This window comes from Meriones unguiculatus, chromosome 11, assembly GCF_030254825.1.
Source record: "Meriones unguiculatus strain TT.TT164.6M chromosome 11, Bangor_MerUng_6.1, whole genome shotgun sequence".
NCBI classification, from domain to species: domain Eukaryota; kingdom Metazoa; phylum Chordata; class Mammalia; order Rodentia; family Muridae; genus Meriones; species Meriones unguiculatus.
Window position 1 is genome coordinate 57,920,136 of NC_083359.1, and position 144,179 is coordinate 58,064,314.

The following is a 144,179-nucleotide window of genomic DNA, read 5'->3' on the forward strand; positions in this document are numbered from 1 at the left end:
AGAACACTGGCTGTTCTTCCAAAGGTCCTGAGTTCAATTCCCAGCAAGTGGCACACATCTGCAATCCTAGGATTCCTACAGCGGGATGGGACACAAACACATCTGTCTAGAAGCTCACTGGCCAGAGACATGGAATGAGAATGAGCAATGTGGCAGAAACAAGAGAGACTTGCTTCACCGAGGTGTAGAAAACTGGCTTCCTAAAGCTGTGCTCTGACCTTCATCTACAAGTAACAAAATACAACTTTAAAAATTAAAAAGAAAAATATAAAGCTGAACACCTCTAAGTCCTCTGGCCTTCCAGTGCACCTCCGTGGGACTAAGGGGATTCTCTATTGGAGGTAAATGACAGTGTTCCTGGGAGCCTTGTTTATAATTACCAGGGGCCACAGCCTGGCTTTGTAGGGCACAAGTTTGTATGTTTGGAGAAGGAGGGAGTTTTTAAGGAAAAGATAAAAGCTGGCCACACTGGCACACACGAGTTACCCCCACACTTGGAGGGTGGCGGCAGGAAGATCAGGAGTTCAGGCCATACTCTGAGAGTCTAATGTTACCCAGTCTAACGTCAGACATGAGACCCTGTTTTAAAAGACCAAAGTAAGAAAAATGATAAATTATGAATAAACATTAAGTTCATAAGTGAGTATTGACTTATGTTGGGGAAAGGCAAATTACAAGTCACCAAACTCAGGTAAGAGTTGCTGCAAGTCTGCAACCTTCAAGCTCAGCAAAGCGCACACATGTAGTGCACTTCCTATGGACAAAGGACATACATTGGTCCAATAGTCATTTGTGCTATGGAACTGAATACATTCCTGACAGGAACAGTATCTCATTTGTCTGATCGGTAAAGCAAATTTCTCTAGTACATTTAGCAACCTTAGCGAACCATAGAGAAATGTTAAAAGCAAATACTGGAAGGCTACACACACATATATAAATATATGGTATATATTATTTTTAGAAAGCTCAAAAGGGAAACGAAACATTGCCAGCCAAAATGTATCTACCTATCTACCGAAAATGGCAAGCTGAACACTCACACACACACACACACACACACAAATCAGAATGAAGCAAGTAGAATCCCAGAAATACAGAAATAATGCTTTATTTATTAAAGCATTTATTTATTTATTTATTATTAAATAATTATTTATTTAATAATAACAACATGGAGTCGGACTTTTGTCTTATTAGTATGTTCACACTTAACATAGCTGGTAAATTTAACTTTCATATGCATCAAATATTAGGTCCAAACTTAAAAGGAAGAACTGACACCCAAAATATTACCTCAATTTTCCCAGTTCCCCTCTCCTACTTCCTCCCCACCCCAACAGAAGTGCAAGCGCCCTGCTACTTGTCAGGCTATTCCAGGAGTTGGCAGAGCAAAGGCTCCCAGTTAAAACTAGGCACAGGCTTTGACGGTTTTCTCCCCCTTCCTGGTTGTTTTGTACAGGGTTGGGCGGAGTGCGGTGGCAATGAATATTTAGCATATCAACTATGCCATATCAGGTAGCTCAGCCTCTGGAGTCATCTCAGCAGCCGAAGAGAGAAGAGGGTTTTCTAGCCCACTCAAACCTCCACTTTCTAAGCGTGGCGGACCCCGCCCTTCCTGGCAATTCTACTTTCTCACCAGCCTAATCCCGGCTTTACACTCCTCCAAGAGGATTCCCACTCCCGCCCTCCAGCCTGCCTGCAGCGCGTCACCGCGAGGGCGTGGCCACCCGAAGCTCCGCCTCCCGTCGCGCGCAGGCGCGGGGGGCCTCAAACCTGGCCAGGTTCGCGGAGCTGCCCGGGCTAGTCCGCCGGAAGCTCGGCCCAGCGCCTGGAAGGGAGCGGCCCGAGCGGGAACGGACGCGGCCCGGTCCGCGCGGGTGAGCGTGCGCCGCCCTGGCAGCTCGGGCCTCCGGCTCCCGCCCCTGTGCTCCGTAACCTGGGCGCGAGGCGGCGGCTGCCGGCTGGATCGTGACGTCCTCGTGACGTGCGCGCGCCTGGAGCGCGGGCCCGCGGGCGGATGGGGAGGGCGGGGATGCGCGGGAGCGGGCGTTGCCCAGAGCAGGGGGAGTGGGTTGCGGGCTCTCTGCAGCCCAGAGCGGCCCCACCCCTTCCCGCTTTCCCAGATGGTCCTGCCCTGCCGGAGCCTCAGAGCCTCTCGTCTAGGCGGCCTGGGTGCCATTTTTTTTTAAATTTTATTTTTTAATAGAAATGGTATCTAACGATTTCGTAAGGTTTTTGTTTTGTTTTTGAGAAAATTATATTTCATAGTCCCAAAATAAGGTTAAACATTCTTTCCCCAATCACTAATTTGTGAAAACGTTTTAAATATTCTCTAGAGCAAGAATACTTGGTTCTTAACACTTAGAAATCATTTTTTAATAAATAAGCATAATTCCTAGGTGACTGGATTCTTCATCTGTGTGTGTGTGTGTGTGTGTGTGTGTGAGAGAGAGAGAGAGAGAGAGAGAGAGAGAGAGAATATCCGTGTTTTCCTTTGGAATGTGGAACTCAGGCCCTGACGTGCTAGCATAACACTTCAGTGCATTCCCAACAATACACACATGTAGATACACATGTATTTATTATGCTATCTGATACATATATAGTGTAAAAATAATACGTGTATGTGTGTGTGTGTGTGTGTGTGTGTGTGAATTTAAGGTTTCAGTGCCTACAGTGACCTACTTTCCCTGGTTGTGAAGGTTAGAAAAAAAAAAACAGTAACACACAGAATGAGCACTCTGCTACTTATATAAATATAATAGCATTTTTCCCTGTTTTGTCTGTAGTTTTGATTTTTAAGATTCTAATTATGAAGTATCTTCTTTTGTGAAAATGCAATTGAGGGATTTGCTGTAGAATTTCTATAGTATCTGCTCCTTGTAAGTACAAATGATTAGTAAACAGATATAGGTGGTGTGCACAACAGGGTTGTGGGGTCCCTGCAGGCCATGTTTCCTCCACTTGTGTGAGAGGAAGAGGACTGTATCCCCTCCCCCAGAAACTGACAAGTAGAAGAAAAGTTTGGCTTAAGTAGGGACATGATGTCTTCACTGTTGCTTTGGGTGAAATTCTCTGATACAATATCATATGGCACTAATATATGAGCTTAATTGAGGGTAAATATGTATCTCATGGTGCAATTTCCTCAACAGAATATTGAAGAATGTTTGTTCCCAGATCTTTAAAAATCAAGAGGAGTTCTAGTGATGACCTCAAAAGCTGCATAGCTAAGAAAAGTAAGCCAGAAGCAGAAGGCCTTCAGCTGGAAGAAGACAGAGATATTCAGGTTCATGCTTTAGCTACTAAAGAAACTGTCACAGTAGACAGGTCCAGCAGTGCATCAAACTCCTTACCCAGCCCTTCTCCACAGTTGGCCGAGGGTGTGAAGGACAGCCACCCTTCAGAAGAGCCCATAAAGTCGTTTTCCAAAACCCAGCGGTGGGCAGAGCCTGGGGAGCCCGTCTGTGTTGTCTGTGGTCGCTACGGAGAGTATATCTGTGATGAGACTGATGAAGATGTGTGTAGCTTGGAGTGCAAAGCAAAACATCTGCTGCAAGTTAAGGAAGGGGAAGAATCGTTAAAACCCAGCAGCCCGCAGAGAACTGCTTCCGAGCCAGAGTCCTCGCTGGAGGCCTTTTATGTCTACAAAGAACACCCCTTTATTGTGACCCTAAGGGAGGACCAGATTGAAACCCTTAAACAGCAGCTAGGAATCTCAGTTCAAGGACAAGAAGTTGCCAGACCCATTATTGACTTTGAGCACTGTGGTTTCCCTGAGACCTTAAATCAGAACTTGAAGAAATCAGGCTATGAAGTGCCAACTCCCATCCAGATGCAGATGATTCCTGTAGGGCTTCTGGGAAGAGATATTCTGGCCAGTGCAGACACTGGCTCAGGAAAAACAGCTGCTTTTCTCCTGCCTGTTATCATCCGAGCTCTATTTGAGGTAATTTACTGATCTGACATATATTTGTCTCAGAAACAGATGCCGTATTTACCCAGTTTCATTGTAACTAATAAATTTACAAACTGCAGCTCAGCAGTTGTAAATCAAGTAATTGATGCGCCTGGTGATTTTTGTGTCTGTTTTGTATGTGAGATGTAATATCAAAGAATATTCTTTTTATTGTGTTGAGCCAAAGATCTCTTCCTGGAAGGCATAAAAATTAATTTCCTTACAAAACATTTTATTTTTAGCAGGTTTTCTATAAAAGAGCATAAAGTTTTGATCTGCAGGAAAAAATCCTGTTTACCAGATGCGTGAGCTGCAGTTTATATCAGCTAAGCCTCTTGGGTTTTGGAGAAACTGATAGTGTATATTAAAGTTATAATGCTTCTTATACTGTATCAAAGTATATTCTTTTTTTTTAAATTTTTTTATTTTTTTATCAGTTACATTTTATTAACTCTGTATCCCAGCCGTGTCCCGATCCCTCATTCCTCCCAGTCCCTCCCTCCAAAGTATATTCTTAAGTGTGACCTGTGGTTCATCTTTAAATAGTACTGCTGGGCCGGGTGGTACAGGCCTGTGATCCCAGCACTCCACAAGATGAGACAGGAGCACTGGGGTCTAGACAGCCTAGGCAACATAGTAAGAGCCTGTCTCGAGCAAAATGAAACGAGAAATACTAACTTCTTTGTTAGTTTGTGGTGTATAAAGCATATTCACACAGTTTCATGGACACTGCATATTTGTTTTCCTAGTATACACCGAGTATCATCATCTGAGATGCTTTAGGACTTTTTCCAATTTTAGAATATTTGCATAGACTACTAGTTGAGCATCTCTAATTCAGAAATCCAAAATACATAGTGCTCCAGAATCTGAAACATAATTATTGGTTTTTAGAGACAGGGTTTTTCAGCGTAGCCTTGGCTGTCCTGGACTTGCTCTGTAGACCAGGCTGGCCTTGAGCTCATGGAGATCCACCTGCCTTTGCCTTCTAGTGCTAGGATTGCAGGTATGCTCCACCACTGCCCAGCCAGAATCTGAGACATTTTAAAAGAATTATAATTTTATTGAAGTGTATGGGTGTTTTCCTGCATATATGTCAGTGTACCACATGTGTGCCTTGTGCCTATGGAGGCCAGACAGGAATTGGATCTCCCATAACTGTAGCTGCGGGAGGTTGTGAGCTGCCATGGGAGTGCTGGGCATCACACCTGGGTCCTCCGAAAGAGAAGGCAGTGCTCTTAACCACTGAGCCCCAGGATCTGAAACTTTTCAACACTGTGTTGGTGCTCAAAAGCCTTGCTATTTAAAGGGCAGTTTGTTTTCAGACTTGTAGACTGAGGCTGCTCAGCCTGTCCTAGTAAGCTTGTGGGCTGTGCATGTGACACGAAGTGTAGGCAGAGAGGAAATAGGAGAAAGCATTAGAGGCTAGTGTGAGGGGAAAGTACCAGATGTCTAAAGCACAGCTCAAACACAGGGTGATTAAATAGAGCTCAGGGAGAAGCTAGGCTGTGGGTGCCTCTCAAAAAGCCCTTCTTAAGTTCTTTGGCCAAAGAAAGATATCAGTGTGTGAGAGTGGAGAGGGAAGAATCCAGGAAGCAAAGTGCCGAGATTCCGGGGGGTCTTCATGGTGACCAGGGGAATCCTCCTTGCAAGAGGAGTGCTAGAGATTTTAGTACTCTTTCTTGTTTTGCTTACTGTGTATGCCTTCCCCACTTTTGATCTTTAGTTGTATAAGTTGTATAAGAAATGGGCTCAAGTTCTGATAATTTTTGGAGGAAAACTCTGCCTGGGGCAAGCAAAAGGCTCATATCTGGGGCTGATGGTGTCACTGTGATGGTATCATAGTTCATATAAGCAGGAATTCATTATTGGGGTTTGTAAGTTGTTTTTTCTCCTCTTGGCAGGATAAAACGCCATCTGCACTCATTCTCACACCAACAAGAGAATTAGCCATTCAGATAGAGAGGCAAGCCAAAGAACTGATGAGTGGTCTGCCACGCATGAAGACAGTGCTTCTTGTGGGGGGCTTACCTTTACCCCCACAGCTGTATCGCTTACGACAGCATGTGAAGGTAAGCACCTAGTTGGGAGAAGGTCTTTGAAGGTTAAAGCAACAGAGGAACGTGTGTGTGTGTGTGTGTGTGTGTGTGCATGCATGCATTCTTTAAGCTTTTTAGTTTTTTGCCTACTAATTATTTTTTTCCAAAGTTAATGTTATAACCAGGTATAGTGATACACATCTGTAATCCCAGCACTCGAGGTTGAAGCAGGAGTATTGCTGAGAGTTTGTAGCCAGCCTGAGCTACATAGTGAGTTCTAGGCCAGTATGTGCTATAGAATGAGGCTTTGTCTTAAAAAAAAAACAAAAAACTAAAACTAAAGTTTCATTGTATTCAGGAAAAGAATGGAATACAACTGCTGAGTGTCTGTTGTACATTACACTCTGTTGGGTATTCTCATATACCTGTCTCGTGTAACCATATTTGCTCTGAAGGTAGGTTTGTATATTCCATTTTCATGTTTGAGAAGGTAGATCTCAGAAACTGGGATTTTACAAAATAAATAAAAATTGCCAAAATTAGAATTACAATTTATCTGACTCTATTATCCCTTTACTGGGCCATGGTGTGTAGTCTGTGCTTTCTTATATGTGAAAGTAATGTGATCTAATTGTAGCTTTGGTACTTGCTAACAGTGTCATCGATAACTGACTTTGCTTTGGTGAACTCCAGTTTTCTTGAGTTAGAATGGTTGTGCATACTTGTCGATTGAGCTTAAGAGAAGGCTGGCACAGAGCCTGAGCAGTAAAGGTGGACTGTAGCCTAGGGTTAGCAGTTGGCCCTGAGATTCTGGATATTACCTTTCTAGCTTCTGGGATGGCAGGGAGGTTCTGAAGTTCCAAGGGAGGAGCTGAACTGCCAAAGAGCCTTGTGTGGAGAAGGGACAACAGGTTTGAAAACACTGTAATATTCAAAACAAAAAACTATCCTGCTCATAGGACATCATATCATATGATGTCATCATGTGTGTTTGACAGATTTAAAACATGTAAAATACACTTGTAAGATGTTGCCAATTGGTAATTAGTGGGGAAATAAATCACTGGTTTTCACTGTAGATGTCTACTATATAAAACAGAGAAAGGTAATATTTTCCTAGTGAAAGATTCTAAGTTCAGCAGTATATATTTATAAGGTAAACCATGAAAACAATTTGTGAACACTGAATTGGGTTAGTAGAGCTTGCTAGAGTCTCCTACAAGCATCTGACCTATTTTTCTTGCCCAGCACTGAAACATCATAGTGCATGGAGACATGTAAGCGCAGCCCTGGCCACCTTTAAATAGCTCACCTTTTATTCTTCTTTCAGTTTTTTTCAAGACAAGCTCTTGTATGATTGCTGGCCTCCAGTTTAAGAGCATCTGCCTCAGCCTTCTGAGTGCTGAGCTTGGTCCATCTTGCTGGCTGCATTTTCATTCTTAGGGGAAGAAAGTTAATACATTGTTGCTAGTCTCCAGTTTTCAACATTTATTCATTTATAAATCTGGATACAGTTTTTTCATATTAAAAAAAATCTTCAACTTGAATGAAATAAACCAGTGCAGTGTAAGAAACTTTTTTCTCCCAGGCTTCTTGGAAGTTTCTGACTTGATGCCCCATCACTCCCATATACTTCAGAATGTGATTCCTATAACCCAGGGCATTATTCTGCATGTCCATAATGCAATTACAGATTCAGGAAGTTAACACTGACACATTAATATAGATCAGAAACTAACGTGTCACCTGCTCTTTGGAAGCCACTCACGTTTTAATAATTCCACCTCCTCACACACACATCCCATCCTATGCCTGATCCCCTACGCAAGAAGCTGCATGTAGTGGCTGCACCTCTAATTCTAGTACAACGGCTTTTGAGAAGCCATTAAAAAGGAGAGGAAGATTACAGTTAAGGCCATCCTGGGCTACAGCATAAAAGCCTATCTCAAAAAATAAGCATTAAAAACGTAGGTACATCCGGATCATGTACTGTATTTGGATGGTGTGTGGGATGGTTAGTGCTGCAAACTTGACAGGGTCTTGGGTCACCTGAGAGATGGGCCTTCAGGCATGCCCCGGGTGGATTATCCTGACTGTATTTGTTAATGTGGGAAGATCCATCTTAAGTGTAGTTCAACCATGACCTGGGCAGTGATCCTGAGCTGTATAAAATTGAAAAAGGCAAGCTGATCATGTGGTTACCTCTCTCTGCTTTCTGATTGTGATGTGCTTGTGAGCAGCTGCTCCAAGTTTTTTACTTCCCCGCCACAATTGGACTATACCTTGAATTGTGACCCAGAACAAACCTTTTATCCCTTTAGCTGTTCTGTTGAGCTATTTCATTACAGCAAAAGGAAAAGAAACTAAGTACGTCTCTATCATCTTCAGTTTGTGGTGGTTCTTTAGACTTTATGGTTTTTCTATGATTTTAGCACTACTAAGATTTACAAGTCACTTCTTTTTATTGTTGCTGAGATTTCTCTTATTGTTCTTTTACATTTTTAAAAATGTGTATGAGTGTTTTGCCTGCATGTATGTATATATACCATGTGCATGCCTGGTGCATGCCTGGAGTTACGGATGGTTGTGAGCCAGCATGTGGGTGCTGGGAACAGCAAGTGCGTCTAGCCACCAAGCCATCCTTTCATTCTGTTCTTTTTAAAAATTTTGTACGTGTATAGTACATGTGTGATGTATGTGCACATGTGTGTTCAGGTGTGTGCTCCTGTGTACTTATAGCAGTCAGGGGAGAACACTGGGTATCCCGCTCTGTCATGAGACAGGTTCTCTTACTGAGGCGGGAGTTCTGCAGTGCTGGGCTGTCACGCACACATGCAGTCATAGCCAGCTTCTGTGGGTGCTGAGGCCTGGAGCTCAGGTCCTTGTGTGTGTACAGCTGAGCCAGCTTCCCAGCCCCTACCCCATTCCCCTTCCACCCCCACCTTTCTCTCCCTCTTAGTCTCAGACTTATGGCAGTCCTGCATCAGCCTCTGTAGGACTATAGTAACAGATTGTGCTCTACCATGCCCAGATTTCAAACCACTTTAAAGAGAAATATGACTGCGTTCTTTTCACTGCATCCCTTTTGGTGGCTAACTTTTACTCTCTTCTTCCTTGAGACGCTAGGGTGGAATTCCAAGTCTCATGAATGCTAGGGCAGTACCCCACCACTCAGCGGCACCACTACCTTGCTGGCTGTTCACTTGTCTTTCAACTGTTCAAATTTATTTTTTTCTTTTGTATTTAGTAAATATTTTGGTAGAAGCACTTTGGGATACACAAATGTCTTGTGCTCATCAGTATGGAATCGGGTTTCTTGTTTTATTTAAAGTCTGTGACTTGGTTTGGTCCTGATTTGACCAGGAGAACCTTGAGCTTGTGTCTGTGGCTTTAGATCATATCTCTGAGTTCTTACTATCTGCTATCTACTCTCTACTTAGGGAGGTCCATGTTTGCCTTACTTTTTCCCTGGCTGGAAGCATGCCTTTCTCAGGGACCCCGTAGAGACCCACCTCAGAGGCTACAGAGGTGTACTTTTTGTTGTTGTATTTGAGCCACTCACCTTCCCCCGTTGGACCTTTAGGCTCATCTTTATGTTTTCTGTACTGGACAGACTTCTCCATTTATTGTGTATCATATGTATCACAATAGCATTTATTTTATTCATTTCTTCCTATAGACTACAGATTATTTGAGAGCAGAAACTGTATATGACTTATTCATTGTGGTACTTTACCCAGTATCTAGCATATATTAGCTACTCAGTAAAAATAGAAAGGCCAGGTGTGATAGTGCACACCTGCAATCCCAGCATTCAGGAGGCAGGAGGATTGCAAGTTCAAGGCAGGCCTGGGATACATAGTAAAACCCTATTTCAAAAGAAAAAAAAAAAGAGTGAATAAGTGAATAAATGTTATCTAACCTTAAATTTGCCTTTGTTCTTTTTATTCAGGTTATCATAGCAACCCCTGGGCGACTTCTGGATATAATAAAACAGAGCTCTGTATCACTTGGTGCCATAAAAATTGTGGTCGTAGATGAAGTAAGTAGTCATGTTAAAGACTATTAGTCAGGCAGTTGGGGCGATGGCTCAGTGCAAAAAGTGTCTGCTTCACAAGCATGCAGACCTGAGCTCAGGTCAGGTCTGGGCATGGAGGCACATGTCTGGAACCACAGTGCTAGGCAGAGGATGACGGGGTTTGGAGCTCACTGCCAGCCTATGTAGCCAATCAGCGAGCTCTGGGCTCAGTTTGTCTCAAACAATAAGGCAGGTGTCTGGGAAGATGGCCCAGGGGCTAAGAGCATTTGGCGTTCAAGTCTGATGATCTGAGTTCAGATCTCTGGAAACCAGATGCACTAACAGCAATGAACAGTAATAGAGTCCCTTCCGCAGACAAGGGAAGGTGGAAGGTGAGGATCTGGTACCACGGTTGTCCTCTGACCTCCACACATACACACCCTTACACACAGTCATGCACAGACGCATCCATAGAGAAATGAATGTGCATGTGTGTGTGTGTATAACATGAAGTGGAAAGTGACTAAGAAAGATGATCTCTATTGCCCTCCAGCCTTCACATGCGTATGGACACATTTGTGTGCACACTTGTGAGCACACATACACTACACATACACTATACATACACATTAAAGCAGTCACTTGATTTTGGATAGTTTATTTAAAAGTATATTGTAGCTATGTAATGTCATTGTTTATTCAGAATATTTTCTGTGAATGGAAAAAAAAATCCAGGGACTTGTAAAATTTACTGTACTGGGTCTTAAGCTGACTCCTCTGTACACTGCAGCTAAGCCAAGGCACGATTCCCTCTGTTAAACCAAAGCTATCTTTCCTAGTGAAGAACACTCAAATTCAGTGGTCACTGTAAGCTCCATGATAAGGCTGTGGGCTTTTGCTGTATTTTGTTTTGTTTTGCAGTTCTGGGAATTGGCCCTGGGACCTTCTGCATGATACACAAGCATTCAGCCACTGAGCTACCTCTCCACTCTCACAGAGATTGGTTTTTAAAATATTTTATGCTTCCTGATGCTTAAAATAATCAGTGACAATAGTTATTATTATTTACAGGAGCTATATTAATAGTGGTTATTTAAATGGTATTTGAATAGTAGTTCTTTTTATTTCTGGGCATTGGTGTAGTGGTTGTGAAATTTTTGTTGTTAATATATCTGAAAAGCATTTTATAGCTCTGAAGTATACAATGAAGTAAGTGCATTATTTTATTATATGTGCATATATGTGTGTGTGTGTATATAGATATAGAACTTTCATTTATTTGCTTATTGTGTAAATGTATTCATGCAGTTACCATGTGTAAGTGTGAAGGTTAGAGGACAGCTTGTGGAAATTGGTTCTCTCCTGCACATGTGGTTCCAGGATTAAACTCAGGTTTTCAGGGTCAACAGCAAGCACCTTTACCGCTGAGCCATCTTGTCAGCCCTATGTTTTTATTTAATTTTTGATTATTGTTGTCGTTGTGTGTGCACATGTGCATGGATAGGGACACAGGAACATGCGTCCATGACACCTGTGTGGAAGTCAGAGACAACGTTTAGAAGTTGGGTCCTTCCTTCCATTATCATGGTTCCAGGGATTGAACTCAGCTCATCAGGCTTTGCTGCAAGTGCCTTTATGCTGAGCCATCCTGCCAGACCTATAACATCATACAGACAAACATGAGAACTGAGCTTTTGCCACCCCTGCATCCAGGACACATTTTACTTCGTGTTCCTCACCAGCAGTGACAGCAGAGGTTTGGTTATTTTGTAGCAGTGGTTAAAGTGCCATGCCAGGCTCTGACCAGTGATCACATCCTGTGTGCCCTTGTCCCAGTAAACAACAGGAGATACTCTCAGAAATGTGAAGATGATATAGGCAAGGCCCTCAAGACTAGAGTTTGACCTTTTTTTTAACCACTTCCTGCTGTGGCTCTGTGATTAAGAGGACCTGCTGCACTTGCAGAGGACCCAGATTTGATTCCCAGTACCCACACAGTAGCTCTCAGCTGTCTATAACTCTTTCCCAGGAGAGCTGACAGGCACCAGGCACAAGTAGGTACACGTTCACACATGCAGACAAACACAATACACATAAACTAAAAACAAATCTTTAAAAAAAGAGTAATTGGATTGTAAAATATTTGCCTGACATTTGCAAAGTGTTGTGTTCTGTCTGTTGCACCATTAAAAATACGTTAGAAGAGAAGAGAAGAGTGACTGGATGTGGCTGGTTTCCACAAAACAGGTACAGGCTGGAATTTGTCTTTTGAGCAATAGTTGGTCACTTATAGGGGAAACTGCTATACAATAAGATATTGTATTATGTATACTGTACGCTAATCGTCCAGGACAATTAAAGTCAGGAGTAGAATTTAGAGAGTAAGTGCTTTGACTATTAAAAATAGTAATGGAATTTGAACTGCTCCTAAGAAGATGGGGGACAAATTTAAAACCCAGAGGACAGGTCAGATATTCCAATGAAGAGATAAGCAGAGTCAGAAAGAGCCCAAGTCTCTGTGGAGGGGAGGGAAGGAGACCAACGAGTTTGAAAGAATTCTTCCTGAGAAATAGTAGAAAGTAGAGTTGGGTAGCTAGGGTGGAGTCAAATTATAGATTGCCCGGAGAGGGAGGCAGAAGCTTCTGGATTTGATGTGGGAGACAATGAGGCTTTCTAAATTACGAGCTGGGCGTAGCAGGGTAAAAGTAGTGGTTTAGGGAGGGTAGTCCCTTGCCCAGTACAAGAGAAATTAAAGAAGAAGGACTCAGAGACCAAGCAGCCAGCAAACCAGCCAAGGCGTGAAGGGGTCAATGGCAGGGTGGAGACGTTGGGACTGAAGGGTTCAATCTGAGAGTTGCTGTAAAGTCATCATTTATGAGCCTTCGGATGACTGCATAGGTGGAAGAAGACGGCAGCTGGAGCGCTGACTCTATCAATTATAGCTGTACCTTTAATGTTAGAAAAGGGTGAGAAGTAAATGCTGGGACCCACAATCCTCTCTGAGTTTCGCCTTCCTGTGAACAATAGACAAAGGGGAACCATTTTCTCCTTACAGGAAGAGTGCTTTGGAGTTTATGTGTTGTCTGTTCTCCAGGAGAAGGGTGGAGGGAAGTGAGCAGAGAGACCTGAGGCTGAGGGCCGGACACATGGAGTTGGCACTGAGTCAGCACAATGGTCTGATACAGGAACTGAGAGTGGAAGATGTCTTCAAAGGTGGATGGATGCCAGTGTTGAAGGAGGAGGCCAGGACTCACATCATTTCTTGCTGTTCCTCTGCTCCGCGTCGTTATCTGGGTCACTTGTCAGGCCTTCCCTTTGGCCTAGAATTCTCCCCTCTCCCATCCCGTTCCTTCCTCACTGTTTCAGAATAAGAGACTCAGAAGCTGACCCCTGTCCCTCAGGGTTGGGGCTGAGGTCTCCTTTCTTCTGCTCTATTGGACTATGCACAGAGTGTACTGTCTCTCTGTATTGTGTCGCTGGCTGCCTCACAGCCATCAAGTGCAGGTCTGCCTGGCCTGGCCTAGTGATAAAAACAGTCTGAGGAACAGATAGCACTTATTAGGCTGGTGCTGGATGTGGGTGTGGGGCTCAGAGCCAGCTTGAGGGCACTAGAGAGATGGCTCAATAGTTAAGAGCACTTGCTACTCTTACCGAGGACCTGGGTTTGGTTTCCAGCACCCAAAACCATTCCCAACTCCAGTTTTAGGGGATTCAACACTTTTTCTTAGCTCCACAGGTACCAGGCATGCACACGGAGCACAGACATGCATGCAGGCAAACTACTCACACACCTATAATACATGAATTCAAAGCCGGCCTGGGCTACCTGGAAACCATATTTCCAAATAAAAGGAAACAACAGCAAACAAACAAAAACATGGAACCACCTTGTGTGCCCAGTGAATGTTATCTAGACTGGCCTTCTCCCTTGGGTAGTCTGATTCAGCAGCTCAGAGATCTTGAAAAACTCCTTGATTTTGAGAGGCTTGGGACACTGAGATGTTGCTGTACAACATTAGGTCTTATTCGGTGCTTAGAGTTAAGGCTGTCCATTGTTTATTTTGACATGCCAGTTGTTGTTTGTTTAGTGGCTGTAGTGGAAAGGAATGCTTATGAGCTCTGCCCCATGGAGCTGTGGCAAGTGTGTATCTATCCATGGCAATACGGCAGGGAAAAACCTAAAGGTTTACTTAGGTTGGTAAACAGAGTTTCTCTGGGGTGATGATGCTTATGCTGAGATTTCAATGAAGATACTTCTGGAGGGAAGATTGTGACAGAGAACACACAGTGAATGTTAGTGGTAAAGTTTTAGTAAATTTTGGAGAAATGACAATATTTGGACCATAGCCCAATGTTAATCTTTAAATATAAAATACTTTTATTATATAAGACATATCCATGAATAGAAGGAAATAAAACTTTGGAAAACAAAAATTGAGCCCTAATGGCCATAGTGGCACATGCCTTTAAACCCAGTACTTGGAAAGCTAAGGCAGGAAGATCATGAGTTCAAGCCTGCATATCAAGATTCTGTCTCTAAAATTCAAAGTCAACAGATGTGATTCAATAGTGGAACACTAGCATGTGCAAAGACATGGGTTAAATTCTCAGCATTGATAAAGAAAAGTGTAGTGAGCACCCCAGCCCTGTACACACAACAGCTCTCTAGGCCTCTCTGTGGTAGCCTTTCAGTTTTCCAGGTTTTTTTCACTCTGTAGTTCAGTCTGGCCTTGAACTCAATCCTCCTGCCTTAGTGTCCCAAGTCCTGGAATTACCGTATAAATTATTCCTTCAATTAATTAATTTCTTGTGTGTGTGTGTATATATATATATATATATATATATATGTATATGTATATACTTAAATTGTCTTATAATTAGTATTGTGTTACACAGTGTTCATTTCTTTTCTCTGAGCAATCATTTATTACCCAGTAAAGAACTTTCTGGTCATTTTTCATAATGGCACAGTGTTATGTTGCCATAATTTAAAAGTACCCTATGATAAGTATGTAGGATGTCTATTTTATAAATATTAATAATAATAATCCATATCATTAAGTTATATGGTTTATAATATTACATAAACATTCCTTATTGATCTTTTGATAGCATGATGTATTTTTCTGTGGTTTTTTTTTTTTTTTTCTGTTCTTAATTATGCAGTCTTATCCTGGGTGGTGCTGGCTTTCAGTGCTGAGTAAGCCTGACTTTAGAATGCCTTCGTTTTAGGCTGACACCATGTTGAAGATGGGCTTTCAACAGCAAGTGCTTGATGTGTTAGAAAACACTCCAAGTGATTGTCAGACCATCTTGGTTTCTGCCACGGTTCCAAGCAGCATAGAGCAACTGGCAGAGCAGCTTCTACATAACCCCGTGAGGATTATCACCGGGGACAAGAACCTGCCCTGCTCCAGTGTGCGGCAGATCATCCTGTGGGTAGAAGACCCAGCCAAAAAGAAGAAGTTATTTGAAATCCTAAATGTGAGTATTCAGGCAGTTAGCCATAATTTGTCACTTGTGCTTGCATTTCCGGAGCTCCAGAGAGAGTGACACTTAAGGGGAGCTTTGGGGGAATTCTGGTGCAGATATTTAGCAGTAAATTCCTTTACCCACATCAGAATTCTTTCAGGATCAAGTTAAATTTTGTTTCTGATGTTTGTTTGAAACAGGCTTTTGCTGTGTATGGCTGGCTTGACTGATACCATGTAGCCCAGACTCCTCTGGCCTCAGTCTCCTCAATATTAGCATTAAAGGCATTTGCTACCATGCCCAACTCAAAGTTTTATTTCTGAAAATATGCAGTATAGATGTCTAGTAGGGGTTTTGGGGAGACACATCTCTGTTTTTTGATTTTACCCAGCTCTGGAGCCAGATGCTGGGTAAAAGCCTACTAGTTCAGAGAGGCAGAGAAAGCACCCAGCTGACCTTCCTCAATGTTCCTTCTTCCATGCAGGCTCAAAAACCCTCATGCTGAATATCTCTCCCTTCTACTTTCATCTATGTCCTTCCTCCTGACTTCCTCTTACTCTCTATGATTTTTTTCTTAATAATCCTGTTAACTTCCTTTCAGCTGGTTGCTTGCTTTGCCTCTTGACCTATAGTTGACTTTATTTAATCCTGTTTACAATATTCAAGCAGAAAGCTCTTGCCTTATAGGTGTGTGCTAGGGCTGAGCCATACCACAACTAAAAGCAGGTTTTTTTCCAGTAAATAACACAATCTCAGGGTTTACAGTGTAGTCAAATATCTTGCAACATTTCCCCTTTTTTTGTTTAAACAAAAAGGAAAGGTTTTAACTCTAACACGGTAAAACTATTGAAAACAATAAAGCTTTTTCTGACAGGCTTTCCACAGTGTCAGCATGGTTATATCTGGCAGTCTGGGGATTATTTTTGAGTTCAAAGTTCTGTAAAATGTTCTTGTCAGTCTCCTATGAACTTTGCAATTTGAATGTCCTGAGCAGTTTATAGTCCTAAACTGATCCCTTGGTGGTGTTTGTCAGCTTGGTGGCAATTTTGGCAAGGTAGAACACAGCAGTCAATCCAAAGGTGTCCACTGTTTGCATAGAACCTGGTAGCAGAAGAGGCGTGGGACAGTTTTTCCCAGTGGTTGGTGTTAACACAGTCAGATGGATTCATCGGTGCAGGGTCCCATCATCTTCTTGGAGACTTCAGGGTTATTGTTAGGAATGTCACTGTTTACTGTAGAAGACTTAAACATTTTAAGTGCCATATTCAGAAGATTGCTAAAAGGTTTGAGAACACAAGCCTACAAACTTTGTTTCTAGTTACCTGCTTCAGATTTAAACCTGAAAACACGTACAGGAAGCTAGAAGAAGCTTAGTTTTAGAATTAGTGCTCTGTATGGCTACTAGTATTATGACAGAAGCCTTATATATACATAATAATCTTAACAGATTTTGAGATAATATTTATACCTTCAGAAAAGTTTTACAGAGTCAAATGAAAACCAAAAGATTATGAGATTAGTGTAAATAGATTAGTCCCTAATTGGGGCTGGAGAGATGGCACAGAAGTTAAGAGCACTGCTGTTCCAGCAACCATATGGTGGCTCATAGCCATCTACAATAAGATCTGGTGCCCCTTTTTGCCTGCAGGCAAAAATGGAGGCAGAATACCGTATAAATAATAAACACGTCTTTAAAAAAGAAAATAAAAGAAATAATTTTTTTTAAAGTTCCTAATTTTTTGTTTTCCTCTGTCCCATACCAGGTAGCTCTTCTGATGTGAGACAGAGAATTTGGATTTTCCTTTAACAAAGCATACCTGGGTTTAGAGAAGGAGAGAGCCATGCTCTAACCCCAAAGCACTTATTTTTTAACTGAATTGGGACCACATAAAGAGCATTTGTCACTTATGTCTATTGAGGGCAGCAGAGACAAGCATTTGGGAATCTGCCATGTGCCAGCTACATCATAGGAAGAAAGAGGGGAGCCCCACCCAAGTGTTCTGTCCCCAACCAGTATCAGCCAGGTGGTTGTCCCACAGGAAGGGGCAGTCACCTGGGCAAGATGGTAGCATGGATGCCAGTGCTAGTCTGAGGCTCCAAGCTGAGATTTCAGATTGGTCAGCTGGAGGTGAGTGATACCACTTGGCCAATTTACTCTTTGTTGTGGAACATTTTCTCTTGATGATCCACCTTTTTTCTTCAGATGTTTACTTGTCCAGTGGTCTCCTGATTTTTTAGTTGGATGCTTTTATTCTCCTGGAAAGTTAAAAACAAAACCCTACTCCAACCCTAACTCTGGGACAATCCAATCTTTTTTTTAGCAGGTTATCTCTAGCCTAAGGCAAATGTTTTTGACAACAGAAAAAGTATTATCTTTCAATTGAAATTAAAAAAAATTATTCTTGAAAATTTGAAACTAAATATACCTTCATATGTGAGAATAAATATAGCTATATTCGCCTTTTTCTTTATATATAAGTTCAAGGTATAAGTATTTATTTTTAGGTCACAAAGGACGTTCACTTTGAATTTCAGCCTTTACAAGTGACTTTTAAGTTTAAATCACTGTAATTCTTATGTGTCTACTTCTGCCTCCTAAGTGTTGGGAAAAGGCATGTGCTTTCTGGACAGTGTTGGGATTAACAGTGTAAACCACTGCCTGGCTGTGGAGTCTGTATAATAGTTATTCTCATAGGTTTGTCCTGCTTTAATTTAGTTCTCCATTTCCCCTTATTTTTTAGTGTGAGGGGTAAACTAAGTTCAGATTGTTTGAATATGTATTTTTCTGTAATTTTTGCTGATTTATTCTGAATTTTTTCCCTGGCAAATTTTAATATTCTAGTCTTAATTAAACATGATGCCAATTTATCCACTATTTCATTATTTTCAGGCATTTTTGTCTGTCTTGCCTGTATGAACGACATAAAATTTGATGTCTTTGCTAAGTTTTGCTAGGTTTTGTCATTTTCATTCATGCCTACCATGAGCAGATATATTTGCCATTTCTCTGCCAGGTAGTGATTTTCCATTTTGTTGACCATATGCTATACCATTGCACATGCATCATGAACTGGAGAAGATGGAGATTTTCCTTTTGCCTTCCTAGTTGTTTGTCTTAACGCCAATAGTGCTACGCTGATTTTCCTTCCTCACTATTTGCCATTCCATCCCCCGGTCTATAGGCTGCCTATTTCCATTAGCTTTGGTTCCATCAGTGGTTAATGAAGTATCAGTAAATCATGTGTTAGGCAAATGTTGTGACCATTCTGCCACTCCCCACAGTTCAATAGGTGCCTCTCTTGGAGGAGGAGTGAGTAGTTTAGAAAACTGAGTTATTTCCTCAGTTCTGGAAGGCACAGACCCCTCCGCTACCACATCCTGGTCACATTTGCATCCTGTAATTTCTTTTTTTCCAGAGTCAAGTTTCACTCAGTCTCATCTGATAATTTTTTAAGACTATTTAAATCCTATCATCTTGTAAGGTTTGAAATAAATTACATAGCTCTTGGTTAGTTAATTCATTTGTAGACTGTAGCCAGTTACTATCTCCCACCAATTTTGGAAATTCATTAAGACTTTGTAATTTATCTCTCCTGATTTGTGCTTTCTGTGGTCAAAATTTCTGTAAACCTGTCTTATATCCTAGATAATTGATAGAATCTCCTCTTTGCATTTCTTCAGGAGCGATTTATAATCCCCAACAAGGCAAAATTCTCTTTATTTAATCAAACATTTTTTTTCTAAGATATCTGCATTTGAATCAGCCAGTAAGACATCGTCCATAAAATTATAAGTTTTAGATTGAGGAAAATATTTACAAACTATTTCTAATGGCTGTTGTACAAAATATTGATACAAGGAGAGACTGTTTAACATTCCTTGAGGAAGAACTTTCAACTGATATCTTTTAACAGGTTGAGCATTATTATAAGTAGGAGCTGTGAAGGCAGATTTTTCTTTATCCTATTCTTGTAAACATATAGTGAAAAAAGCAGTCTTTTAAATCAATCACTATAATAGACTACCCCTTAGGTAATAAAGAAGGAAAGGGAATTCCAGGTTGTAAAGAGCCCATTGGCTAAATCACCTTATTTATAGCTCTTAGATCTGAAAACATTCTCTATTTTCTCCAGATTTCTTTTTAATGACAAATAAAGGAGAATTCCAGGACTGGTTGATTCTTCAATATGTTGAACATTTAGGACTTTTACCAGCTGTCCTAGTACCTGTAATTTTTCCAGTGTCAAAGGCCATTGTTCTACCCACACAGGTTTGTCAGTTAACCATTTTAAAGGTAGGGTGGTTGGTACCTTTGAAAGACCAACAGCTGTTGTGTTCTGCTTATGTACAAGCTGACTGGTCTGTGACTCTTCTTGATAATACCTTTTAATATTTTTCTCAGAAGCATTCTTTATTTTGTGGTTTATTTCTGAGATTGGAGGAATGTTAATCTATGTTTTCTATTGCTGTAACAAATCATGTCTCCATAAATTCATGGCTATATTAGCCACATGTGGCTTTAATTTTCCTCTTTGCCCTTCTGACCCTATACACTTGGCCCATCTTGAACTTTGTTTTAACTGAGATAAAGTTCCAGTTTCTAGAATCAGAATATTTACCTCCCAAAGAGGCCAATCTAAATGCCAAGATTTTGATGAAATTATTGTTACATCTGTTCTTGTGTCTATTAAACCTTCAATTTCAATGCCATTTGTTTGTATTTTCAGCTTTTGTCTCTGATCATTTATAGAAGTTTGCCAAAATACTTTTTTCTGGTCTCTCCTGAATTTTTTGTTTTATCTACTGACGCTGTTCTGTTCTTGATTATATCCAAAGTAGTGTTGTGTTTAACAACAGGCATCTTTTAATTCCTCAGAAGTGTCTCTGATGCTGACAGGTAACAATTGAATCAAATTTAATATCAGGGCCTGTGACAGCATCCCTAGGGAGTTTCCCAATAACGAAGGGTTACCAGGCCTGTCCCTGGTTGATCTGCACTCATTTGTTTAATATCGGCCTTTGCCACACCTTCTGCATACTCCAGAAGGACAGGGGCCTTCTTTTTGGCTTATATCTAGAAAAAACATTGTTTCTAGGAGTGCCTTGCCTATAGTCCCTTTTTAAGTGAACTTGCTTACCACAATTAAAACATCTGCCGTTTTGATTTTCTTAAAACTTTTAGAAACTACTTCTCCTTTCAAAGTAGCATCATAAACATTAAGTCCAGTATCAGCCATAACTCTAATACAGTCCTCTATTTGTGCTGATCCTGTCTTTAAAGGCCTAGTCATCCTTTTGCATTCTGAATTAGTATTTTCAAAAGCCAGAGATTTAATTAATATTCATCTGACTCCTGAATCTGATACTATCCTATTTACAGCTGAAGTTACTCTTTGCAAAAAATTGTGAAGCCTTCCTTTGAACCTTGTATAATTTTAGTAAATGACTCAGACCTCTTTCCTGATTCTTCAGCTTTATCCCAAGTATTTAAAGATGCTAAATGTTGTAGCACCAAGGTGTGATCATCAAATTCAAGCTACCTTTGTAACTCAGCATATTGACCTTCACATGGAAACTGATCTTGGGAAATATTAATACCTCTAGCCCTGTTTCATTGTTCTATATCCCTAGCTTTCTCTTTTCATCATGTTCACCATTGTAACTGTGGACCAGCTTCTGATGTTACTGTTGCCAAATCTTTCCAGTCTTGGGTGATGATTCTGTTCTGTGTTGAATGTGAATTTAATATCTGCTTCACATAGGATGCATGCATATCATATGAAAGCTTCTTTAAATTTTCTCAAATCTAATATGTCTATAGGGCTCTATTTAACTTCTTCATAACCTTGGGAGTGCCTATCATTTGCTGGTAGTTCTTGTATAGTAACTGGAAAACTAAGGTTGGTTTCTAACAACCTTGGGCCACTTGTCTTTAGTTTCATCATGCAGTGGGGAGGTAGGTTCTTGTCTAAATTTCTCTGTTTGTGTATTTTTCTTATTTTTATTTATATGTCTTTCTAAAACCTGTATTTTACCAATCCACTTTTCATATTTGTCACAAAAAAACCCACTATGGCTAATAATGAGAAAATTATGAATTATCCCACTGACAGTAATTATAAGCAATATTATGCAAATCTCAGTTAAGTCATTTATCTTTTCATTTTCTGCTTCATTATACAGGGTCCTAATGCTCAGTATTATAATATTTCCCATCTTTAACATGGGAAATATCTTTCCTTTTAATATTACTCAACTATTTCCTGTGAACTTCCCACGTGTCTTATCAAATCTGATGGCTTCTCAGTTTGTCTGCAGCTGGTGTAATTTTTGTATCCTTGTGGTTGTGCCACACATTGGAGCACCAAGTGCTGTTTTTAACAAAATCTCAATAATTCAATTTTACGAAGAAAGACTTGGGAGCCAGATACTACTAGCTCAGAGAGGCAGAGAAAGCACCCAGTTGACCGTCTTCCTCAGCCAGTGTCGCAAGTGCAATGTTCTTTTTCCCATGCCAGCTCAAAAAAACTCTCAAATTGAATGTCTTCCCTTTTGCTTCCTGTGCATCTCTTTGTCTATACTCTTGACTTCCTCTTACTCTCTATGGTTTTTTTCTTAATAATTTTATATTAACTTCCTGTCACCTGGTTGCTAGCTCTGCCTCTTAACCTATGGTTGACTTTATTTAATCCTGTTCAAGCAGAAAACCCTTGGGTTAAAGGTGTGTGCAGGGCTGAGTCATACCACAACTAGAACCAGGTTTTTCCACTAAATAACACAATCTCTTGATTCATAGTGTGATCAAATATCCTGAAAAAATTTTCTTTTGTTCCTAAGGTCTCACTTTGTAGCCGAAGCTCTCTTGGAACTCATGATCCCCTTCAGCTCATGGAGTGCTAGGTTTGCAGTGTTTGTGTCATATCTTCTGGCTGAGAATCTGTTTTTCTTTTTCTTATTATACAGAGATATTTAAATACGAAGATTATTCCTCATGAGCTGGGAATAGTGACTCATGCCTATAATCCCAGTATTTCTTCTGAGGTAGAATAATAGTTTTGTATTTGCAACTAGCAAGCGCTACAGATTGAGCTCCAGTGAGCCTGCACTACAGACTGTGATCCTCTTTCTTTCCCCCCTCTCTCTTACCCCTGGCCCTTCTTCTTCTCTCTCTTACTTTCCCTTTCTCTCTCCCTCTCTCTCATACACCCTACATACAATTCTTCAGTATTTTACTTTCAAAAATTATATACATTTTTTTCAAAGTGTTTCTTGATTATTCAGTCCTTGCAACTTTTTGAACTAATTTAAGCAAACTTGTTGGAGTGGTTGATATATGCAAACAGTTACTTACAAATGTGGTAGTAACTTAAAGACAGTTTGTATTGACTAGCAAGCAGGGTTAAGAACTATATAATGGGCCCTAACATTTTTTAAAATATATTTTTAATAGTAATGATGAAAAAGTGAGATGAGCTGGGCATGGTGGCACATGCCTTTAATTACAGCACTCAGGGAGGCAGAGGCAGGCAGACAGCTGTGATTTGGAGGCCAGCCTGGTCCATAAAGCAAATCCAGGACAGCCAAGGCTAGACAGAAGAACCCTGTCTCACAGCAAAACAAAAGAAAAACAAAAACAATAACAATAACAACAACAAAAAGAAACAAGAAAAAGTAAGAAGAGCAGTTTGTGCATCCTTAAATGAGAACATTAGTTTTAGAAGAATGTTTTTTATTTTAATTATAAAATAATTATTATTTCCTTTTAGCAGTATTTGTAAACCTCACAATAATTAGCTCATGCTAATGGTCTCAGAGAAGTTTTCCACAGAAGTATGCTCTATGGATAATTTAATTTCTTGTTTTCTCTCCTAGGATCAGAAACTCTTTAAGCCTCCCGTGTTAGTGTTTGTGGACTGCAGACTTGGTGCAGATCTGTTGAGTGAGGCGGTTCAGAAGATCACAGGTCTAAACAGCACATCCATCCACTCAGAGAAATCTCAGGTGGAAAGGAGGGACATACTGAAGGTGGTTCTCAGTTTTCTGTGTTCTCTGCCTCCCAAATCTATTTTACCACACTTTTCAAGAGAAAGCCTACTACCCGCTGGTTATAAAACAGTTGTTTTCAGTGCCAGGAAGCACAAGGCAAGCAGTGACCATAAAGTTCATGTTCCTCTTGCTCAGGCTTGGGGTGGGGAGGGGGCATTATGCTTGCTCTCTGGAGCACCTGTGCTAAATGGATAGCTAATTCCCAGTCCACCATTTCAGAAATCAGGTCAGTTTGGTCTGGGGCAGAGCAGAAGCTCACCTTAGGAAGAGATTTGCCTGAGTAAATTAGTAAAATAAATTCCATGATGGTGAGAGAGGCTTTTTTAAGCTACATTCATTTTTTCAAGACTTCTATTTATTCAAAAGCTATTTTGCCAAATACTATGAGGTATTTAAAAAAAAAAGAATCCAGAATTATACAAAGCCACATAAAAAAGTTCTAGATAATTATTTTCTTAACTGTTTATTGTTTTTTAGACAGGTTTCATTATGTTCTAGAACTTCCTCTAGATCAGACTGGCCTCTGTCTCCCAAGTGCTGGGATTACAGCTATGCACCACCACTCCTGGCCTGAATAATGAATGTTTTTGCTTTATTGGAAAGGGATTACTGGAAGGAGACTATGAGGTCGTGGTGAGCACAGGGGTCCTGGGCCGAGGCCTCGACTTGGTCAACGTCAAGCTGGTTGTGAATTTTGACATGCCTTCCAGTATGGATGAGTATATTCATCAGGTAAGGGGTGTCGATACCCTGCCGCTTTGTTAATGAGTAGAATTGAGTAAGGTGTTGTCAGGATGAGGAAACCATTTTTTGAAAAGCAGAACATAATATTTTAACATATTTTGGGTATTAAAAATGTGTGTGTGTGTGTGTGTGTGTGTGTGTGTGTGTGTGCACGCACATGCTTAGGGCTACAGAGTTGGCTCAGCGGTTAAGAACACTGTCTAATCCTCTAGAAGACCCTGGTTCAGTTCTTAGAGCGTATATAGTTGCTCACAACCATCTGCAAGTCTAGTCCCAGAGTATCTGACACCCTTTTCTGACTTCCTCAGGTACCAGGAATGCACGTAGTATACATACTTACATACATACATATATATGCTCATTCATTCACACACATAAAATAATTTTTTAAAGCTTTAAAAAATTAAAAATATATTTATACATATTCTAAGCATATATGTGCTTATATATATGCTTATATATATGCTTAGAAAAAAGTTTTGGTTCTAAATACATGTTAAAAACTGGAAATGTGAAACCTACAATGTTGGAGGTTTTTTGCTTGTTTGTTTGATTATTATGTTAAGTGGCAGGAGAGATGGATTGGTGTTTAAGAGTACTTGTTGCTTTTCAGGGGACTTGGCTCAGTGCCCTGCACCCACAGCGCTGCTTAAAAGCATTTGCAACGTCATTTTCAGGGGACTGTGCACCCTCCTCCGGCTCTGATGGCACTGGCTTGCACATGCTGCACACATGCAGACAGACACTCAGACACATGAATTAGAAATAAATTAAATCTTTAAGACACAGTTCAGGCACTAAATTATTGGTTTATTTTTGCTTCTTTTTCATTTGTTTCCTTCAGTGAGCCACTGGTGGTTTTTATATTCAAGGAAAAAAGAAGCTGTTTTAAAAGATCACTTTAAGTTGCTGTATCTGGCCAGAGTAAAGATGATCCTTTAGAATGCTTGTTGTTTTAGGAATCTTGTCTTCTCTTCATATCCTTACTTGTCCTAGTCTTTCACCTTTTAAAGTTTCACTTGTTTCCTTTGCTGCCAAGAGGAACAATGGCCTCTCTCTCGGGTAGAAACAGAGCCTAGCTTAGTGCAGTGTTATCTCACTGACTGCTCCCGTCTTCCTTCTCCGGCATCGCTTACAAACCATCCAGTACAGCCTTTCTCTGATGCTCTTGGACTCACCTTCCGATGCCACCGATTTAACGTTTTCAGTGTCCACACTGTACGGCTGCTTTGAGTTTTACTTAGGCTTAATCAGGAATTGAATATCCTACCAGAGAGAACTGTTGGAGCAAATAAAATGTTTCCTTTCAAATTTTCATAATTTTGGATAGAAATTTTTCTGAAGAGTTATGATATTGAGCAGCTTCTTTGCTTCTTAGAATATGCTGCTTATAGTCACTTAGCCTTCCATCTGAAGGCCGACTCTCTGGCTTTCATGACTATCCTCCAGTGACGGCCTCTGGGCTTAGTGAGGATGTAAGATTTCTTGACTCTGGAGCTAGCTGGTTCTCTAGTTGTGTGTCCGTGTCTTAGATTGTTTCACTTCTTAAACCACAGAATGAGTGTTGAGTATTACAAGTAGAAAAGGGCACGAAATGAGACGTAAGCCTTCCTTTTTTTGTTTTGAGACAGGGTCTGTGCACAGCCCTGCCTGTATTAAAACTCACAGTGATCTGCCTGCCTCTGCCTCTGGAGGGCTGGGATTAAAGCTATGCACCAGCACATCTGGCAGTCAGCCTCCTTGACCATTTAGTTTTAAGTTTTGTCAGATAAGTAAAAAATTATAAACACATGTGCATAGGTACACATATTCATCAATGCATGTAAATGAGACCACATCATACCTACTGCTCTGTTGCCTTGCTTTATTAACTTTATCTCCGATGTATTTTCTCATCAGCATGCTCACTAGGTACCATTTAATAAATGTTAATAGACTTAACATGTTAAGAGATGTGAGGGAGCACTTCCTCTGTGGCCAAGTTCCTGAGTGTTTTCACTAACTCTCCTGCCTTATCCTGTTTAAACTGTTGCAAGATAATATATTGTGTGAATGTGCTATGGCCTAACAAATCCTTTATTGACTGTTATGTTTCTAATGCTTTATTATTACAGAATGCTGCAGTAACTTTCACATACTTATTTTTTTTATGAGTGTTAGTATGCAGTAAGTTTCTCTGGCCATGGACATGGTGGTCAAATCGGTAGCTATGGGAGAGGCTGAGTCAGGAGGATTGTGTGAAACCGGAAGTTTGTGGATAGCCTGAGCAACATAGTAAGACTACCTTAAAAAAAAAAGTCTAAGAGAACTGCTAAGTCAATGATAAGTGTAATAGAAATTCCCATGTTTCTGTTTTTTATTTTTAATGGTAGAAAGGTTCTGGGAAAAGTAATTTGATGTTAAATAGCATCAGCTACTTCAGAATTCAGAAAATATTGGAGGTTTTTTTGTTTTGTTTTGGCTTGGTTTTGTTTTTCTGTTTTTGTTTCTTTACTAGGTATTAAGCTCAGGGCTATGTGCCTGCTGGGCAAACACTTAACTACTAAGCCATATTCCTGGCCCTTTTTTAAAATGTTGAGATTGTGTCTTTCCAAGTTGATCAGGCTAACCTCAAACTTTTGGTGCTCTTGCCTCAGCCTCCCAAGCACCCCCACTTCCTGCTACACTAGATCTCATTGTAAATTATCAATAGATACAGTTCAGATACTGAACAACTCACTCTTCTGTTGCTGTTGTTGGAGGGGGATTATTTGTTTATTGTTTTATTTTTTCAAGACAGGATTTCTCTGTGTAGTCCTGGCTCTCCTGGAAGTCATGCTCTAGACCAGGCTGGCCTTGAACTCAGAGATCCACCTGTCTCTGCCTCCCAAGTGCTGGGATCAAAGGTGTGCACCACCACTACCCAGATATAATCATTCATTTAAAGTTAATTCAAACAACTAAATGTTTAAATATATTCATACAGTTGTACAGATATAACGACAGTCAGCTTTAGAAAATGTTTACCACCCTAAAAAAGATGCCACATGTCATCAGCAGTCATCCCACTCCAGATCAAACACAAGCACCCTCATTCCCAACTAACTCGCACTCTGCCTTCTGCCTCTGTAGTTTTGAGTTTTATGGTCACTGCATGTAAAAGAGATCATGCCACATGTGGTCTTCTGTAACTTTTTATCTTTTATTTAGCATGTTTTCAGCATTTACCCATTTTATGGCATGTATATTTAAATTTTGTTTTATTTTTTTATTGCCAAAAATATTCCATTTATGGGACACCACCTTGTGGACCAGTTCAGTAGCTCTACTTTTTACTTTATGGCTACTGTTAATCTCAGTGGCCCTACTGTGAATACTCGTATACAGATTCTTCTGTCCACACATTTTTGTTCTTGTTGGCCTGTTCCTAGGATCAGAATTGTTCATTTACTTGGTAACTATGCTTAGCATTTCATTACCTGCCAGACTGTTTTCCAGAGTAACATTTATGTATTCTTCAGGAATGTATGAGTTTCAATTTCTCTCTATCTGCCAACTCTTATTATTCTCTGATTGATTGATTTTGAAGTCAAGGTTTCATGAGTTCATGAAGCCCCACCTGGCTCACTTGAATATTTCTAAGCACAGACTTTAGATTTTACATTTAATTGATGAGCAGAAGTTGGCCATGACTGATTCCCTTCTTGTGAAAACTTTCTCAGAATATTTTCATTTTGTATTTAGAAACAAGTAGAGTTTGTGCTTGCTGTGGATTTTGATATTTGAATGACAAATTTGTGTCCATTTAATTCTGTCAAACTGAGAACTCTGTAAAAACAAAATAGCTTAAATCTAACATTTCAAGGCACAAAAGCTAGAACAAACAGTCCTCTTGTTGTGCTGTTTCATTAAAAATAAGATAGCAAACAATGTATATGTTAGCCTCAGCCCTCTAAGTTGATCTCACTAATATACTAATATGTCCAACACAAAGTCCAAAGAGCATAATTAGGATTATAGCTCATGGGTAATGCTCACCCCGACTGAGTTCAGTGCACATACACACACACCAAGGAAGAACCCTTATCTGAATGAATGTCAAGCTTTTTAAATAACTTTAATGATAGTCTTCATTTCTCTCGAAATGAATGAGACTTGAAAATGTCTTTTTGCATTTTGTTTCAGGTTGGCAGAGTCGGGAGACTCGGTCAGAACGGAACTGCAATCACTTTCATCAATAACAACTCTAAAAGACTCTTCTGGGATGTCGCCAAAAGAGTGCAGCCTACGGGATCCATTCTCCCCCCACAGCTGCTACACTCTCCTTACCTTCATGAGCAGAAGAGAAGGGAACAGCAGAAAGACAAACAGACACAGAGCAACCTGGTCACGGGGGCAAACCTCATGGACATTATTAGGAAACATGAAAGGAGCAACTCACAAAAATGACCTGGTTTGCCACTTCTGCTAGGTTTTATGATATAATATAAGCAAAATTTCTAATAACTACTGTATAATTGAGTAAATAAACATGTACAAGGAACAGAAGAATCTTGAAGATTATTTTAAATTTAATAAAATTTGTAGAGCAATATTGTATTTATTCCAGTTCACCATCCTTGTATTTTAAAAGCAAAATCAGAAGATGAATTGCTAAAAGAAATAGTTTGTCTTCCCTTGCCATAATTTTCCATTGTTTGTTTAAATAGGTAGTTCCTAGAGCCATTGCTGTTGGAGCCATGATTCTGCCCAGCAAGGTATCATCGGAACAGTGGCTCCTGCCCTGTCCCTGCAGCACGTTCACACTTGAGTTGTTATTGGTTAGGAAGAAAGTGAATGGTTGCAATTGTAACAAATGCTCAGAAGTGCTTTGAGAAGGTGTACAAAATGTCTAGTTTTGTTCCAGGTTGTTTTCCCCGGCTTGGTTAGCAGCTTTTAACAAACACATCTCAAACAGTCCCAACAGCTGGATACCAAGCTTTCAAATATATGAGTCTCTGAGGGCCATTGTCATTCAATGAAAGGAATAGATAGTTCGTGGGGCCATTAACTGTCAGAGCCATTACTGCAGAAAGGAAGCTAAACACCAACTTTCATAAACCTGTACTTTTATTTCATTAAAGACTAGTAGCATTTATTGGAGAAATTGAGTAGTATGTCAGACAGATGTTGACACTTAAGCTTTAGAGCTAAGGCATCTTCCCTGAGGCTAGGGAGATGTCACAAACAGGAGTGGCTGTGTGTAGCACTTGGACTTTGTGTCTGTGTGCCTATGTATATGCACATGATTTGAAAGGAACAAGGGAGGCCAACTAGTCAGGGTCCCAAATGCTACAGCAAAAATGCACTGTAAGGCTGAACTCAGGGCTCTAGCACCAAATATGCAGTAAGTGCTGTTAGTTTCTGGACAGTGGGACAGTTGTTTGTTTGTTTTAAACTAGATTCAAAGTTGTTTATAAGTGAAAATGTGGTAGCCAAAAGAGTAAGCTGGCTTTCTGAATCAACTGTTCCCTGAGAGCCAGGTGTAGTAGCTTATTCATGCCTTTAATCCCAGCACTTAGCAGCCTCAGGCAGGAGGATCACTGCCAGTTTGAGGCTATTTTGGCTTACAAAGTGACACTCTTTCTCAGAAAACAAAGCAACAGCAGCGAACGATGAGAATATATTTAAACAAATACCACAAAGCAGTAATGCAGCCTCACTGGACTTTTAAATTCAGTTGGGCTTCTGTCCCACAGCTCTACTCGAATGACCTTTCAGCTGTCTGTTGACCTTCATAGAACCGTGTTCTGCCCATGTCCCCTTAACACTTGAGTCGGGTTTGCAGGAGGTAGGTGAGTGTCACAGTGGATTGGAAAGAACTCACAGCCTTGGTGATAGCCGAGTTCACTGCTTTCACCCCTTAGGAGCCCACTGCTGGAGCATTTTCCCTTCACTTCCTTCTCACTCTGAGGCCTTCACGCTCTTCCTGCTCCAAATCTCAGATGCTGGCATCTGCTTCTCCGTCTTACACATCCTCTCCATCTTTTCCTTCATTGTCTTGAGGGATCTCACTGCTGTGGTTCTTTTGTTGTGTAGACCAGAACATTAAACTTTAAAAATAAAACTGGCCAGAGTCGCTAGTGTGTTCCCCAGTTAAAGATTTGTTTTTGATTAAATTTGTTCTTTGATATTTTCACACACACACACACACACACACACACACACACACACACACACTGCTTTCTGGTTACTCTCACCCTCAATCCTTCCCCCCTCCCTGAAACCTCTTCGTGCCTCTTAATCTCCTTCCCACATTCTCTCAGTTTTGTTTTGCAGCCCACTGAGTTTAACTAGGTTCATCTGTGGGATCATGGGTTTGAAACTGCCCATTGGACCTTGGTGAGCTCACCAGTGGGGCACAGCTGAAGGCAATGACGTCCACCACCCTTCTTCCATAAACCATCAGTAGCCAGAAAAGGGTAGGGCAGATATTTTTAAAGTTACTATCTACTATGAGTATTCCTTGCAGGAAAGAACATGTCAAGCAAAATAAGAAGGAAGAGAGTACAGGCCCAGATCTTGCTAAGAAATGGCAGGAATGTGCTTGCTATATTAACATTTTAATAGTTTTGTAAAAAAATTATACAGTTCAAAATATGAATTAGCTGAAGTAACTAGAATATATACAGCTATTTCTTTTTCAGTACTTATTTGACAAAAGTGATGGTTTGATCTCTTGGTTGTTTTTTTATAGAACTGAAGCAAACAGCTTTTTCATAGTAAATATCTTAACTATATATAAGTGTATAAGTGGCTTTTTGACTTTGAGTCACTCAAGTGCCAGTTTATAAAATACTTTTAGTGTCATTCTTTTAGTATTTCTGATACCAAGCATAGTCTATAAATCAGGTTTTTTTTCCAGAAAATCAAAGGGTATTTCTAATATGTGGTTTCCTAACATCTTACAGACATTTCACCTACATCCCACACTATCAATGTAGTTTAATAAATTGAGCTAAACTTACTAACTCATTTTCTGACGAGGCCTCAGTTTTCTGGTGGTGGGTGAACACTGCTGGGGTAGCGCATCTTGTACACCCTTTCTATTTCCACAGACCACACAGAATTCCCTCCATTAACGTGAGCATGGTGTCTGTGGTGACAAGTCATCCGAGGTGACTTTCCTGGCAGCTTGAAGTAAACTGACTCCACACAGACAGGACTCTGTCGCCTCCCAGCCAAGCTCACAGTGACCCCGGAGGCCCAAGGTCCACAGCGTGAAAACCAGCCAATGGTAAGTAAGGAAACACACTTCTCTTATTCAGTTGTTGGTGCCAGGAGTTATTTTACAACATGCAGTATTTCTGGTGTTACTGGACATCACAAGTAAGATGGGAGACGAGAGCAACCTTTAAAAGGAATTTTGAGTTTATGAAAATTTTGCTTATCTTTATTTTTCTCTTTGCATCTCAGGGGAAAAATCTTGGTAAAACTACCTGCGAATAATTCAGTTCCAATTATAGAGCTTCACCAAGCTTTTAAATTAGCATAAATTAATTACCCTCCCAATCTTGAGCTTCCCTCTTCTGTGAAATGAGGTTTGCTGTATGTTCTCAGAGGTCTTTCCAAATCTCTATTTGCTGTGGTTCATACTTTCCAATTCTTATTTCCATATCTCAAACTTGCTTTGGATTCTTGGAGTATAAGATATAGATACAGAAATGGGCAAAAAGGGCACCTCACTGCTGCTAGATGATGGCGTGGAGAAGGCTGTTGAATTTGGTGTACATTTGACCTATTTGAGACTTTTTTATGCTGCTTGGCTGCCCCTTACCTGAAGAGTTTTAGATTGTTTTGAATTTTGAATATTTACACATACATAATGCTATTTTTGAGGGTGGGACCCAAGTTGAAATTCCAGTTCATTTGTTTCACACATACCTTGCATGGCTTGAAGGTTATTTTGTACATTTTTGGAGTGCTCTGTTTGGACTGAGACTCATCATGTGAGGCCAACTGTAGAATTTTCCATTTATGGCATCATGTCAACTTAAAGTTTTAAAGTTTTTCAGAATTTGGATTTTCAGACACAGGATGTTCACTTTGCACTCACTGTTTACAATCCCACCCCTTTACTCGTGCCCTTACTGTTCATCTTCAACTGGTCACTTTAACTTTCGGGTTCAAGTTCAACACGTCTGAAGCCAAATTTGGCATCTGCTTTACATGAAGTCCAATTGCCTTTCTGTCTTCCACATCTCAGGTGGAGCCCTCAGACATGCTCAAACCATGATGTCACCACTGATTCATCTTTCCTCTAATCTCACCAAGTCCAGTCTGGTTTGCTTTCAAACCAGTCACACTTTTATGTTGCCTTGGAGTCCCGCCTCCCAATTAAATGACACTAGTAGTGTTTGAATTGGCTGTTCTACTTGTTCAGCTTCTTTCCAACCAGAGTAGGACAATGTGTTCAGAGGGCAATTCCAACTCCTTCTCTGGTGTTGCCTTGCTCAGAAACCTTCAGCTTCTCCCTGTTGGCAGCATCAAGGCTGAGCTCCTCTGGCTGCTGTCCGAATCCCTCCTCCATCCGAATCCACCCTCCAACTCTCTGCCCACTGCTCCCTAGCTCCAGCTGCCATGGCTGACTGCATGCTCCAACAGTCCTGAACACCACCACTCAGGGATCGGGCAGTTCATTGGAATTTCTGAGAACATGATAGGAATAATTAGCTCCTGGCAATGAGCACTGATATGTCATTGATGGGCTCTCTCACAACTACGAGAATGAAGAACCTGCTCACAGAAGGCCAGTTTTAATTAGAGGAAATGCTGCACACCCTTCTCCCATTTTGAATCTGGGATATTTATGTTGGGATTCTGGAAGCTCCTGAATGCTGGGTGGAAAGCAGGACATGGTTGTAGAGTGAGTTCTGAACCTGGAGACGCATGCCACCATGATGGATGAGTTGGGCAATAGGGAGCACTTACACCGTGTTTAATTAAAGCTCTCCGGGGAAAGGAAGCTAAGTGATGTATACATTTTACCATTTTTAAGACACTTCACATAATTGGAGTCATTTATCACTTTCATCAATGCACAAGTATCTAGCATGAAGAGAAGTCCTAACTGGGAATAATGTCTTACATAAAGTATGCCTGGCTAGGTACTGGCCTGTGATGCCAGCACTTGGGAGGCAGAAGCAGGAGGGTTGGCTGTAGCATGTTCAAATTCAAGGTCAGCATGCTTACCATATCACTTCTAGGCCTGTCAGGGCTACACAGCCAGCCACAGCTTGTCTCAACACCACTTCTCCTCCCCAAATGGAAGCATTCTTAGGAAGACACAGAAAGGTAAGCTTAGGGGAGGAGGGGACTGGGAGGCTTTCGGGATGTTATTTTAAAACACTATACAGTATATGCCCAGTGGATACTTTAAAACAATACAGAGCTTGATTCCTCTGTCTTCATTTTCTGCTTTTTGTCCTACCTTAAAGCTGGGTCAGATTGCTCCTCAGCAATGCAAGTAGGCACGCCAATCATTTAAGGAATATTCTCTAAAGCTGGCAATCCTCACCTTCAAGGATGAAGATAAGGAGAACCACAATATTTTCAAGACTTGCAGGGATGTCATAATTATGGTGCTGGCTTTAACAACATCTTGTTCTAGGCTACCAAATGGCACCATTCCTGCAGTCAATTTGGGTTCCAGGAACAGTGGAGCCTTGCAGGCAGATTAACCCATGATAAGACTGAAGCAGCGGCAATTAGCTCATGGAGGGAACAGGCTGCATGCCCAGAGATGGGAGCGGTCATCTCCTGATGGGGCCAAACTCCCTGACTAAATGATGAGGCTTCCCTGGAACCATGCAGAACCAGCCTGAGATAGAACCCAAATATCAGTTTGGCCAAGACTAGTTAACTATGCCTCTCGCCCCCTGCTCTAATTCTTCCCCTACTTAACCTAAAAGCTGTGCCATACCCTCCTGGAGACAGATATGGGCATGTTGACCCCTTGACTTCCATATAAGGCCATAATGAATCATTTCCCCCTTTTCTTCACTATTTCTTTGCCATTTGCTTTTGAAGTCCAGTGACCAGGCTTGGCTTGTTGGGTTTCCCTGAAGCCAGACCTCCCTGGTCTGGGACTCCCAAGGCTTGGGAGTCCCAAGGCCTGGACTCTGCATAAGCAGATGGAAGGAGGGATTACATTTTGCATATGACTAGTTCTAAAAATGCACTTTGATGTTATTTGAGAGGAAGATAGCACTGGGTGGGTGGGTGTGGTGGATCGTGCCTATAGTTACAGTCTTTGAAGGCAGGCAGGAGGACCCCTTGAGTTTGGGGTATCTGTGACTTGGCCTCTAGCCACCTCATGGTCTCTGTCAGCCCTTTGGTTATAGTTCTGATGCCTTCAGCATTTCTGTTTGCAGCACAGCTTAGCTCGCTGAGCAGGGCATAGAATGCGGTGAGTTCCCCGGGGTTGCAGGCAGGTGTGCTGTGCACAGAAAAGGCAGGCATTTGACAATAAAGAACACAAGGCTCATCATGATATCATAAGCAACAAGGTTTGATCTTGTTTTGATTCTATAAGAGGGAGAAGAATTCTCATAGACAATGTAAAGACATTGCTTTGTTCCATGAAAACAGTGATAGAGTAACATTTCACACAGTAGTGGGGAAATACTGTTTCATCACAATTTCATCACAAACCATCAAGTAAAGTGTAACATGGTAACTATGAAAGCAGAATTGTGGGTTTAATAAGATTCTTAATAGCAAATAATCACCAATTGCCTTAGAGAAACACCCCCTGAGTTTTTAATAAAACAAGAGCAATGACATAATAATTTAAAAGTATTGTAGTTGCTGAAAGTAGAGCAGAGATAATCAAGGAAGATGTGAATATAAGGATGACTGGGTTCTTTTTGATTGGCTGTTCTAAATACTAGCAGGGAGGTGAGAGCAAGAATGCAATCCAAATGGGGCAGCAGTGAACCGAAGAGGCTGAGGTAATTGCCTTTTCTTAAATAGACTGGTTATTAGCTACACAATTTAAAGGTTGCTGCAAAGCTAATGATTAAATTACTTCTAAGATAATAGGCTTGGAATTCCTTTTGAACTAGATAACAAGCACTGTTTCTCTAAAAGTGAAAAAGACCTATATAAATTAAAATGTATTTTTAAGTTCAATTAAAAATTCTTTTTATTTTCTATGTCTAAGTGTTTTGACTGCATGTATGTATGTGTGCACATGTATGTATGCATGCCCATGGAGTCCAGAAGAGGGCATTGGCTCCCTGGAACTGAGTTTCAGGCATCATGAGCCACCATGTAGGTGCTTGGAACTGAACCCAGGTCCTCTATAAGAGCAACAAGTACTCTTAACTGCTGATCCATCTTTCCAGCTCCCTTGGTGATTTTTTTTTTAAGGAACAAAACCAATAAACCAGACTTCTCCACTGTAGCAGTGAAAAGCACATGGCTGGCTTTCCCTGCCTATCATTGCCATCCTAATCACGTTTCATACTGAACTCCTTTCATCCTTGCAAGAGCCCTATGAGCAGCTTCTAAGGGCCTCAGCATCTCCCATGGACATCCTTCTCTGCGCTCAGCTGAGACATCAGTAGGGTACAAGCTCCTTACTCTGCGCATGCGACATTCTTCTTTCTTCTCCAAGCTATGCGACATTCTTCTTTCTTCTCCATTTCCTTTTTTAGAAGCAAGACCTGTAGATTAGGCAGTTTCTTCCTTCCCCTTTACGTCTTCCCCACCCTCCAAAAAACTGGGAAGGTCCAGGGCCTGTTGGAGGGCTAGGACCAGAGCCTGAACACTTGTATGTCTATGACTCATTGTGCCTGCTTTAGTTCTCTGTTGGTTCCCAGTGACTACTTGAGAAATATTTACAAAGAGCATGGCTTAAAATAAAATAAGACACACGAACACATTTATGTATTAGAACTATATAATGAAGTATATAATGAAGTAATACAATAAGCACTATAAATAACATGTATGTCTTTTTATTCTTTTATTTTTTTGAGACAAAGTTTCACATGCAATCAAAGTTGTCCTGAAACTCACTATGTAACCCAAGGGTGGCCTTAAATTTGCAGTGATCCTCCTACCTCAGTCTCTTAATTTCTGACATCACAGGTATGAGACACCATGCCGGGCTTGTTCTTCTTTTTGGAAATCATGAATTTATGGTCAGTGAGAGGCAGATGGAGCTCTGAGTTCAAAGCCAGCCTGGCCTAGCAAGTTCTAGGACAGCTAGGAATACATGGAGAAAACCCTGTCTTGAAAAACCTAATAATAATAATAATAATAATAATAATAATAATAGCAGCAAGGCTGGCACTTCTGTGGTTGTTGCTACTCGGGAGACCAAAACAGAAGGACCTCTTGAGGCGAAACAGTGAGCTCTACCTTAGAAAGAGGAGTATGGAGGAGAAGCTGGGTTCTGTAACATTCCAAAGCTGTGTGTATAAATACAGAATGCATAATGTTGAAAACTTTCATGAAATAAAACAGAAAAACACCCCCTTTGCATCTGTAAGGCTTTTGAGATTACAAAATACTTCCTTGTATCCTGAAGTGACATGATATAGATTTTTTTTGTTAATGCCCTTTATTTGTTGGTAGACGATTCAGAAACTGTCAAAAAGTAAAAATTTGGGTTTGTGTGCTATTCAGCAAATAGCCAATTATTTCCCTCTACAATTTGCTAGGAATGCACCTTCCTGCCACACTGGTTTGGGCTTGGTCTAATGGCTTGCATGGACTAATCATACGACAGCTCTCCTGACAGGAGCCGAGGTCAAAACAAAGCAGGGTGGGTGTGCATGCCCGCTAGTTCTTATACCATTCATAGGCAGGGTACTTGCCCTGGCAGCCAGTTATCAACCTCATCCAGAGAAGGGTCCACTTTACCAGGTTTGAACCCCATCGACACCAGAAATAAAGCCATCATAGGCAACTCTCAGACCTGCTACTAAGAGAGTGGGTACAGTAGTAAGCCACTAACATTCAGAATGGTTTGTCACAAAATGTCATGTAGCAGAAACCCAGTCACTGTGGAAATCTTAGAGTGGTTGAAAGGAAGCCTACAACACCTGCAAACATCTGCTATGCAAACACCTACTATGCACCAACAACCCCACAGAGAACTACTCTTATCCTGTTTACAGATGAGGAAATGGAAGCCGAGTGGCATTTAGTGTCTTCCCCAAGATCAAACAGATAGTGTAAAAAAGCATGGATTGAAACCCAAGTCTGGCCAGTTGGAGTGGGGTGTGTGCCTGCAGAGATGCCTTGGTGGCTAAGAGGACCAGAGCTGGGATTCTAGCCTTTGTTGTCACATGGTTCACAACTTCAACTTCCTGTAACTCTGGCCTCAGGGGATCAGAGGCTCTCTTCTGACCTCAGTGGGCACCCACGTGGACCTGTGCACACATACACAAAGAAAGTTTAAAATATTGTTAAAGAAAAACCCTTGGCCAGAAGTGGTGGTGCGTGCCTTTGATCCCAGCACTTGGGAGGCAGAGGCAGGCGGATGTCTGTGAGTTTGATGCCAGCCTGGCCTACACAGTAAGTTTCAGGACAGTCGGGGCTACACAGAGAAACTTGTCTTGGAAAATAAACAAATCACAAGTTTGAGGAGTCAGATCTCTCCTTCTACTTTGCTATAAGTTCTAGGGATCAAACTCAGGTTACCAGGCTCACGTAGAACGTGACTTTACGTGCTGAACCTTCTCAGGAACACACGTGACTGCAGCTGAGCATCGGCTAATGCTCGGCTTGTGACCCCAGGAACAAAACCATCAGCCCACAGCAACAGGCCACTTCCAGCAACGTCACCAGGTCAAAACCAGCCATCATGGGAGCCAAGAGAATTCTGTATGATGAGGAAGAAGGAGGGAGAGATTCACGGTGCGGCTAGCAAGGCCAGTGTAGAGAGAGGACACCCACACCACTGTCTATTTCATTTCTCAATGAAAACCTTCCTCTCCTAAAAACGAGACAGAAATAAAATTTCATCCAGGGTCGACACCCATTTATATAGCAGGGTAGAAGTCTGGACTGAGGAGAAAACTATCTACGAATGTGAAAACTGTCTCCCTCCTCATAACTTAAGTCACAGAGTAGAAAAAGCCCAGGAAGTGCAGCTGAGAGGGGCCAGGCCCAGCCCCCACCCTCAGATCATAGCAGTTCCTCAGAGAAGCAAGATCCTGCCCTCTCAGTGCCAGCTAACCATCCTATACGAGCACCTTTCACACAAGGGGAGAATGGAGTCCATTGTGTCCTCTGGGAGGAAGCTAAGTTTACAGATGAAGCTGTGATGGCAGAGTATCAATTGTCACGTTCCAGGAATGGGCCAGATCGCCAAAGATTGAAGCAGTTTAGGGAAAATGGGGAGGGAGGAAGCTAATGAGAGTCTGTCTCACAAAGAATATGGTCGTGCGTTAAGGTAGAATCCATAGTACATTTAAGTGGTGCTCTAATAGGTAGAATTGCAGAAAATAATGAGGAAGGAACCCTCGGGTTAAATGATAATACTTAGCTGCCAACAGGGCCTTCCCTCTCTGGATGAAACCAGGGAAGTGATGGCTTCCCTGTAAATGGTTACATCTCATTTAGCACCTGTGTGCACTCCCAGGCTTGCTACCCAGCAACAGCACCCAGCCAAGGAGAGCGCGAGAGAGAAAAAGGGGTTTCCCTGGGGCTCAGAAACAGCGTGTGAGCATTTATTTATTTGTCTGTGTGTTTGTTTGTTTACTGAGACAAGATCTCACTCTGGAGCCCAGACATGCTTCTACCTCACTATGTAGCTCAGGCTGACTTCCAACTTAAGCCCTCCTGCCTCTGCCTGTGCAGCTGGGGTTAGAGGCGTGAGTCCCCATGCCTGGCCACAGTATTTTAAGCGGCATTTTCCACCCTCTTCCTGACTGCAGTACAGAAGAATCATTCTTTGCCTTGAGGCTCATAAATATTGACTGGATAGAGGCCCTATAACTCTTTTTATGCTTTTGTCTTCACTCTTGTACTAATGTGTCATTCATCACTGGTGTATATTTCAGTATAAGGTTTTGGATTAATTTCAGAGAGAGCATGGAGGGTTTAAGCTGAGAATATTAGGAAATGGAGAGCCTCACACATCCCAGACTGGCTTCAAACTCACTGTCCAGTGGAGGAGGACCTTGAACCTTGATCCTCTTGCCTCTGAGTCCCAAGTCTAGGTTTACAGGCATGTGTCACAGTTAGGGTTTCCACTGATGTGAAGAGACATCATGACCAGAGCAACTCTTATAAACACAAACATTCAATTAGGGCTGGCTTACAGGTTCAGAGATTTAGTCCATTACTGTCATGGTGGAAAGCATGGCAGCGGGCAGGCAAACCTGGTGCTGGGGAGCTGAGAGTTCTACATCTTTAGCTGAAGGCAGCCGAAGGAGACTGGATGTGTTTCACACTGGGCATAGCTTGAATATTTAAGACCTCAAAGCCCCGCCTCCACAGTGACTTCCTCTAACAAGGCCACACCTCCTCCAGGAAGGCCACACCTCCTAACAATGCTGTTCCCTAGGACCAAGCATTGAAACACATGAATCTATGTGGGCCATACCTATTCAAACCACCACAGTCACCATGCCTAATTTAGGCAAGGAATAATTCTGAACTTAACATTACCTTGAGCCCAGACAGGTATCTGAGATCTGGTTATTATAGAACCACGGTGGGCTCACGGTAGGTTCACGGTGGGCTTACGGTGGGCTTCATGATATCTTGAAGTAGTTTTAAACCACAGACAAACTCCGCCAGCCAAGGCCATCAAAAACCTATAGAGAGGAGCAGGAAGACAAAGAAGTATGAGCCAGAGAGACACCAGAAGCTGGAATGCTGCCCCTTGTCCCACTGTTGGCCTCCTGCTGTCTTATGATTGGCTACCTACATTGTTCACATGTCCCAAGACCTGGCTTTCATTTCATAAGTGGCAAGAGCAACAGAGGAGGAGGAAATTCATGTTGACTATGCACTGAAATGATATTTCTGACCTATTAGTCTAAAACATTATGTGTTAGAATAGACAGCTTTCTTCCTTTTGTTTTTTAATACAGATGCTGTGAGCCTGTAGCTCATGTTTTCGTGGCCATCCTTGTTTTTCACTTTCAAAAAGTGGAATAGAGTTCCAGGGAAACAGCCTGCTCTCCTCCCCTGAAGGTTGGGGTGAGAGCAACACCGGTAAGCTGAGCACTTGTTTCATTTTTGTTTCTCAGGAATATGACCCGAACTACTCACGGCAGTCTGAGCTCAATGAGGACCTGTGACAGTTAATAACGTCTAAGAGACACAGCTGGGGAACTGGAGGACACAGTGGACAGGCTGTGTGAACTGAGAGAGACCCACACAGTTCATTTAGACCTACACCATGGCTTCTGAGGACGCTGTTCATCACGCGAGACATAAGTGCCATCCCAGATTCCTCTTTGTGCACTGGAGGAAAATGAGGGACTAGGAGTGCAGAGAGAACACAGAGCTCTCTGTTGAGCCTCAGACTGTTCCATGGGGACTTCGTTCTTGTCTGGGGAATCAGAGAGTTGACTGTGGTCTAGATTAAACAAACAAACAAACCAACCAACCTTCTGTAAATGTGAAAAGGCTATGGATGGATGTGGAATTATTCACCAGACTTGAAGGTTGAAGGAGCACCCTGTTCTCCCCTCCACGAAAGCTGATATGATGCACAATTCTTGCAAGGCAGGTGGCTTCTTACTTGGCAGCTGTCCTTTTATAACTGCTCATGGGAGGAGAAATTACTGGACAGAGTCCCTTTCACGCTTTTTCTTAAATGAGAAAATGACGTATGAACATACAATTCACACTACGATTATGAATACAATAAAATGTGTGTCATTGCAGGCACTTCCAGGCATTCTAGACAAGGATTAAATTTTACAAATAAATTAGATTACAAACTAAGGGACAGCTGAATGGTTCGCACACATTTCACGTCCTTATTGAAATCATCTGAGGCTTCCTTCTGCATCTGTTGACCAGGAGAGTAACTAAAGGTGTTTTCCTTCGTCAATGGAGCAAATGGTGGCACTTCTAATAGTCCACAACATCTTCACCAGGGTGTCAGATATGATCTTGGACATGTTTGGACAGCAGAGAGAAGGTGCTGCTAAGAGCTCACAGCCGGTCCTGACAAACAGTTGTTCTGGAGCTGGAGAGATGGCTGGGCAATAAAGAGCCTTCATGGACTGCAAGGTGGCGCTGGCTGTGATCCCCAGGTGCAAGGAGAGGCTGGTTGCACAAAGTTGTGCTTTGATCTCCGTTCACCCATCAAGGCACACGCCCCCACCAGCATGCACGTGTACATGCACAAAGAACAAAGTTTTTAGAACTGAAAACCCCAGTGTTCCTCCCACATGCTTGGGGATGACCAGACCTTTTGAATCTTACTCTTTGGCTGAGTGGTGGTGGCTCATGCCTTTAATCTTAGTGCCCAGGAGGAAGGAGCAGGTGGATCTCTGAGTTTGAGGCCAGCGTGATCTACAAAGTGAGTTCCAGAACAGCAGTTAGGGCTACACAGAGAAAATCCTGTCTTGAAAACAAACCAAACAACCAAACAACAACAGGGGAAACTGCAGTTGGGATATCATGTATGAGAGAAGAATAAATTTAAAAATACATATACACCTTACTAATCATTCCTGAAATAAAGTCAGCATGATTCAACGAGCAAAAGGCTTTTGGTCACATTTTCTAATCCCCAAGTTCTTTTATTTATGTATTAGAACGGTTTACTACCTAACGTAATTGCTTCTTTTAAAATGGCTGCAAGTCCTGCTCAATGACTTAGATTGCCTTATGAAGAAATCACAGCTGAACTCAAAAAGACCTTATTAAAGTGGGTGTGGTGATACTTGCTTCTCGGTCCAGCATTCGGGAAGCTGAGACAGAAGAGTTGCCTCAAGTTCTGACCAGCCTGGGCTACAGGGTGAGGCCCTGTCACAAACAAAATAAAAAACAAGCCTTCCTCCACCAGGCCAGATCAAAAGGATAAGTGTGTTCTAGCAAACAATCCAGAGCTGCCACGCCGCTAGAAATACAGCATCCAGTTTTCACCACATGGTTATACGCACCGTTTGATGTGCAAACAGGCCTCTTTTTGCCACGGGAACCCAAGATCCAGACAGTCTATGAAAACGTGTTCCAGACAGGGAAGAGGCGTGCAGAAAATGGCATTTGGTGTCCTAATTAATAGGCATACAGTACCAGGTGAGCTATTTGTGTGGAAACGCAGCCTCTGGCAACTATAGAACAATGTTATCACAGGCACCGACTTCAAGGGGCTGCGGGGTAACACAGTAATGCCCCAGGAAGGGACTCAGTTCTAACTCATACTGCCGGTAATTCAGGCATGTGACTCACAGGCGAGGAGGGTCATCGCAGGCCCCTCTCCTCTGAGCACTCATTCCCTTTGACTGTAGGACCTTAATATTTTAAGTTTCGTCCTACCACTCCTTTTGTAATAGGTTCAAAAGGTGAGTAAGTACAAATACCTACAAAGGAAAATACTTCTGGCACTCTAGTAATTTCATAATTGTGTGTGGGCTCTGTGGCCCAATCCAGACTCCCAGCAGTCAGGAGGCTGAGACAGAAGGTTCAGTTGCGAATCAGCCTGGGCTAGCTTAAGCAGCACCCTGAGACCCTGTTTCAAAAAGGCAGGGGTTGTCGACGCAGGTTGGCTGAAGGGCCGGTGAATAGCATGTGCAGTCACTTGAATGTGTTCTCCAGCCTTGAAAGTAAAACTATGAAATGGACTCAACTGTGACAGATGCGTGTCTTAGAAGGCTGAGGCGAACTCAACTTGTGTGCAGCTTCACCGCTAGGGCCATGGTTTCTTTCAATTTGTCGCCCTCCAGTGGATATTTTAAAAAATTACTTCCTTTTATTTTGGGGCTCTGTGCAGATTATTTGGGATCTATTTTATCTGCTTGTTGTAGACCTAGAACAGGCTGTCCTTGAACTTGAAAGCAACACTCTGCGTCTGTTTTCAGAGTTCTGGGACTACAGGAGTAGTCCATGCCTGCTCCACCATGCCTGCTCCACCATGCCTGCTCCACCATGCCTGCCTTTAGACAGGTTTTGCTCAAGTTAAGAGTTCATCTGTTATCAGCCCAGTTCATGTAGCAGAATTTCTGAAACCTGTCTGGGCTGAGTGGGCGTCTTTGCAGGGAGGGCAGGAGGAGGGCAGAAGGAGGCAGAAGTAGGATATTTGCTACCCAACAACCAAGAAGCACATTCAGGTGATGTATTCAGAACACTGTGCCACTTCCAAATGGCTGAAAATACAGAGCAAGCTGAGGGTCGAGGGCTGTTGTAGCGGAGGGAGTGGAGGGGGGTTGGGGAGTCATGGACCTGTCAAGTTATATTTATTCTGCAAATAGTGGAATTTGTATTAATTAGATTGAAAAGTATATACATACATGTGTGCATGCAAAGAAAATTTACATAACAGGCTTTTAAAAACCAGACATTTGCCTTATGCTTTTAAAAAGTCAGGGACTAGGTCGTTCAAGATTTGATACAGATTTTCCTGTCCTAGGGGGATCCAGGTCTCTTCCGCTACCCTTTCACCCCTAGGATGTGGCCTTTCTCCAGTCATTGCATCCTCGAGTCCAAATGGACATCGACACAAGCTGTCTTCCTCTTTGGTCCCCAAGTCCTCCATCTCATCTGAGGAGAGCAGTGACACAGGCCCTGGGTGGAGGTGGAGGAGGCCAGGACCTGAGTCGCCTACTTCAGAAAACAAAACGAAAGCACTTGATGTCGCAGAGTCATCACAGAGGGCAGATCTGACCGGAGCTACCCACACAAGCTGCTGGAGACGTTGTGGGGTGCATCTTCAGTTTTGTAGAGAAGACCCCTGACAATTTAGAAGCCCGGGGGGTGGGGAGAGCTGCACCTTTCTTTTCTCTCACTGACAGGATCATGGTGGAGAAGAAGTTAGTTGGCCTTGAACTGATGGAAAATGGACAGAGAAGGTGTCTTAGGATTTCCATTGCTGTAGAGAGACACCATGACCACAGCAACTCTTGTAAAGGAAAACATTTGATTGGGGCTGACTTATAGTTTGGAGGTTTAGTCCATTATCATCATGGTGGGAAGCATGGTGGCGTGCAGACAGACACGGTGCTGGAGAGGGAGCTGAGAGTTTTAAATCTGGATCAGCAGGCCCTAGGAAGAGCAAGGGAGCCACACTGGGCCTAGCTTGAGCATCTGAGACCTCAATGCCTGCCCCCAGTGACACACTTCCTCCAACAAGGCATAACTACTCCAACAAGGCCACACCTCCTAATAGTGCCACTCCCTATCAGCCTATGGGAGCTATTTTTTTCCAAATCTGACCACAAAAGGCTTTCTAGAAACTTGAACAGGACAAGCATTCGATGCCTGTGCCTGTCATGTCCTCGACCCAAATATATACCTCAAGGTCAGCATCCAGGATGAAAATTGTGGACAGCATCTTGGTATTCCTGGAAAATGTCCCAGATTTGTACCCACGTGCACCTCAGTTCTCTGTTAGCCCTGAGCTTTTGTTTGCTGGGATGCTAATTGCTTGGGGCCCAAAGCCTTCTGCTTGCCCCTTGGCTGTAATGACAGGCTTCACTTCTTTTTACGGCCTTGGCTTGTGTTCTCTTGTCTGTATAAACCTCTTTCAGTTTCATAGTCTAATAGTTCTGGCCAAGCCTCTCCCACATGCATCCAAAGTGTTCCATAACCTCTAGACTTGAGGTTCCCTCCCTAGGAAAGCGTGGTCATGAGGGGATAAAGGTCATGGAGTAGCTGGAACGCATCTTATGTTTTTCAGATGAGAAGGATGTCAAAGATGGAAGAAATACACGGGGGTTGGGGGGGAGGCTGATGTGGGAGGTCCCTGGGAGACGGAGAAGACAAGATATAGGCGCAGGATGGCCCTAAGTAGCAGGGTGCCTGTTTCTCTGAGGGGCTAACTTAAATGAAAGCTGCTTTGCAACTGGGATAGAAAGCTGAGGAAAATGAACTAGTGGTGTTATCTTGGTACCTGGAGATGGGAGTGGTTGACTCAGTTGTCATTGACAGGGTTCTTATGCTCTAAGCAATGTGTTACAGTTCAGGTTTGCTATCCATTTTCATATATATTCTAATTTAATTCCCATAAATAGCTGGGAATTAGGTGAATACTGCCACACATGTAACTAATTATGTTTGTATTCGTGAAAGCACCATATCTTAAAAAGATTTTTCATGCATGGCTTGTAATTTGATTTCCTAACAATCATGACTTTCATTGATGTATTAGATACTAATTTGAGATTTGATGATGTAAGTATGACTTCAAAGGACTATCATATATATATATATACTATTACATATATATAGACTATGACTGTAAAAATAATTGTCCTTATATGCCACCATTGCCTGAAGGTGCCTGCCTGCTGCCTACACACCAGCCCACTCAGATCTTAGACACTGACTGTTGACAGCAGCTCTTGAGCTGTGTGCAGACAAAGTACCAAAAATAACAGGAACTCCCCTGGTGAGTTCTGATGAGAAAGAACTAGCTAATAAATGTCCCATTTTCACAGGCTCATTCCAGGCTTTATGTGGTGGTGGCTTCGTGGGCCGCAGTAACATGGGGAGCAAATGCATCTGCAGAGATAAATCCTGAGGGAGACAGGTCCTCGCATCTTGTCCAACACAAATGCAGGACTTAACACCATCTGCTCCCAGCTTCTCGGCTGGACTGCCAAGCTTGGGTAGCTGTATGGAAAACTTGCATGTGGTCATGGGGAAGGTGAACAGGGCACGGACAGGTGGCCATAGGCAACTGAGGCTCAAGAGGAAGACCACCACTGGCAATGATGGACAGCTCTAATACCTCTGCTTTGTCTTTTTCTTGGCCATCAGCCCATTCCTTCTAGAAGCACCTTGGAAGAACCCCTCACAGTCTGCTCACTGTATTCAATGTCCTATGGGGCTTTAGGTTCCTTATTTCAGGTTCCTTCACTTTCCTTATTTCCCTCCCAGTGTAGCTGGACTGCAGAATTGTCTCTGGTTGTGAAATAAACAGTAAATACCAGCAGAACAACAGCCACTGCCACTGCCAAGGGTGAAGAAAGTAAAGCAATGACAGTGGGCCACAGTTCTTCTGTCTCCCAAAGCAACTACTGTCTTATTGAATAAATTTCTATTATTTCCATACTGTCAATTTGGAGAAATATTTGGTTAGGATCACTCTACTGATCTGGGCGTCTTAGCGATTACATTTTTTCTAGTTTCAAAATGTTACTGTAACCTCTACCGCAACAGCTTTGGACTTCCTGCCAGACCACTTGCTAGTGGTCAAACCATTCACGAGTTTAGTAACAGCAACCTCATCAATTTACCTTACCTGCTGGGATAACATTAATACTTGACAAGATTTTCAGCGTTAAATTTTTTTTAGTTCATTTTAGACACTTTAGTCCACGTCATCACTCAACGACTTGGCGTATGACATACCATAGTGTTATTATAATTAACGTGAGGACGCAAAGTCGTTCGCCATAAGTGTTACTGCGAAATGGTAAGGCTTGCTTTGGCGTCGGGTTGGCTTAAACCCTTCAGCTGAGGGCCCGCCCCTTCGTGAGCTCGGACACTGCCCGGGAGGGTGGGGGGGAGGCGCGGCCGGTCGCCTAGGAGATGGGGCGGGCGGGCCTGGCGGGCTGTTGCCTAGGAAACGAGAGCGGGAAGGTCCCGCGGAAGAAGCTGCGCTTCCGGGGTGGGTGGAGCGAAGGCTCGGCGCATGACGCGCGCCCGGCAACCAATCAGGAGGCGAGGCGCGCTTTCAAACGCTGCCGTCGCGGGACTGGTGAGCGCCGAGGGCCTGGGGAGAGGAAAGCGGCTCCGAGCTGAGAGCCCCGTGGTTGCTCGCCCATCAGGCCGGGGTGCGCGGGTTGGCGCGCTCGGTCCTCCTCTGTCCGGGGGTCCCGGGCGCGGGGCGCGCGTCTGTCCACCCGGAAGCCGAGGGCAGCGCGGAGGAGCGTGGAGCGACGGACTCGGTGGGGTCCAGGTACTGTCACAGCCTTGTGTGACTGCCCTAGCCGCCAGGAGCCGCGGCCTGTGACTGACTTTTCTTGTCTTCTTTGTAGTCCTGGAAATCTGATGGCGAAACACCGCAAACATAAACCATGTTGATTTGTGCAAAGAGCAAATGGCCTTTAGTTTCTAAGACAAAGTTCCATTGTCCTTAACTTCTCTCGTAATGGGCGGGTTCTGTACTTTCATTTGAAAGTTTTGCGGTAAATGCTTGCCCTCGGACTCTTTTCTTTTTCGCTTTTATTGTATCTATGCCCTTTAATTATGTCAAACCTTTGAAGACTCTTAAACGTGAGCTTCTGGTAATTTGTTTCTTGATTGTGATAATACCTGAAATATTTTTAATCAGTATCATTTTGTAAGGTAGACTCGGGAATTCAGTTTTAAGGACTTGTTTATATCCATTTAAGGAGAATGACGAAGAGCTGGCTAGTAGCCAGGAGGATGCTTTCCCACTGTTCTGTTTTAAATAATGCCTGATAGGTCTTGTTGGCTACATTTACACACATGCTTGTCTGCTTTGTTGCACAATGAAAAAGAGACAGATAGTCTTCTTCCCTAATTTGAGTGTCGAGAGGACATTGATGGCAGGGCCAGTCTGGCCTTGAAAGATCTGCCTTCTCACCTCAGCCTCCCTAATGCCAGGAATAGGCATAGACCATCACAGGAGTGGACCATCAACACCTGGCTACACATGCAGTTTATAGGATGTACTGCCTGTGGTACTCATTTGAGAGTGGTCTGCCTTATGACGTCATGCTTGTCTCCTTTGTCGGCATTCCTGTATTTAGCATACATTAACAAGTATTCAGAAACCTTCTTTGCTGCAGACTCTGATTAGATGCTATGAGTCCAAGCTGGGGATACTTAGAACATTTTGACATTTCTTAAATCGCTTGACTCGTTTGCCTTGAGAAAAGGTCACCTGTGAGCTCTTTCTATAGTGAGGGAACCTCTCTTTAAAGTTTGTAGTAACCATTTTCTTTCTTTCTTTCTTTCTTTCTTTCTTTCTTTCTTTCTTTCTTCCTTTCTTTCTTCCTTTTGAAGCAGGTTAAATAGTTTTGGAAGCTTAAAAGTACAAAATGTGCAGCAATCAAACAAGCATCGAAAGTGCTTAGGTTCTTCACACTCTGTAAAATAACTTGCTACCGAGATGTCAGTACACACGTTGCATAATAGACACAACAGTGGCAGCCTGGAAGTTTCTTCTTCCCAGAAGGCTTCATCATCGAGTGGCCTCACCCACAGCAGACAACTTAAACTGCCCTTGAAGTCAAATACGTCAGAGTGTGAAAATCATGACCCATTACTGAGTGCAGGAGACAAAGCCAGAGACATAAATAGCACTTATGTTATCTCTGCCTGTAAAAAAGCAAGAGAGACCCCCGTTACCCCAGACCCTAATAGACTGACCCTTCAGAGAAGGGCTACTTGGAACAAAGAATCATCTTTACTTGGTAATGAGTTGGGAAACATTACTAAAAAAACAGCAGAGTCAAGTCTTAGGTTACAACGTTGTCACACTAAAACGGATCTTGTGGAAAAGCGGGAAACGTCGAATACTGTGGGAGTTAGCGCAGAAAATAACTGTGAGTCACAGGAAACGAGGACAGAGGCAAAGCCTGTAAACTCTGCAGTTTCTGTGAAAGACTCAGGTGACGCTGGAGTAACGGTTTCCACCTTCACCACCTCAAGTGAAAACAGGACAGTTAAGAACCCAAGCAGTAGAGCGCTTGTTGGTTCCCAGTGTCAGGCTGAAGCTGTGAGGTCAGAACTCTTAGCGGTGAAACCAATGGAGAGCAAGCTGGACATCAAAGCGTCAGGAGCAGGAACCTCACACCACGGAAATGCTGGGAAAGACGTTACAAAAAATGTCAATAAGTTTGGAAGCTTAGAAACAAAGACCCCCGTGAAATGTGTTCCAGAACACAGATGGACACCAAGGCATGAGCTGCCTCCACCCAAAAGCCCAGCTATATCAACGCTGAAAACCAGGATAGCAAGCCCTCGGGGCAAACCACGACCAAAAAGTTCTCTTCTGGCAAATAAAAGGGAAAGATCACAAGAAAGTACACTTCCTCCAGAAGACAAAACCACAGTTCAGAATACCTTTGCAGAAACAGACTCCTTAAAAGTTGAAAACAGTCAAGTGACCGTGGCTGTCCGCGTAAGGCCTTTTAGCAAAAGGTATGTTCAGCGCGTTAGCTCTCGGGCAGAGACAATTCCATGTCATGATGTGTCTCTAAGTCCTCTCTGGTTTTAGAAAGCCAGTGTAGTATTCATGTGTCTTTAGGGTTGTTGGCATTTTCCCATGGTGCTGGGAGTTGAGCCCAAGGCCTCATGTACACTATTACATGCTGCACCATTGAGCCACATCTCTGGCCCATCAGTGTTTAGGCTCAATTGTAGTATACTGATGATTTTTGTGATAGACTACATAATTTTTGAAACGGAGCCAGTCATGATTGTGCACACCTTTTAATCCCAGCATTTGGAAGGTGGAAGCAGATTGATCTTTGAATCTGAAGCCAGCCTGGTGTATGTAGCAAATTTCAGGTCAACCTACAGAGTGAGGCCTGGACCTAAAGTGGGCAGGGGCCTAGGGAAGGTTGCCGCTGACTGACTCATTGAATTCTCTGATGCAATCTCCTTTCAAATTCATGATTTGTGGTTGTTGGGAATGTCTACTTTTCCTTTAAAAAGATTCACACATGCTCACAGCTTCCCTGTATCTTCCTAAAATAATGCTCCAGAATGGTGGATGTCAACAGCATCTTCTGCATTTGGCGCATAGTGGTGAGAAATGCAGAGCCACATCAATCTTGATTTTGATGGCGTAGGATTTTTCTCTAAAGGTGATTGTGGTTGGGATAGTCACAGATTATTGAGAAGATTTTAAAAAGTCAGCTGAGTGTACTGGCCACGCCCTTAATCCCAGCACTCACAAGTGAATTTCTGAGTTCCAGGCCAGCCTGGTCTACAGAGTGAGTTCCCGGACAGCTAGGGCTACACAGAGAAACCCTGTCTTGAAAAGGAAAACAATAAAAATGTCACAGGATCTGTAGTTGTTAGTGTGATGTGTATCTAAGTGACCTAGAAATGGATATGGTGACCACTATTTCCATGAGGGAAGGTAGAGTTTTGAACTGAAACTCAATAGTTAGAAGTTTAATAAGGTCTATAAAAGTCTTTTTTTTTATTTTTTTTTTTTAGCAGAAATGGGGTGATGATAAAAGGAGAGGAATGCTGATGAGTTGATCTGAGAAAGTTAAGCTAACAAAAGCTTCAGAACAATTAAAGGAAGGGAGAAGCAAAGCCCATGATGGATGACTACACCTGAAGGATCCTGGGTAGTAAAAGCACAAAGTGGGTGCCTCCAAGCTCATGAGAGAAGCTCTGAAAGCGGGGGTGGGCAGAGTGGCTCTCAGCAGATCTGAGAGACCGATGGTTTGGAGGATAAGTTAGATTGTAAAGCAAGAGCCTCAGGGAAAGGAGTGGGACAGGGCAGGAGGCTGACATTAGGGCCAGTGAGAGTCTTTTTTTACTGAGTAAGGGAGGGTTTTCTAAGTGGGCTAGGAGGATGGAAGTGAAGACTGGAGGTCTTAAGTGCGGGAGTCTCATGCAAGGAATGACCATTGCATTAACAGTGACAGAAGACACGTCAGGTTTAAATTTGTATTACTCCAGGTTCATTAAAATTGTATTCAATATTTTATGCCAGCGTTATATAGATATTTTGTTTTGTTTTTCAAGATGGTTTCTTTGTGTAGTTGGTCCTAGCTGTCCTGCGACTCACTGTGTAGACCAGACTAGCCCTGAACTCACAGAGATATGCCTGCCTCTGCCTCCCAAGTGCTGAGATTGAAGGCTGGCCTCCACTGCCCAGCATGTTATATAGATTTTTATTCTCATATTTTTAATATAAAAAGACATTGCATGATTTGAATTGAAACATATGCATAGGATGGGAACTTTTTAAAATTTCCCATAGAAAATTTAAAACGTGGTTTTCTGGAAAAGGAATTTGAAATTGTTTCCCTTTGAAGTGACAGAAAATACATTTTGGAGACCTTAGGTTCCTAATTTCTACATGAAGCTAGAGAATTGTCTTGCCCTGAAGGAATGGTGACCTTAAGTGAGGCCTTTCTGTATTCTGTGGAGATGGTATTCATAACAAGGAGAGGAACCTGACTTTTCTCCGCACTCTTCTTTTCAAAGAGAGAAGATTGAGAAAGCATGCCAGGTTGTCTTCACCAATGGCGAGGAAATAACCGTGGAACATCCCGAGATGAAGCAAGTTTACAGTTTTATTTACGACGTTTCGTTTTGGTCTTTTGATGAATGTCACCCTGACTATGCTAGCCAGACAACTGTGTATGAGACGTTGGCAGCGCCACTCCTAGAAAGAGCTTTTGAAGGCTATAACACCTGTCTCTTTGCCTATGGTCAGACTGGCTCTGGAAAGTCCTATACGTAAGTGATATTGATCATACGACTAACCAGACGTGTTCATATTTTCTTTTGTCAGAAACATCATGGCTGTAGAAAGAATACAGGATTTTAAAATTATCATTATTATTTTAGTTTAGTGTGTGTGTGCATACAGTGTTTGTGCATGGCTGCATGGGCCATGGCATATTTGTGGAGGTCAGAGGACAGCTTTGTGGAGTTGGTTCTTTTCTTCTGAGGGAATTAACCTCAGGTCACCAAGCTTGCCTGCCGTGTGCCTTTACCTTCTGAGCCATCTTGTCTTCCCAAGCTTATAGTTTTGACGACATAGAGATCTGGGCTCAGTCTCATCCGTTATTCTAGACTAGATCTAGACTTAGGCACACACTTGAATCTCTAGTTTACACATGAGGTAATTTACCTTGTAAATAATTGTCTCTGTTTTGCTGTAACTTATTTTTTATTTAATTTTATTCTTTATGTATATGGGTGTTTTGCCTGTGTGTATGTCTACCATATGCATACTGGGTGCTTGAGGCAGCCAGAAGAGGGTGTCAGATTCCCTAGAGCTAGAACTACAGATTGTTGTTGGCCACTGTGTGGGTGGTTCTGGGAATTAAATCCAGGTCTTCTGGGAGTTAAGAGCCAGTGCTCTCAACCACTGAGCCATCTCTCCAGGTCTTACTTATGTTTCTTCTGTAAACTGAAGTCTAAATAGGATAGTGTGCATGTGTGTGTGTCTGTGTGTGTGTACTAAGAGAATTGATTGTAAGGTATCTCAGTCTCATGCTTTGCAGATCAAAAACTTCAGTCTTTCTTGTATTAATCTATTTGAGCAACTGTGAAGTTACTGGAGAAATACCTAAATATCTGACTAGAGATTTTGGCCATGCATAAGTTTCCTTTTATTTTATTGAAGTAGAGTTTTATTAAAGATAGTTTAATATGGACTTTAAGCAGGAAGGTTAGAAGAAAGATGCTCAGAAGGAAGGACAAGACATATCAGGAGTATAGGTGCAGGCCTAAGACATAACTCAGTAGGGTAACTATGGTGATTGTGGCTGATGAAAATAAGTTGATTACTTCAAAATAGCTCAGAAATTTTGGATATTTTTAGTATACTAAATTGATAAATACTGAAATTATATGTCTACCAATTATTCTGCCCTGTCCATTCTGCATTGTATCTAGGTATTAAAACATTACTCTTTGAACTCAAAATCTTCCTTCTTGTCCATAATGTATTTCTAGGATGATGGGACTTAATGAAGAACCTGGAATAATTCCAAGATTCTGTGAAGATCTTTTTGCTCAAGTAGCCAAAAAGCAAACCCCAGAGGTATGCTCAAACTCAAATCACAATCATGACTGCCACGACCCATTGCAAGGTCTAAAAGATGGCGTTCTTATTTCCAGCTTGCCTTCCTTTGCTGGAGTGTGGAGAGGAAGGGGGAAGGATGTTCCAAATGCAGAAGCAGGTCTTCCCAGTGGGCAGTGGTAGGGTCCACCTTTTGCTGTTGTGCTTTGTTTTGTAGCCCAGGCTGGCCTTGAATTCTCAGTTCTCCTGCCCCAGCCTCCTGAGTGCTGGGACTCTAGGTGTGCACCGCGAAGCCTGGCTCCTTTCTTTGCTTCTCTCCTTTTGTGCTGTGTAGTGGCTTTCAAGAAGGTGGTTATATGCCTGTCTGTGTACCTCTACAGTCAAGTAGGTGCACAGACTTAGCCTAACACAGCAGGCAGCTCTTGCCCAGCTAGAAACAGAAAGGGCAGTGAAGCCAGGGTAGCAACCAGGACTCGGCTTTAAAAGCCATGCCTTTCTGGCCACAACCAGGTCTCGGCTTTGAAAGCCTTTCTGGCCATGCTGCAGCTGCATAGTCTGCTGGCTTCTTGTGTCACTTGTTCATTCGACCTTCAGGAGGTGTCTGCTGAGCACTGTTGCTTGACAATCTATTGGACTAGGTTTTTGTCAAAGTCATTGATCTTGAGACTCATCAGGGCTCTCACAGGGGCAGGCATATGTGGCTTACGAAATCTCTTCTGGAGATTCCAGGTCATTTGCTCTGGAGCACAGCCTGAGAGTTAGTTTCTGTACTTCTATAAGGGAAATTATTATCCTAGATTTGGGGCCAGGGTTCTCTATAGTCAGGAGAGAGAAACAGGGGAGATGGACTGGTAAACAGCCAAGTGTAGTCAATTACATGCTAAACATATTCAAGCAAATACCATGCTGTTACATTGCATTTGTACTCTTTCTGTTATAACACAATAGCAAAGGAAAATTTGTAAGAAGAAAGTTTCTCACAGTAATAGAATAGAATCTGAAAACCCAATATCAAGATGATCTGGTGGTGTAAAGCTTCTGACATCACAACACGGCAGAGGGCGTATAGGCTGAGGTCATAGAAAGCTACCAATCTTGTAATAGGTCATATCCTGAGGATCTTACTAATTGCCTCCTAAAGGTCTTCCCTCCAAAGAACGTGAACGTGAGAATTTGGGTATTTGGTTTCTCACAGAGTATGAACCTTTGGGGGATACATTCAAAAGCATAGCAAACAAGAAAGTGAGTTAATTGGAGACAGGTTTTCTTAGAAGAAACAACTGTACTTGCTTTTTTTTTTTAAAGATTTATTTATTTATTATGTATACAGTGTTCTGCCTGCATGTATGCCTGCACACCAGAAGAGGGCACCACATCTCACTATATGAGATGTTATGAGCCACCATATGGTTGCTGGGAATTGAACTCAGGGCCTTTGGAAGAGCAGCCAGTGCTCTTAACCTCTGGGTCATCTCTCCAGCCCACTGTGCTTGCTTTTAAGGACATATATTAGTTATTAGTTTGAGCAAGGAAAGTGGGAGAGACATTCCAGGCAGAGGGGACAGCTGCCACAAAGATGAGAGTAAGAAAGTAGAGAGCAAAGTAAATTGTTTACTTTGAAGTAAACAATGTGTGAGTGGAATTTGAAGGTGGAAGGTGGCAAGAGATGAACTAGAGGGGCAGGCAGAAGTTGGTTCTTGGAGCACTGTGTAAACCAAGCTTGCAGACATCTTCAGGCCCCGGGAGGACTTTAAACAGGGAAGTCGCATATTCCTATTCATTCTTTTTAAAAAATCTTTTCACTTGTGTTCTTTTCATATGTATGGGGTGCATACCGTGTATGTATATTTATATGTGTTAGGACACATCTGTGAGGGTGCATGTATACACCTGTGTCTGTGTGTGAAGGCCCAAAGTTGGAGCTGGGAATCTTTCTTCCACAATCTTTCTATCCTTTGATTCAGGATCTCTTAATCAAACCCAGAGCCTGCTGATTCTTGCTAGCTGTTTTGTTCCAGGGATGCCCCTGTCTCAACTTTCTAAAACTGCAATGATGGACTACCATGCCCATCCAGCATTTCTGATCCTCTTGCTTGTATAGCAAACACTTTAAATGCTGAGCTAGCGCTTAATTTAATTAATTGTTTGAGACAGAGTTCTCACTGTGGAACCTTAGCTGGCCTGGAACTTGCTATGTAAACAAGACTGGCCTTGAACTCAGAGATCCTTCTGTCTTTGCCTTCGTAGTGCTGGGATCAAAGGAGTATATCATCACTTCTGGCAATTTCATATGTTAATCAGCATTAAGTAACAGTATGTGTTTGTTGATCCCTCACGCTTGTGTCACAGCATTTGTAAATGAACTTTTGATCGCATGCATGGTATTCTCACATACCTGGTCTGTGTCTGGATGTGCTTTGCTCCTATCCTGTGATACCATGTGTATCTGCTTCTTGACACTCATGTGCCGTATTGCATCTTTATTCTGAAAGAACTCATACCTAATTAGAGACACAGTACAGCACCCGGCCCCATCTTCAGTCGGTCTCGTGCAGGTAACCGCAGCTGCAGTGAACTCAGTGACTGTCAAATTTAGCAGACTTTTTTTTTTCTGCACTTTTCCGTCCTCTGGATCTTACGTTCTCCCTGTGTCCCCTTGCACCATGCTCCATATATTCCCTGAGCCTGGAAGGGATGGTGAGGTAGCCATCCCGCTCAGGGCAATCACTTCGTTTACTCTTAGCGCTTTGGTTAGTTACGCGTTTGTGTATTAGTTGTGTCCACTGCAGTAAGAAGTTGCTTTGGTGAAGTCTGGGTGCAGCACTTGTGTGGGTGTAAACATGGGTGTGTAGCAGGTAGTCTAACGACATGACTGTTTAGGAAAGCAGCAGCAGAGGCTCACCACTAGTGCCTATGCCCTCCCCAAGCAGAGGCCCTGGATGCTGGCCCCAAACCTAATCAGAAAGCGGTTGATTACCTCCATGCAAGTCAGGCCACGATTGTACTAGAGGGTACAGGTTGTTTGGCAGGTCGTTACCGTAGCTGAGGAGGACTGGATGAATTTTCTTTACTAGCACTCTGTAGAACACCTTCCGGTACTGTGAAAGCCAGCTAGTAGGGGGAAGCTTCCAAACCGGTTCTAGCTTGATTCCTCTCTGTAGCTGTGTGGTGCCCTCAGCAACGCAATTTCACCATCTAGTTTGGCTGGGCAATTAAGAGCAATGGCAAATGGCCTGTATGGGTTTTTTAATTTTTTTTGGGGGGGGTGCTTTCAATGTTTTCCCATCCAGTAACTTGTAGGGAGGTATCTCACACCTGGCACCAAGACTTTAGTTTAATAACCCATTGCTTCTGGGAGGAACATCATTCGTCAGTGGAATATATCCTCCATGAACTCTTTTTTTTTTTTTAATTATAATTTTAATAAGGTCATAAAAGAGTGAATTTCTATATGGCTCTTTCATATATTCTTAGTTTACCCCTCCCCCTCTCCTCCATTTTCCTATCCCCTTATACCCCTCCTTGTTTAGACCTGTTCATGTTCATAACTCTTTTCTCTAGCCCCCATTTTTTATGTCTGGTATTCTACTGTCCTCCCTCTTTTAGTGGGTTACCTCATTCATTATAAATGTTCCAGATCATCCATTTTCCTACATATTTCATATTTTATTTTTACTGATAAATTAAATTTCACTGTGTATTTGTACCACATTTTCATTATCCATTCATATATTGATGGACATCTAGGCTGGTTCTGTCTTGTGAGTAGAGCCACAGTGAACACAGAAGTGCAACTGTGTTGTTAAGTACAGGGTCTTTTGGTCACATGCCCAAGAGTGGTACAGCTTGGTCATGTGGCATTTCCATTCTTAGCTTTTCCTTCTTTCTTTCTTCCTTCCTTTTTTGATTCTTTCCTTCCTTCCTCCTCCTCTTTCTTTTTTTCTTTTCACTTTTCCCCTTTTTTGAGACAGGCTCTCACTATGTAGCCTTTTGTTATCCTGAATCTTTCTCTTTAGACCTGTCTGCCTCAAAGTCACAGAGATCCGCTTGCCTCTGCCTCCTGAGTGTTGTGATTAAAAGCATATGCCACCATACCCGGCTGCATTTTTAGCTTTTTAAGAAACCTCTACACTGATTTCCATAGTGGCTGTACCAGTCCACACACCCAGCAACAGTTAGGGGTCCTGTTTCTTCACATCCTTGCCAGCATTTATTGTCTGTGTTTTCTTTTGTTGTTGTTGTTTTGTTTTTGTTTTTTGTTTTGTTTGCTTGTTTTTCAAGTCAGGGTTTCTCTGTGTAGCCTTGGCTGTCTTGGAACTCACTCTAGATCAGGCTGGCCTTGAACTCAGAGATCCACCTGTCTCTACCTCCCCTTTCCTCTTTCTTTGTGCTGCTCTCTTTTTAGTGACCTCTTTTTGCTCCTTGTTCTCATAAGAGTTGGGCATATCCTATTCTGTCAAATCTTTCTCTGATTCATCACTTTGTCTGTCTCCCAATTAGACATCACTTTCAAATATGGCTGCTTCCTTCTACCAACTAACTTTACCTTCATTGTTTGGGATTAAAGATGTGCTAAGGATGTGTCTGTATTCTAGCCTGAGTGGCCATGTTGCTGGATTACAATTTCTCCATGTAGCCATTCTAACTGGAGTAAGATAAAGTCTCACAGTAGTTTTTTTTTTTCCTTGATGGCTAATGGCATTGAACTCTTAAGACAAAGAGCATTTGTGTTTTTTCTCTTGAAAACTGTTCTGTCCCATAGTCTTTTTTTTCTTTAAATCAGGTTGCTCACTTTCTCGGTTTGTTTTTTTAAGCTCCATATATATTCTGTATGTAAATCCTTTATCAGATGTATAGCTGGCAAAGATTACCTCATATTTCTTTGGCAATTACTTTTCTATTGGAGAGTATCTTGATTCCTCTATGTGGGCAAGGCCTTGTACTTCATTTCCTTTCCATCCTTAGCAACAAGCTAACGCCATACACATAGTAGGTAGCTACTTAAATTCTTAAGGGCCTAAATTGAACTTCATCTAGATGTTAACCAGAAGAAATGCGAAAACTTGTTTTATGGAGATAAAGTTCATAGAACATTAACCATTTTAAAATGTACAGTGTAATGGTGAATTTTTAAAAATTATATTTCTTTGTTATGGGGGCGGATGTGTGACAATGTGCTTGTGGGAGCCTGTTCCCTGTCCCACCATATGGGTCCCAAAGATCAGACTCAGGTCATCAGGCTAGGCAGCAAATACCTGTACTGCTGATCCACCTCCAGGCTCAAGTTTTGTGTCTGTGTGTGTGTGTGTGTGTTGGGGGGGGGTTGGTTTTTCGAGACAGGGTTTCTCAGCGTTGCCCTGGCTGTCTTGGACTCTCTTTGTAGACCAGGCTGCCTGCCTCTGCCTCCCAAGTGGTGGGATTAAAGACTTGCATCACCACCACCTGGCTGGCAAATTCTTAATACAGTCTCTGTGTAGTTCAGAGAAATTTCCTTTTCTTCCAAAGAAGACTTTGCACATATTAAATTGTCGACATTCCACTATTACTTCTTCCAAACTCAGGTTTATGTCTGCTTATATCTCTCTGAATTTGCCTGCTTTAAACATTTTTTTTTTACCTCATATTTCCCATATTTTACCTCATGTGGGATCATATAATGTCTGTCTGGCTTCATTCTCTTAGTGTTATTTGTTGGAGGTAAATCTGTTATAGCAAGTATCAATCAGTACTTCCTTTTTTTTTTTGGTGGCTGAATAATAATACAAAAGGCTGTTTATACTTGTTATAGTGTTACTATGAACACTGGTATACAAATTTTCACTTGAATAGTCTGTGTTCTTTTGAATGTGTAAGAGTAGAAATGTGAGCCTTGGGGTAAATGTGTGCTTAACCTTTGAGGAACATTTTTCCACAGTAGCTTTGCCATTTATATCCCTACCAACAGTAGAAGAGGAGTCTAGTCTCTTTATATCCTCATCAATGCTTGTTGTTTTCCTTTATTTAATTTTTAAAAAGTTTTATGTGTGTGAATGTTTGCTTATGTGTACTGGTGCTCTTAGAGGCTAGAAGAGGGTGTTGGATCCATGGTAACTGGGGTTACAGATGGTTGAGTGGTCATGTTGGTGCTGGAAACCAAATCCAGGATCTCTGCAAAAGCAGCAAATTCTCTTAACTGCTGAGCTATCATTCCAACCCAGTTTTTTGTTGTAGTGCTTCTTTGCCATTTTTATAGGGTTCTTAGTGTTCAAGTTCTTTGCCTGATTTTTAATTATATTTTTATGTTGGTGATAAATTTTTTTTGTATATTCTAGAGTTATATTCATATTAGGCACATGTTTTGCAAAAATGCAAATTTTTTTGTCTTTTTTTTGTCATTTATTTTATGACTGATTGAAATCCTCAAGATGAACTGGATGCTGCAACAGCTGCCCTCTTGGGGTTTAGGTGTCGTTCTTTCACAGAATCCATGCCTGAATCTGCAATAGACAATTTTTAGGTGCCTCATCCGACCAGTCCCGGTAGTGTTTCACCTCTTAGCCTTGGCACTCCAGTTATACTTCCTCTTGTGCTTGGCAGGGTAGCCACCTTTGCCACAAGTCGACTTCTGAAGGTGGTAGGCCTTAGAGCCACAGCAGCGGCACAACGTGTGTGTCTTATTGCGACCCTTCCAAAGGATGACGTTCCCTTCGTCATCTTGCTTCTGCAAAAATGCAATTTTAATGTAAATTGGATGCTTTTTGTTTCTATCCTTCTAGGTCAGCTACCATCTTGAGATGAGCTTCTTTGAAGTTTATAACGAGAAAATTCATGACCTTCTGGTTTGTAAAGGTGAAAATGGTCAGAGAAAACAACCAGTAAGAGTTAAATACTTTTGCTACATTTATTTATTTATTTGGTTGGTTGGTTTATGGGGGAGGTGGCACATGTGTGTGCCACTGCATGTGTGGCACAGACTGGACAGTTTTTCTACTTTTACCGTGTGGATCCCAGGGGCTGAACTTACTTGGTGGCAAGTGCCCTTACCTGTTGAGCCATCTCTCCTCACCTTACATGATATTGTAAAATGTGTGTGTAGAGAGAGAGAAAGACAGACAGGCAGGCAGGCAGGCAGAGTGTGTAGATGGATGTGTGGTGTGGCGTGGGTATGTGGAGACAAGAGGACAGTCTTACAGAGAGAGTTCATCTTCTCCTTCTGCTGTGGGTTCTGGTGACCAAACTCAGGTCCTCGGGCTTGGGAATAACCACTTTGCCTGCTGAGCCATCTTGCCTGCCTTAACTTATTTATCATTTATTTTTATTTCCATTTATATAACTTCATATATTTTTGAGTTCTCTGGAGAGCATGGCTTTAATTTTTATAAAAATAACCAATAAGTTAGTAATAACTAGCACTTGGGAATCTCCAGTTTACATTGTTGTCTAGAAGTGTCCTAACATTATCACAAATGGAAATTAAATTAGTTGAGATTTAACTTATTTTTAAATTTTAATCAAGTAGCCAGATGTGGTGGCACATGCCTCTAATCCCAGCACTCAAAGGCAGAGGCAGACAGATCTCTTAGTTCAAGGCTAGCTTAGGCTGCAGTGAGTTCCAGGACAGCCAGGACTACACAGAGAAACTGTCTCAAAAACAACAAATAAATAAATAGAAATTTAGCTGGGCATAGTGGTGCACACCTTTAATCCCAGCACTTGGGGGAGGAAGAGGCAAGCAGATCTTTCTGCCAGCCTGCTTTATGAATAAACAAATAAATAAAATTTAATCAAATATTGTCTAAAAGTTAAAAATAAAATATTCGTCCCAGGATTTTGTAAGGCTGTGTGAGTTAAATATGAAATGTATAACAGTCTAGAAGCCAAAAAAAGATCTGAAAGTTTTTAAAAATTGTATTCTTGTAGAATACACCTTTAAATGGATTGTTTGACTTTTTAAAGTGGCAGGTTTGGGGAGCACACGTGATAGTATCTGCTTGCAGACCAGTGGCCAGCCTCAAATGTTTTCCTCAGAATATGGTCTACCCTTTGGTGTCTCGTTGGCCTAGCACTCACCAGTTGGGCTGGAGCGGCTTGGCCAGTGAGCCTCCTGTCTGTTCTTCCCCAGTCCAGTATTATGAGCGTATGTGCCACCATACCAGACATTTTCATGCCTGCCCTAGGGACTGAGCGGATCCTCCTGCTTGTGAGGTAAGCTCTTTACTGAGTCATTGCTCCAGCCTCTATTCATTTGATGTTCATTAGATCATCTGTGAAATAGATTTCAGTTTAAAAAAAAAAAAGCAGCAGTTAGAATTGAAGTTTTAATTTTATGAAAGACTTCTCAACACAAATGAAAATCCAGGGAAGTAGTGGGGAAAGCCTGGGAGAAGAGGAGGAAGGAGAAACTGCAATCAGATGTAAAGTAAATTAATTAATTAATAGAAAACACAAAAAAACCCCTCGAAAATCTAAAATCACTGTCTTTGTCCAATGTTACAAAGTTTGTCATAGGTAACCTTGAAGAACTTAAAATGGCATTTTCCTCAATGATTTCTATGCATTTTAAAATTATTACAAGTGAAATTTTTGTTTTAGGTTTTTCAAGATAGGGTTTCTCTATATAGCCCTGGTTGTCCTAAAACTAGCTCTATAGACCAGGCTGGCCTCAAACTCATAGATAGCCAAGAACTTCTGCCTCCTGAGGTCCAGGATTAAAGGTGTGTGCTATCATAATCCAATATAAGTGAAAAAATTTAATATCTGAAATTTACAATGAATTTGTCTTAGAGAGACTTAAAATCATATATAATAGCCACTTCAGGACTTAAGAATAAAGAGTAAGACATATACAGTCTATGTTTGTATATTATTTAACTATACATATTTCTGGTGATGTTTCTTAGTGTCTTAACAGATTTTGTGAGAACCTTTGTATTTCTGTATAGTGTAAAGATAAATCTCTACCTCCAACTTGAATATTAAAAAAAAATTCAGAATTACATTTTCTACTAAATGTTTGCCACATTCTTAAAGATGTAATGTTTGTTTCCTCCAGCTGAGAGTGAGGGAGCATCCTGTTTTTGGACCATATGTTGAAGCTCTGTCAATGTAAGTGTCTAGTACGAGGGGAAGAAAGCAGATGGAGAGAGAGAATGCTTGCCTAAGGTGCTCATCCCACTGCATTTCATCCAGCTTTGAAACTGTTATCCAAGTGCTTTTCTCCTCTCTCCAGACGGGCTCCTAGTCCTTTGTTCTTTGTATTGTCAGTATCTTTCAAAATACCTTCGAAGTTTCTGACACCAGTATTGATTAATCTGAGTATGAATGTAGATTTCCTTCTTATACTCATCTTTCCCTGTCAGCTTAGAGTCTTTGCAACTCATTTTTATTCCTATGACTTTAGGTGCTAAGTGAAGAGTTGGATAAGAGTCATTTCCTGGTTTTCAGCATTCTAGCTCTTTTCCTTTAGGAAAAGAATGACTCAGTATAAATTCAGCTGTGTTCAATAACATGCACATTGCATGCACATGTGAGTTGAAAGATGTATTTTGGTGTTATGTACTGGGATAGTATAATGTTAAGATTCCAAAGTGCTTTTTATAATTTCTGATAAAATTTAAGGCATTATCATATATTCTGACTTTTAAGAAATGTCTTAGGGAGAATTAATGTGATAATGTTTGTGAATTAGTTTGTTGTAACTGTTAGAGTAATCACTGAAAGAGTATTAATTTATCAGAATAAGAATAAAATCATTAGTAAAATTGTTTTTGTCTTTTTACTTCTTAAAAACAGGAATGTTGTCAATTCTTACTCTGATATTCAGGTAAGGTTGGTTATATTTTATTTTACTTTAACTAGATAGAGCACAATGATAAACATTTATGAGACTCTTTCTCCTAAATTGTTGGCATGTGTAAAAAGAAAATCTTGTGAACCGAATTTGCACATTAAGTTTTAACCAAACTGGTTGATTTTTCTCAACTAAAATACTGAACATCCTGTCACTTTAGAAGATTAGCAAAAGCTTTTGTGTGAATTAATTAAGCATGTGTGTAAGTTGCAAATGTATATAAAAATCAACTGTGCTTTCTTTTTTGTTACTTAATTTTTTTGAATAAGTCACAGTAGGCTCTCCTGGCCTACTTCTCTCTTACTAGAGTTGGCTGGAATTGGGAAATAAGCAAAGAGCAACTGCAGCTACTGGAATGAACGACAAAAGCTCCCGATCTCATTCGGTTTTCACCCTGGTGATGACCCGGACCAAGGTATTTTTTTATTGTAATTTAATTGTATTTTTAAATTAAAATATAATGACACTATTTATCCCTTCCATTTTCTTACTCCGGTCTCTCCCATGTTGTCAACACCTTGCTCCTCAAATATGTGGCCTCTTTTCCTTTCATTGTTGTTATTATACATGCACACACATACATAACACTCAGTTTGCTTGTGTGTATATGCTTGCAGGGCTGGCCACTTGGTGGGTAACGATTTATGGATTTTTTTTTAATATTCATTTATTTTATGTATGAGTGCTCTATCTGCATGTACACCTGCAGGCCAGAAGAGGGCATCAGATCCCATTATAGATGATTGTGAGCCACCCCGTGGTTGCTGGCAATTTATGGATCTTATCCCTAAAGAAGACTAATACCTCCCACTCAGCATTCCTAAGCTGCCTGTAGTTCTTTGATTAATCTGAGTATGAATGTAGATTTCCTTCTTATACTCATCTTTTCCTGTCAGCTTAGAGTCTTTGCAACTCATTTTTATTCCTATGACTTTAGGTGCTAAGTGAAGAGTTGGATAAGAGTCATTTCCTGGTTTTCAGCATTCTAGCTCTTTTCCTTTAGGAAAAGAAGAATGACTCAGTATAAATTCAGCTGTGTTCAATAACATGCACATTGCATGCACATGTGAGTTGAAATATGTATTTTGGTGTTATGTACTGGGATAGTATAATGTTAAGATTCCAAAGTGCTTTTTATAATTTCTGATAAAATTTAAGGCATTATGAGTCCCATGAGGTTTTTCCTCTGCACATTAGTATGTCTCTTGGTATAGTGCCTACTCAGGTCTTGTTTAGGCATCTATGTTATTGAGATAAATGGCTGATGCTGACATTTTTAGGAGACGAAGTGTCACGGCTGGTCCTCTGGTCCTCTGACTCTTACAGTCTTTCTGTCTTTTCCTGCAAGATGCTCTCCCAGCCTTGAATGCCCACATGTGTTGTGCGTGTCCCTGATGGGGCCAGGCGCTCCGTGATCAGTTGTTCTCTGCATTTTGACCAGTTGTAGTTTTCTGTGAGGGTCTCTCATCGTAGAGAAGCCTCTTTGATGAAGAGTGAGGGCTACACTTATCTGTGCATACAGGATATGAATGTAGAATGCAATCAGGAATTAGGCTAGTTTAGTAAAGTGCAAGTTCTCCTCTAACGTCCATTACCTCATCAGCCCTGGGTCAGTTTGCAGGTATGATTTCTCTCCTGTTGAGCAGGATGTACTAGAGAGCTGTTGCTTACCACCAAAGTATCGGTGCCACTACTGTACCTTTAGATATCATGCGTGCTGGCCGTTGTTGTGGTTCATAGGTGTCCTAGCTGGAGAGGGCTATATGTTGTTTCCCTCCCTGGCGGCTTGCTTGGCACCTTTCAAAGCTATGAAAGTTGGTCCTCAGGGAGGGGTCTTTCACATCAGTTCTGGCTAAGATCCTGAGTGCTGTGTCCAAAGCGCATAGGCAGATCAAAGTATGTTTGGTGGTGGTGACTTTCCGTACATAAGATAGTGAATGCATTTGTTTTGTGTTTTTATTATTTACTTCTATAAATCTAAAAATAGAAGTATAGACTTAATCACTGTAAATACAAATACATTTTAGGAAATTTCCCTATATTGTTATATATAGCAATATGGTGTTTATCATTTTTAATAGAAAACACATGACCAGTACTTTATGATACCAAAAATAGATGACTAACAATTTATTATATCATTGATAGAAAAGTAGCAGTATTTGACAATGTATAGTAATTTTAGGGTACTTGGAAAAACGTTAGAAGAGAAAAGGTTTTTAAGGACAGGGAGAGAAGTCAGTGAGCAAACTGCTTGCAGCATGAGCAGAGGATTTGAGTTAAAGTGCTGGGCACAGTCGCACAGACTGCAGTCCCCACCCCGCAGAGTCCCAGGCTGGCAGAGCCCTAGCTTGTCGCCCTGCTAGCCTGGGCTACATGGTAGGCTTCAGGGCAAGAAGGGACAGATGGCTTCTAAAGAGAAACACCTGAGTTAATCTTCAGCTCCATGCACACATACACATATGTGCACAAACAAAAAAAGAGTAAATGTGCATAGGTTATACGCCTCAAGCCTCTGTAAACATTTTGGTATATAATTTTTTAGTTGGTTATAATTATAATCAGAGTTCACAAAATTTTTAACAATCATATGCCATAGAAATTCCTTATGGAGGTAATTTTTAAAGTTTTATTCTACTAGCTATTACAATTACTTAATTTTCTCTGCTGTTAGACATTTATATTGATTTAAATGTTTGGCTATTATACTGCTGAGGTAAGCAACATTTTTCCATTCATAGTTGTTTGCTTAAGATCACTAAGTAGTTAATGCTTGTGCTCTCTTTAAAGTGAGTTCTTTTATATATCTGTCACAGTCTAAGCACTGCTCATGTAGACTTCATGGATACATATGCATTATTACATAGTAAGAGATGGTTTTAAAAATAAATAATTTAGGGTCCTGAAGAGATGGCTCAGAGGATAAGAGCACTGGCTGCTCTTTCACGGGTCCTGAGTTCAATTCCCAGCAACCACATGGCAGCTCACAACCATCTATGAGATACAATGTTATCTTCTGGCATGGAGACAGAGCACTGAATACATAACAGAGAAATAAGTCTTTTAAAAAAATTGTAATTGAATAACATCACCATTTAAAGGCTTATGTTATAGCAAGTCATTAAAAAAAACCATAAATTATTTTTCTGTGATGTTGCTGTAGACAGAATTTGTGGAAGGGGAAGAGCATGACCACAGAATCATAAGCCGTATAAACTTAATAGATTTGGCGGGCAGTGAGCGCTGCTCTTCAGCCCACACGAGTGGAGAGCGACTGAAGGTAAGTAGGATAATGGTCACTTCCCTTTTCCTCTCCGTGCTGTGAGTTGGGGTCTTGTCGTGTTGCTGAGTTGCCCATGAACTCCTCAGCTCGAGTCCCCCTCCCCCCAGCCTCAGGCTCCATGAGTAGCTGGGATCACAGCTGCACCCTAGCATTTCCCTCACTGTCCTCAGGATGATAAAACTTGAGGGCATTATTTGTAGGAAAGTACAAATTGAAGCTACTTAGCAACAACAAAACAATATCTTTAGCCAGGCATGTTGGCACACACCTTTAATCCTGGCACTCAGGGAGGCAGAGGCTCTGTGAGTTCTAGGCCAGCCTGGTCTACAAAGCTAGTCCAGGACAGCCAAAGCTACATAGAGAAACCCTGTCTCGAAAAACAAGCAAGCAAACAAAAAAACCTTTATCTTTAGTTTACAGATTGCTGTGGTTTACATACTGTATTGGGATTAGTTTTCAAAGAAAATTAATACATTTTGAGTCATAAAAATGTTGATAGTTGGAGGCTGGAGAGATGGCTCAGTGGTTAACAGCACTGTCTGTGCTTCCAAAAGGACCTGGGTTCAATTTCCAGCACCCACATGGCAGCTCACAAGTGTCTGCAACTCCAGTTCCAAAGAATCTGACACCTTCGTACTGATGCACATAAAATTAAACAAATTTTAAAAAATGTTGATAGTTTATGGAAGAAAGTATTATGCAGTAGTTGTATGAGGAGAGAGGTATGTTTTGTGAAATGAAGTTGTTGCTGAAAAGTTAAGAAAAATAATCCTTTTTGAATCTCATGCACAGGAAGGTGTGAGCATTAACAAGTCCTTGCTAACTTTGGGGAAGGTCATATCTGCACTCTCTGAGCAAGCAAACGGAAAGAGGGTTTTCATTCCATATCGGGATTCCGTTCTTACATGGCAAGTAGCTTTCAAAGTCTAAGTGATTGCATTGGGTTTGGGTTTGGGTGTATGTCTATGGTATGTGCATATTTGTGCACATATGTGTGCAGCTGTGCTTCCCTAAAAGTGTGCTTGTGGAGGCCAGAGGTCGAATTCAGGAGTCTTCTTCCCTCCTCTCTCCACCTGATTGTTTGAGACAAGCTCTCTCACTTACTCTGGAGCTCAGTGTTCTGGTTTGAATGACTGGCTAGCACTAGAGGTGTAGGTACGTGTCTCAGTTACTTTTCTATTGCTGAGACAAAACACTATGACCAAGGCAATTTATAAAAAAAGCATTCAGTTGGGTGCTTGCTTACAGTTTCAGAGAGAGAATCCATGACCATCACGGTGGGAAGAAGAGCAGCAAGCAGGCAGGCATGGAGCTGGAGCAGTAGCTGAACTCTTGCTTCTGATCCACAGCCGTGAGGCAGAAGGAGAGGGAGAAGGACGGAGGAGAGGGGAAGGAGAGAGAGGGAGAACTAACTGAAGTGGCATGGGCTGTTGAAACTTCAGAGCCCACCCCAGTGACGAGGCCACAGCTAATCATTACCAAACAGTTCCATCAACTAGAGGCCAAGCATGCAAACATAAGAGCCTGTGGTGGCCATTCTTACTCCAACCACCAAAGCGCTCTGCCCAACTTTTATTTTTACGTGGGTTCTGGGGACCTGAGCTTACACAGCAAGTACTTTACCCACTAAGCCATCTCTTCAGTCTAGGAAGAATAAGATATGGTGTCGGCTGGGCTGCAAGAGCGCTTGCCTAGTCTGCACAAAGTCTTAGGTTTGGACTCCAGCACAGCTAGACACACACACACACACACACACACACACACAGAGAGAGAGAGAGAGAGAGAGAGAGAGAGAGAGAGAAGGATAATGGACTCATTTTATATGATTTTGGCATATTGGAGAATTATGAATTCTTTAAACAATTTACCTGGAGTTGAATTTCATAAACCCTGAGTTGCTAAACTCACTTAATAGTGTGGCCTGTTTTCGCATGTATAAAACAGAGATGACATCAAAACAGTGAGGTTAAATGATGCAAAATTCTGAAGAGCTAGTACGAATGGAAGTACTCTGCTTGTGCTTGCTGGTGCCTACCGTGTGCTAACAATTGTTTCTCTGCGTGTAAAGTGACATTGAGTAATTTCGCTTGCCTGCCACTCAGCGGCGAGTACAAAGCTCTGCCTTGTTTTCATAATGAGTGTACACTTTACTTCTGATACATCATTACCCCGTATGTATGTAATGTTCAACTTCTAATAAGCATAGATAGCTATCCCACAGCTTAAAATGGTTTTGCTTGAAATTTTTCTACTTTATGATGGTATGAAAGATAATAAGCATTCAGGAAAAAAAATTACTCCTTGTTTTCAGGGAACTCTTTGGGGTTATTTTTGTTGTGATTTTAAAGTTTGCAGTGTGCATGCAGAGGCCTTACACAGGTTACCTCACATTTTCATTATCCCGCCATCTGTTGATGGCCAGCGAGGCTCTTTCCAGTTTCTGGCTATTATGACTAGAGCAGCAGTGAAAATGGATGCACAAATAATGAAAATGGATGCTTGCTCATCAATATTTTTAAATTAATTTATTTATTATTTATACAGTGTTCTGCCTGCATGTGTGCCTGCAGGGCAGAAGAGGGCACCAGATCTCATTATAGCTCACATGGTTGTGAGCCACCATGTGGTTGACTGGGAATAGAACTCAGGACATTTGGAAGAACAGCCAGTGCTCTTAACCTCTAAGCCATCTCTCCAACCCCTTGCTCATCCATTTTTAAGTAGTAGGATATAGAGTTCTTTGAGCTTATGTCCAAGAATTAATCAGCTGGGTCTTCAGGTAGATCTGTTTCCAGCTTTGAGGATCCACCACCCTGATTTTCAGAGTGGCTGTACAAGTTTGACTCCCACCAGCAGTGAATGAATGTTCCCCTATCCTTTGCATCCTCACCAGCATGTGCTTTCATTATTTTTATTGATCCTGGCCATTCTGACTGTGGTAATGTGAAATCTCAAAGTAGTTTTCATAGCATCCTGATGGCTAAGGATGTGGAACATTTCTCAGCCATTTGTGTTTTATCTTTTGATAACTCTTAAGTTCTGTGCTGCAGTTTTCAGTTGGCTTATTTGTTTTCTTGGTTTTCAGGGTTTTCTTAGTTCTTTATGTTTTGGATGTTAGCCCTCTATCAGATGTGGAGTTGGTAAAAATCTTTCTCCATTCTGTAGGCTGCCACTTTGTCTGAATGATGGTGTCCTTTGCCATACAGAAGCTTTGCAGCTTCATGAAGTCCCCTTTAGATATTGCTGTTCTTAATGCCTGTGCTATCAGTGTCCTGTTCAGAAAGGCCTTTTCTGTGCTGATGGGTTTGACCCTATTCCATGCATGCTATCTTCTGTCACAGTCAGGGTATCAGGTTTGATTTTTGGTTTTTGTATTTTTTTGGGGGGGGTTGGTTTTTGTTTTGTTTTGTTTTGTTTTGTTTTTTTACACTGGGTTTCTGTGTGTAATAGCCCTGGCTGTTCTGAACTCACTTTGTAGACCAGTCTGGCTTAGAACTGTGCCTGCCTCTGCCTCCCAGGTGCTGGAGTTAAAGGTGTGCACCACCACACCGGCATTATTTTCTTTTGTATTGAGGTCTTTGATCCGTTTGTAGTTGAGTTTTGTGCACAGTGATGACTATGAATCTATTTGCATTCATGCAGAAATCAGCACCATTTGTTGAAAAAGCTATCTTTTCTCCAGTGTGAATTTTTGTATTCTTTGTCAAAGTTCAGGTCTGTAGGAATTATGTCTGGCTCTTTAATTCAACTCTGTAATACAACTTGAAATCTGGGCTGGCAATACCTCTAAAAGTTCTTTTATTATTCAGGATTGTTTTAGCCTCTCTCTCTCTGTATGTGTATGTATGCGTGTGTGTGTGTGTGTGTGTGTGTGTGTGTGTGTTTTCATATGAGGTAGAAAACTGTTTTCTTAATTTCTGTGAAGAAGTGTATTGGAATTTGGATGGGGATGGTATTGACTCTGTAGGTTGCTATTGATAGAAAGGCCATTTTCACAGTATTAATCCTACCAATTGATGAGCTTAATTATAATGTTTCTATCTTGAAACTTAAAAGGGAGAATATGATTTTTTTATGCCTTGAAAAGCTAGGAATAGTAAAATTTATTGTGTGCTAATTAAGATGCATTTGAGTCTTACATTCTTTTTTGCACACAGTCTACAAAGTGAGTACAGTACAGAGTGTTTATATATTAATTCAAATTTTTCAATATGTATTGGGAACTAACTCCTGCAGGTTATGGTAGCACTGAGAATACAAAGATGACTGAGACATACAGCTTCCTTACTATAGTAGCTCATGGTCTAAAGGGAAAACATTTAATAAATATTTGATGTTGATAATGTTTAATAACCTGTAAACAGGTTTGTTGCTTCATAAAGCAGTATAGAAAAAAAAAGAGAAGCTGGGAACATGGGCCAAGCATAGTAGTAATCTATGCCTTTAATCCCAATACTTGGGAGGCAAAGGCAGGCAGATCTCTATGAGTTTAAGGTCATCCTGGTCTACATAGCAAGTTTCAGGCCAGCCAAGCCTACATAGTGAAACCCTATCACAAAAAAAAAAAAAAAAAGAAAGAATGAAAGAAAGAGAGAGGGGGGAGGGAGGAAGAAAAGGAGAGAAAGAAAAAGTGTAAAAGAAAACAAAGTATTATGATATTTTAATGGTGTCTGAGTGGAGAGTTAGCCTGTTTTTGCATGCTCTTCTCGTTGCTTTGTGTTTCCTTGACAATTAGGGGTACTAGGTGGTTGTAGAAGAAAAGTCTTGTTGTGACTGCTTTCCCTTTTCCTTAAAGGCTATTAAAAGAAAGCCTGGGTGGGAATTCCAAAACAGCAATGATTGCTACCATCAGTCCTGCTGCCAGCAACATAGAGGAAACCCTGAGCACACTCAGATACGCCACCCAAGCCCGACTGATAGTCAATGTCGCCAAAGTCAATGAAGACATGAATGCAAAGTTAATTAGAGGTGATACTGTCTCAAATTTTATTACTCATTTTTGCATGTATATATGTGTGCACACTGTATATGTGTTCAAGTGTGTGTGTGTGTGTGTGTGTGTGTGTGTGTGTGTATACATGTGTTTGTATGCTGTATTGTGAAAGCCCGAGGCTAAGTCTCCCTACATTGCTCTCCATGGCAGTTTCTCGTTTCTCTCAGGTGACCCTAAGCTCCCCAAAATGTTTAAGCCAGCTTGCTTTGGGGAGCCCCCTTGCAGGCAGTGCAATCGCAGGCAGGCTGCTATACCCACCAGCATTTACATGTATGCTACTCCCAGTCTCAAGAGTGCACAACAGGCATTTTACCAAACCCTTGTTTTCTCGATTACAAAAATATTCTACAGTTTAGATTTATTGATTTATTAATTCTAATTTAACATATACAATTTTAAGAAAACTATTTTCCATTCCTAAGTGCTGATATATCCTAGTATAACCCTGACAATGGTGGAGGAGGGAGGGTATACAGTGAGAAAGAGGAAGTAGAGAGAGAAACCCGAAGAGCTTAGGAAAGAGTGTGGGGAAAGGCAAGCAGCAAATGGGAAAATCATTTTCCAGATATGTTTGTTTATCACTTGTTCATCTTCTTACAAATCTTCAGAACTGAAAGCAGAAATTGAAAAGTTAAAAGCTGCTCAGAGAAACAACCGGAATATTGACCCTGAACGATACAGACTATATCGACAAGAGATAACGTCTTTAAGGATGAAGCTGCATCAGCAGGAGAAAGACATGGCAGAAATGCAAAGGTGAATACAACAGATCCGTAAACATTGCTGCTGACAGGACTGGGAGGGTTGTGAGAAAGCACTGAGTCCTTCTCACCACCTCCTTATAATAGACCATCTTGCTTTCAGTTGTATTTTAAGTGGTAGTCGGTATTCTGCAGACTTCACTGATGGTCTCTTAATTTCGATCTTACATGGATGTTTTAACTTCAGTATTTTCTCTTTTGGAAAGAGTATGGACAGAAAAGTTTGAACAAGCTGAAAAAAGAAAACTTCAAGAGACAAAGGAGTTACAGGTATCATTTTGATTTCCTAAACTGATTTTGTTGTGCCCAATTCATGAGATCCCAAAAGACCACCACCAGGAGTCCAGTCTTGCAAAACACATGAGGATCTTTTTATTACAAGCTACAGCTTGGGCTCACATACCCTCACCACCGAAGCGGTGAGAGCAGAGAGCCTCATGCTCAGGTTAGTTAGGTGATTTAAAGAGTACGGTCTCTCCCAGCATGCTCAAAGCAGAGGGATTCCTGTCTGGCAAGCATCTATTGGTCAAAACACAAAAGGGGATGTTGCATTTTGAACTGATTGGCTATAGGAAGACCCCAAAACCATTAATTGTCTGGCTTCCCTTGTTTTGGCTGCCCTAGGGGAGAGGGGCTGGTTTCTTAGTAATTGTATCTCTGGTAGGCAGGAAAAAAATGCAGTAAGGCTAATTCTTCCCCTCAGGGCGTTGAGGCTAGTTCTTCCCATCAGGTGGCTGGACATGTCTCCATCTAGCTAGCCTTTGTTCAGGCTTGTGCTTTAAACTTTAAAACAATACCCATTGATTTTTAATTCTTTGGTCTCTCATTTTGAAATAGGAAAATTATGCCTGTAAATTTCATGTTTCATTTGTATTGCATAACTCTGAACAAAGAAAATACATAAAGATAAGTAACATAAAGAATTGTGGGGGACCAAGAGCTCTAACACAGACCACAAAGGCATTGCTGGTTTCTCCATTTCCCACCTGTTCCTGTACAGCAATCAAGCCAGTGTCTGCCTCCTCTTCAGCAGCCCAGGGCCCCACCTCAGCAGCCTTCCTACAGTGGCTCTCCTATCCAGGTGGCCAGATCAGTGTTGTCTTTAGGGACCTTGCCACAGCAGTCAACTTTATTGGTGGTGGAGCCAGCACAGTTCGGGTTCAGGGCCTGGCATTGTAGTGGTGTTTGGTGACTTAAATACTGACTATATCAGAAACCTGTGCCTCAAGAAGTAGCTCTTCTCCTGTCCCATTCTGAGCTTTGCCCTGTCTGAGGCCACAGGGCTCTTCTCATTGATGGTCACCTTCCTTATCCATGGAGCACCTGTAGGATCGCTCAGCCGCCCCTGCTGCTCCCAGTTCTGGCATGTGCTAAGCTTAACCACTAAAACAGAAGAAGCAACATTAGGATGGGGAAAAAGAATATTTGGATCTAGATTGTGATTGCCTAGAGCCTAAGTGCAGGAATTGCAGTCATGTGCCACTACACCCAGTTAAAGTTTCCCCTTCAGTGGGTTCTTCTAGTAACAATGTAAAAGGTGAATTGGAAGACGGAAAGCCAGTTTATGGAAAGAGTCATTTAGAAGCTGCTGATGTGGTTAAGGCCTGAAATAGTGAAAGCTTGGAGTAAGGGCACCTGATGGCAGTGGAGGAGGGGGGTTCAGGAGGCAGACATGCAGGAAAAGGGATAATTGTCTTTATTATTTTCATATTTTTAATTATCTATATAGATGCATTTTATATATGTATATATCATGAGTCACACATGCCATTAGCGCTCATTCAGAGGTCAGAGGATGGTTTTGTGGAGTTGATTCTCTCCTTCCATCTTTGCATGGGTTCTGGAGATTGAAAACTTGGGTATTGAGGTTTTGTGATAAGCATTTTTCCTGAGCCCTTCCACCAGCGCTGGGATAATTGATTTTGGGGGTTGGTAGTTATAGATGTAGAAGTCAAGAATGGTTCTCAGGCTTTGGAGGTATGAGTGTTGCGTTGTAAAATTGTAAGGTCACTGAAATGTGGGGCATGAGGGGACAGAGGACAGTTGATTGAATAGTAACAAGATGATGAAATAGAGCTACTCATAGCACTCCTTGAAAAAGAGAACTATATAAGTCAGGCAGAGGGCTGTAAGGCTGAGGGAGGGGTGTGTGTGTGTGTGTGTGTGTGTGTGTGTGTGTGTGTGTGTTAGAAGAATGAATCAAAACCCCTTAATATAGTAAAATCTAAAGGATATTTGAGAAGAGCTAAGAACAGCAGAGGAAATTGGTTGATAAGAGTATTGTAAAAATTTAGAGGAAGGAGCTGAAGATATGTATCAGCAGGCCTTTACTGAGTACCTATGCTCAAGTGTGAGGAGATGAGCAGATCCTCAGCACCATTGTAAGATCAGGGTGTGGCCGTGCATACCTGTTACCCTGTTTCTGGTATGTCAAGAGAGTTGTGTGAGGAGAAAACAAGTGGGTCCCTGGAGTTCAGTGGCCAGCTTGCCTAGCTCAAGTGGATGAGCTCCAGGGTCAGTGAGAAAATTTTTCTCAAAAAATAAGGTGGAGAGTGAATAAGAAAGACACCCAATGTTGACTTCTGGCTTACATATGCACATCACCACTTGTATAGTCTCTCTCTCTCTCTCTGAAGGTAAAGTTCTTTGGGAATGTCCTGACAAATGAGATAGGATTTACCAGGTGTGGCGGTCCATACCTATAATTCCAGCATGTTGAGGCTGGCCAGGAGAATCTTTGGGTTGGAAGCCAGTATGGACATAGGTACATGCCAGTGGCTAGGTAAGATTTTGGTAGGTGGGAAAAAAAAAAAAAACATTGTAAAAGAAAAGACCATATGAGGAGAGCAAGCAGTTTAGATGGGGTCATAAGAAGTCAGCATGGAAAGATACCATTGATTTGCTGAGCTCTTGCTTTCTAGGCTAAGGAATTTTAATCTTTAGGGAATGAGACACCCTTGGAAGAACTTGACAGGTTGCTGAGGAATTACCTGGTATAGGATGGAATATGGAAAAAAGGAGATAGCCGACGGGGTATTCCAGAGGGTACTGCAGGATTCTGATGTGAGTCAGTTCAAGGTGGTGCTGATAAACTTGGCAGAAAACGATCCACTGTACGGCAGAATAGAAACACATAGTGATGGGTTGATGCGACAGTGACCAAGAGTGGTGAAGACTGAAGAAAGATCTGTAGAATTCTTGAGTTCAAGAGTGTGATGATAACAGTCATAAGAAGCCACAAAGGAAGGCTTCCAACACACCTTTAATGGGCAGTGTGTGTCATTCTCTGTTCACCAGGGCCTGGGCTTCTCTGGAGATGGCGTCCAGAGAAGAACGGGGTTCCATTTCCCTCAGGGACAGCTGGAGCACTTTAGGGTGAGGCCTGAGTGTGCTAAGGCAGGGTGTGGAAGAGGGTTTCCATGAATGCTACAGTTTAGTTCTTTTAGAATGAGATCATGGGTGGCAGTGGAAACTCTGGCATTACTGCTCTTGGTTAAGCTGCTGTGCTGAGTATGGCAGAGATGCGGGCGAAAACCATGCCTAGAGTGCTTGCAGCCAAGGCACAGCCTTAGTGAGGCCCAGGCCCAGCACGATATAACTGAAGAATCTCAGAGGGCCATGGTGGAAGGCTAACGGTATCATGCAGTATGCATGTACCCCCCAGCACATTTATTTGAAATCAGGGATTTATAAACCTTGGGCAGTGGGAGGGATTTCGAGGGTGAATGTGTTTGATTCACTGGGGTCAGGAGGTCAGGGGCTACTTGAATTACATGTAGTGGTTCAGTACCTCTTTTCCATGCAGTAGCATTGGCCTATCACGAGAAGGAAAATGCAGTGCTTAATTATCCTAGGGGTGAAGAGAAAATCTCCAAGTACAGTTGAAGGTCACTCCTGGACTGAGATCCTAGGCAGGGTGGGTTATTTGTAGGAACTGATCTGGCCTGTAATCTTCCCTGAGCGCTAAGTGATGCTCCTTACAGAAGCTGAGAAAAGGAAGTCCACCATCATAAATGAGCACAGACGATGTCAGACTGCAGCCTGTTCCAGCAAAGCCCCATAAGTGTGTGTGTGAGTGAGTGTGCATGCTATGGATTAAAACCAGGAAATGTCACATGAGTGTACTCTTCCAGTAAACTTTGCTCTCCAAACCTGTAATTCACTGAAACTCTATAAAGTGATCCTAATATTTAACATAGGCCATTCTTTTACATGGATTGAATAATTTCATGGGTTTTTTTTCTACAGAAAGCAGGGGTTACGTTTCAAATGGACAACCATTTGCCAAACCTGGTTAATCTCAATGAAGACCCCCAGCTGTCGGAGATGCTGCTCTACATGGTAAAAGAAGGAGTAACTACAGTTGGAAAGTACAAGCCAAACTCAAGCCACGACATCCAGTTATCTGGAGTGCTCATAGCAGATGATCACTGGTAGGTTCTCCTGCAAGGCACCACCCCTTAGCTGTCACCACGCCCAGTTCAGCCCTCTCTTTAAGAGAGCAAAAGTGTTGTGTGTGTAACAACAGATGAGACACTCTCAATGTAAGGTTCAGCATGGTGCTCTCTGTGGTATGCTTGATCTGCTAATTAAAGGGTAATTTCTTTTCTTAGAATTGTAATGGTAGACATGAAAGTAAACTATCCATCTTATAAAGAAGACTTTTTGTTTGGATTGACATTTTTTTTAGGTTTTCACTCATTTATTTATTAAAAATATAACATAATAAAATATAAGATAGAACAAAAACTTTTATATTAAAGTTGGACAAGGCAAATTTATAAAAGAAAAGGCTGTATGTTTGTGGCTTTAGCCATTGTAAGTTTGTATGCGCTTTGCTCCTATTAGATGGCGTTCTCTTCTCGGCACCCTCCATCTCTTCAGACACCTACATTCCTTCTGCTACCTCTACACTCTGAGCTCTGAGAGGAGGGATTTGGTGTAGATATTCCATTTAGGGCCGAGTGCTCCAAGGTCTTTCTCATTCTATGTGTTTTGCTGTGTATTGCTGTGAGTTTCTGTATTTGTTTCCATCTGCTGCAGGAGGAAGTTTCTCTGAGGGTAACTGAACAAGGCACTGGTCTAAGAGTATAGCAGAATATCGCTGGGAGTCCGTTTATTGCTACTTTTTTGTTTGTTTGTTCTTACACCAGTATTGCATGTTGTTACTGTAGATCCTGGGCTATCTAGTCTCAGGTTCTTGGTCACCCAAGCAGTGACAGGTATGGGTTCCATTTCATGGAGCGGGCCTTCAGTGGATTGACAATTTTCTATGTGAATTTGTTCACATGAATGAAATGAATGATCTTACATATTGTCGGGATAATAGTATTTGTAGACATTTTTTACTTTATGTTGCATTTTTAAATTTTATTCATTTCAAGAGTCTTATTTTCACTGCTGTGAAGGGTCCCATTATCTGAATTTATTTTGGATCACTGCAGTTTATTTTGTTGGTAGACCTTTGAGTAGTTTTTACTTTTGCTATCACAGTATTCCCCTAGTGTCACCAGTGGACTGGCTGGGTCCTTTTGTGCTGCTGGGAGAGAAATCATAGGCAAAGGGAAAGATTTTTCTAGTGCAGGCCTTTGCTTCAGTTGAGTGCAACAGCAGGCAGCGGGTGGTGCTGGGGTGGCAGCAGGGGCTAAGAGCGTACCTCCTGATTACAGGCAGCAGACAGAGAGAGAGGGATCTAGACTGGGCCTTTTGAAACCTCCAAGCCTACTCCCAATGGCACACTGTCCCCAACAAGGCCACACCTTCTCTTAATTCTTCCGAAACTGCAAACCAAACATTCAAATGTATGAGCATGTCAGAGACCATTCTCATTCAAACCACCACAAGGAGCTATGGCAGTAAGCAGTGCTCATTGTGTGGTTTTATCAAACTGTCTTTGGAGTGTCCAAAATGTCTGCTGCTAACATAACGTATAGTCTGGCTGTCTACGACTGGCATCCTTTGCTCAAGGTAGCTGGGGCACCAAAGGGGAATGCAGAGCGCAGCAGCTGCTAATTAAAGTCAAATTGCTAGCAGTACCCTAGCATCGTTGCTTACTTACAGGAGTGCTAGGAGGAGGACTTAAAGAATTCATCATTAACACCAACCTTGATTCTGTCCGTGCTTTAAGAGCTTAACCCCTTCCCAGCTTGCTCTTGGAGCTCTCCCAGGTGTGCTTGTATGTGTCTCCTGATGCAACAGTCATTTCTCCAGGGCAGATCTCTGCGTGGTAAACCAACATACTGACCCAAAGGTTCCTCGGGGAAATTGGTAGAAACTCATGAGCTCTGAGCTGTGGGAATAATTTGCTGTATAAATAGGATGACATTTTAATTATGCTGCAGTAATTTTAAGTTTAGAAAGCATGTGTAGTGAGACTAGGTTTTAGGAAATACACATACTCAGTTTTACCAAGTATCTTCAAACTGTTTTCTAAAATGATTGTCAGTTTTTATTCCCATTGTCACTGAAAATACCTGTCACTCCACTTCATCGCCAGCACTTAGTGCTGTCAGATTTTTAGTTTGTATAAATTTAGTGAACATAGAGTAGAGACCCATCGATTCACCTCACACTCCCTTGGTTTAGGGTATTGTGCATCTTTTACTTGCTTGCCTATGTCTTCTGCCCATTCTTTTCTTAATGATTTTCAGGAGTTCTTTACGTATTCTGGCTTCCAGTGTTTGTGTGAATTTGATGTGCGGCAGGCATCTCTTTGTCTTTCTAGTGTTTGAGTCCTCTTTTCATTGTCTTATGATGCATTGATTCAAGTTCTTCTTTTAATTCTTCTCTCACATATTCCATCCTGACCGAAGTTTTCTCTCCCTCCCCTCCCCCTAATCGCTCCCCGACATCTCCCCTCTCTCCCAGAGCCACCCCTCCTCCATTCCCCCTCAGAAAAGAGCAGGCCTTCCAGGGATATCAAGAAAACCCAGCATAACAAGCTACAATAAGACCAGGCACATAGCATCACATCAAGGCTGGACGTGGCAACTCAGTAGGAGGAAAAGGGTCCCACAGTAGGCAGAACAGTCCAGGACTCCCACTATTAGGAGTACCATAAAAGCATCAGGCTATTCAGCCATAACGTATGTGCAGATTAGATGAGACCCTACAGGCTCCCTGATCTCTGCAAGCACCCATGAGGCCCAGTTAGTTGATTCTGTGGGCTGTGTTCTTCTTCTTCTTCTTCTTCTTCTTCTTCTTATTATTATTATTATTATTATTATTATTATTATTATTTATTTACTTTACATCATAGCCCCCTCCCTTTCCCCCTCCTTCCTCTAACCTCTCCTATTCCTCAGAAAAGGGGAGCCCACTACCCACCTACCTCAGCTTAAGTTGCATCAGGACTGAGTACATCCTCTTTTCCCTGTGGCTTGGTGAGTGATCAAAAAGCAGGCAACAGAATTCATGTCAGAAACAGCCCTGCTCCCCTTACTAGGGAACCGACATGTAGACTGAGCTGCCCATCAGCTACTCTGTAGGGGGCCTAGGTCCAGTCTGCATGGTTCTTGGTTGGTAATGCTTCAGTCTCAGCAAGCTCCTCTGGGCCCTGTTTAGTTGGCTCTGTTAGTCTTCTTGTGGAGCTCCTGTAGATCCAAAGAAGATAAGTAACAAGGAGGATCCAGGGGAGGATGCTTAAATCTCACTGAGAAGAGGAAATAGTATAGACAGGGGAAGTGGTTGAAGAGAGGGAACAAAGTAGAAGAGGGGGCACAGAGATAAATGAAGGTGAAGACCAGTTCTGGGGAGAGCAAGGGTGGGAGGAGAAGGGGCCTACAAAAAAAGAGAAACCTTGGGTGGGGCATCTCTGTGGCAGGCTGGAGACCTACAACAGGGTAGGCTTCTGGGGTAGATACGGGGGTGACTCTATCTGAGACTCCTAGTAACAGGTGTCATGGAGCCTGAATAGGCCACCCTTTAACTAGACAGGAGTCCTACCGGAAGGAGGGGAATACCAACCCACCCACACAAACTTCAATCCAAAATTTACTCTGTCTACAAGAGATAAAGGATAAAGATAGGGATAAAGATAGATAAGAGATTGAGGGAATGTCTAACCAATTCCTGGCCCAACCTAACACCCACCCCTTGGGAGAGAGCCAACCCTTAACACTATTAATAATATTCTGCTGTGCTCACAGACAGGAGCGTAGCATAGGTGTCTTCTGAGAGGCTCCACCTAGCAGTGGATAGAAACAGATGCCGAGACTCACAGCTAAACATTTGACAAAGCATAGGAAGGCTTGTAGGAAAGTGGGGGGAAGGATAGAAGGACCTGGAGGTGAGCTGCGTTCTTAAGGTGTCTCTGACGCTTCTGGTTCCTCCTTTCCTTCCTCCTCCTCCTCTGAAGGACATCCCGAGCTCTGCCTAATGCTTGGCTGTGGGACTCTGCATCTGCTCTCATCAGTTGCTGCATGAAGTCTCTCTGGTCTCGTTGATTTTGCTGGGCCTCTGGTCCCAGAACCCTCTGCAGGCAGGACAGTCTGGAGGTCAAAAGTTTTGTGACTGGCTTGGTGTTCCAGTCCTTCCACTTGAGGCTTTGCCTGGTTAGAGAAGATGGCTGGATTGGGCTCTGTGTCCCCCGTCACTAGGAGATTTTGCTAGTTACTCTAGTAGATTCCACGGAGTTCTACATTGCACTAGGTTTCCACCTGCTCCCAAAATGCCTCCCAATTCCATTAGTTTCTCCTAGTATTTTCTCTCTCCCTATCTCTCCTGTTCCCAACCCCATCTGCTGCCAGTTCACTCTTGAATCTGTTTCCCCTTTCAGATGCAAGGGGAGATGCAAGGATCTCCCCTTAAGCCCTCCTTATTACTTAGCCTCTTTGGATCTATAGCATGATTTTTTTTACTTTACAGCTAATATCCACTTATAAGTGAGTACATACCATGTTTGTCTCTCTGGATCTGGGTTACCTCACTCAGGATCTTTTCTAGTTCCATCCATTTGCCTAAACATTTCATGTCATTGTTTTTAACAGCTGAGTAATACTCCTTTGTGTAAATATACCACATTTTCTTTATCCAATTTTCGGCTGAGGGCCATCTAGGTCTCCAGTTTCTGCTATTATGAATAAAGCTGCTATAATCATAGTTGAGCAAGTGCTCTTGTGGCAGGATGGAGTTATATGGTTATATGCCCAGGAGTGGGATGGCTGGGTCTTGAGGTAGATCGATTCCCAATTTTCTGAGAAAGTGCCACGTTGACTTCCAAAGTAGCTGTACAAGTTTGCACTCCCCCAGCCCCCAGCAATGAAGGGAACTCCACATCCTCGCCAGCGTGGGTTGCCACTTGTGTTATTGATCCTTGGCCATTCTGACAAGTGTGAGTTGGAATCTCAAAGTCTTTTTGATTTGCATTTCCCTGATGGCTATGGATGTTGAACATTTCTTTAAATGCTTCTCAGCCATTTGAGATTCTTCTGTTTATTTTAGTGCCTGACATTAATTTTTTCCTTTATATGATGGTTAGCTTTGTGCTTTGTTTAAGAAAGAATGTTTCATGTAGACCCAATGACACAGATCAGTTCTGTCTCAGGAGACTGAGACCGGAAAATTGCAAGTTCAAGGCCAGTCTTAGCTACAGAATGAGGTTAAGGCAACTTGAGCACTTAGTGAGACTCCATCTCAAAAGAAAAAGTAAGGAAAAGGGCTGAGGGTTTAATTCAGTCATAGGGTTCTTGCACAAGACCCTGGGCTCACCCCCATCCCCACCACAGTGAAGGTTTCTATATCGACATCATACAGATGTTTTCCTTTACACTTTCGAAGTTTTAGTATAGACTAGAAATCAAAATTAATTTTCATGTGAGTAATCAATTCTCCCTGCACCTTACACTAAGTAGTTTATTGTTTCTTTTTGTGGTGATTTATAAAAATATGGGAATCTGTGGCTCTGATTATTTGAGCTTGGTTGGTTGGTTGGTTGGTTGGTTGGTTGGGTGGTTAGTTGGTTTTTCAAGACAGGGTTTCTCTGTGTAGTCTTGGCTGTTCTGGAATTCATTCAGTAGACCAGGCTGGCCTCGAACTCAGAGATCCACACACCTCTACTTCCCAAGTGCTGGGATTAAAGCTGTGCACCACCAGTGCCCAGTTGTCATGAGTCTTTTAACCTGGTAGGGCAGATAGGTTTTCCAGGTCCTTTTGCTAGTCTGTTAGTTCTTTTATATATTACCTAAGTACAGCATCATTTGTATCTAAACCAAGACTAAAGAGTCTAGTTGGGGCATAGGGAGTCTCTTGCTTTTGAACTCTATCCTATCCATTTAGTGCACTCATCAGCATTTGTCTTACTGACTAGACCATAATGCTCGTGAGAGCTGCTCTTATCTGTCTTCACTGCTGACACATATCTGGCGCTTAGGTGTTCAGTGGATGAAGGCTTCCATGCTCATTAATCCCTATGTCAAGCACTGCATGCTCAGTGGGAGGAATCCACTTCAGACTTCTCAGAGAAAAGCTTTCTAGAGGCCTGGCATGCAAGTTGAGGTTGGGAGGATGATGCCGATAAGGAAGGGGAGGTCCTTCCCTGAAGGAAGGACTGGGTGGAAGGAAGGTACTGATACAGTTGCCTAAGTGAAACAGGGCTCAAATGGTCAAATAGTGGCCAAGAAGGAGAGCGCTGCTTGAAACTGGATTTCATGGGGCTCAGAATGCTGCCTGTGTATGTCTGATAACAGTAAATTGAAGTAGGACAGGGAGGAGGACAGAATGGGTAGGGTTATTTAACTACCTGGTTTAAGCAGTGTCCTGGTGGGAGAGACACTGCCCAGCAGTGAGCTGTTTCACCCAGGTATGTCTTTGGGTGCTTTAACTGAGCTGTTACTCTCAAACTATAATCTCGGCGCCTAATCAATGCTAAAGGTCTCGAGTTAGGACTTGGCTTTTGCAGTCGTTTTCTGTTTCTGTCTAGGTGGTCTTCGAAGTTTTCTGTTTTCTGAATAAGAGTCTCCCTTGAATGTGTGTATGGCGTCTGTAACTGATGCCTCATGTCTCCCGTCAAGGTCTGTTTAGTTAGATGGCTGAGAATGTGTTTTGTCTCCCTGCTTTTCCCTCCCATGTAATGCCTCACTTTTCCATTAGTAAAGCCATTTATAGAACAGGTGATGCAATCATTTACGAAGCCAGAAACTCAGAAAAATAAAAACACATAAAAACGCTCTCTTGGAGGAATCCATTGTCAGTACTCAATTGTTTTTTTCCTTGAACTTTTTCCTGTGTATTTTTTTTTTCATTTTCAGGAAGTTGTAGTTTCATTTTCTTTTGTTTTCTAGGAGTTAATCAAAAGATGGTAAAACTTCTTCCTGCACTAGTACATACAATTGGTAGAGGTGCCAGTGGTTTTTGTTGTTGTTTATATTTGAGGTTTTTTTGTTTTTTGTTTTTGTTTACCAAACTCCAAAGTATATCTTGGGAGAAAAATAAAATAATTTAAATTATTGTTGCTAGGGGCTGGAGAGATGGCTCAGTGATTAAGGCACTGGCTGTTCTTCCAGAGGGCCAGGGTTCAATTTTCAGCACCCACATGACAGCTCACAACTATCTGTAACTCCAGGTACAGAGGAACTGACACCCTCATACAGATATACATACAGTGAAAACACCAATGCACATAAAATAAAAATAAACAAATCATTTTTAAAAATTGTTAGCTGGTTATGGTGGCCCACGCCTGTAATCCCAGCACTGAGGGAGGCTGAGGCAGGCAGATCTCTGTGAGTTCAAGGCTAGCCTGGTCTACAAAGCAAATCTAGAACAGCCAAGGATATACAAAGAAACCCTGTCTCAAAACAACAACAACAAAAATATATATCATTACTATAAATTGGTATAAACTTACTATCAAAAAATAATCTAAGCAGATTTATTCCTCTTACCTCTTCTTACTATTTAAAAGGTTCTGCAATTATCACAATGTACTTTTTATCTCAACAGTACTATCAGAAATTTTGGAGGAACAGTGAGCATTATCCCAGCTGGAGAAGCAAAAACATATGTAAATGGGATGCACATTTTGGAACCCACCATATTACATCATGTAAGTTGACAGATGCTACAGTGGAAGAAGCTGTTAGGGTGGGCGAGTTGTCCGCATTCAAGTTACCACCTCACATCCCCCAAGGCACTAACTTGAATTGAGAACTTTTCCATTTCAAAACCTCTGTTGACTAACCAGTAGCCTTCCTTTGGCCAAAGAGAAGTTATAATGGAATGAACCAGGAACTGGGCTCATCATGGTGTGCCCTGTGAAGACCTGGCCTTAGGAATCAAGCCATGAGGAGATAAAATCCTCACTCTGCCCACCCCCTGTGCTGACTGACACCTTTGTCAAGTTACTTAACTAGATGCTCCAATAGTACCACCTGGTTAGGGTGCTATTAACAATTATCTCAGAAGAACTGGCCTAAACTATTGCAGGCTTTTCAGGGGTAGTGGAGAACCAACTTAAGAATAATTCATATGTAGTTTTTACACCATTGCTTGCAAAGAGTGGTACTCAGTGAGTGTCCACTGTGTGTTTTAATTAATGAAGTCTGTTTGTTTTAGTTTCCTCTTTCCCAACATTGGAATACTATGTAGCTCATGAGTTGTGAAATGAAAATAAGATCTTTATTATATATACCCAGACATATATACATGTATAAATTACTTAACAGTATTTCATATATGGAAAATGCTTAACAAACATGATGGTTGCCATGATTTTAATGTCTATCATTAGTGATACTGTGCCATCTGGAATTGTGGAGTTAAAAGAATAATGTGAAAAATAAAACATTTAAAACCATATCTCACATAGGAAACTATTTTCAATATTTTATTGTTTTCTCCTCAAATTTTAATTTTTTTTTTCATTTTTAGGCAAAGTTTGTAAATTTTATCACTTAGACTCACCTCAAATCATACATTTTCTTTTCTGTGTTTTAGGGTGATCGGGTGATTCTTGGCGGAGATCATTATTTTAGATTTAATCATCCAGCTGAAGTCCAGAAAGGAAAAAGGCCATCGAGTAGAAATACTCTTACAAGTGAAGGTCCAAAAGACTTCGAGTTTGCCAAAAATGAGCTGCTTACGGCACAGAGATCACGGTAAGTGCCATCACTGATATGAAGCTCACATGTGCGCAAAAAGTGTGCATCAGAGCTAACTACTTCACCAGCTAACCTTAAGCCCGCAAAGGTACTTCAAAGACCCTGAAATGCTGCATAAACGAAAGCAAAAGGGACACTTCATCAGTCAGTGATCTTCAGGCACACAGTATATTGAAGGCCAGCCCGGGATGCTGTCTCAAAGAGAAAAGTCTGTTGTTTCTTAAAATGGAATCAGAACGTTGTTAGCATAACAAAAATACTTTATTTTTGATTACTATGTAAACCATAATTTTATAGTTATTATAATTAGTGTATATTATAAATATGCCATACATATTTATATTAAATAAAAATATAAAATATGTTTTAAATATATAAACTATATATTAAAATGTTTAGCATTTTATGTGTTATATTTTCTTTATACATTAGAAATATATTAAATATCAAGCATCTGCAATAATAATTAAGCTGGGAATAATTATATTTTCATCTTGTTTTATTTTTTATATGGACTCATTTCAAAACCAGTGAAAAATTTGAAAACACTGTAGAATGCCAGAAATTAAATTTTAAGATTTAAATGTTATTTTAATATAAAACATTTTAGTATAACTAAAGGCTGCTCAGGTATATAAAATATTCAATGTTCTAAAAATACCTTGCTACTTTGTAGACTTGAAGCAGAAATAAAAGATGCCCAGTTGAAGGCAAAGGAAGAAATGATGCAAGGAATTCAAATTGCCAAAGAAATGGCTCAACAAGAGCTTTCGTCCCAGAAAGCTGCATATGAAAACAGAATCCGAGCCCTGGAAGCAGAGCTGGTGAGAGTGGTGTGTGTGGCCTCTCCTCAGAGTTCCCCAGAGTTGTGTGGGACTGAATGGAGTGCCTCTGGCAGGGAGCTCAGTTGGTAGAGTGAGTTAGCATCCATGCAGCCCTGGGTGTGGTCTACAAACTAGGTGTGGTGATGCAAGCCCCAGCAACTGAGTGGTGGAGGCAGGAGGATTGGGAGTTCAAAGACATCTTTAGTTACAAAGTAAGTTCAAGGCTAGCCTGGGATACATGAGATGAGACAGTCTTAAAAGGGGGGGAGATCCTTAAAATGGAGCTAGAGGAGTATCTGATACTAAGGTTAGAGCTATGTTTCTAGGTAACAAGTTCATGGTAGATCTTGGCTGCTGGGAGAAGAAAATAGACTTTTCTCCACCAACACAGGAGTTGTGGCTCCTCATGGTGACTCAGTGGTAAGCTTTTAGCCCCAGAAACCCCTTTTAGAGGACACGGCCCCCAAAGTTGGACTAATGACATTCTGCTTGGCTAGATTACTTATGCTGTGTGAAGTGGAGTGCCCCAGGTCAACTCGCTGTGGTGACTCCTGTTCACTGATTACCAGGGGAAACTACACCCTACCTAGGGCCACTGTTTTTGAAAAATTGCTCTGCATTTTTGCCTGAGTTAATTCTTATCAATGTTAATAAATTAATAAAGAGGGAAGAGTCTGAAAGAAAGAAAATGGAGGAAATGAATAACCAAAAAGCTAGTCACAAAATTGAAGAGCTGGAAAAAGCAAAGCAGCATCTTGAACAGGAAGTGTACGTGAACAGAAGGCGGCTGGAGATGGAGACCTTGGCTACAAAGCAGGTAACTCAAGTGTTAGCAGGCGCTGCTGTCTGAGGGGAGCTGCCTTTGATGAAAGAGTCACCAGGCCTCTAGGAGAGAACAGCTCCTGCTGGCTTGTGCCCGGTCTGCTCACGCACCATCCCACAGACACGTTGGAAGGCATACAGCCCTGTTTTTAGTTCCATTCTAGGCTTTTCTTTTTCTGTGTCTACAATTGCCCTGTTGTCAGTCGTGCTAAATAATATTCACAAGGAAATGGTACCAGGGCCCAAAATGTGGTAGGAAGAAAGGCAAATCCTTTACATTGGGCCACGTCCTGGTAGAGCAGTCATTTCCTAGAACTCAGGGTAGAGTTTTTGATACCTACTTCTTCAGTCCTGATGAGGACAAAGACAATTTTCTGGGGCCAACATGAAAAGGCCAAGTTTATAGAACTGAAAGATAAAACCTGAGCGTTAGTGTTACCATGTATGAATGTTTTGGCTGCATGTGTGTGTATCAAGTGTGTGCCCAAAAAGGGTTCATAAGAGGGTACCAGATCCCCTAAAGCTGGAGGTACAGATGGTGGTGAGCCACTGTGTGGGTGCTGGGAATAGAGCCCAGTCCTCAGGAAGAGCAGCCGGTGCTCTTAACTGCCGAGATGCCTCTCTAGCTCCACATGAGTGGTTCTTGGAGTATGTTCCCTGGATGAGAAGCGTCTACTAGAAGCCTGGTAGAAATACAAATTCTGGGGCGGCAGAGATGGTCTGACACTCATGTAGACCAGGCTGGCCTCCAACTTGTGGAAATTTGCCTCTGCCTCCCAGGTGCTGGTATAAAGTATGTGCCGCAGTGTCCATCAGGTCCTTGTCTCTTGATCCTAAGATTGTGTTGGGAGGAAGAGCAGAGCTGAGCTGAGATCAGGGTGGAAGAAAAAGCTCCCGTGCCTCAAGCACTGATCAGATACTGTGCTGTGAGCACACTGCCAGTTTCCTAGGGTGGAGACATCGGGAGCCAAACAGCCATTTAAATCCTGGGAAACACTTCCTAGTTCATGTCTTTTAACTTCAGTCAACAAGTGCTCTTAATTGTCCTTTTTGAGCAGTTTCCCCACCCCTTCTTACCTCTTTATCTACTAGCAATGGGAAGAAAAATCCTAATACATGCCGTTAAAAATCCCTTATGGGGGGCTGGAGAGATGGCTCAGAGGTTAAGAGCACTGGCTGCTCTTCCAGAGGTCCTGAGTTCAATTCCCAGCAACCACATGGTGGCTCACAACCATCTATAATGAGATCTGGTGCTGTGCAGGCAGAACACTATATGTAATAAATAAATAAAATAAATCTTTAAAAAAAAATCCTTATGATGGGCCAGTGAAGTGGCTCAGCAGGCAAAGAGTTTGCCACTCAAGCCTGGTGACCTGAATTTGATCCCTGGAACCCACATAAAGGTGGGAGGGGAGAACCCACTCTACACAGTTGTCCTCCAGCCTCCACATATGCACTTAGTGTATGGCATCCCCACAAACGCAAGTTTGAGGCTTAGTCTACAAAGTCCAGAACAGCTAGGGCTACACAGAGAAACCCTATCTCAAAAAACTTAAAAAAAAAAAATCCTAATGATTTTATGAAGAAAATCATTAAGAAAGTTTATAAATCAGTTATTTTGGTTTTCCTAGAATCACTTTGTAGACGAGGCTAGCCTCAAACTTACAGAGATCTCCCTGCCTCTGCCTCCCTGATTGCTGGGATTATGGATGTGTGCCACTGTGCCTAACTTAACCATGTATTGTTAATGAAAGTATGATAAGATGAAATTTTATTATAGTGTTACAATGGGGGGGGTACACATGTGTTCGTGCTCATATACATTTATGGTATGCCTGCCCATGTGGGCATAGTATGTAGAAGCTAGAGGTTGACATCCGATGTCTTCCTGGGTCTCTTCTCTACCTTACCTGTGGAGGCAGGGTCGTTCACTGAACCTGGAACCTGCTGTTTTTCACAGGGCTGGCTGGCCAGTGAGCTTCAGCAGTCTGCTGTCTTCTTCCTATGGTGCTAGGGTTACGTCTGCTACAACCCACATTCTCAGATTTTCATGGGGATGCCGGAGATGCAAACATAATCCTCATACAGTGCAGCAAGTCCTCTGCCTGCCGAGCTGTTTCCCCAGCCCCTGCTAACCTGTTTCTTTAAACAGTTTATTTGTGTGTATAAGTCATGGTGCACATGCGGAGGTCAGAGCACAACTTTTGGGATTGATTCTCTCTTTCCACCATGTGAGTCCTTGGATTGAACTCAGGTTATCAAGTGTTGGTGGCAAGCACCATTTTGCTGGCTTGACTAATCTGATTTTTAAAAAGATTTCCCTGTGTATATGTAAAATAAGTAACATGGTGTTATAAGATATATATATAGACAGCAAAATGACTAGTATGGTGAACATATCCAGCCTCTCTGATTGTATAAATTCTCTCTGCTTGTCCTCATGCATCTTCATTAGGCTTTAGAAGATCATAGAATCCGCCATGCAAGGATCCTAGAAGCTTTAGAAATTGAAAAGCAAAAAATCGCTAAAGAAGTACAAAATCTTCAGGAGAATCGGGGAAACAGGGATAAAACCTTTACAAGTGAGTACGTAGAAGTTCTGTATCTTATAGGTGCTGAAGTTTTAGCTGCCTTTACATATTTAAAGTGCATGGCTGAGGATATGCTGTAGTGGAAAAGTGTCTGGATTTAATCCTTTGTGCCAAATAGATAAATACCTAAGTAAATAAATAAGGCTTTATTCTAGATGCTGGTTTTTGTATGTAAATATATTTGTGTGAATGGTTTAGAAATACTCAGTTTTTAGAAGCTCTATCAGTCCTGTAGACTGTGTTCCCTGCCCCCATATTAACTTGTTGAAACTGTAGCTTCAAATGAGGCGTTCTTCTATTTCTGTGAAAGATGCCACTGGACTTTTGATAAGGATCACACTGAATCTAGATTGCTTTAACCGGTGTAGTTCTGTTAACAACGTTTACTCTTCTAATGCATGAACACCGTGTCTTTCTATTTATTTGTGCCCAGTTTCTTTCATCAAAGTCAGGCAGTTTTTCAGTATACAGATCTTCTATTTCTTTGGTGAAATTTGTTCTTGAGTATCACATTGCTTTCAGTACTGATGTGTGTGAGAGTGCTGGTGCCCAGTCTGAGGCTCTTGTGCCAGCACAGGCAAGCACTTCACTGCTGAGCTACACCCACAGCTCTGCTGTTATTGTGAATGGCTTGTTCATAGTGTCATTTCAGTGCATAGAAACACAATCGCTCTTTTATACCTCACACTTGTTTTAGTGGATTCTTTAGTGGCCTCTCTCATCTCTACATAGACAATTTTATTCCTTTTCATTTTGCTTCCATTTCTTCCCCTTGTCAGTTTCTCTGGCAACGACTCAATACTTTGTTGAACAGAAGTGTCAAGAGTGGGCCTCTTTACCTTGCTCCGGGTCTTCGAGGGAAAGCTTTCATCACCATTGAAGACTGATGGTGAAGATTACTTGTGCGATAAAGCATAGCTTTTTTTTTTTGACATAGCATAGAGAAAATATGTATGATAACACCCTGTATTTAGGGAAGAGCCGTAACTCAGTGGTAGGAATGTACCTGGCATGTGAAAAGCTGTGAGGTAAATCTCCAGCACTACGGGCAAAAGCTTAACCTTACAGCATGACATGAAAATGGAAAGGTAAACTAAATTGCTCTTCTTTTCCTTTGGTTATTTAGAGTGTGTGTACATTTGATGAAAAAGGTGTTTCTCTGTGGGAAACCCTTCATACCCTTTTTTACTTTTGCATTTGTCTAGAAAATTTAAAAGGTGTGTAGTTCTTTATAAATTAACCTATGGTATATCTTACTTGATGATTTAGAAAGATTAGATATTAAAGAAATGAGGGGGGACTTAGAATAATTTTGGGCTGGTGAGATCATTCAGCATATAGGAGTGCTGGCTGCCATGTTTGGTGACCTAAATTGGTCAGGCCCCACACCGTGAAAAGAGAACCAACTCCCACAACTTGTCCTCTGACCTGTATGTGCACATCATTTTCATGCTCCCCTACCCCCAGTAAATAAAACATAAAAATAAAATAAAAAGGAAAATGTCTTTCAGCATAATAGAGGAAAAGGTAATAGGGTGTTTCTGTCTTCCAGTATGCCTTTTCTCTGTTTTATACCATTCCTCCACATACCAGACTTTATGTAAAGACTAGCTTGGCTTTTAAGAATTGAAGAAAAATTACTGAAACATTGCTCTTGCTCTTCTCTTGTGATACAGGGTTAAAATCACTCACTCAATGTAATTTTAAAAATATTTTTAATATTATTTTGCTTTTATAAATAGGGTGTTTTGCCTACATGTTTATCTGTGTGCCACATGTATGCTTGGTACTCACAGAGGCCAGAAGAAGGTGTCAGGTCCCTAGAGAACCAGTTACAGATGGTTGTGAGCTGCCGTGTGTGTGCTGGGAGTTAAACCTGGATCCTTTGGAAGGACAGCCACTAGTCTCGACCACTGAGCCCTCTTTCCAGCCCCTAATGTCAGCACTTTTATGAAATTATTCTAAGTGATATATGCTTGTGATCAAACATGCATTTTGGTTCTAATTTGTATGCTCTGTGTTAGTTCAGCCAAATTGGAGCTCCATGAAACTCTCCATGATGATTCAGGAAGCCAATGCCATCAGTGACAAATTTAAAAAATATTATGTTTTTGCCAGGTGAGTAGTTTTTACACTCGTTGACCTGTACGTGTTTGTTTGTTGTTGTGTTTTTTTTTTTTTTTAGTCTAAGTTTCTCTGAAGTCTATAAAGTAGTCTCTTTCTAGGAAAGAACAGATACCAGAATCCCTGATACAGAGGCTTTAAATTTCCTTATTTAAGAATTACTGGTTTTTCTTTTGTATTTAAATTCTGTTTATCTGCATTCCATTTTTATTTTATTTTGGGGGACTAGAGATTGAATCCATGGCCTCATGTCTGCTATGCATGTTCTGTGTAACTAAACCACACTACCCAATCTTGCATTCCAGTTTTTAAAAAAGATTTACTTATTTATATTGTGTGTGTATAATATATATGCATATATAATGTATTATAATGTCTATGTGTGTGCCTGTCTGAGTTTATGTGCACAGTGGCCACTGGAGGCCAGAACTGGGTGTCAGGGCCCCTGGAATGGGAGTTACAGGTGGTTGCAAACAAGTCAATATGGGTGCTTGAACCCAAACTCGAGTCCTCTGGAAGAGCAGGATGTGCTCTTTGCCACTAAGTTGTACCTCTGGTCCCATAAGTATTTTTTTAGGTTAACCATTTTCTTTGGCTTTTTTTTTTTTTTTCAGACATGATACATCATCAGACAAAGGTCGTTCTGATACTTCTGTTCGAGTTCGTAACCTGCAGCTTGGGATCTCAACTTTCTGGAGTCTGGAAAAGTTTGAATCTAAACTCGCAGCAATGAAAGAGCTTTATGAGGTTTGTGATAATAAAATTTCTGTAAGCTTTTTAAAAAAACTATTTACTTACATGTGTTGTGTGTTTTGCGTGCATGAATGTGTATGTGCACATGTGTGCCTGGTACCCTCAAAGGCCAGGAAAAGGGTGTTGGATCCCCTGGAATTGGAGTTAGGTACAAAGGGATGTGGGTCAACAATGTGTGTCCTAGGAGCTGAATCCATGTCCTCTGGAAGAGCAGCCTGTTAGGGATGTTTTTATAAAAACTGTTGATTTCTCTCTTAACCTGGCTATCATGCAAATTATTGAAACCCTACTATCTCATTTTAACAAGCTTCACAGCAAAAGAACTGAGCAGTTTTAGCTCTATTCTTAACCCTCTAAGCTAATTTGGCTTCCTCCCAGTGTGCATCATAGAGATACTTGCACTTTGTAGCTTTACTGTTCCTTTGCTCCACTCATCTGGTCCCTCCTGGACATCTGCCATAGGCGAATCCCCTACTTCCTCTTCTAACTCCTCCTTCCCTGGCTGGCAGAAAGTCCAGCCCTATTCTCTCCCCTGCTCAGCAACTGGCTGTAAGCTGCTTTATTGGCATATTAGGGGACGACTGGGAAAAAGTGTTTCTACAACAGTGAGACAGGAGATTCTCAGAACAAGGATTGCAACCAGATGCGGGGGAGGGGTTGCGTAGAAATCACAGTAACCATATGCCTACAGACAGCCAGTGTTTTTAAATGAGCCATCTCTTCAGCTCCTCTCTAAACTTTTAAAAGCTCATGGCTATGGTCATGAGCATGCTTATGATCACAGCACTTGAGATGCAGAGGCAGAAAGATCAGGAGTTCATGGCCCACCTCAATTGCTATTGAGTTTGAGGTCAGACTGGTTTGTATGAGACCCTGTCAAGCTCTCCACTTCTCCCAAATAAAATAAAATCTAGAAATGACATATCTTATTAAATAAAAGGAAGTCCATCAGTTACTGAGATCCCCAGAATTAACAGCTTTGGGAATCTGCTTTCCTTGTGAGTGCCAGTGGAGTTTTACTGGTTTGCTTCAACATAGTTTAAGTGTGACAGTGATTAAGTGCTGAGTCTGTTGTAACTGTGTGCCTTACAAGCTTTGCCTTTAGGCTCCAGGGAAGATAGACATAGAGCAAGTCATATGATTTAAAATTATCCCCTTGTGCCTAACAAATGTATGCTTTTACATATTTTCTCATTGTTGTCTTATGGGTGTTTCCAATTGTGGCTTTCATTGATCACAATTAAAACCATCTTTTATGTTATTTTTAACATCTGCTTTCTTGCCTTATATTTTCCAAAATGGTAACAAAATATTATAGTTTTTGTTTGCTGTACTTTGATCCTATACATTATTGCTTGCTGTAAGTATTGCCACAAAGTAATGTTAGGAATTTGCTTGGCTTGTATTTAGTAACTAGTGAAGCTGAGGTTTAACTTTGTTTCTTTATGGTAAAGTATCTTTTGACTTCTTTCAGTTTTCCCAAATAGGGCCTCATTCCATCACCCTGGCCGGCCTGAAAATCGCAGTGTATACCAGTCTGGCCTAAAACCCTAAAACCAGGGTCACCTCTTTCTTCTTCTGAGGCTGGGGTTGTACGCATATGCTACCAGGCCATATTTTGTTCTCGATGTATTTAGTTAATAAGTGGCTTTTGGTTTTTGTTCTATTAACTCAATTTAGTCTTGGTTATGTTATTTTTTTCACGGTGTGGTGTACAGGTGTGTGTGTGTGTGTGTGTGTGTGTGTGTAATTGGATGTACATGAAGGTGTGTGGGTGGATTTTGATGTTCCTTGATCTCGCCACCTTATTTTGGGGGGATAGGGTCTGTAATGACCTGGAGCTCATCAGTTCAGCTAAGGTAGGTGGCTGTTGAGCTCCAGGGACCTGCCTGACTGCTTCTCCAGTGCTGAGGTTATGGATACACACCGATGTGCCCAGTGTTGAGTATGCAGATTCAGGTTTTAGTGCTGGGATTAGCACACATTTAACTGACCGAGCCATTTCCCCAGTTCCACGTGGCTTTCTATTGGCTTATTTTGTTGTGAGATAGAATCTCATACAGCATACATTAGGCTTGAACTTGGCATATAGCTAAAATGACCCTAAGCTCCTAACCCTCCTGCCTGTTGGGATTAGAAGGGTTCACCAGCACATCTGACTAGGACATTTTTAATTCAGAGAGTTTACTGGGCCATTGTTCAGTCCTCTACATTTTTATTTTAAGGTTTCTATCTTTGAGTCAAATAAACACTGAGACTGGAGGAATGGCTCAGTGGTTAAGAGCTCATACTATTCTTGCAAGGACCCAAGTTCTCCTCCACCACCCACCGTGGGTGGCTCACAGCCACCTGTAACTCCAGCTCCAGAGGCATCCAAACACTCCTGCCTCCACGGGTAACTGCGCTACTTTCCCCTACATGAGCACACATGCAATTAAAAGTCTTTTTGGTTTTATGAGCCAAGCTCTCTTTAGGTAGCCCTGGCTGTCCTGAAATACAGAAAGATCTTCCATCTGGGATTAAAGGTGTGAGCCACTATGCAGGATTTTTTTTTTTTTTTAAGAAAAACTTCTTATGGCACTTTTGAGGTATATGAACTTTAAGTTATTTTTTCTATATTGTTGTTTATTTACTCCTAAAATAGTAGATTAAATTGTATTAATATTTGTGAAATATCTCACATTTAAATTATGTAGTCACTAGAATTAAATTCTGTGATACTAAGATAATGCTTAAAATATTATGAAAATATTGTATGTTAAAGGCTAGAGGATTTTGTCATAACTTTAATTTGTGAATTACTTAATCAAAAGTAAAGATAATTAACTCAGTCTAGAAGATAAGACAAAGGAAAGCAAGTAAAAGTAAAAAGTAAAAAGAAAAAAAGGAATAACTAATGAATTCGATCTTTGGAGACTTGAAGAGACATGTGATTTTAAGAAAGATGGCATTTATTGTAATCTTAGCACTCAGGAACCCAAGGGGTTCAATGTTATCCTTAGCCATATAGAAAGTAAAAGGCTGGATACAAAGTGAATTAGCAGTAATTAATATAAAAAAAATAAAAAATAAAATTTAAAAAAGAAAGTAAAAGGCTAACAGAGTATGAGACCCTGTCTCAAAAAATAAAAGAATGAAACAAAGAATGATATTTAAATTAAGATTAAAAGTTGAGTTTAAAAAAATTATATCATCAACAAAAATTTATGCTATTTTTACATTTATTTACTCTTACGGTATTTATTTGTGTGTGTATAAGAGAGAGACAGATGGAGGGTGGATGCAAGGATCAGAAGACAACCTGGGAGAGTTGCTCTCCTTGTCCTCCCTAAACCACAGGTCCTGGGACTTCACAGCAAGTGCCTGGACCTGCTGAGGCCCCAGCGGTCCCTGCTTGCTTTTTTTGTTTTGTTTTGTTTTTGTATTTTTAGGTTATGAAGTGATGTGTTTCATTAGAGCATTTCCATGCATGTATTACTCTACTTTGTCCTCATTCATCCCTCTGCCCTTTCTGTCTCTCGGGGCTCCCTGTGGCTGTCTCCCATCCCTCAGATCTTCTGTGTTTTTGTGTCACTTGAGTTCCATCACTTTCTCTTCCTCCTCATGATCCCCCATCACACACATGTAAACACACGTAATTTTAGATGTAAGTTCCCCATATAAAAGAAAACAACTAAATACCATTGCCTTTCTGGATCTGATTTATTTTGCTTAACATAATGATTTCCATTGCCATTCATTTTTCTGCGAATGTTATGATTTCAGTGTTCTGACAGATGCTTAAAATCCATTATGCAATATACCACAGTTTCTTTATACAGTCATCTTTTGATGGACATCTGGGCTAGTTTCCATGTTCTGGTTATTGTGAGACTGTAAACATTCTAACAATAAGCATGGATATTGAAGTATCTCTAAGGCCTTAGAGCTCTTCTTATGCTATTTATTTGATAGTCTTCTAGAGAGGAAAGACATTCTAAGAAAAGATAAATCATAAAAGCTGGCTTAATGGAAGAACAGCCATGTAATAATTTTAAAAGTTTGTCACTGAAGTAGATTCTAAAAACGGCAGTTAAAAAAATAGGTAGGAGCTGGATGTGATAGCTCACCTGCACTTAGGAAGCTAAGGGTATTAGATCAGTGGTTTAGGGCGAGCCTGTGCTAAATAGGGAATGGTCTGAACACTTGAGAACGTGGCTCAAAAAAAACTAAAAACAAAATAGAATGAACAGGCTTTGGGGGGATACAGAGGGATTTTAAAAAGATCGTAGTTTTAGTTAGCTTTATGAGCACACACTTTCAGAGTGCCAGAGAAAAGATAAGCCCTGCTCTGTGGGAAGCATTGTAGAACCAGTCACAATTAATCTTATGGTGCTTAGAGTAACTAAAAAACAAACATAAGAACTGCGTGGTGGCGCACACCTTTAATCCCAGCATTTGGGAGACTGAGGCAAGCGGATCTGAGTTTGAGGTCTACATAGCCAGTTCCAGGCCAGCCAGGGATACATAGAGAGTCCCTATCACATACACACACAAAAAAAAAAACAAAACTTCAGAGCAACCACTACCTCCAAAAACCAATGAAAGGGCTAAAAATGTAACTCAGATTACAAACCAATCTTAATATGAGCACAACTAGAACCTAGAACGATCCTAAATGAAACCCACCAAACCAAGCCTGTGCATGTTTCTTTTTGTTATTGTTTTTAAAAAACAAACAACCCAACAACTTCTACTGTGAGCAGGCAGCGTTTATTCCAGGGAAGCAAAGTGTATTCTTCTGCGGCGTTTTTGAACATACATGTGCTTTGCCTGTGTGTGTATGTGCACCACTTGCATGCCTGCTGCCCTCAGGATTCAGAAGCGGGCATCATGTCTCCTGGAACTGGGGCTGTAAATGATTGTGAGGTGTCAGGTAGGTGCTGGGATCCAAGCCCAGGTCCTCTGCAAGAGCAGCAAGCGCCCTCAACCACTGAGCCAACCTTCCAGCCCAACAAAGTGTAAAGTGTTATGTCAGAGCAGTGACAGTATTTCTCTCTACATGATGGGCTTGTGGGTGGTTTTCCTTCCCATTTGTGTTTATACTTATTAATAATTCCTGATGTTACCATAATAAATATGAACGAATGTATTTGAAACAGCATTGAAGGCATTTGATCATTCTTGCCCTGTTATACACACTAAACCCACTATGTAGCTCACTGTTTGACTGACTTCCTGCTTTTAAGCAGTCATCGTTCTTCACTTACTTTTTACATGCGAATGAATTAAACTTGTAGTGTCTAGGTAGAATTTTAATTGGGATTGCTTAAATATCTAATGTATAGGTTATTATGAGTATATTCAACCAAGAAGTGATTGCTGTGTGTGTGCATGTGTGTGTACGTGTGTGTGTGTTTAGGGGATGGAATACAGGACCCTCACACACATTAAGCAAGCAGTTTATCACTGAACTATTTCTCTAGGCCAGTTATTTTATCTCTTCGTTGAGGTTTTACTGTTAACTGTCTCTTCTAAATTCAAGTGGTTTTTAAAAATTTTTTGTTGTTTATAACTTATTTTATTTTTATTTATATATTTATGTGCTTTTGTGTTATATGTGCACATGTGTGTGGCCAGAAGGTATCCAGTCCCCTGGAACTGGAGTTCATAGCACCAAACATGGGTGTTGGGAATAGAACTTAGGTGCTCTGAAAGAGCCGGAAGCTCCCCTTAACCTCTGAGCCATCTCTCCAGCTCCCTAAATTTATTATTATTTTTCTGTTTGTGTGTGTGTCTATGTAAGCCATAGGACAGCCTTAGTGTTGGTCCTCAGGCACTATCCATTTTTCCCTTTTTTTTTTTTTTTTTTTGTCCTAGAATTTACTATACAGACTATGCTGTAATCCCAGCTCTGGTATTACAAGCATATGCTGTCACATCCTGCATTTTTTACATAGGTTCTGGGACTCAAACTCAGTTTGAGTCACTCCCCAGTCCAGGTTGCTATTTTTGAAGAATTTAATACTTTTTGTTGTTTTTATAAGACTTATTTAATTCCAGTATCAAGCAATTGCAGGGGCTTTACTGTTGTTTTGGTTAGTTTTTTAGGGTAGCAATTCAAAATATTGGTTTTTAGGTTGGCATACAAAATCATGGATTTTAAAATGTCACCTGCATACATGTTTTTATTATAATTTATGATTGGTTTTTAATTTGATCAATCATATGATATATTAAGACTAATCAAATAAGCTGGTGATGGTGGCACACACCTTTCATCCCAGCACTTGGGAGGCAGAGACAGATGGATCTCTGAATTCCTTCTGGTCTATAGAGGAAGTTCCAGGGTAGCCAGGGCTACACAGAGAAACCCTGTCTCCAAAAACAAAACAACTTCCTGAACAGAACACCAACAGCACAGGCTCTGAGATCAACAACCAATAAATGGGACCTCATGAAACTGAAAAGCTTCTGTAAAGCAAAAGACACTGAAAAAAACGACAGCCTACAGACTAGGAAAGGATCTTCACCAACCCTATATCTGACAGAGGGTTAATATCCAGAATATATAAAGAACTCAGGAAGTTAAACAGCAACAAACCAAGTAATCCAATTAAAAAATGGGGTATAGAGCTAAACAAAATTCTCTGTAGAGAAATATTGAATGGAGAGAAACACTTAAAGAAATGTTCAACATCCTTAGTCATCAGGGAAATGCAAATCAAAATGACCCCAAGACTTCACCTTACACCCATCAGAATAGCTAAGATGAATAACTCAAGTGACAACACATGCTGGAGAGGACGTGGAGAAAGGGGAACCCTCCTCCACTGCTGGTGGGAATGTAAACTTATACAACCACTTTGGAAATCAATCTGGCACTTTCTCAGACAATTAGGAATACTGCTTCCTCAAGATCCAGCTGTACCACTCCTAGGCATATATCCAAAAGATGCTCAAATACACAGCAAGGACATTTGCTCAAGCATGTTCATAGCAGCTTTGTTCGTAATAGCCAGAATCTGAAAACAACCCAGATGTCCCTTAACTGAGGAATGGATACAGAAAGTGTGGTACATTTACACAATGTACTCAGCAATTGAAAACAAGGAAATCATGAAATTTGCAGGCAAATGGTAGGAACTAGAAAAGACATCCTGAGTGAGGTATCCCAGAAGCAGAAAGACACACATGGTATATACTCACTTATAAGTAGATATTAGACATATACTATAGGATAAGCATACAAAAATCTGTATACCTAAAGAAGCTAAGCAAGAAGGAGGACCCTGGGTAAGATGCTCAATCCTCATTCAGAAAGGCAAACAGGATAGACCTCAGAAGATGGAGAAAACAGGGAACAGGACAAGAGCCTACCACAGAGGGCCTCTGAAAGATTCTACCCAGCAGGGTATTGAAGCAGATGCTGAGACTCATAGCCAAACTTTGGGCAGAGTGCAGAGAATCTTAGGAAAGAAGGGGGAGATGAAAGACTTAGAGGGGACAGGAACTCCATAAGGAGAGCAACAGAACCAAAAAAATCTGTGCCCAGTGGGTCTTTCCTGAGACTGGTACTCCAACCAAGGACCTGCATGGAGATAACCTAGACCCCCTGCGCAGATGTAGCCCCTGGCAGCTCAGTGTCAAGTGGGTTCCATAATAAGGGGAACAGGGACTGTCTCTGACATGAACTCAATGGCTGGCTCTTTGATCACCTCCTCCCGTGAGGGGGGAGCAGCCTTACCAGAGGAAAGCAATGCAGCCTGATCAGACCTGATAGGCTAGGGTCAGGTGGAAGGGGAGGAGGACCTCCCCTTTCAGTGGTCTCTGGGAGGGGCATGGAAGCAGAAGAGGGAGGAAGGCTGAGATTGGGAGGGGATGACGGAGGGGGCTACAGTTGGAATACAAAGTTAATAAATTGTAATTAATAAAAAATAATTTTTTAAAACATGAAAAACAAAAAAAGACTAATCAGATAACCTGTAATTTGCTAGTTTTATATTTTAAAATAATAAAAATTAAGCTTTTGTACTGAGTTGTAAAACATTTTTTATTCATAATTAACGGAAAGACTATTGTGTTCTTCTTAGAGTAACAGTGGTAACAGGAGCGAGGATGTCTTTTGTGATCCGGAAGATGAGTGGGAACCTGACATTACAAGCACACCAGTTTCTTCCCTTTCTAGAAGGAGGTAAGGTTGTTTTATTATTGCTTTTCTTGCTCTGCGTGTATATAATAGTATATGTTACAGATTTATATAATATATACATACACATATAAAATTACCTTAAGAGGCCTGCTATCATGATGTGTTTGTAATGGGCACCCAGAAATATACCTGGCATTAACATTAGTGATCAAGTTACAGTGCATGGAGTATTACATTGTTTATCAGTTTGCTCTGTGAGCAAAAATGTTCAGTATTTTATTGTGCTGGTTTTAAGAGCAGCCTAGAGTAGCATAAATCTTATTTAAAAGAGAAATAGCTTTTGAGAGCTCAAGAATCCGACATGTTTAAACACGGCCAGGTTAGTTTTAGCATGGGCGCCCCAAAGAGGGCCAGTGCGGCACGGGGCACGACAAGTGTTGTCCATCGAATCTGAAACGTCCATAGTGAGTACATGCTTTTCATGGAAAGTGTAGCTCTGCTTCGATAGCGAGTGTGCAGAGCACAGAGGCAAAGGATACGGAAAAGCATTGACCTGGAACATTTAGCCCTTTTGTTTTGTTTTGCTTTGTTGTTAAAACAAATATTCCTCTGATGGCCACTGTCTGTCATGTCCTAAGGAATCCCAGGTAAGTAAGCTCCACCCTGTCTTCATGAACCAGGCGATGGAGAAAGAGAAGGCACTAGATAAAGACAGAACTGGAGAAGAGAACCATTTTATACATATGTGAGACGCAGAATCAACAGGAATTGGTTATTGATTGTGGGGCTCTGGCAATGGAAAGCTCAGGGCATCTCCTGGTTTTAAGCTGGGGAAAGCAGTATATTTGAGATGGTTATACCTTTCCTATTGGCTGTGATATCTGAGGTTTTCACAGGACGTTAAGTATGTTTAGTCTGGAGTATTGGGTGAGGGAGTTTTCAGGATATGAACATCAGTAGATTGCCCCAGCCGCAGGAGCATTCTTCTTGTGCTCATCAAGAATACTTATGGAGCCTGGTGATGTCACCAAGCATGCCTAGGATCCCAGCATAGAGAAAATTGAGCCAAAAGGCATGAGTTTGAGGCTACCCTATGCAGTATAGTAAGATCCTGTCCTTTTTTTTTTTGGGGGGGGGGGGTGTTGAGACAGGGTTTCTCTGTGTAGACCAGGCTGGCCCTGAACTCAGAGATCTGCCTGCCTTGGCTTCCCAAGTGCTTGGACTAAAGACATGTGCCACCACCACCAGGCAAGATCCTATCTTAAGCAAGCAGCAAACAAGCTCTGCATGATGGCAACACTCAGAGGAGGCTGAGGCAGGAGGATCTCTTTGGGTTCAAGACCTCTACATAGCAAGTTCTGCGACAGCTAGGGCTATATAAACAGTCCCTATATCAAAACAAACAGACAAACCCGCCAGCAAACAGCATTTATTGAGTACTTATAACTACTCAGCACAGATCTCTGAAGTAGATGGTTGCTGTGACCATCCATTTTATAAAAGAAGAAAGATACAGATGGTGGGCTGAGAGCTGGCTCAGCAACCGAGAGCACCGGCTACTCTTTCATAGGATCTGGGTCCCATTCCCAGCACCCATATGGTAGCTCATAACAGTCTGTAATTTCAGTCCCAGGGGATACAATACCCTCACAGACATACATGCAGGCAGGACACCAGTGTACGTATAATAAAAAGTAAATAAATTACATTTTTTTTTTAAAAAAAGTTTGGGACTGGGTAACTTGTCCAAAGTCATAGAGCTGGTAATAGAACGATTGGCTGACTGTGTAGCATGTATTGTCCCCACTGTTCATGAGAAAGAAACGTCTTTCTACTTAAATTTCTTTTTACTTTCTCTCTCTTGCTCGCTCTGTGTGTGTGTGTGTATGTGTGTGTGTGTATGTGTGTGTATGTCACATGTATGGGTGTGCTTCTGGAGTCCAAAAGAGGGAGTAGATTCCCAGGAACTGAAGTTACAGGAAGTTGTGAGTCACCTGGCGAGAGTGCTGGGAATTGAACTCAGATCCTCTGAAAGAGCAATGTGCAGGCTCATTTTTTGTCAACTTGACACAAGCTAGTGTCATTTTGGAAGAGGAAACCTCAACTGGGAAAAATGTCCTCACGTGATTGGCCTATGAGCGAGCCTATGGTGCGTTTTTGTTGTTCTGGGGAGTGTTTATGTTTATGAATGACTGATGTAGGAGGGCCTAGCTCACTGTGGGTGATGCCACCCCTAGGCTAGAGGTCCTGGGTGCTCTAAGAAAGCAGTCTGAGCAGTCTAGTAAGCAGCTCTTCTCCACATCCTCTGCCTCAGCTCCTGTCTCCAGGTTACTGCCCTGTTTGAGTCTCTTTCCTGACCCTTTTCAATGATGAACTCTAACAAGGAAGAGTAAGTGAAAGAGACCCTTTCCTTCCCCAAGCTGCTTTTGGTCATGATGTTTTATCACAACAATAGTAGCCCTGACTGAGATAAGCAGCAACCACTTTGCCTGCTGAGCCATCTCACCAGCCCTTCCACTTAATTTTTATGTTTAATTTTATTTCGTTCAGTTGCAGATCCTGTTCTATTTTAAACCTTTTTGTACTTCAAGCTTCTTGGTCTTGAGCATGTTTACTTTAAGCTTACTTGCATTGCCAGAGATAGAACTACTTTATGACAACAACCTGTTACTTCTCATATTTGCAGCATGTTAATCTCTAGCAAGAGATTGTTGTGACATCACTAGAATGTTCTAAGTGAAGTATGCAGAACAGCTCCACACAGACCCTGAGCCCCATTAATGCAGAGAGCATATATGTATGTGTGTGTGTGTGTGTGTATCTGTATCCCTCAGTGGTAGTATAATGAAAGGTCGCAGACCCTACTTTCAGAGTAGCACACATCCCCAGGCGTTGGTCCCTCAGAGCAGCTGCCATCCTGGCTGCCTGTGTGGTTTCAGCATGGGAGTGATGGTGCAGAGATGTTACAAGGGCCAGAGATGTGTGCAAACCTCTTACTCTGGTGTCTTAGATAGTTATTGGCTTTAACATGCTGTAAAACTTTAGGTCTGAGGTGTAGCTCAGAGGTAAAGCTCTCACCTGACATCACGGGCTCCTATGCATTCAAGCTTCAGTACTGAGAAAGGAATTTTTTTTTTCTTTTGAGAAAGGAATTTTTTATGTGACATTACAGAGAAGAAATAGTTTCTGATCCAACACTGGTAAACAGTGATGTCTACAGGTGATTTGAGACAAACCGCTGTGCTGTGCCACTAATGTGACCTGAGGTTGGTCCTTGAAGGAACTAGATGTATAGATAGGGCTTGAGATAAGAAGGTCAACCTAGTGTAATGATGACCTCCACAAATTTCAACCAGACCAACAAACTGGAGAATGATTTATGAAACCCCTTGGGTTTAGGATTACCACCTTCTTAACAGTAAGAAGTCAGTTCACCGTGAACAGGTATAAGCCATACACTGCAGATCACAACCTGACCACTAATTGGTGAGCACTAATGTTAGGTTGAATGGTAGTAATTTCTCTCTTACATCTGCTGAAGTTTGGGTTAACAATTAAGAAACAAGCAAGTTTAAAATGGGACGCTGAAACCAAAATTTCTTTTCCTATTTTTCAAGAGTTTGAAATTAAGTTTTTTAGACCAGGCATGGTGGCATATGCCCTTAATCCCAGCACTGAGGAAGCAGAGCAGGTGGATCTCTGTGAGCTTGAGGCTGGCCTGGTCTACAGAATGAGTTCCAGGACAGCCAGGGCTGTTGTACTGAGAAACAAACAAACAAAAAACAACAAAATTTAAAAAATTAAAAATTTAAAAAAATTTAGGTGTTTTCATTGATCAAAGATACTCTTGAAAACTTCTGTAATTTAATGCTATTATGTTTTTTAAATGACTTGCTCTTAGTCTGAGACCTTGTGCGTGAAGTTTCAGCCTTCTAAGAATGTTTATGGCAGAGTTACAAACTCCAAGAAGGCCTGCAGCTAATGAAAATGCTGACAGATTATTCTGCAGCTGCTGCTGGCCCTGCTGTACCACAGCTGCTCTGCAATAAAGCAGGCTGGTCTAGCCGCCCGTAAGTCACATGGACTGTTGACAGTTAAAGTAAATTTTTGTCTCAGGTTGAATGAAAACTCTTTGAAAGGAATGTGACAAGCATTTTCTTAGTTTAAATATTGTTTAATGTGACAGTGTCTCAATAATACTTTCCCTAGCTTAACTTACTTTTCTTTTTACCTCTAGAAAAACAAATATTTGGAAGCTGATAGTTTCCCTTTCTTTTCAGTCATATTTCTGTGGTTTAATTTATTTTGTAAGAATTCACAGGGGGCGTTTATATTTGAAACATTTAAGCTTTTGTGGATAGAATACTTTGATTCAACAATCTTTTCAACAAAGAGTATTTTCTTTTGGTGAGTCAACAGCAGTAGAAAGTTTGCTTAGAAAGACAACGAAGGGTTGCCCATATTGAGATGTAGCTAACTGCTCAGGAAGTGTCCTTCTTGCAATGAGCTGGGCTCCGAGTCTAGAAAGGTAGAGAGAGAGGCTGTGTTTTCTAGGCTGAGGGGAAGGCTGAGCAGTAGGGGCAGCAGAGGGAAGTCCCTTCCTCCTGATGGTTCTGCTCTCACAGGCGCGTCTTGCACATGGTCTACTTAGGTGCTTTCTTAAATCCAGATCACGCCCCTGATTAACTCCTCCCCCTAGATAATTCAAGCCGATCCCGGCACAGCTCCCAGCCATTTTTCTTGCCCCCACACTTTGTCCAAAGTATTGGTTCTTGGCATGTTTGCCACCAGCTCTTCCCATGCCTCATGCCTGGATCTCAGATGCTATTCCCTGCTTCCCAAGTCTGCCTGCTTGGCTAAGCCATGCTCATCCCTCAGGGTCATGTTCCAGGAGGCCTTGCCAACTAGCCACACTGCCGAAGCACTCTCTGCCCTTACAGCACTCTTTCACCTGTGTGCCAAGCTTCTCCCACTGGCCAGATGCCGGGTTTCATAGCTGCTGCGGAGCTTAAGTGAGAGCACACAAGAAGTATTTATTCCATTTCATGAACTATATTAGGGCAGAGATTGAAATGAGTTAGTCCTTTCCTTGTTGGAAAGAACACATATGTATGCCTGCGTTAGTATGTTCCCCTATTCCCCTGAGATGAGGGCCTCACATGGGCTACACTGGCCTCAAACCCTCCATCTATGTCAGCCTTCTAAGTGCTGGGATTATGTGTTTCCACAAAGCTGGCAACATTCTTAACATTCCAGTGACTAATCTTACTGTCTATTTTTGGTTCAGGAGCAGAAGTTTGATGAAGAATAGGAGAATTTCTGGTTGTTTGCATGACATACAGGTCCATCCGACTCAGAGTCTGTACTCTTCACATTCATCAGGTAGGCTTTTCTCAGATTATTCATGTAGTAGCAAAATCCCACTCTCCCTTATTCCGGGGGCTTATGAAAATCATTCCATTTCTTTGCAGCTCTGTTTCCTTTATGAAATGAAAGTGTGAACTGGATGGCTATGCTGTTTCTCAAATTCTGTTCTCTGATATTTTTTTTAAAGCCTTTCAGTTGATGGCTAATTCACATATGGGAAAATATGTCTAGAAATGTATGGTGTGGTATGGTGTGGTGGCTCACGCCTTTAATCTAACACTCAGGGAAGAAGTGGCAGGCAGATCTCTGAGTCTGAGGCAAGCCTAGTCTTCAAAGTTAGTTCCAGGACAGCCAGGCTACACAGAGAGATCCTGTCTTGAAGAAGGAAGAAGGAAAAGGAAGAAGAAGGAAAGAAATGTATATGAATATTTCCTTGTGAGTATAAAGAAAAGCAAAGTATACCAGATATGTATTATACAAGAAGGCATGTATGTGATGCTTAAATGACTCCTGAAGAACTAGCTGATAGCACAAAAGTGCTGCTTGTCTGAGCATGTGCTAGACAGGGGCAGAACTAGATTTTTATGCGTATGTGAGGGAGTGGGGTGAAAGGGAATGTTGGGGATTGAACTTAGGGCCTCAAGCCTGCTGGACAAACACTGCATTGCTGAGTACTTACTCCAGTAATTACTCTAATTGAAAGAAAGGAGCTTAGTGGTAGAGGACACTCCTGGTATGCTTAAGGCCTGTAAAATGCCAGCAGCATAATAAAAGAAAAGAAAAATATTTAAAGAAACACTTGTAGGAAGTACCCCCTGAGTAATTCTTTTGAAGCAGTGCCCCTTACATTAACTTACCTTTAGAAAGAATATTGCACCATTGCTTCTAGCTTGGTGCACTAGCATGTGCCTATAGTTCTAGTGCTTAAGCGGCTAAGGCAGGAGCATTGTTTTGAGTCCAGTAACTCAGGGCTATCCTGGGAAATGTAAAATCCTAACCCTGTCCCCAACTCCAAAAAAAAAAAAAAGGCAAAGTTATTAACTCCCAACAGTGGAGCGGTGAACGGAAATAAAAAGGACTAACTCAGCCATACCACCTGGAAGAGTCCTCCACACTGTTGGGGAAGAAGCCAGGGAGAAGCGTGTACCACTGAAAACCAGGCAACACTGATCTGCTAACAGAGCCACTGACAGACCAGAACAGTGGCCGCTTTGGTTGTGTTTTGACTCTTTCTTTTAAAATAAGACATTACTGTGTGGCCTGTCTGCCTTCCAAGTACTTGTACTACTGGTGTACCACCAGACCCTGTTGGCCGGGATGCCTTAGAGAAAGGGGAACCTGTTGAGAAGGAATTACGGAAGTGTTTATATGTTGATCTAGGTGGGGGTTCCATAAACACGTGTAGAGAATATTGTGTACAATAAAGATCCCCACATTTAGTGTGTATAATTTATATTGTATAAAAAGCTTGAAGTGATTGGCTGGAGAGTAGGCTCAGCAGCTAAGATTGCTTGTTGCTCTTACAAAGAACTCAGGTTCAATTCCCAGCACCCACGTGGTGGCTCAGAACCATACTCCAATCCCAGGGGATCTAATGCCCTCTTCCAGGCATTCATACAGTGCACAGATAATTCATGCAGGCAAAACCCTTGTACACATAAAGAATAAATAAAACTTTTTTCAAGTTTGAAAGTTATTATTTAATGTATTAGTCTTTTTGGTAATGGAATATGAGTAGCAATAAAAGGAACTGTAGCTCATCATCTCCAAAGAAATTGAGGTTTGGTTTTGTCGTTATTTTCTCAAAATTAGCTTGGCAGGGGGCAATTATTATCATTGACCTGTTGATGTTGTTGTCCACTGGCTACATGCACATTGGTGTGAGCATAAATATGCACAGGATAGGCATGAGCAGGCACATACACACTCGCACACATTTATTCAGTATCAAGAGTCAGGTGTTCTGTACAAGTGGTTTTAGGGGAAAACCAGATATGAGGTCTTTGCTCATTTGGAGTTTTCCAGTGGGAGAGATGGAGCTGGGTGTGGAGGTAGACAGTATAATCATGATAGCACAGAAAGATGATTCCTTCAGGGCCAGCTGGGGGTTATTAGTGAAGCTGGGGAGGGGGAGACAATGGAGATTCGGTAGGAGTTTAAAGAAGGGGTTTCTGTGCCTAGGGTCTGACATTTTTTAGCTCTAGAATCTATAGAGTATCTTTAACTTCTCAACTCAAGGACTATAATATTTAACTAGATCTTTACAGGTCTAAAATATTAATGTTGAATTTTAGAATACATTAGTGTTAGAGAACATACATAGTTAGCTGTCTTGGGTAACTAACTCTAGTGTCATGTCATAGTGACATATATTTCACTGTTGCTGTAGCTTCAAGTTTGGCTTTTGTCCCTTCCTTTTCCAGTCAAGTTCTCGCCTCTGTTCTGAGTGTTTAGTATTCCCTACCCTCTGCCTTTATTCTGCCCTCTTTTTAGTATTCTACTTCTAGTCCCCTGTGGACTAGACCAGAAAATACTGCATTTTAAGTGAGAATCGTGGTACGTAAATGTTATACTCCAGTATAAGGTTACGTACTGAAGATGTGAAGGAGCTCTTTCTTCTTTCCCTTCTTCATTTTCAGTAGTACTTAGCAACTATTTTCTGCAATCCCATCTCCCAGCAATATGCTCTGTTAGCTGCTGGTAATCAGTTAGCTTTAGCCTGTCCTGATCATAGTGTTCCCTGGGAGGAGCTCTTCAGACCTGAAGGTTCTGAGTCATTGCTTTTTATAGCATTTATCATTGCCTGCTTTTCTAGTTTATTTTCTTAGGTGTTAGGAAAAATCAAATGATACCAAGTATAGAAAAGTTAAGTGAAACTGGATGGTGGTGGCCATCCCAGCACTTTAATCCCAGTTCTTGGGAGTGGAGACAAAGGTAGGTAGATCTCTGTGAGTTCAAGGTCAACCTGATCTACATAGTGAGTTCAGGACAGCCAGGACTACATAGAGAAATCCTGTCTCAAAAAAAAAAAAAAAAAAAAAAAGAAGGGAAGGAAGAAAGATTAAGTGGGATATTTTGATTCTCTTGGTACTTATATGAAGGGTAAAGAGCTACTATAGCTAAGCCTGTGGGCTCATGTGAGTGGAAGGTTGATTGGTCCTACATGGAATTGTGTCTTCTCCTCCATGTATAGAAATGAGAATGCACTGAAATGAGAACAGCCTCCAAATTACTGGCCGCTAATTCTTCAGCATAGCTGCATCCCTGCATTTGTCTGAAAGTATCGTGCTCACAGACTAGGCTTACACTGGCTGTTTCCTTTTGTTGTAGGATTAATGGAAAAACCAAGCACCATTTACTCAAATTCATCAGAATCATTTCTTCCTGGAATTTGCAAAGAGTTGATTGGCTCATCAATTGATTTTCTTGGACAGAGTTTTGATGAAGAAAAATCTATAGCAGATAGCCTGATAACTAATCTTCTTAAAATTTATAATGGGCTGTTTGCCATCTCCAGAGCCCATGAAGAACAGGACGAAGAAAGTCAAGATAACTGTAAGCAATTCCACTGCTTCTTCCACCAGCTCCTATAAATGATGGCTCTCTGCCCTTGACTCTTTATTTGGAATAATATTTGATGCATCTGGCCAGCATCTCTCGACTGTGTCTAGATGCTTTGATGGCAGCCATATGTGAGTCCTTTTATTTGGAGACTGTTTCTTGTAGTAATTTTCCTTCTTCTTTCCAAGTGTTCGCCTCTGACCGGGCAGCACAGGCCCTTACCATCCAGATCGCTTGTGCCTTTGAGCAGCTTGTGGTCTTGTTCAAACACTGGTTGGATGATTTTCCACCTTGTACCAACTCAGCGAGGCTTGAAGATGAATTGAGACAACATATTAAAAAACTGGGAGGCTATTTACAACTGTTTTTGCAGGTAAGTTGATTTCTTATTTTTGAAGAATTAATTTATTCTAAAAGTATTTATTGGCTTTCTGTCACCTGTATCTTCCCTGAAATTACATCTGAGGATTTCTGGGTACCTCCTGTTTTGAGACTGAGACTATGGGTGCAATTGGTGTACTGAGTGAGCAGTGACTTCGTGTCTCTTGCACCCTGGTTTCAGATACTGGTTCATTGTACCCTCATGCCAACCCCTAATGGGTGCTGCTCCCACCATTTTGTAGCGAGGAAGTAGAGGCTTAGGAAATGGCCAGCTCACCCAGTGCTGTGTAACCACTGGGGAATAGAGGTGGATTTGAATTCATGTGGTCTTGGTAGGTTATATACTCAGCCTGCCCCCAGTTAAGGTCATCGGAAGAGAGACAGAGTCTGGCTCTAGCTATGGGCTGGCTTTCAGCAGGTGCTCAATTGGTAACAAACCTGTTGATACAGTGTTTCCTGCTTACTTTGTATCAAGTAACATTGGGTTTGGCCAGCAGGAAGACTACGCAGAGAAACTGGAAAAACAAAACAAAAAAAACCACAAAAGCTTGATTTCTGTTCCCTAGAACGCAGAGGTATGCGTGGAGGTTCTGCTGCACAAATAGGAGGGGTCCCAGCTTCTTGCTGTGCATGAAGGGTAAACCTGACCCTATCATGCTCGGTCATGATAGAGCACTATCTGAGTTGTGTGTGCAGCTCAGGGGTGGGAGAGCTTCCTGGGAAAGGAAGGGCCTTCCTAGGAGTCTCAGAGACATCACGTGATGATATGCTTGAGAACTTCGCCTGACCACATCTACATCTATTATCAAGAAGTGTGTATTTCATTCTAGGCACCTATGGATGAGGTTAAAAGTCAAGGGTTCCATTACTGTGGGAAAAGTAGGAAACTGATGTTGAAAAATATCATACATTGCCATACCAGAGCTCTCTATGGGAATTTCTCAAATAGATGAGAGGGAAAGCAAGAAAATACCAAGAGGGTTAAGTTTTGCTTTTTAAAATGGACACTCAAACTTTCTAGGCTAATTGTCACGCTTTATGTTGTGACACCCACCATATTTATGTAGTAATTTACACACTAAAGCTTTTACATTTAGAGGCGTGTAGGGCATTATACATGTCATGGTGCCTGTGTGAGGTCCAGGCAACTTTCAGGAGTCAGTTTTCTCTTAATACCCTGTGGGTTCCAGAGACCAAACTGAGGTCATCGAGCCTGATGGCAAGCTCCTTTACCCACTGAGCCAGCCATCTTACCAGCCCTGACTTCCCACATTTTTAGTAGTGGAATTTTTGTTGTGATAAGTAATTCCTGAGTGGGATGAGTTAGAGCAGTCTTTACTATCCATTGTTTTTTCGGTCTTTCTGGGTCTCCCCAGCTTGGTTGGGTATCTCTCTTGTTTGCTTTTTTGTTAACTCTGAGTAGAGCTTCTCACTATGCCTTTTACTATGCCATGCTGTTGATGAGCACATGCATTCAGTGGCAGTAGGCTCCCTGTAGGTACAGGCCTTGGAGTGTCTCTTCACAAGGCCTCATGATGTGATAGCTAGCTAGTTGGATACTTGTTGTTGAATGAATGTTGGATTCACATCGAATGAAGGGGTCACTTTGGACACAGACAACAGGGAAGAGAAGAGTGTAACACAGCAGTGGACTATGGAGAGATGTGGGCAAATTACAGCATGGGACCGTGAACATAGACGGGCAGGATTGGTAGAGGGCAGAGCTGGAGTCAGAATGGCGAGTGTCCTCCGTTCTTCATCAGGATCAACCCTAATGAAGGAATATAGCTCAGGATGGTCTGAGGTAAATGAAAGAGACGTGGTTTAAGAGGTGTGCACGTACATGTGAGAGAGAGACACACAGAGAGTGATGGGGTGGACATATACCCACAAATCAAAAACTCACTGTTGATATTTGAACACTGTGTTTAAAATCTTTGCTACGTTAATTTGTGTCCTTGGGCAAATTGCTCAGCTTCTTGAGTCTCTCCATCTTCTTGCCTAGAAAATAAGAATGGTAGTCAATGATAATCAACCCTACCTGGCAGGGTTGATTATCAGACAAAACCACGGTCTAAGAGAGTACCTGGCTGAGTTCCTGCTGGGAAATCTCTTCCCTTCTCTTCATTTTCATGCTTCGAACTCGACTTATAAGCTTCAACATTTAGCCTTGTGGAACACATTCTATGCAACGAATGAAGGATGGAGATGCTGGGTGACTGGGAGAGGTTAGGCTGGGCTTGGAAGGCTCTTGTGAAGCCAGTGCTGGCCAGAACGCTTTCTAGTGAAGCGTGGTTGAGTGGTGTAATGAGCATCTTCTGAATAACAGCCCAAGACAGTCGTTCTAAGAGCTGCAGAGGGGAGGGAGCAGAAAGAAGAAGTGTTCAAGGAGCAACCCCTGTGCCTTCAAGACTCTTGCACTGCATGCTTATGGGGTGGCTGCTGTTTAAAGTACTGGGGTGCTTTTTCTCTCTCCTTTGCCTTCTCCCCCAAGAAAAGAGAAGAGTTTTAGTAACTGTCTATTGGGTGTAATCAGGACAGTTAAAGTTGAAAGGACAAAGGCACACCATTTTATTCCTCTTTTTGATATTTACTTCTTACTCCTATCTTAGGCTTTATGTCTTTTAAGACCTGGGGTCTCACAGGTCAAGTCCTTGAGGGAGGAAAAAGCTACTCTTGTTCATGTTACAGCTGTCAGCTTCGGGCTGCATGCTGTCTTTCAGGCATTTCGTGATTGCTAGGTTCTAAATTTTACTTTTATGTATAGGGGTAGTTCACCTGCATGTGTGCCTGTACACCACGTATGTGCCTGGTACCCTCAGAGATCAGAGGGGATGTCAGGTCCTCAGGAACTGGCGTTACAGATGGTTGTAAGTTACGTAATGTGGGTATGGCAGTCAAAAGTCTGTCCTCTGGAAGAGTAGCCCGTGCCCTTATCTCCCAAGCAATCTCTCCAGCCTTGTTATTATTGATAGTTTTGGTGCTGGGACTGGGAGCTTAAGTCCAGCCCCCGAGGCCTGCTAACTTCACCCACTGTCACTTTTGTCTTTGCTTTATCACCTCTTCATGTCTCGTATATGAGATACACTGACCGACCCATTTTTCTCTAATAGGGGTGCTATTCGGATATTTCATCGATGGTGAAAGAGGCTCAGAACAAAGTGATGGAGATTATGCAGCAGGCTGCTCAGTGCATGGGTCAGCTAGCCATTCTGAAAGGGAGCAAGCTCTGCCTTCTGGAAAGCAGCATCAAGGTTTCCAGTGCCCAGGTGACGTGCACCATTAGTTCTGGAATCCTTGTGAGGGCACATTGGGGACTTCCAATAGGATCGCTGCACCCAGTAACAAGACATTTCTTTTTCAAAATAACTTGTACTTTTAAAAAAGATTTATTTATGTATTACCAGAAGAGGGCATGAGAGCTCATTATAGATGGTTGTGAGCTACCATGTGGTTGCTGGGAATTGAACTCAGGATCTTCGGAACAACAGCCAGTGCTCTTAACTTCTGAGCCATCTCTCCAACCCATAACTTGTACTTTTAATAGTTTGGCAATAAGACTTAAAATTCTTTTGGTCAGAATTGGATAAAATAAGGCTGGGCTGTACTTGGTTGGCAGTTTGCATCATACATGAGTTTGATCCCTAACATTGTAAGTGTACATTTGTAACCCAGCCTCAGGGGCAGAGTCAGAGGGTCAGAAGGGCAAGATCATGCTTGGCTGTAAAGCAAATTTGAGGCCAACCTGGGCTACATGAGTACCTTTCTAAAACAAACAAAAATGTTTAAAATATGATTGGATGGTTACAGATCTTCATAATCATTTTGCAGCCAGGCATGGTGCTATACACCTTTAGTCTCAGCATTCAGGAGGCAAAGGCAGGTTCTTAGTGAATTCAAGGCCAGCCTGAACTACATAGTGAGTTCCAGGACAGAGACACCTCATCTCAGAAAAAACAAACAAAAATTCCTATTGAGGTTAGGGCTAGGATGTTCACCTGTGACCCCAGCATTAGGGGTTAAGGATCATGAATTCAAGGACAACTTGGGCTACATAATAAGACCAACCTCAAAAACTAAAGGAAAGAAAAAAATGCCCTTTTTGTTTAATGGTCTGATGGCTGCTGTCAACTGTGGAACATGGTCTCACTTAGTCTACACATGAAAAAACAGTAATTATAGAGTATTTGTCCACTTTGTTTATGCTGTGACTAAATACTATATTAAAATGCATGGTTTCCTAGCAAATAAAGGCCTGCCTAAAATGAACATTTTTACAACATAACACATAGATTACTAAATTACAATTTTGTTAATTTTATTTCCCAATAGATTTTCTTATACCAACGTTAGATGAATTTAATAAACGGGGAATGAATTATAGTTTCACATACCTTACAGTTCTGAAGAGTATGTAAAACTAGGCAAGTGAGATGGTACAGTGGTAGAGGTGCCTGGTGACCTGAGTGCCATCACCTCGAGCCACGTGGTGGAAGGAGAACACCAACGCCTACAAGTTGTCCTGTGACCCCCACACCTGTGTTCTCTCTCTCTCTCTCCTACACATATGTAATAAAATTTTAACATGTAAAACCCAAGCTCACCAACTAAAAGTGAAACTTTTCCTAACAGGAATTCATGGCTGCTCTGCAGGATGGTGCAGCCTCGGGGATGAAGAGTCTCTTAGACTCTGGGCTGGAGCAAGTGCGGAAGCTCAGACAGGGTCTCGAAAATCAGAGTGCACAGGAGGAGGTAAGCTGCGTGAGGAAGGTACTACCGTGATCTTACAATGCCTTTATTTCCAGAAGTATATCATCAAAACACTTTCAAATGTACAAATAATAGTGTGATGCAGTGAGTTCTATTTCTATGTGTTGTATATTTTAGTTTGTGGTGAATTATTTCATTGAAGAGGCAGATGGTGCCATGTCTCTGAGGCTCCTGACCCATATGGATGGTGGCAGCTACTGTTCACTCTATCTTTCTGTTCCGTCTTTACTTTTCTACCCAAAACACGGAAGCAAGCACAGTCATCCCAATATGCAGACCTGGAGAAGATGTCAGTGGCTCTCTAAGTGTCTGCCTCTCTCCAGATGACCGACACTGACTCACACAGGCAGTGCTGGGAGTGAGGCTGGCGAGACCCCAGCAGGTGCTCTTGAGGACCAGCTTCACGTGGTGGCTCACAGCAGGCTACTCTGTAACTCCAGCCTCAGGGGGTCTAATTCCCTAGTCTGCCCTCCGAGGGCTCCAGCCACAGATATCTACACAGATATGTACAGACAAAATACCCATGCATATTAAATTTTTTTTTAATTTTTAAATAAAAAAATACTAGAAACAGTGGCTAGCAGATGCCGAATGGCTTGTACATGTTGTATTCTTTGAATGTCTGCCTCTCGTGTATTTTTATTCATTCATTTTAAAAGATGAACAAAACTGAAGGAGTTCGTATTGTCACTAAATCAAGATCTATGGATCCTGTGCAGTTTAAGTAGACGTGAGACTGACTGAGATTCTGTGGTGGGATGCTGAGGAGAGGGCAGTTCTGGACTGTTAGGCCGTAGTCAGACCTCTGCTGTCCCTGAGATTGGCATTGCCCCAGGAGCAGCCCCGTTCATTGAGCACATCTTTTATCTGTAACTGGAGTTTGTCAATAAAATTTCTGCTGGTGCAGAGTGTGGAATAGCTAGTGACGAGTGGAGACAGAATGATATCCAGGAAGTGCTTATCCCAAAGGTTAATTCAGGTGTGGGTGTTAGCCTATTATTATTTGAGGAAATAAAAGAGAATTCTTCACACACAACTCTGTTCTCCTTCCTCTTGGAGTCCTACAGTCTGCCATTTTAGCTTGTTACATGGTGGGATTTTAATTCTTATATTCTTCCCCCCCCCCCATGTCTGTGTGTGTGTGTGTGCGTGCACTTGTGTAGTTACAAGGTATGGATATGTGCATGGGGAGGTAGTCAGAGGTCAACCTTGAATGTTGTTCCTCAGAAACTGTGCACCATGGTATTTGAGACAGGATGTCTCACTGGTATCCGGAGCTGGCCAGTTAGGCTGGGCTGGTTGGCCAGCAAGCCCTTGAAGTCCTCAGTCTTCATTTTCTTGGCACTGGTATTACCAGCCCATGGCATCATGCTGAGCTCGTTTTGTGGTTGCTGGGGATTGAACTCAGGTCCTCATGATTGCATGGCAAGTGCTTTACCAACTGAGCCATTTCACTGGTATTCTTTACGATTGTATTCTTCCAACTTGAAATCCATTAGAACCCATAGCAGGAGCTGGGGAGGTGGCCCAGCAGGTGAGAGTGCTTACTGGGGTCAGAATCTCAGCACGGGAAGGCAGCTCAAAATGCCCGTAATGCCAGCTCTAGGGCATCTCTCTCTCTCTCTCTCCCTCTCTCTCTCTCTCTCTCTCTCTCTCACACACACACACACACACAGGTCAAGTGCTAGGCAGTGGTGGTACACACCTCTAATCCCAGCAGTCAGGAGACAGAAGCGGCAGATCTCTGAGTTCGAGGACAGCCTGCTCTACAAAGTGAGTCAATGACAGTCAGGGCTCTGTTACACAGGGAAACCCTGTCTCAACAAACTAAAAAAATTTTAAAAAGTACATCGTTTTGCATTATAGGCTCACAGAGGGCACTGGGATTATAATTTCAAAGCTGGGTTCATGTAATAAAGAATTTAGGTATAGTTTGTTTGGTTTTTGCGGGGGACAGGAGATCGTCTACCATGTAATTAGTCCTAGTTGGCCTGGAACTTGCGTTGTTATCCAGACTGGCTTGAATTTTCAGTAATCCTCCTGCCCATCACTCCTGAGTGCTGGGATTATAGGTGTGCCACCATGGCCTACTTCTTTTCTTCTTATTGTAACAGCAAGTCAGAGCCGACCTAGACAAGAGCTTAGTGGATAAAGCCAATTAAACACACATGGGCTCCCCGGCAGAAGCTCGACTCCGCCTGCTGGGGCAGCAGTGAGCAGTGGACCGGCAGCCGCTTCTTTCTGCTTTAGTCTAAGCCTGGCACCACCTGTGAGAGCTAGGAGTTACCGTCTGGGATCGGATTCTCAGTCTGTAAGGGGGAACTAGCATGGGCTGATAAGAGTGTACTGAGAATCACATAAAATATTTATATTTCATTCTTAATGTATGTGTACATGTGGGGACTTGTATGTCACATCTTGTATGTGGATGCCAGACAACCGTGTGGAGTCAGTTCACCGGGCTCAACTTTAGGTGCACGTGCTTGCGCAGTGAGTCTGCCCTGCTGAGCCCAAGGAAATTTTGAAGGAAATCCCATTTAAGTAACTTGAAGCCATTTTCTGCTTAACTCACAAATGGAATTTCCTTCTCTTCTGGTCTCACACAAGGTCTTAAAATTGTGTTTTTTGGGTTTTTGTTGTTGTTGTTGTTTTGTTTTGTTTTAGCTGTACTGGACTTGCTTTGTGAACCAGGCTGGCCTTGAACTCAGAGATCCGCCTGCCTCTACCTCCCAAGGGTTGAGATTAAAGGCGAGTGCCACTGTGCCTGGCGAAGTTGTGTTTCTTGATGATAACTTATGTAACAAAATACGTTACTGTTTCTCTAGGTCACCAAGCACATGAAAGCTAACGCTGTGGAGCTGGTTGGGTCTCTTGAAAATACCTTTGCTGAGTGGAGAACAGTAAGAGAAGCTTTCGCTTGTTGCTTCAGTTGTAGATACTTCCCTTTGCATCCCTGGCTGGAGACGGCTCTGCCCTGCTTGTTTTCTAGTCTTCCACAGCAGACCTAGACCTGGTGTTAGGAACAGGTCCATGATGACACAGGGACTTACTAAGGCATCGTCTCTTTCTTAGCCACTGGCGTAGGAGCTGCCAGCCCGGCTGGTCATTATAGGCCAAAACCACATTTAATAATCAGTATCCTCAAATAGTGTCCCATAGAGGTGGGTTAAAATGTTCTCATGTCACAGATCTCACTTTATAGACAAAGATAGATGGAGCGTAAAATCAGTTACTGAAAAGGAGAGTAATTCCCATGGCTGAAATAGTTGAGCAAAGTAAATATTTAAATAAAGTAAATGCTGTGAAGTTGAATCATCTGACATTACATGTTTGCCTTTTATGGTGTAAGATACCATGGCACTGTGCTCTGTTCTGTTCCTATGTGCTAGGATGCTCGGGCTGTGATTTAAATTACAACTGAGCTCTTACTGCTTTTTAAAAGTAATCACTGCTAATTTTGTGTTTTGACCTTGCTTATATAAATGAAGTTATGTAGTTATAAAATTAAACATTTCAATGTAATTTGTTATTGATGTAGTTTCATTGTACATTGCATAAACTACTTTAATGATAAAATTCTGAGCACTTAAAATCCTTTTGACTAAATTTACTGCCATGTAGTCTATTGTATCTATATTCTAAATATTAATTTTGCTCATTCAGAAAGGCTTCAGAACTCAAGTACAAGAAGGTTCTAGACAACAAGGTTCCACGATGTCAACTCTGGCATCGGAATTCTTGAAGTTAAAATGTTGTGTGGAGAAGACCACTGAGATTATCACATCTGCACTGAGAGGTATGCCCTGCAGGTGGGATGCAGAACCAGACTGCATGGTCCGGGGACTCCGGCATGGCTCCTTTCTCCCCTCGCCTGAGCCATGACTGCAGCCCACAAGCACTCTCCAGTGCCACCAGTTACCAGTGTGGCCGCTTGGGCTGCCGTTCCACATAGCACCAGTCAGCACCTCCACCCAAAGTCAGGGAAGCCAAGGGCTTATCCACCCCGGAGGCACTCAGTGGAATAACCTCCCGGGGTTAGGGCTTGTGGTGTGTGATCCCTAGAGTCGAGACAGTACCTGCTGACGCCTGGAAAGGATAACCCGCTTTTCCTTCCACTCTTCCATAGGGTGCCCCAGTGACCTGCGCTGTCTCAGAAGCTGTACTGAAACCATCTGCAGCCTGGCTCGCAAGCTCCACAGCGACTTCAGTGCGCCCTCTGCCCCTGCTGGCAGCTGTGGAGATAGTCTAGAGTCTCTAGCGCGCTCTCTCCTCTTGGGTTTTGAATGTGGAGGAAGAGCTGGCCTGTCGAAACCCTGGGAACCTTGCAATGGGAATAGCGAGGAAGAGCAGTGTGAGTCAGGCGGGACTGACCGCAGCAGAGGCGTACCAACACGGCATGAACCACATGCAGACACATTCCCAGCAGTGTTGTCGGGGGATGGCACCCCCAAAAGGATTCAGTGGGTATGAAACCACTGCACAGGCACTCGGTGACCATCCTTGACCAAACATTTTCCTTACGCAGGAGAACACAGAAAGAAATGAGTGTAAATACCTAGAGCCCATGTCTGTGTGCAGCCTCTTGGTGGTTGTGGGTAATACAAACAGTATGGAGTCCTGCTCTCAAAATGCCTCAGTGTATGCTCAGAATTTTATAAGCAGACAGTTTTTTAACAGAGTTTACCATGTTAGAACTGTGGCATCAGAATGAAATTAAGGTCTCAGGATCAAGTGAGTGACTGTGTCCTCAGTTTCTCATTGCCTTGAGTTTTAAATGCTTACCTTTAACCCTGTTCCACTGTCTCTAGCTGATTCATTAGTCTGTTTGTAGATGGTTATCATTTTCTCAGGAATGGGCCTGTGTATTCTCTCCCACAAATCTAGCGTATAGGAGTAGGTTCATGGTGAAATTCTCAGCTCAAGTTTAACTAAGGCAGTTTACTGAAACTCTTTGTCGAAGTGCTATTTGCCACCTTCAATAATAGACGGATGTAATTTGTTTCTTTCAAACTGTACATAACTAAAGATTACATAATAATAATATGACCAGATAGTATCGTAGTTTACTCTGTTATATGTGTTCCATAATGGTTGTTCTATTTATAAAATTTAAAAGTAGTAGTGAAATGTGACCAGGATCACTTGGAAGGGTCAGAGGCTGGCCCTTTTTTGGTGGCGCTTGTTTTGCTAAAGGGTAATTGGTTTACATGTTGTTTGATGGAGAGAAAATATCCTTATTATATTTCATAGCTTTAAAAACCTTTCACGTACAATCAAGTAATAAAGATAATATCCTAGCTTAGTGTTTACCTTAAGGAAATGGTTTAACATTTTTGTCCTCAAGAATATGTGTAATTTGAAAGATACATAGTATCTCTGCCTAGATGATTCTGGAGGGAAATTCTTCTGAGCAGCCTGACCGTTTTGGCTTGTAGATGTTGCCTGTACATACAGCTCAGGGAAGTTGGCTTGAATATGCCTGCTGTTTTCTCTGTGGGGCGAGATTGTAGAGGAGTACTCCCCTGGGCGGTTGGCAGAGCACTGATGATCCGGGCTGTCCTTGTGCCTCTGGGAGCTTTGAGGAGGTGCAGTGCAGTGGCCAGGCCACCCTGACTGCCCCTGATCCTGAAATGTGGCAGCGCAGACGACTTGTTTCCATTTTCCTTGTTTCATTTTGGCACTTGGGATTTCTTTCTGAAGTCAATGCTCTGGCAAGTAGCCCTTCTACCAAGCAGATGAACTGTGAAGTATGGAGAAGGGTTCTTCCTGCAGGCTGTACTTCCTTGAACTCACTAAGATACCAGATGGCAGCTTTCACCTCGCTGTGCAGCTGTTACTCTTCAGTTTCTCCGTCTCTTCTCCCTCGGCTTTTCTCTTTGAGACTTGATCCTGCTGGGTAGCCGGGAGTGGCCTTGCCATGTCATCTTGCTGCCTGTGCCTCCTGAGTGCTGGGGTTACAGTGTGCGCCCCAAACCCAGCTAGTGTCTGTTTTTTAAACTCATGTCTGTCCTCAAAAATGTTTTAGATATGCTTGTGAGCTTATTTATATTTATGCTAAATAATTTGTTAGACTGTATTGAGTGGATGGTGTAAAATATGTTGCTGTGAGAATCATGTGCACTGAAGAGTGTTATAAAGAGAGTGCCTTTAATAAATCTTGTGAGCTTCAGAATTGCCTCCTGGTGCAAGATTTTTTATTGAATTATTTTATTCACTTTACTCTGATTCAAAAACATCACAGTAGCTTTGCGTGGCTAATACCTATCCTATTTCACAAATCAAGTAAATAGGAAACACTAAACAAATGATAAAATTATTGTGGATGCTATGTCGCTTTTCTTGCTCATTTGCTTCTGAAGGTGGGGACTGAATCCAGGTGCTCTGTCACTGAGCTACCACGTAGTCCCTCCTTCTCTAACACTGTCCTGGCCTCGGGGTTGCTTGGCCATGGAAAGCTTTACTTCCCTATTCTCTGCTTTAAAGCTGTACTGCAGGCTGTATTATAATTGCAATTACACAACCTTGTTGTAGGTGACAATATTTACTACTGGTTTACCTTTTTATTAATGCTGCTATTAATCCTAAACAGCTATATACCCAAACCACCACACTGATACTGGGATTTATTTAATTAACATCGAACACAATGCTGGGCAATAATTACTCCCTCTTAAGCCTCTGAGCCCTCGTAGTTTTCTAACATTTAGATTTTACCCATTATACTTGGCTTTTTGTGAAATCTTAGGTCCGGTTCATTCTCCACATCGTTCCAAGATCTGTTCTCCAGCCTCAGTTCTCCTAACTCTGTCCCAGCCCTTTTGCCTCCCACTCTTTTTCTGTCCTCTGGCTCCTCCCCTCTCCTGCCTCTCTCTATTGCTCAACATTATGGCTGATTGTTTTATTTTGGATGTTTACACAAAGTTGAGACAGGTGATGCTTAGAATAAGTATCACAATGCAATCCGGAGAGTGAGGGGAAGAAATCAGCATTTGAATGAACAAGGGTAAAGTGTATACATTTCAAAAGAACATTATACCAATACAACCTTAAACAAGGTGCTTGCTGCTTGTTCCTGATTCTTCCTCTGCATCCCATTTCATTGACTATGTGTTTGGGCACTAAGCGAGAGAAAGGAAGAATGGTTCCTGGTCAATAGCAGATGATAAGCAAATGTTAGTCTGCCCTTCTGTAACTAGCTGCAAAACATTGTTACATAAACAAGATCACAGCTGGTGTGGTGGTGCATGCCTTTAATCCCAGCACTCTGGAGGCAGAGGCAGGTGGCAAGTGAATTCCAGTGTTTCCAGTATCTTCATGTAACTTTCCAATCCGCCCTGTAATGTAATGTGACAGTTAGTTGCAATTGTCATGCTGACAAACTGAGAAGGACTCTCACTGAAGGCCTGGGTCACGCTGTGAGCACCTCTGTGTGGGGTTTCTTGACTGCATTAGTTGAGGTGGCACTATCCCCAGGGCAGAGGATTCTGAACTGTATGAGATGGAGAAGGCGAGCTAAGCGCTCACGTGCTTGCATGAATTCATTGTTCTCTGCACTTGACTCTCAGTGAGTGAGTAGCTGCCTCCAGTTCCTGCAGCCCTGACTTGTGCCCGGTGGTGGGCTGTAGCCTGCAGTTAGCCAAATAAGCTGTCTCCCTTAAGTTGCCCTCATCAGGGTGTTTTGTCCCAAGAAAAGAAACCAGGGTCAGTTAAAACTCTTCCAAAATGACATCCTTGTGCAATTCCCTTTAGTAATCTTATTATAAAAATGTATCCCATGTCCACAGAGTACAAGCATCCGAGTGTCTGCTTGGATTCAGGCTCCAGGACACTCGCAGTAGTCATGAACAAGCATACCTCAGGCAGGTGTCTGAGCAGGCCTTTGTGCGTAACAGCCACCTTCTTGCCTGTGAAACATGGAGCCTGGTGGGTCCTAGTGAGGCTTACGTTGCTTCTTTTTGTCTCTACAAGCTGAGCTGAACCCACCATGAACTTGTTCCTTCCCAGTTGGTGCCCATATGGGCCATACATCACCGGCACGATTTCCCGAGAGGACCAGTGCCACCATCCGTCACCCAGGTGAGTGGGGGCCTTGCTAACGTATTGCTCTTATACATCAGTGTGGTGGGCGGCAGCTCCAGTAATCTATTAGTGTAATATCCCATTGGGTGAGGTATATTGATAGGGCAAAGCTGGTCGATCTGTGAATTGTGGGTACCTAGGAGTTCGGGTCAAGAAAGTAATGCAGATCTCAGGCTGGATTGATGTGGCTGTGAATGGTGTTTTATGATGTAAAGTTTACCTCTGATTTAGAAAGTAATTTAATGTAGTTGACAGCTTGGGTTCAGGTTAAGAGAGGTCAGCGTGGCAGACATCTGGAACTCTTGGGAGATGTATTCCGGGAATAAAGTACTGTTGTTGATACTTCTATTTCATTTTGCAATATGTCACTGGGGGGCAACAGAAAATTGGCCCGAGAGTAAAGTTTTGCACATAAAGCAAAACAGACTTATTCTGCTGCCTGCCAGGTCAATAAATATGCGGAAGCGCGGCCTCCAGAAGCCTGTGGCCATCAGCACTGGCTGCTCGGGGCTGCGTTCTCAGAGTCTCATTCTTGACCCTGATGTTTATGAAACAAAGCAGAGGTCAGTGTATCACCTGTTCACGCCTCATGCAAGGCTCGGGGAAACACCAGAAGCAGTGTCTAGGCAGAAGAACAGGGGCACAGAAGATGCAAAGGCAGGCCCCGGTGAATGTCCAGGGGAGACCCAAATGGGGGAACATGGTGATTTTTTTAAAATTAGAATATGTATAAATGTTTGGCCTGCATGTCTATGTACTGCATTCATGCCTGAGCCCTTTGGAGACCAGAAGAGAGCATCAGATCCCCTAGAGCTGGAGTCACAGATGGTTATGAGCCATGTGGGTGCTAAGAATTAAACCCAGGTCCTCTGGAAGAGCAGCCAGAGCCATCTCTCTAGCCCTTTGATTCTTTTGTTTCTCCCTCCCCCAACCCCAGAAAAGAACCATTGTTCTGACTGGCAAGGTTACTTGGAAGCATCTGACTAGGCAGAGAAAGAATGTTCTGGTGACCCTCAAGAATGGTCCACAGCATCATTGCATATTAATCCTCTTCTGCAGTTCCAGCTTCAGATAGCCAATCTCTCTCTCTCTCTCTGACAGTATTAACATTTGTCTTGGCTCTTGTACAATATACAGTAACATTGTCACATTCTGTTATTAGTTACTGCTATTCTTCTCTCTCTCCTCTCTTTCTCTTTCTTTTGGTGTTTTTCAAGACAGGGATTCTCTGTGTAGCCTTGGCTGTCCTGGACTTGCTTTGTAGACCAGGCTGGCCTCAAACCCACAGTGATTGGCCTGTCTCTGCCTCCTGAGTGCTGGAATTACATGCATGCGCCACTGTGCCTGACTGCTATTCATCTCTTGATGTGCCTAATTTATAAGTTACTTTAGCACAGATGTGTGTACATCTGAAAATACAAAGTATGCATTATATACAAGTATATATATATATATATATATATACACATATACATATATACGATATCTGTGTATTATAGGGTTTGATATAATACATGGTTTTCATGGCTTCAGGCTTCCATGGGGACTCCACGGACTACAGTATAAAACAATGACAGACACCCCTCATTAAACATCATTTATTCATTCGTATCACTAATGAGTGACAGCTGTACATTAACTCAGTTCATCCTTACAACAGTCATGTAAGTTAGGTACTATCTTAGTCAGTGCTCTATTGTTGTGAAGAGACACTATGGCCAAGGCAACTCTTATAAAAGAGAGCATTTAATTGGGGTTTTATTACAGTTTTACAGATTACAGTTTTAGTCTAATATCATCATGGTGGAAAGCAGACAGACATGGCACTGGAGCAGCTGAGAGCTTTACATCCAGATCCACAGGCAGAGAGGGAGAGACACTGGCCCTGGCATTGGGCTTTAAAAGCCCACCCCCATTGACACCTTTCCTCCAACAAGGCCACACTTCCTAATTCTTTCCAAAAAGTTCCACTACCACATGACTAAGCTTTCAAATATATGAGCCTGTGGGGGCCATTCTCATCTAAACCACAACAGGTACTATTATTGTCTCTGCCTTAAAGTTAAGGAAAATGAAGCATGAAAGAGTCAAGTGACTCAGTGTCCCACGCTGATGAATAAGGAGCCCAGGTGGTCTGGATGGGATGTCTATTTTTGGTCATCAAGAGTAGGATCCAAAAACTGGCTGCACATTTGAGTCACAGGGCAGCTTTTAAATAAAGATTGCCAACACCTGAACCCTGACTGACACCCACGGGTTCTGATTTGATTGATCTGAGAAGCAGATGACCCCTGTATGAGTTTGTAAAGCTTCCTAGGTATTTTCTATTGTGCAGGCAAAGATGAAAATTGACTGTCTACATCAGTAAGTAGTACTTATGTAACCAGCTTAGCTGTCCATCAGTAGATGAGTGAATAAAGTATCATACCTGAAGATGGAGTTGCCAGCCGTGGTATGCACACCTGTGATCCTAGGATTTGGGAAGTGGAGGCAGGAGAATCAAGAGTTCTAGATGAAGGGCTGAAGAAAAACTGGCTCAGCAGTGGAGAGCATGCAATGTTCTGGCACAGGACTTTGGTTCAGTTCCCAGCACCCACAGGGTGGCTCACAATTGTCTATATCTCCAGTTTCAGGAGATCTGACCACCTTTATCCTCCAAAGGTACTGCATGCATGTGGTAAGCATGCATGCAGGCAAAACACTCATGCCCATAAAATTTTAACAAGAAAGAAAGTATATTCAAGGCCATTCTTGGTATAATGTGAATATAATGAGTTCATGGCCAATGCAGGCTATGTGAAACCCCGTCTCAATAAAGAGAAGAGGACCTCAGGTTTGCTAGGATTTGAGATCACAGAGATCTTCTGCCATTGCCTCCTGACTGTTGGAGTTAAAGACATGCGCCACTGGCCTGGCTGGTTTCCTTCAGTTTTGAGTCCAGTCAATGTCTACTGGGTATGGAAAACTATTTATCTATTGACTCATTGTGATGTCTCCACTAGTGCGTGCACTAATTCACGTCATGTATGCTGTGGTGGGATTGCTGGGTCCTCTGAAGTCGTCTTGCCTTAGCTCCAGAGTGCTTCCTCATAGCAGCAGAATCAGGGCTTTTCAGAATGTAACCAGATCATAAAGCTCCTTCACTTGTTCCCAGCGGTTCTTTCTGTTGTCAGGTTTTTTGTTGTTGTTGTTGTTGTTGTTGTTTTTGAGACAGGATCTCTCTGCATTGCCCAGGCAGGCCTCAAGCACATGACCCTCCTGTCTCAACCTCCCAGGTGTTGGGATTACAGGTGTGCTCTACAGTGGTTCTATACGCAGAGTCAAAGCTAAAAGCATTATAGACGCATGAGTCCCTCTATACCAACCCTTCCCCTTCCTAACCAGCTTTGTTGTCGCTGCTTCCTGCTCATCCGACTTGCTGCCTCCATATACTTCTCAGGAATTCCCTGCTTGGCTTCTTCATTTCTTGTAGATGCCCCCCACCCCACACACACACCTCATATTTCACCATATTAGCCAAGTCTTCCTTGCCTGATGGAATAGACTGAGTACTTGTGTGTCCTCTGCCCAGGTCCCCCCAGGCCCTTGTGTGATGGTATTAGGGAGGCATTCTTTGAAGATGATGGGCATCTGAGGAGAGTGTAGCCTTGGAAGTGCTACAAGTGTTCTCCTCAGAGTGCTGAGTGTGCTCTCTCCCTGCTGTGTGCTGTTGTAGCTCCTCTGTGAAGCTGCACATCTCTCACCTGACCCCAAGTATTAGCACCTCAATATTGGACTTCAGCCTCCTGAACTGAATTCTATTCCGTGTGGCTCCAGTTATGGCATTTTTCTGAGGCAGCCTGCACTGCCTGAGGCACCAGTTCAGCTTGCTCTCCTTGCCTCAGGTTTTTCCTGGTGCTGGGGATTAAACCCAAGGCCTATATGCATACCAGGCCAGCACTCTACCACTGAGCTACACCCAAGCCCCTGTTAACAGGGCCTGCCCAAAGTTGTGGGTTGAAATTAAGATTAATTAGAAAGAGCTGCACTCTGTGGTCACTGGGAAAGTTAGCAGGGGGTATGCTTATGTGGCATAAGAAACAACACCTGATCCTGTACAAAAGAGACCGTGATGTTAGGATACTTGCAATATGTGTTCTGCCCCCATCAAAGAGAAAACCTTAGTGTGTTAGAGTGGATCTTCTGACCCCAAATGATCTAGATTTAGGGTGGGTCTTCCCACTTCAGATGATTCAATGAAGCTTTGGGCTGGCAAGCTGAACTGGTGAGTCTGGCAGTGTAGACTGCTTCAGCAAAATGCCATAACCGGAGCCATACAGAACATTTCTTTCTCATAGTTCAGGAGGCAGAAGTCCAAGATTGAGGTCAACCACTCACTAATAAAGAAAATGCCCTATAGCCAGATCTTATGGAAGCATTCTTTTCAATTGAGGCTCCCTCCTTTCAGATAACTCTAGCTTATATCAAGTTGACATAAAACTATCCAGCACAGTCATTTTTGGAATTAAAAATTAGGAAGGTTTGTTTTTGTTTGCTTGTTTCGCTTTGTTTTGTTTTACCTGTATGTATGTCCATACACCCCATGTGTGCAGTGCCTGTGAAAGCCAGGAATGAGAATTGGATCTCCTGGGACTAGAGTTGCAGACAGTTGTGAGCCACCATGTGGGTGCTGCGAATTGAACCTAGGTCCTCAGCAAGAGCAGCCAGGTGTCCTATCCACTAAGCTATCTCCCTAGCCCCCTCCTGGATTGACTCCCTAGCAGTCATGGACAAAGAATACAGCAGAGACAGTCGTGATCCAGGACAGCCATTCATAGCTGTAAAGTTGGGGGCCAGATGTAAATGTTGTTTTTATTTCCTCAGATGAGGGGATGAGATGAGAACCACACCCAAGTTGTGCAAATACATAGCTTGGGCTGAGCCCAGAGCATTTCGTGGTGTAGGCCTGGAAGCTTCTAGACTCTGTACAATCTAATCTTCTGCCAACAAGGACCTTAAAGGCTTCGGTGTCCAGCCTCCGTCAGCCTCAGAAACTTTCTGCTGAACAAGAACACCCTTGTTAGCTTTTCTGAACCTTCACTGGCTGGTTCAACTCAGCTGTTCTGGCTCAAACTCCTCCCCAAGCTGACTGGTTTAATCTGGCTTCTCTCTCAGCTTCTGCTGAATTGCTCTGCTTGGCCTCAAACTAACTCTGGCCATATGTCCTAATCCTCTGGCGCCTTCTCATTCTCTGGCTCATTCTGTCTTGACTTATGCTTAGCTTGTTCTCTCTGAAACCTGTCTTGTAAAACTGTCCCAGTAAAACTGCCACACACACTACTCACCTTACTTCCTACTGCTACCTTTTTCTCCCTATGCTGCTGCTAAGGCTCTCTATCCTGTGCTGTGACATATCCTACCTCTGACTCATTCTGCCAAATCTTTCTCTGATTCATCACTCTGTCTGCCCTTCAAGTAGACCTCATTTTCAAACATTGCTGCCTCCTTCTATAAACCTACTTTCATGTCTGGGATCAAAGGTGTGTACTAGGGGCTTGTCTGTATTCCAGCCAGATCACTTAGACCTAGAAGGATTTTAGCTGTGATCCCTTGCCAGAGCAGCCACGTTGCTGGATTAAAATTCCTCTATAATAGCCCTGTGGATTCATGTGTTTACCTCCACTTCACATAGTCCAGTGGCTGCACTCTTCACCTGAGTAGGCCCGGCTAAAGGCAGGCGTTTCTTAGAGAGCTTTTGGCCTCAGCACTTACAGAGAACTCAAGGCTAAGGCAACTGATCCCATACTGCAAAAGAACCGTATTGCTTGCCAATGCAGTTCATGACCTGCCTTTCCCAGGTCGGACCACAGAGTGTGAAGGCTTGCGTGGCTTGCGCTTCGCCTCTGTTTGAACTTGCCTCGATCGAGGATCCATTCCAACATGGCAGGTCTTGTGCGATGGGCTGCCACTGTATCTCTAAAAACCAGAATGAAAAACACAAGAATGTATTAGAGGCTTGAACATTACACAAAACAACTGATCCAGAAGGAGGGTGGGCTCACAAATGACGGCCAGCAGCCTGCTGGTGTCTTTGAGACCCTAAGGAAGTAAATGGCGAATGTCTGGCCAATGAGCAGATATTTTCCACTGAGATTGGGACTATGTGGACAGGGTGGCTGAGGGAAAAAAAATCCTCCACCTCAAACATTTTCTAACTCTTAAAGTTCAATTTCTATAGTTAATTTTCCATAGGTAATATCTTCTCCTTTCCTCCCCCCTTTTATTGGTCTGTCCACTATCCCTGGTGTACCTGGCAAATATCTTCTTCCTTCTTCTCAATGATGTGAGTCTGCTGTTGTGGCCCATACCATGACAAATGCTCATTTGACCACGAAGAATGGAGGTAGGGGTAAACCCCAGAGGGCCAGTGACTTCAGTTATGTTTCTGGGCCCAGCTGTGTCTACAGCCAGGATTTGCTGATCTGGGCTTTTTCAGCTACATGAAGCAATTAAACCTCTATGACTAATAACCAAAATCACTACCAAGCATTTGGGCTGAGGAGGGTAAGCTGCCAAAGGCAGTTGCCCAAGTGATGTGTGTGATCAGCAGATTGGGCAATAAAGATAAGCAGCTATGAACTGAGTCCAGCAGATCAGGGTCCGCCCAGCCCTGGTCCTGTGCGGCAAGACACTGCTACCCACATTGAGGCCCATTGCAGGGACCTGGCATGCAGGGTTGCTGTTCTCTGACTCTTCCCTGTACTACTTGACCCAGACATCTGAGGAAATGGAAGACAAAGGGCAGGAGGGGGTTGAGGAGAAAGTCTGGAGGCCAGTGATCAGGTGGAAAGGGGCCTAATTCTGCCAGCAACTTGCCTAAGGAAAGGAGGGAGGGGCAGAGTGCTCTGTGGGGAGCTTCAGGCAGCTTATTACCTCCACAGACTCCCAAACTCCTTAGGGGACCCCGGAAAATGTGTAGCCTCCATTTCTCTAGCTTTGCTTTCAGATTAGAGTCGTGGTATATGTTAGGTGTGAGAGCCTAAGGCCCAGGTAGACTGCCAGGCCAACTCACACATGCACTCCCACCAGTTCCCAGTAGATGGCCATCTGATGGTACAAACCAAGCCAGGCTCTTAGACAGGAAAGAGAAACGCTTTCATTGCCCAGTTTATTGAAAAGTAGACAGCCTGTCAACTGTTCCCTTTACATCTTCTGCAGGGGTGGTATGCTACACACACACACACACACACACACACACACCTGCTGTCCTCCACTGGGTTTAGGGACTCTGTGACCTACTGTCAGGGGGAATGGCTTCTTTTTAAAAAACAAAAAAACAAAAAAAAAACTTGTGTTCGTTGTAAGCATAGTCTGACCTTTTAAAAAACAGAAATCCATCCAGGTATCACACTTTGACTAGATGACTTTTGACATTACTGCTGTGGCACTGAAAAATTACTGACGTTTCAAAGGCTTCATGCCCATAGCCCAGGACTCAGAAAACACTACTGGAAAATTCATATAGAGTGTTACGTTCAATTGAAGTTCATGTTGATGCTTCCAAGAAGCGCTCCTAGTAAGTAAAGCTACTATGTTTCTGGCAATTCCTAGGTAAATATAGCCCTTGTCAGCCATGTGACCAGTCTGCAGGGACAGTCCTAAGTCCGTAAACTTTCCCAAAGGTTCATGGCCTGTTACACATGCTTAGAATCTTGCAGTTTGCCCTCATTGCCTCTGAAGTAGACAAGCAATTATCAGAAAGTTCACTGGCTCCTAGAACACTGCCTCTGAGGACCTTTTATTTTATTTGGAGCTTTGAACTGAGCCTCAGAAGGACTTAGAACACGTGCAGCGATGTGCACAGTTGACTCAGCAGTAAGGAAGCCCACTCCTCCGTGACAGCTCTCCTAGCTTTTATTCTGCTGCAGTTGAAGTATTGAGGGAGACACTTTGCAATCTAGCCGTCCCCAGGCCTAATCCTGGCTGTGACTGTTGGAAAAGGCACAGATGTGACATCACAGACTCTCTGCTCCCTGGGTAGTTTCTAAATCCTCAGAGCAGGAGTGGGCCTCCTTTAAAGCCCTCGGTGATTTATGCAAAGAGACTTGGTTCCTGGAAGTCCCTAGCCTGCTTATCACAAAGCATTAACCAGGCTTCGGGGAGAAGTCTGGGGAAGTCATCAGCGCAGGGGTTTTTGGCAGAGGCAGAGAAGGGCTTTTCTTAAAAGAGCGCGTGGGGACTGGAATGCTCCCAAGGCTTTCCTTTCCTTCTTTGTCCATGAAGTTAGCTTCAGAGTAGATTTGTGAAGAGAAAGGGCAGGCACCCGTCAGAGGTATGGCATCTGTTCTTGGCCGACGGGGACGTCACTGTCTCCTCTCTCTGGAGGCATTCTCTAACCCCGTAGATGCTCTGACTCAAAAGTGATAGCTCCTTGGCTGGTATAGCCTGTGGCTCCCGCAGGCTTGTAGAGAGGTTCCCCACGGGGACAACTCTACTCCCCAAATACCTAAGTGACCTCCCCTAGTGCTAGGATTTGTACTGGGGATCATAATATGGGGTCAAAGTTTAGTAAAATTGTAGCCGGGTGAAGTTTTATGGTATTTTAACTTTATTCGGGGAGATGAAAGTTCTTCTAAATTATGGGGGTTTGCATAGGATTTAAGGATGTACAGAAGATGCCATTCTTCCCCTCCCCCCACCCTCGAGGGCTTTTGCTTCTCAGAAGCAGTCCCTCTTCCTCTGGTACCCTGTGTCTGCTCTCCTTGGGGGGATGGGAGGGTGTGTTGGCTGTAGACAGATCTAGGGGTGGATAACGGGGCTGTGGACAGCCCTGCTGTTTGCTCAGTTGCAGGGCTGTGGACCTGAGAGGCAGCCCGCTGAGGAAGAGGCTGCCTCTTTAACCCACTACCATCCCCAAGTCCTTCTAACAGCAGCAGCAAGGGAACCGGAACTCCCAGCTTCTTCCGGCCCCTTCCGGCATGCAGGGGAGCTTGCTGCTGGGCATGCTGAGTAACCCCAGGTCTCCATCTTACTCCTACTTACCTCTCACTTCGTATAACCCTGGCTGGAGCAAAGGGTATCTAGGTCAGGATAATATCGGTCTGAACCGATAAGAACAGGAGTCCACGAGCTGAGTGTTGATTCCTGCTCCATTATCTTCCTGTGTGACCTTAGGCAAGCAGGTCTTCTTTGTTGCTCAAAACTCCAGTGTGGAGTCACTACACGGGCCACTGAGAGGAGTACTCTGGGGCTGCCCTCCCAGAGCCTCAGTTCTGTGTAGGCTGTGCTGTGGGCACCTGTGACTGAGAGGGAAGTTAAATTCAGATTCTGGTTTGTTGGCCTGTGCTGGGCCTGACTGTAATGTTGGTTCCTGGCTCACATGAGAAGCCAGGGACAGCTCGAGGTTTAGCAAAGGCGGACACAGGCTCATACTCCAGGGATGCAGCTGCTGTGAGCAATCGTCACAGCAGCTCCCCGGGGACGGCGTTCAGAGGAACTTGGGCTGCCACCATTTTACAGTCCTGAAGAACGTGGATGGCACACACTTTCCCCCGAAGCATGCTCCCTCTGGGCATGCCCTGAAAGTGAGAACGGTCATGTTTACACTTCTAGGGAGGTTTTCTGTATCCCTTTTAGTTATTCCTGCTCTTTGACTAACTTAAGTCATATGGTTTCTAGTTTTAAGTTCCAAGAGCTTGGAACAAAGCTTATGTTTCATCTGAGGAGATGAGGTTACAGTATTACAGCAGTGAGTGTGTGTGTGTCTGTATGTGTGTGTGTGTATGCATGTGTGTTCGTACATGTATGCATGGAAGTGTCTGTTTGCGTGTGTATATGTACGTGATCGTGCATGTGTGTTCGTGTGTATGCATTAGACATTGTGTGTATGCACGTGTGTGTGTGTGTGCATGTTCATTCATGCGTGTGTTCATGCATGTATGCATGGACATTGTGCATGTGTGTAACTTGAAGTAGAAGAGATGTTAATTTTCTGCAATAATCTTTCCAGATTTCCACAGTGCAGCCAATAGTGTTCTGTAAGGTCCAGCTTCTAGAAGCAGAGGCAGGTGAATTCAAGGCTAGCCTGGTCAACAGTGGGAGCTCCAGGCGAGCCAGGGCAGCATAGCAAATCCCTTTCTTTAAGAAAGAAAGACAAAAACAAACAAACAAACAAAAATAAAACAAAAACAAAACGCCCTTTGCCATTGCAACAGAGTAATAAATAAATCAGAGTCCCGTTCTCTCGGTATCTTTTTCATTTGCCTTTCACAGTTTTGTTTTGTCTGTTAAAGAAAATTCTACATTTATGGGGTGCAAGAATTTGTTATAGGTAAAGGGAAAGACCTTGGCCACCTTTCCCAGACAAGTGCTGTTGCTAGTTTGTCTTCTCCAATCTACATCGCACCCACGGCCCTAGTGTCCTTATTCTACACCTGAGGGATTGGGGCCTGTGCAAGTCCACTGGGCTCCTTGGAGGACTCAGTGCCTAGACGCTGAGCTGGAGGACATCTCATCTTTATTTCTTTTTCCTTGTGTCCTAGACTTGAATCCAGGGCCCTGTGTGTGCCGCACCAGTCAAGAGCTCTGCCAGTGAGCTACATGCCCATCTCTGAAGACAACTGTTTTACCTCAGGTGCCATAGAAGTAGCCGAGGAGTAGGCTGGGAATTCTGGTCTTTTTCTAGGGGCTTCCTGCTCCACTCTTAGATTAGTTCCTTTTCCTCTGCATTCCTCTGGTGAGTTTGACTTAAAAGGCAGCTTGAGGGGGTACCTGGCCATTTGGATGTTGGGCTGTAACGGCTGTCACTCTGCCCCTCCTGGAGACTGCACTCCTGTGGTGGAGGATGTGTCCCTGGTAGGTAATTTATCTGTTTGTTTATAAAGCACTTTGGGGACAGCAGGACCCGTGTAAATATGCTATTTATTATTTATCAGCTCTGTCCTCATAATGGTGCCACAAGAAGGGCTTCTGACCTCCTTCCCAGTGAGAGTCCACCCCCTCACTCCCCACCCCCACTCCCACCCCCCAGTCCTCCCCCCAGCCCACCAAGCTCCATGCTTCCACTAGCCAGTGGAAGTGCTGAAGGGAATCTCTGCAACCAGCTCCACACATCATAGAAAAAGCCCCCAAAACAGATGGTCCCTGGGTGCTGTGGGTGAGCAGGGCAGAGCAGCCAAGGGTGGCAAACTTGGGACTTGGTTTCAATCCTGTTCAGATCTTGCTAAAATGTAATCACTCCTACTCCTTGCTTTACTGGGTGCACATAAATCTTCCAAAAGTTAAAATTTGTTTCTGATTATACAAACGTTAAGAAGCTATTCTGCTTGTGTCGCTGAGCTGGTAGAGTGCTTGCCTAGAAGGCACAAGGCCCTCTGTTCAACTTCCAGTACAGTGTAAACCGAGCATGGTGATACACTAGTCCCAATACTGGAGAAGTTGGGGCATGAGGCTCTTAGCCACAGCAAGTTCAAAGCCAGCCTGGGCTACATGAGCCCTTGTCTTAAAAAAAAAAAAAGTGAAGACAAAACAACAAGAAAACCAGAAATGTACCTCCACATGAGAATGGCTTTAGTGGTTTCTGCCTGAGCCTTTACATACTCACCCATACAAATAACTATACCCAGCATCTGCCTGTATCTTGCTTTTCTTACCTGACACTATATAAGCACAATTTCTGAGTGCTTTCTTTAGAATTGACGTGCTTTTGTGTAGATGAGCAGAACAGGTCTATCTTGGGAAGTCTGGCTCTTGCAATGTCCTAGAGTCAGCAGTCAGAATGTTAATTTTTATTGGTCGTGCAAGTGGGGTAGGTGACCTGGCTGAAAGTGATGCCTCAGCACAACTCGCGCTTCGGGCTGAGTATATTTTAATCCACCGGTTAACAAGTCATTTCTCATTGTAATGGGGCTCTCTGTCCCATCACTAGGAGAGAGAGAGAGAATCCTACCTAATTCACATTTTAAATTCCATTTCCACAGAGTCTCCCTGACTTTATGTAGCCCAGGTTGGCCTGAAACTCACAATCCTTGTGCTTCGTCCTGTCAAGCGCTAGGATTAGAGATGTGTGCAACCATGCCCAGCTCAGGCTTTTCTTCAAGTGGGAAAATAGTCTAGTTAAGAGCAGACTGGACAAGTGGCACCCTCACAGAACCTTCTAGCTGATTTCTGGACTGGTGGTCTCTCCAGTCTAGTGACAAGTTATGAAGTCACAGGGATCTGCTGTCCCCACCTCTGTTCTCGTTTCTGCTGAGAAACCTAATCCTCACAAACCTATACACTAAAGACAGGCCAACATGTACTGACGGGAACTGAGCTGCAAAACACAAACACCCAAGAAACCAGAGGAAAAGCAAAGCTGAGCCCAGCTTCCTAGGTAGAAAAGATTAAATGTTTGAAGTGGACCCTTGCCCCAAAATGTTTATGACGTTTTAACTTACTCTATGTGCATGGGTGTGTTTATATATGTGTAGGGGGCATGCGTGTATGCATGGTGCAGAGCACAGGTAGAGATCAGAGGACAACCAGCTGTTTCTCCAGATCTCTGGGCTCCAATGTTCTCTTGGGTCCCACAGGAACCCTATGGATGTGGAGGACAAACATGCAGGCAAAACAGGCACACACATGAAATAAAGACAAATATTTTTTAAAAGAAGTTGAAGATGTAGAAGAGTAAAGACAGAATAATTATTCACAATCCTGGTGCCCAGGGAAAGGTTGTCAACATTTGTGAGCCTTTTCTATTTGAATGTTAAATCTATGGACACACACACACTTCCAATTTTTCTCTAGCTCCAAGTTTTTCATCTTTTAAGTTGTTTGCTTGTTTGCCTGTCTGCCTGCCTTCTTTCCTTCCTTCCTTCTTTCCTCCAAAGGAAGTTTCTTCTTATGTTTGTGTTTTAGAGGAGGAGGCAGACAGGGGGGCTCTTTGGGGAACAAACTCTCATGTAATCCAGGTTGGCCTCCAAGTCCTCAAGAAGCCAAGGATGACCTTGTCCTGATTCTCTTGCCTCCAGATCACAAGAACCACTTTCTGACATGGTGCTTCCTTCTACAAACTAACTTTACCTTCATTGTTTGGGGTTAAAGGTGTGTACCCCCATGCCTGGACCTAAGCTTTTCTTTACCTGGAGCTTGTTCTATACCAAGCTGGCCTTGATCTCAGTGATCTGCTTGCCACTGTCTCTGGATTAAAGGTGTGTTTATATTCCAGCCAGATAACCCAGACATAGGAGATTTTTGTATGTGATCTCTAGCCAGACAGCATGTTCTCAATTAAAATTTCTCCACACCGCCCACGCCGCAAAAAAGTATGCAGTCTTTTTTTTTTTTAAAGAATTTATTTACATATACAATGTTCTGCCTGAATGTGTGCCTGAAGGCCAGAAGAGGGCACCAGATTTCATAGATGGCTGTGAGCCACCATGTGGTTGCTGGGAAATCGAACTCAGGACCTCTGGAAGAACACCCGGTGCTCTTAACCTCTGAGCCATCTCTCCAGCCCCAAGCATACAGTCTTAACAGCTTCACTAACATAGAACTATTACTTTGTTTAAGTTTTAGGTCATATGATAATAGAAAATGCATCTCAAGACCCTGGTGTCAGTGACACTGAAGCCATTTGTTCCACATATTAACTGTTTGTAATTTATTTGTTTGTTTGTTTGTTTGTTTACTTTTTGATACAGTTTCACTGTGTTTCTGAGCTGGTCTAGAACTCACTATTCAGTCCAGACTAGCTTTGTGCTTATTGTAATCCTCCTGTCTCAGTTTTCTTCATGCTGGGGGTATAGTCATGTACCAATATGATCCACTTTGTTTTTTCCTTTTTTCTTTTTCTTTTTTTTCTTTTGTAAAGAAATTGTGCCTTTTGCACATTTTTCTACGAAGGTGTTAGTGAGGGTCTGTTTGGCTTACTTAGTTTGGCTTTAGTTTAGTTCATTGTTGGATTTTAATTTTTTACATTTATTTAGTGGTGTGTGTGTGTGTGTGTGTGTGTGTGCGTATATGTGAGTGTGTCTGCATACGCTTGCACAATCATGCTGTGTTTAAGGTTAAAGGACACTTTTGGGGAGCTGATTCTCGTTCTATCAGGTGGGTCCCAGGGACAAACTCAGGCCACCGAGCTTGCACGGTAGGCTTCTTTACCCACGGAACTAACGGCCTATATTTTATGGTTTTACGACGATATTAAATGCTTGTTATTTGTGTCTCAAATGTTCTGTCATTTTCTAGCTCACTTTTTTATTTTGTTTGCTCATTTGTGAAATACTGTAATTTAAATTTTTTATGGAGTCGGATTTAATTGATGTCTTATTCTGTTATTTACTTGCATCAAGTTTATGGCTAGAAAAAAACCTTTCCCTTCACCCAGAGCATGTAGCCACCATTGTATACTATTTTTCCTTTCCTTTTCTTTTCTTCCTAGACAGGGTTTCACGTAGCCCAGGTTGGTTTTGAACATACTATGGAGGCAAAAATGTCTCTCAGCTTCTGACTCTCCTGCCTCTGCTTCCCAAGCGCTGGGATTACTCAGTGTGCCTCACCACCCCTGACATATATTTTTCTATTCTTTTGCATTTTTAACCCCAGAGATTTACACATGCTAGGCAAGTATTCTACCTCTGCACTAATCACAGCTTGTTTTCTACTCTCTATGCGTCTACTTTATTATTATTATTATTATTATTATTATTATTATTATTAGTGTGTGTGTGTGTTTAGGTCGGAGACTTAACACGAGTCAGTCTTCTCCTTCCACAGTGGGATCTGGGAAGACTGGACTCAGGCAGTCAGGTGTGTGTGGCATTTCCCTGCTGAGTCTTCCTGCCAGTCCAAGGCTTCTGTTTCAACTTCTTTACATAGTTGAGGGCTATTTTGTTAAATGATAGAAATAAGAAGGCATTTTTCCAACACAGTGACTCATCTCTAAAAGCCCCCTCCACTGATTTTTGATTTGTCTTGTTTTCTGTTTTGAGACATATAGCCCGACTAGCCTTGCTTACTTTGCTCCTCAAAACCCCGATCCTCCTGCCTCAGCCTCCTAAGTAGTTGGGATTATATACCTGTACCACCACACCTAGCTTTTATAGCTCGTCTCATGTAGTCCAGGCCGGCCTTGAACCTGTGGATAGTTAAGGATGACCTTGAACTCCTGATCCCCCTGCCTCTACTTGGATTCTAGGCATTGACCACCGTCCACAGTGTTCTGAGGTGATGGAATGAGGCCTGTGGCTTTGTGAACGCTGGGCAAGCGCTCCGCCAGCGGCACCGTCCCTCCGGCCTCCAATTGGATTTTTTTAAGGAATAAATATATGTTCTAGGCTGAAAAGCTGGCTCAGCTGTTTGTTAAAGGTTAGAGCTCACATGTCCCCAATGTTTTAAGTATTCTAGGATCCATTTTAGAAACATTTTATATCCCATTGGTGTATTTTACCTCAGGCATCAACACATTATTTTAATTGATGTGCCTTTAAATGTGTTTTATTGATTTATGTAGTTAGAAGAAGCTTTTTCCCCACTGTTCTTTCTTATTAAAATTCCTTAATTATTCTCCATTATCAATCTATTTTTTTCAGATACATGTTAAAATAATGTTAGGAGCTGGGTGGCGGTGGTGCACGCCTTTAATCCCAGCACTCAGGAGGCAGAAGCAGGCAGATCTCTGAGTTCAAGGCTGCCTGGTCTACAGAGAGCTACACAGAGAAACCCAGTCTCAAAAAAAGAAAAGAAAAGCTGCTCTCTGTGTGTGTGTTTGAGAGGAAAGCTCATGTAACCCAGGCTAACCTCTAACTTAACTCAGCTGGGACTGACATTGAATGTCTTCCTCCAAGAGCACCAATACCCCGTTCCTGCTCAATTTTTAAAATGTTACTGTATTTGGATTTCATTAACCTGTGAAGTGAAGGGATAAGATCTCTGTGCGTTCTTTCAGCTCTTCCTCAGGTTCTAATCGAACGTGAGGAAAGCCCTAAAGTCCCTACCAGGGAACGGGGGAAACATGGAAGCAGATACTCACTCTCTTGGATGACAAGTTCTGGGTAGTATGTGTTTTGCGGTCAGAACGACTAGAAAGTGAGAGAGCAGTAAAAGCTTCAAGACTGGAGCGTTAGGCGGGTGGTTTAAAAAGATAGAAGTTGTGTGCGCGCCCGTGTGCGTGGACAAGAGTGAAACCCGCTTTCGTTGGAAGTGCGTCACACACAGCCGAGATGGCCAGGCCGAGCTTCCCCGGTAACCTTGCCTGCTGCCTGTGTCACTGCATTCTGTCCCGTCCCCACCACGAGTGGGTGAGCCACTGTCAGCCAGCAAGTCAACGCCCAGTTATGCTGAGGCGGGACTGATGTTAGGGATCTGAAAAATAGATTTGGGCGAATAGACTCAACGTTATTTCACAGAAAATGTTCTCGCAGGCATCTGTGGGAACCTAAAACCGAACCGAACCGAAACAGAAAGACCTTCTGGTTTTCTCCCTGAGATTATAGAGTGTCCCACGTGGGCTGCTAAAATGACTCAGCAGGTGAAGGGGCACAGCCTGAGTTCAGCTCCCGAGACCCACGTGGAAGCCTTCCGACCTTCACAAGGCACCCCAATAAATAAATACATTTTAATAAAGTATTGTCCAATACAGCATGAACCAGCTGTAAAAGCGAATCCAGTATTTCAGAGGGTTATTAGACCGAGTGTGCCAACTGCTGCCACAAACGACCTTGGATCCATCCAGTGTCTCTATACAATAAAAATCCCATTTCTCCTGTGTGTCACAGCCAAATGCAGGTCAATGATACAGGGAGGCTCTGCTCCCCATGGTCACATGGGGACCCGAACTGTGTGCCCGGAGACTCCATCTTTCTTTAGGTCCTTCTAGTTGTCCCACGGCAGATAAGAAAAGGAAACCCTCTTCCCAACAGAAACATTTTATGCAACCTTCACAATCTCTCTATATATAATAGATAAATCTAATATTTATTGATAATAAATCACAAATTTATTTAAAGAAATTCTTTGTAATACATATTTTACCACTTATTAAAGAATAAAGTGAATTTGCATATTGATGAGATGCTTCTTTATTTTCATTTTTACATAAAGGCTTAAATGTGGCTGCCCATTTGATGCTGTGGGACACAGAGCATCTTCAGTGATTTTCACAGTTGAGCCTGGGTAGGAATTGCACATGCCATAATCCCAGTAATAGTGGGTAGTAATCCCAGCACTGAATTTGAGGCTAGCCTGGTCTACAGGGCGAGTTCTAGGACAGCCAGGGCTACACAGAGAAACGCTGTCTCAAAAAAACAAAACAAAACAAAACAAAAACAAAAACAAGCAAACAGAATTGAATGATACTTTGATTTTATAATTGTAGTGCTGCGAATGCTGTTTTGCATGAACTCTGCACAAAATGACAGAAATATGTTCTGGGTCGTTTCAGAGATTTTTGGAAATTCTGTCCTGAAGCCAACTCACTTCCTGACATCTTAGGAAACTCGGGACAAAACATCCTAACAGCCAGGTGTGATGTGACAGGCCCTTAACCTGCCCTGGGGAGAAAACGGCGCCGGCCTCTTTGAGTTCCAACCCGGGCGAAGCTGCAGAGTCTCAGAAACAAAAAGCAAAGCCCAAAATGGAAGGGGGGGGGGGAACAAAACTTGGACCCCGCCTGCTGAGGAACGGCAGGTGTAGTAACGGTAAACTAGTAAGCGCTGGCTTTCCAGCCCTGAGCCAGCATGTTTGTGGAAGAGCAGACAGCTTTGTATGAAGAGCAAGAACGCTGCAGCTCGTGACGTTGAGCGTCTGGAGTCTGACCAGCGTGTTTCCCGCAGTGGGAGCGGTTGCTGTGCCGTGGCGCACACATTGTCACACGAGTTCTCAGAGGATGGCTGCAGCCAGCTTGAGCAATGCTACGTGTGCGAGCGCCAGCGCCACCAGGAGCACCTCATGACTTTGGGTTCCTTTTACCGTTGCCAAAATTGCTCCTTCCCCCCACATTTAGAGGTAAAACCCCTGAGTTTCAGAAGGCGTAAGTATGCGACCTATTGTGTGGAAAATAAGTCGTGTGTCTTCAGTGTTGCTAGCTGTCACTGCGGGACACCGACATCACACACTCGCCATGTGCTTCCCTCTCAAATCACGGAATCTTACTTCTGCTGTTGACCTACGTGATGGCTAGATTGTCTAATACTAATATACTTTATCGATCAGATACTTTATAATTTTGTATGATTCGCTTGGGTTTTTCATACGTGGGGAGAACGACCTTCGTCTGTGGGTCTGGACGAGACCCAGTGAGAACAAGGTGAGAGGAAGGCCCAGGGTTTGCTGCGTGAAACCTGCACGGGAGAGGGGAAAGCCACTCATCCGCGGTGGTGCTCACATTGGACACTAGATGGCACTGTCTCACAGGCAGATGGCGGCCCACTCTGCCTTTCTGATAGGCTTCAAGTCCTAGATCCGCAGGAAAATGGAAGAAGCTCTGTAAGAATGAATATTCTTTCTGTTCTGAATACTGTGTAGAGAAAATTATCTTTAAACATTCTAAAATTTTTTTTTTTTTTAATACATGGAGGCCAACAGACTATGTTTTCTGTCTCTTTCTGGTGTGTCTTCCCTGCTTGCATGTACATTTTGGTGTGTGGAAGCTGTTGGTAGTGGCTCTCATTTTCCCTGTGTATGCTGATGGAGAGACTGGATGAGACAGCCATTCAGAGACACTGAGAGGTAACGTTCCGCTCTGGCAGCTGTTCACAGGGAGTCGTTGATCACATCGCCCATCCTGGAGTGGAAGCCGGGCAGGTTCTGTGGGTTCCTCAGATGTCCCTCACATCTGTATGGTTTGGGTATTTTTTCTCTCTCTCTCCAGAGAGCCAAGTGCTGAGTATCGGTTCAGTGCATGTGGGTGATAATGAGTCTTCAGAAGGGAACTCACGGAGTCGCCACACTCGGAGATGCCAGTGTGTGCCATGAGCCGCTCCAGGGCTTCTCGGTGCTACCCCAGTGGTCCTCATCCAGGCCCAAAGCAGCTTGATATTATTTGCTGTTAGTGGAGGTGAGGAGGTGGAGGGGAAGAGGGCTTGGCCCTTTGCACAAAGTGCATAAATAGTAGATTTTGGATTCAAGGCTGGTTTATTCACTCATGTAGCATTTCCTGTCACCCTCCAGTTGTCAAAAGCTCTTAAACAGGATCTCAAAGGGCCTTAAACATTCTAGGTCAGCTGGCCTTACACTCAGTTTTTAGACTTCCAGCCCCTTCATGCTGGGATTACAAAGATATGACCCCCTGCCATATGTAAGTTGACCATGAAGTCATGTTTAGTTTGGTTTGGTTTGGTTTGGTTTTTCAAGACAGGGCTTCTCTGTGTAGCCCTGGCTCTTCTGGAACTCACTCTGTAGACCAAGCCAGCCTCAAACTCAGAGATCCACCTGTCTCTGCCTCCAGAGTGCTGGAATTAAAGGCCTGTGCCATCACTGCCCTGCTGTAAAATCATCTACCATAAACCAGCTGTGGGAACTACCTAACTGCACGGAATCTTCTGAACTTCATGGATGTAGCTGAGCTTGGAGTCACATTTTTGACATTAGTTGGTTGCAGAGGGGCCTGGACTGAAATGCATTAGGTCAGGGATGATGATGAATCTTTTGTTCATGATTTCCAACAGTGTCTGGTGAGCAGGTGCTCAAGACCACCTTGTCAGGTAAAGGATCCGAGTGATCATGGCACCAAATAAAAATATAAAGATTAAAATATGCACGATCTCTTTCCCTCCAATTCATTCTTGCCTTTGTATGAAGCCACAACAGGAGAAATAATTTTTGTCATATTTTTATTACATCAAAAGCAATTAAAACAATTCAGAAAATTTACATTTGAAGTCAGGACTGCTGAGGGGACAGGGCTCCTCCTACCCTGAAAGAGCTGTTGTTCCCTGAGAGACTCAGCACAGGGTACTACAGAGACAGGCACCCCAGGCCCTCAAGAAGGTGAAATAAAAACTCCGCTTCAAGTATGCAGAGGAGAGAATGGCCTTGAGGGGTAAAGCTTGTGCCCGGGAGATGAGGGTGTTGGAGGAGGACAGGCAGGAGTGGGTGGTGATGGATGGAGCCGCTTCCCTCTGCCACCCCCAGAGGCCAGCCTTTCTGTCTGTGCAGAAGTAAGCACGATGCTTTCTGCACCCCTCTCCTCCAGAAAGTCCCCATCTCTAACTTTTGCACTAAATCTCAACCTTTAATGAGAAGCAGCTTTTGGTATCGGCAATAGTTCTGGAGCCTCCTCTGCCTGCTGTCAGGTTGGTAGGTTTTATTTTTGTGTGTGTAATTGGAAAATTCCCCTGTGGGACTAGGGAGGGACATTAATGTCACTACAAAGATGGGCTCTTGGTCCAGCCTATAGGATCGGGCAAGCTTCCGAAAGTGGAGCCCATCAAAGAGGTGAGGGTCAGCTGGGCAATTTCCAGCATCATTTTGGTGGGACTTTGGTCTTTGTTCTGTGCTGTTAGGGGAGGGTAACTGCCTGGGCACAATGAGGCCTCAGCCAGCAACTCAAGGCATAAAACACATTTATGACCCCGGCCGTGGCAGAGCCGGTGGCTGCTTGTGAGACCCAGGACCGGGACCTGGTCTGGCCTTATCTGAGGGCCACATCTGCACTTCCTAAAGTCCTGACAGGGCTGGCCCTTCTCCTCCACTGATCCTCTCTCTGTCTCCCATCATCTTCCCAAAGGTGGGGGAAAGAAACATTCAGATTCTACTCAAATGTGTGCGCACGTGCACACACACACACACACACACACACACACACACACACACACACACGCACGCACGCACGCGCACACACATACATCTTATTTCTGTGACCCTCAATCATTATTTTGTTGGAAAGTGTAATGGAAGGTTTTTGTTTGTTTGTTTGTTTGTTCTTCTCTCACTTTAATAATCCTATAATTGGATGTTGGGGTGGTGGAGAGGTGGTGTGCTGACGCAGTTTAAGGGCAGGAAAGATGTGCATTTAAGCAAGGAAGCCTTTCGGCTCCTACGGGGTGGCACTCCCCTTCTTCGCGTCTTGCTCTCCTCCCCCACCCATGTTTCAGTGATTGTGCCCCTCAGTGGTGACTTCCAGTGTCACCTGGGGAGAGAATGCCCTCTTGCCTCTCAGTGGGAACTCACACCATGCCCTCCATCCCACTTTCATGTCTAAATTTCCAAAATGTTTGGGCTCATAATTTAATAGGCCCGAGTTTGTGTAAATCACTTGAGAGCTGGGAGCTGGCCATTTTTATGACTCAAAGGACAGTAAAAGCAGCCCGATGTAGGGCAGCCTCACGTTCTGTGGTTGGGCGGTTAAGTTCCTGTTAGCTCGGGCCTGTCCTGCCCCTACTGCGGGGCTCTTGGAGCTTGTAATTGCTCTAGTAAGAACTGAGCTAAGAGACAAGCCAGTTCCACCTCAAACCCCAAAACAAGGCAAGAGCAAATAAAACAAAAGCAAAACCCCTGGCCACTCAAGTATACCTAGGGCTTGAGAAGTCACTCCACTGACTTCCTGTGAGGGCAAGAATGTGATATGAGGTATAAAATAGATTAAATCCTTTGTACCCAAATCTGCCATTTGCTACTTCAATTTATCTCTTAACAGTTCTTTATCTCAATATTGGCTTCTTCTTTTTTTTTTTTTTTTCTTCTGGTTTTGATTTCATAAGAAAGTTTCTCTGT

The 144,179-nt window shown here is 42.5% G+C and overlaps 2 protein-coding genes and 2 pseudogenes across 2 annotated transcripts; 3 read left to right on the plus strand and 1 right to left on the minus strand.

The window, feature by feature from the left end:
- The first annotated feature begins 1,582 nt into the window (after positions 1-1,582).
- Positions 1,583-28,862, plus strand: Ddx59 (DEAD-box helicase 59). The gene is made up of 8 exons (XM_021654322.2): positions 1,583-1,880; positions 3,159-3,952; positions 5,866-6,033; positions 9,953-10,042; positions 15,251-15,502; positions 23,363-23,515; positions 24,140-24,268; positions 28,445-28,862. The coding sequence occupies exons 2-8, from the start codon at positions 3,170-3,172 to the stop codon at positions 28,706-28,708; spliced, it is 1,839 nt and encodes a 612-aa protein (XP_021509997.1). The 5' UTR covers positions 1,583-1,880; positions 3,159-3,169; the 3' UTR covers positions 28,709-28,862.
- Positions 28,863-47,182: 18,320 nt separating this feature from the next.
- Positions 47,183-120,571, plus strand: Kif14 (kinesin family member 14). Its single transcript, XM_021654326.2, has 30 exons — positions 47,183-47,345; positions 48,419-49,558; positions 51,590-51,844; positions 53,072-53,159; positions 59,894-59,992; positions 62,170-62,222; positions 62,910-62,940; positions 63,275-63,382; positions 66,131-66,247; positions 67,043-67,158; positions 71,046-71,218; positions 71,852-71,999; positions 72,211-72,274; positions 76,253-76,437; positions 83,945-84,047; positions 84,938-85,098; positions 85,778-85,925; positions 86,590-86,742; positions 89,203-89,329; positions 91,363-91,456; positions 92,077-92,209; positions 100,288-100,388; positions 105,634-105,728; positions 109,044-109,268; positions 109,463-109,647; positions 112,769-112,924; positions 114,288-114,407; positions 117,251-117,325; positions 118,089-118,221; positions 118,552-120,571. The coding sequence occupies exons 2-30, from the start codon at positions 48,525-48,527 to the stop codon at positions 118,893-118,895; spliced, it is 4,824 nt and encodes a 1,607-aa protein (XP_021510001.1). The 5' UTR covers positions 47,183-47,345; positions 48,419-48,524; the 3' UTR covers positions 118,896-120,571.
- On the minus strand, positions 59,530-59,831 carry LOC110559081 (large ribosomal subunit protein eL37-like; annotated as a pseudogene).
- Positions 72,848-73,654, plus strand: LOC110559077 (ATP synthase F(0) complex subunit C1, mitochondrial-like; annotated as a pseudogene).
- Positions 120,572-144,179: the final 23,608 nt, after the last annotated feature.

Bases quoted from the DNA above. Each gene is read 5' to 3' on its own strand.
- Ddx59 (XM_021654322.2), top strand. From the start codon at position 3,170: ATGTTTGTTCCCAGATCTTTAAAAATCAAGAGGAGTTCTAGTGATGAC. The intron at 3,953-5,865 runs GTAATTTACTGA...TCCTCTTGGCAG, and splicing joins TCATCCGAGCTCTATTTGAG to GATAAAACGCCATCTGCACT. The intron at 10,043-15,250 runs GTAAGTAGTCAT...CCTTCGTTTTAG, and splicing joins AAATTGTGGTCGTAGATGAA to GCTGACACCATGTTGAAGAT.
- Kif14 (XM_021654326.2), top strand. From the start codon at position 48,525: ATGTCAGTACACACGTTGCATAATAGACACAACAGTGGCAGCCTGGAA. The intron at 76,438-83,944 runs GTAGGTTCTCCT...TTATCTCAACAG, and splicing joins CTCATAGCAGATGATCACTG to TACTATCAGAAATTTTGGAG. The intron at 109,269-109,462 runs GTAAGCAATTCC...CTTCTTTCCAAG, and splicing joins CGAAGAAAGTCAAGATAACT to TGTTCGCCTCTGACCGGGCA.